General features: G+C 39.7%; 5 protein-coding genes and 1 long non-coding RNA gene across 10 annotated transcripts; 3 read left to right on the plus strand and 3 right to left on the minus strand.

The window, feature by feature from the left end:
* The first annotated feature begins 886 nt into the window (after positions 1–886).
* pyyb (peptide YYb) lies at positions 887–3,005 on the plus strand. The gene is made up of 4 exons (XM_026177627.2): positions 887–1,011; positions 1,212–1,399; positions 2,418–2,498; positions 2,767–3,005. The coding sequence occupies exons 2-4, from the start codon at positions 1,212–1,214 to the stop codon at positions 2,789–2,791; spliced, it is 294 nt and encodes a 97-aa protein (XP_026033412.1). The 5' UTR covers positions 887–1,011; the 3' UTR covers positions 2,792–3,005.
* Positions 3,006–3,218: 213 nt separating this feature from the next.
* On the plus strand, positions 3,219–49,930 carry mpp2b (MAGUK p55 scaffold protein 2b). 4 transcript variants are annotated; one of them, XM_026178911.2, is made up of 14 exons: positions 3,219–3,590; positions 3,781–3,887; positions 17,642–17,721; positions 31,596–31,696; positions 40,640–40,792; positions 41,024–41,179; positions 41,856–42,083; positions 44,924–45,055; positions 45,139–45,241; positions 46,263–46,331; positions 46,438–46,599; positions 46,739–46,941; positions 47,253–47,381; positions 48,528–49,930. In XM_026178911.2, the coding sequence occupies exons 3-14, from the start codon at positions 17,691–17,693 to the stop codon at positions 48,702–48,704; spliced, it is 1,644 nt and encodes a 547-aa protein (XP_026034696.1). In that variant the 5' UTR covers positions 3,219–3,590; positions 3,781–3,887; positions 17,642–17,690; the 3' UTR covers positions 48,705–49,930. The 4 variants fall into 4 exon arrangements, with proteins under 4 accessions (XP_026034696.1, XP_080161310.1, XP_026034697.1 ...); XM_080305184.1 differs by lacking the exon at positions 3,781–3,887; XM_026178912.2 differs by lacking the exons at positions 3,781–3,887; positions 31,596–31,696 and having other exon boundaries at positions 3,439–3,590.
* A 4,564-nt stretch (positions 49,931–54,494) lies between these two features.
* Positions 54,495–56,147, minus strand: LOC145430318 (uncharacterized). Its single transcript, XR_013910795.1, has 3 exons — positions 56,017–56,147; positions 55,698–55,929; positions 54,495–55,569 (listed from the first exon to the last, which is right to left on the minus strand). It is a non-coding gene; the product is annotated as an uncharacterized LOC145430318 (long non-coding RNA).
* Positions 56,148–57,031: 884 nt separating this feature from the next.
* On the minus strand, positions 57,032–59,574 carry abi3b (ABI family, member 3b). Its single transcript, XM_026177661.2, has 5 exons — positions 59,283–59,574; positions 58,981–59,148; positions 58,619–58,798; positions 58,415–58,482; positions 57,032–58,041 (listed from the first exon to the last, which is right to left on the minus strand). Exons 1-5 carry the CDS (start codon positions 59,424–59,426, stop codon positions 57,669–57,671), a joined length of 933 nt encoding a protein of 310 aa, XP_026033446.2. The 5' UTR covers positions 59,427–59,574; the 3' UTR covers positions 57,032–57,668.
* Positions 59,575–70,506: 10,932 nt separating this feature from the next.
* Positions 70,507–87,003, plus strand: ace (angiotensin I converting enzyme (peptidyl-dipeptidase A) 1). The gene is made up of 25 exons (XM_026178914.2): positions 70,507–71,054; positions 74,245–74,415; positions 74,505–74,592; positions 75,412–75,555; positions 75,678–75,869; positions 76,255–76,352; positions 76,512–76,681; positions 76,767–76,990; positions 77,274–77,418; positions 77,688–77,786; positions 78,783–78,905; positions 79,006–79,211; positions 79,348–79,484; positions 79,835–79,993; positions 80,370–80,457; positions 80,622–80,765; positions 82,088–82,279; positions 82,684–82,781; positions 82,907–83,079; positions 83,696–83,919; positions 84,011–84,155; positions 84,256–84,354; positions 84,557–84,679; positions 84,839–85,023; positions 85,742–87,003. The coding sequence occupies exons 1-25, from the start codon at positions 70,821–70,823 to the stop codon at positions 85,942–85,944; spliced, it is 3,864 nt and encodes a 1,287-aa protein (XP_026034699.2). The 5' UTR covers positions 70,507–70,820; the 3' UTR covers positions 85,945–87,003.
* Positions 87,004–87,701: 698 nt separating this feature from the next.
* itga3b (integrin, alpha 3b) lies at positions 87,702–116,757 on the minus strand. 2 transcript variants are annotated; one of them, XM_026178915.2, is made up of 26 exons: positions 116,351–116,740; positions 100,278–100,405; positions 98,894–98,976; positions 97,773–98,013; positions 97,505–97,597; positions 97,156–97,360; positions 96,572–96,765; positions 96,177–96,265; positions 95,960–96,093; positions 95,359–95,445; positions 95,195–95,262; positions 94,887–95,029; positions 94,576–94,722; positions 94,347–94,447; positions 93,786–93,954; positions 93,531–93,605; positions 93,357–93,436; positions 93,092–93,169; positions 92,587–92,701; positions 92,138–92,314; positions 90,174–90,308; positions 89,788–89,901; positions 89,268–89,366; positions 89,065–89,190; positions 88,833–88,985; positions 87,702–87,842 (listed from the first exon to the last, which is right to left on the minus strand). In XM_026178915.2, the coding sequence occupies exons 1-25, from the start codon at positions 116,524–116,526 to the stop codon at positions 88,875–88,877; spliced, it is 3,168 nt and encodes a 1,055-aa protein (XP_026034700.2). In that variant the 5' UTR covers positions 116,527–116,740; the 3' UTR covers positions 87,702–87,842; positions 88,833–88,874. The 2 variants fall into 2 exon arrangements, with proteins under 2 accessions (XP_026034700.2, XP_080161692.1); XM_080305566.1 differs by lacking the exons at positions 87,702–87,842; positions 88,833–88,985; positions 89,065–89,190; positions 89,268–89,366 and having other exon boundaries at positions 89,787–89,927; positions 116,351–116,757.
* Positions 116,758–127,788: the final 11,031 nt, after the last annotated feature.

Raw genomic sequence — 127,788 nt, forward strand, 5'->3', positions numbered from 1 at the left:
AAGCATGCCATTACTACTTTGTCTAGTCAAATTAAACTCCCAGGTGCCAAAAAAAAGTTTATTAAAAAATAAAAGCAAATAAAAGATCAACTGATATAAACTTTCTGATACTGACAGAATCAGTTACTAAAGATCTTGTGCTCGGCTCAAAAATTATTTTGGGAAATAGACAACAATGTCCGCAAATTAACAATAATATGCCAGGATTTAGAAAGCTTTGATATTTATGAGATTTGTGGTGTTATTGATTTTGATTTTTTTAAACATGCTATTTAAAAAGAGAGAGAGAGAGAGAGAGAGAGTAGGGGGGAACTCTGGTTTGATGTTAAAGAATTTTCTTTCTTAACCAAGAAAGAAAGTGAAGGGAACTAAAAATGTATGCAGCAGGATTTATAGTTGCATTGCTGCATCATAGAATGAATTCATTCACATAAATGCAAAGAAATACAGAAAGTCTTCCGCTATGGGAACGAGGCAGTGTAACAAAATAACAGTTCACTGAGTAATCGTGAAATAAAGCAGGACTATGTGAGAACAGTGATAGGCTACCGAGTTAATATGTAATGTGTGTTAAAATGTTTTCTCTCACATGTTAAACATTATATATCTCACTTCTATTAACACCATGCTATGGTTTCTAAAGAGCAGTTTGTGCTCTTTTCTATATTGTTGCCCTGATGCGCTGTTCGTGGTGCTGAACACACACTGGCTAATCCAACAGTAAAATCAGCGTCTTTTCCCCATAAACCCAATAAAACTTCAGAATTCAGATAAAAGCCAAATATCGGAACCCAGGCACATAAGTTTAGTCTGAGTTTGTTTTTTTTTTCGTGGGGGACATAATTACCCCATTTACACACGGCCACTAAAGCCGGGGGGTGTGGTTAATCGTTAACTCGGTGCGCATCAGATGTCCATCCAGATCATATAAAAACCGTGAACTGAGAGGAGAGAAACAAGAGAGGTGCACTGCCGAGGTGACAGTCAGATCATCAGGAGACAAATCAGACAGTAAGTTATTTCTTACTCTGTTTCTCTGTTGCGTCTTGATTTTTAACTTCACCACAAACAGACACACACACTTCGAAACTTATTGGCACTTTGCGTACTTTCATATAACCTTTGTAATACTCTCTATTCCTGTGAAACAGAGCCTTAGCAGATTTTGCCTTTGATGTGATCGTTCCTTGCTGTTTCTCCTCTCTCCTCAGATGGCCAACACGCTCAGATCGTGGATGATGCTCGCAGCGCTCGTCGTCTGCATCCTGGTGTGTCTGAGCAGTTTTGCGGACGCCTACCCTCCCAAACCAGAGAGCCCCGGGAGCGACGCCTCACCGGAGGACTGGGCCAAATATCACGCAGCCGTCAGGCACTATGTCAACCTCATCACCAGACAGAGGTGAGTCTCTAAAAGAAAGTTAAAGGAGTAGCGAAAACCCGGGTGTGCATCAGGTTGTTTTCTTAAATAAGCTAATATGTCAGATGGAAAAGGTGAGAAAGAAGAGAAGAAGGCTAATAGATGCTGGATAAACTTGTAGGGATGTGGTACCTCTTCATGCTCTGGTTGGATCAGATACAAAGTCTGTCTCCTTTGATGTGAGGGATTAAAGTCTTGGGCTCAAGGACAGGTTTGCAAGGTTTGCCAAATGGGGCATGGAAGCCCTCCCGTTGTGACATGACTCAGTCACGTAAGGTTTGTTCAATACTTTAAATCAAGGCTTTTCAGATGCTGGTGAAGAGTCCAGCTATTTTTCTTTTTCTGCAATCCAGACAGACTGTGATGCTTCTGTTGATACTCCAGATCTTTTAATACACATTCTGGAACACCACAGATTTTTATTCATTTTCCTTGTTTCCTGACAGGTGAAAGTCAAAGCTGAGTCATAAATATTCAAAATTAGATTTTTACATGTCTGGGTGCTTAGGTTTAGTAGATGGATGCTGAGTATAGTCAATAATGTCATTAAAGGTAATTAAAAGAGCTGAATCTACTATTGAACTCAAAGGGCTTAACAATGCAGCCTCTCCTACCTCAAATAAAAGCAGGTTTGCTCTTCAGCGGCCAGGCATTGATTTTCAGTAAAGAGACTTCAGTACTATAGTCAGAGCTGACTGGTATGTTTGCCTTGTTGTACAGTGGGCAGTGAACCTGAAAATCCTCCTTTGCACTCAGACAGCTGCAGAACTGATATGCAGACTGCAGAGACCAAAGAAAGAACAAGCTCTCAGAGACTCAACATGCAGCATTCAGCTGACCTGCCTGGTTCTTATGTTGAAAGTCATAGTGAGGCTCATGGTATCATACCAGAGCACTTGATGAAATGCTAATGCTTAAGAGCAGAGAGAGTTATCACGTGAGTAATAACCTCTAATATTTAGTCGTACTTGTTAAATATGCTGGTGTGGACTTTCTTCAGGTATGGGAAGAGATCAGCCCCTGAGGAGGCGGTGGCCTGGCTGCTGTATGGAGGAAATTCAAACCAAGACACTGAGCCACGGTGAGTAACATGCCATGATGCCTAGAAGAATTTTTTTTAATGTGAAAAAATTGAAATAGGTGTATCAAATTTACTAGGCAGGCTAATAACCAATATTGAATAAGAGCCCCATTACCAGAAAGCAACAGTTAATTAATACTCAGACTAAACCGACTATATTATTGAACTATGAGAAATCTTTTAGCGCTTTTGCAAACCACTTATTAAGATGCAAAAAAAGTTCAAGTAATGTAACCATTTTTTAAAACTATCTCTCTTTTCTTAACAGCTCTGACTACGTTGACCAGTGGTAAACACACAATCCCACACTACCAAAACATCCTCAAGAAGCAACCTGCTTGGGATCCAGTGATGCCATATGTTTAATTATATGATAAGCATGTATGTCTATTTGCTTCACTATGTTTGTTTGCCCTTCTAAGTACATGTAATAATTCTTCTCCCAAATGTGTAAATAATTTGTATCGAAATCAAATTTACAATAAACACCTCTGTGAATTTAAAGTATTACACCGACCAACGTGTGCTTTTGTAATCCTGCATTGTTATTATTATCATTATTATTATTAGTTGTAATAGTGGTGGTACTAATAGGAGGATGGGAGTAAGAGTATTTGTAGCAGCTGCACTGTAACTGCAACGACTTTGATTGCCGCTAGGTGTCACTATATAACTAGAAAACGCACATTTCCAAGTTCTGCTCTCCTATTGCTGCTCGTGCATGGGTTCACATCGACGGCAGTGGACAGGCTTTAACTTCACACAGGGGCACGAGCCCAAAACACGCGTTTGCCATCACAAAGCCTTCTTGGACGTCTTTTGGAGGGGAAACAAGACCGGTGCTTAATATCCGGCAGCCTACTGGCTTTTAATCAATGGATCCATTTCTATTAGCACGCGAGCCCTTTTATGTGCTGTCTCGTTAAAGATAGCAGTTTGTGTGGGTAGCTGCTGGTTTTGTGAAAGTGACTGCACAGAGGGGGGAAAAAGGCTGCCGAGCTCCAGCAACTGTCAGTCTGATATCTCACACCTTCTTCGTCTTCTTCCTGCATCTCATATCGAGAGGGCGTCCGGATAAAGGTGACCGGGCAGGTGAGCACCTCATCCTGTGGTTTATTATTATTTTTCACGCGGTGTTTAGTTTTTAGCGGCAGTGGGTAGTATTAATACCGTTAATCGAAGCAAAGCCTTTCCCAGCGGCATAGTCTACCTTCCCCACTCGCCAGGTGTCTACTGTTACAGGCTACGTTCAGTCTTCATTACCCCGTTCTTGTCATTAAAGCTACCCTACCCTCTACAAAGAAGTCCAGCTATTTCACTCCTTGTCTTTATGAGCGCTTCCGAGGAGGAGAGACCGTGCTGCCATTAGGAATTCCTGTTAAAATCCAGGTAATGTCGTGGAGTCGTTTCTCGAGGTTACGCTCATTCGCTTGAGGAGGCGGGGGGGGGGGGCTAATGCAATTTTTATTGAGCTAGCCTAATTGGCCTCAGGCTACACGCTATTTGTTTCTGTGTAAAGTCAGAACAGGCAAACAGTATTGCTCTGTATGGCAACCCTAGGCAGAATTATTGTCTTTTTTTGTACAATGAAATGATTTGTTGGGAACATTGGTAACATACTGGATTCGATGCTATTGCGCATGCCCGTATAGTGGGGATAAGTGCAGGTGTTTGAGCGCGTGAGGACTACCCAACTAACAATACGCCTGATTTGTAAATAAAGAGCAATAAGAGAGAAGATAGACAATAAAAGGTTCATTTGGGCATAGAGCCGCAAAGTAATCTATAATGTGAAATATTTTCGTTATATTAGTCTAAAAAGTACTGCTAGTGTCTTCAATTTAAAAACATTAAAGTGACCTTTGTTTCTGATTTAGCCTGCACATTATTATTATTATTATTATTATTATTATTATTATTATTATTATTATTATTCCTTTAAGTAGAGGCAATGACCATTGCTATTTATTTTACCTCTAAATTAAAATGTAGCAAAATATATAACTACCCCATTGTGTTTAATGATTTTGCCTAAAAGTGTGCCTTCTTTAAAATGTATCTCAGATTGTTCTTCAACAATTTGTAGCTAACAGAGTTTGTCTGATTTATAGATTAGAGGCGTTTTGGTTTGTTTTGATGACAATAAGATTGGATATCCAAAAATTTGACCAAGGTTTTTATTTATTAATCAGCGTTTTACGACATTAATGTTTAAAGATGCACTCACTGAAACAAGCATGCATTTGACCGATGTTTATCTTTTGTCCTATGTCCTTTGCCGTATCATCCCTCATACCTGTATGTCAGCTTGCCTCATGTTTCCTGAGATTTCTGGTGTTTGGGGTCCCTGCTCTGCAAATATTTGGACTTTCTGTATTCACTTTGAGCTGACAGCTTTAAATTTGATTTGAGTCTTTGTTTCCTGAGTCCTGCATTTGGATCCATAATCTACTAAAGAGCTTTTTTACTGGGATTAAAGAAACTTCTGCCTTCTTATCAGTTTTATTTTGGAAGTGTGAGGTTTACCATAAATTTCCCAGCTTTGGGGATTGACTAGAAGACTGGCAGTTGTGGCTCCACTTCGACAGAAAGATTTCCAAAGGAGTTCTTTAATCATTTAGCAGCTTTGCTTTAAACTTTTATTTATTTTTTTGTTGTTTATATAAAGTGAGAATGTCTCCCGCAAGAAAAATGTGAATAAATGTAGCTCTAGGCATTGATTTAGATCAGGAGAAAAATGTCAGCATGCCATAGCCTCGATTTAGTGCATAAACAAACTCTAATCCTTTTGTATTACTCAAACTTTCAGGAGGATTCAAAGAGCTACGTGTGAGTCACAACCAAATACAATAAAAAGTTATTTTATGATACATACAGAATACTCTTAGTCAAACCACCTTCAATGATTCTCAACTGTGACTCTGTTCAGCTTACTGCTTTCACAGCCCCAGTGGTGAATTACTGCATCAACTAGGAATTCTAATCAATTGTAGCAGGCTAAAAGAAAGGCCCCATCCACGCTTGATTCCACAGGGAGATTAATGAGTCGTGGTTCACATAGCCTCAGCATCTTTTCCCAACCTCTATTCATAAGAAATGACCTGCTCATTACTCTCTACCTGCCACCTCAGCCCCTCCGGCACCAGGCGGCAACTTGCAAAGCTTTAAAAGGGAGCCAAAGTGAAAGTGCCAAAACCTACAGTCACAAGAATCACCACTTGAGGGTGGCTGTAAGAGTGAATCCCTATGGACCCCTCGTGTAAATGCCTAATTTAACAACAGAAATAAACATGTTCACATCTCGGTAAAAAAAAGGTGGACTAGTCGTCTGCTAGGCTACCTGTACTAGACCTCTCTTTTGGAGGACAGAATGGTAGTGCAATGTTCAATTTGAAAGGGTTTTTCTATCAGAACATAATAAAAAGTCATCTGTTCTTTTGCAGGTCCAAATACAACCTCGTGAACAACACATGACATAAAACACATCATTACTTATTTAGCAAAACTGAATACATCCTTCCTGCTTCCATAGGAATTAATGGCATAAATACCAGTCAGGTGCTGCCTTTGATTAAGTAATAATCAGTAAGTTTGATCATCTTTATAAAAGCAAAGGTGTTTGCAGTTTGGCTGGTCTAGAGCATTCAGGTGTGTTTTACCATAAATGCAAGGAAGAAAGATATCAGGCAGTATGTTAGGAAAGCAATGGTTGTCTTCTTGATAAAGAATTTGAAATTTATAATTCTACACATGGAGCAAATTCAGAATAATTGCCAATCTTCCTAGGCATAGCCATCCCAACAAATTCACCTGAAGGTCAGATACTGCAATGCTCAGAGAAACTGCAAGGACCAACCAACTAAGCACTGGAGGTCAGATAGATGTCCAGATCATGTCTATATTGGGTACGGCGGTCCAAACTAAGTCTACAATTTCGACGTCCAGCCATGACCCAACTTAGACGTCAATATGACGTTCAACATTTGAACTTTGTTCTGCATTCCTTCACACATAACTGTTACTGAACAAAAAACATGGCCTCCACCCGCTGGAAACATGTGGCTACATAGTCTATAGAAGCAAAAATAACTTAACCCGCACATGGAGATCGTACGAACGACAACACTAGACGTCCCCTTCAGTGGACCAAAATTAGACGTGCAAAAATGACATATAAAAGATGTCACTACAACGTCACATTGGGGAAGAGTGGGCCAAAATTCCTCCATAATGATGTGAGAGACTGATAAAGTCATGCGGAGAATGATTACTTCACATTATTTTGCTAAAAGTGGTTCTACAAGCTCTTGAATCATGGGGTGTACTTAGTTTTATCACACTCTGCTTCTGCATTTAGATTTCTCTTAGGAAAGAGTGTACTTCCTTTTTCACATGACTGTACCCGTTGGCTGTGTTTACTAAAGCTGTTTTCACACTACTGTTGATGAAGCAACTAGTCATTTTTAATGAAAGCTGCTGAAATGAAGAGACAAACCGAAACATTACAAAGCTGGCGTCAGATGTTGTTAGCGTACTCCAGAGCTGTACTAAAAGTATCTGTATTGCGCTGTAATTTTAATATTTTTACGCATGCCATACTGTATTGTGTTATACTTGATAAATGCTGATATTAGTCAGGCTAATGTAAGTTATTTTGTGTAAAACATTTGGGTTCAATGAAACGCCCACAATTATATTCCATCACGACAAAAAGAAAAAGTGATCCTTTAATGAAATCCAGCCAGGGTGCTGATTGTTAAAGCTCCCCCTGGGTAGCTCACAGCACTTTGCCTAAGCCCTTTACCCTTTCACTGATACATACATGACATTTAAGTCTAATTACAATCTCTGTCACCAGAGAGAAAAGGAAGACTCGTAACACTTAAACCACAGGTTTTCAAATGATATGCAGTGATTGCACTCAATTGTAGTCATGTTGCTTTAAAATAGAAAATTGGTTGTTTTTTGGGGGGTTTTGTGCAAAGCAGCATAAAGCCAAATACAAAGCAAAAGACAGAGGAGATAATGAACTTAATTGAACTATTTGAGAATCACAAACTGTCTCGTGGCAGAAATGGCCATGGGGTCTGAAAGCTGTTAGCTGATTGTTAATCATTTACCATCTACAATTAGATTTTTAAAGCCCCGTTAAGATAAAGTTTCATTATCAACCTCAATCTCTTCAACGGAAAACTACATCTGGTGTTCTTTTCCATGTTGTTTCTTCATGCAGCCAAACTGTTGTGCACTGGGTGTATTAGTATGCATGTGGGGAGCAGAGAACACTTTTATTTTGAATCACTCAACAATGATTTAAACTGGTTTTCAGTTTAACTTTTCCTTCAAAAGACCTCCACACACTATCATGATATGTATCAGTATTTGTAAGTTGAAAGTTAATATGATCACCAGAAGGTGATGTTAAGGACACTTCTTCCATTTCTTTCAGGAAAGAATGAACATACCAATGTTCTCCTAGAAGATTTCATGAGACCTGCTAAGCTATAATATGTTTTTTCTGTAAGAATAATCAAAATGAATCTATGTCGGTGAGAGAACTTAAAAGTTTTAAAGTATGCTTGTTTGAAGTTGTATTGCAGTGCTTTTAGCAGCAGATGTTACAATTTCATCACATCTTAAGGAGTCAGCACATAAAGCCACTACCGTGTGATAGCATATCAGTAGTGGAAAGTGAAGATAGAGCACTGGCCAGAATTTAATTAAACATATATCAGGTCATATTTGTTGCTTTGCAAGTAATTCATTTATACTTGCTACTTTATACAAATAATTTAAATAATGCATATAGCTTAATTGTTGTTTATAAGCTTGAATGTATCTTGTTGAAATCAGATTACATACTAATAATTATTTTCATACCTATATCTCGTATTCTTACAGCTCCCTGCTTTAGTTTACTTTATTTATTATTTTTATCTTGGCTGCCTGTCGTAGGCCGGGGGAAACAACATTTTGATCCTGTGTATGTTCTGTGCAGAATTGACAATAAAGTTGACTTTGAGTTTTCCATTTTTCTATGCGTACTTATTGGTCTGGTTTGTAATGATCATAAAATGAGCGTTGGCGTGTGCTCATCATTAGGTTTATTTATAGCATAATAATGTCATAAGCTAGGGTCATGGCCGGTTGTGTCATTAATGTTATATTGATTACTTTTACATGTACAAACTGATAAAGAAAGAACATCATGAAATGCAAAATGATGGGAAAGCTTGAAATATCACTTTGCTACACACTTGTAGCACTTGTATCCTGTCAAAAGGTGCTGATCATCATCTTATTAGTCATTAGACTCCCACGTTAGGAAGGTGTGGTTGGGTAATATGGTCAGTGCTGTGACACAGTGATTCCTCAGCTCAAACACTTGTATTTGGTGGTGAATGCGATTAATTTGTTCTGGATAGGATTGAAACTCTCATTATTGTGAAGCATAGTCAAACAATGATTACAAAACTGCTTTCTTCAGTACGTCAAACATTGAAATAATGTGTGAGTTTTGATGGATCATGAGTCAGAAGAGCTACTACGTCACTGACATTTTGGTTTTTATTAAACAGACTGCTGCTCCTGGTATTCCAATGCTAGCATTACACAGTAGTGGAAATATATGGAAGGCTAAAGTTATTTCAAGATTGCAAAATATCAGATATTTTTATTAGCTCCAAAATATGTGATGTCATTGTGCCTTTAAAGTGTGATTTGTACATTATAAAGCACATATAATACACTGACTCTATGTGGAAAACACAGAAACATACACATATTAGTGAAATTGCACTTATGTTTTTTTAAAGACAAGCAGGGCTTTTCATCGTCTGTTTTTTAGACGAATGGCCCATTAACGTTCCGAGAATGTGCTTGTTTTTATTTACACTAAAAGATAGGGAACATTGTTGGAGTTTATTATTACTGTTACTATTATTAGCCCACTTTAAATCAAGTTTGACTTCATATGAAGCAATAACCTTGAGTTTAATATTCCTCTGGAGAGTTATTTTGGGGTAAACTGTGCCTCCTATATAAATAAATGAGAAAAGACCCATAACTTTTGTTTTGTCCAGCGAAATCCAGCTAAATATATTTAAGTTGTGTGGTGACTTTGTCCAAAAAGCAGGCTTAAATATCCTATTTTTTCCTCATCTGGTTCATCCCAACAGTTTACTTAACTAATCTCATGCTAATTCACATTAGATATACAATAAAAATAACAGTACAGCCACCTAAAGTTTTTTACAGTCTACTTTTTAGTTGTTTTTTGAACAGATCAATAGTAAAATCTAAACTAAAAAGCCCCAAAGATAACCAAAAGCTCCTTCTCTTTTATGACACATGGTACTACATATCCTTGAATTGAGATGTCTATTCGAAAGATATAATGCTGCTAAGGTATGACATTCAATTGTCCCGATTGACTACATATTTTACAAAGTTTAAAGAAATATCTCCAGACTTTTACAAATGTATTTGTTTTTTCTTTCAGTATAAATGTCATTCTTCCTGTTAGAAGGTCAAGTATAATTTGTGTTTTGTGAAACATGGCTGATAATATTTTATCCCCAGCACAATGTTATTAGCTTTTTGCATTTAAAAGACAATTTTCAATGATGTCCAGTTTTTAATTACCGTTGTCTTTCTGTATACAAAGCAAGCAGAGGTAGCACTGGGTCTAATTAACACTTTTTTTTTTTTTTACATTGCTCCCCTCCTAGAATGTTTCAATTAGAGATGTAACAACTGTCGTTTTCTTGGCTGATTCCAGCTTCTGATGTTTATTTATTTATTTATTTATTTTGTACACATGACCTGCCAATAGCAATTTCTACCAATTTCATTTTTCTTTGTAAGAGCTATAACTGACCGGATAGGCAACCCCCCCCCCCCCCCCCCCAAAAGAAAATAAAATAAATTAAAGAAATGATTAAACTTAACAATCTTCTTAAACTGCTGTAGGTTACAGGAACTTCTCTTGCTTAAACAACTGGAAAAAAGCGCTCTGCTAATGAAAAAAGATACCAATAACTAAATAAATATAAGCTGCTGTACGCCCACCTTTACCTGACATATTTTACCCTATCAAACAAAAGCAGGTCCAACTGATTTATATAACAAAACAGCTGTCGGGTACATACATTATTTTTCAGTATGCTTATAACTTCATTAGATAACATGTCACCAATACTTTTCTCTTTTTCACTCATAATTATTTTGATCCTTTGCTCATACCGAGGCTCTTGGCTAGCTTTAGCCACTTCTTTGTTCATGTCTTTAAAATGACCATGTTCAGTTGTGCAAAAGCTTGTCTCATTAGGTTTCTGTATTTCAGGTCCCCCCACAGTTTACTTTGGTCAAGTTTGTGTCACGGTGAGGCTCTATCATGCTAGTGACATTTTAGCGTGTGGGTGCGAGTATGCATGCCGTGATTTCCGTGTGCTGCATGCGCACGTGTTGTGTAGACATGAAACAGACTTTTAATTGTAATTATAGGAAGCCGACTGGCTGCCCGCCTGTCTGGGAAAACTGACCGATCCAGTCCCTGGCCGGTTGATCGGTGCATTTCTCATTCGAATCCATTAACCTGCATCTTTACAACAGCAACAAGAAACATAGATATCTTCTGTCACTAAACAACTGACTGTTGTGAAGCCCAGCTGCATGCATGTGTGAGTGCGACAACATGATTGACTCAAACAGTATGTTTCTTTGTTTGGCTGGCTCTTTGTAGTAATGGCTGTTATGTAATTGTCCCATAGATTTATTTGTGGTTTGTTTTGGTGTCATGTGTCCTTTACAAGCTTAATTTTGGCTGGTGAGATCTGTCAAAATGTATTTCCAGGCTGTTGTGTGAATACTTTTGAAATATAAAGCTAATCTGAAATCATTTCCACAGACAAAGAGCAAAGCTGAGTTGAAGTGTAGCTCAAACACTGTAATAGACCCAATTTTAGCTCCAACTTATTATTATTTTACGCATTTTCCCTTGTTGCCATGGCAAAGCACCGGGGAACAGAAAAAGAGCTGCTCACGGTTGTCTTGGATACGACAGTTTTCCCTTGTAAAGTAATGAGAGGAGCTGAACCTGTGGGAGCACAGGGTTATTTTTAGGCGTGACGCCAGCCTGCATGTGTGGATTAAGACTTGTTTGGTTGCTGGTGCTTGTGTGCTCGCATGTGTATCTGTATGTGCGAGCATGTGTGCAGGCTTTAATGCAGCCTCACTGTGAGAACACCTCAAGGCGTTTTACACTTGGCGTACAAACACCTGAGCCGCTGCTTGTGTCATTGCTCCAGGCCAAAGTGTCCTGGAGCGTGCAATTTCAGGAAAATTGGACACAGGCTTTCTTTGCAGTTGTATGCCATATATCTGCAAGCACTACCTTAAAGGAAATGGAGTTAATAATAAATTTATCACAGTGCATTGGGTTCACACAAGTGTAGGCTTACAGTCTGCGCAACAAAGAATTCCCTGAATGCAGAATTAAGAATTCCCTTCAACTCTAGGGATATTTTTAACTGACTTTTGCCCTTTTTATTCTGTGTTGCAGCAATCTCCAGAATAATGTTGTTCCACTGGAAATGTTGAGTAAGCTATATTAAAATGAATATAATTTTTTGTGTACGTCGACCACAAGAACCAAACCTGCTGCTGGCCTCTTGTTTTGGTGAACTGACAGTTGATGTAGAGATGATAGCAGGCCGGCAAATGTGATGTCATGACAGCTGCTCTCTTCCTGCAATACAGTGAGCAAGATGGAGATCTGCATGAGCGTGTGTGTGTGAGCTGACTAATGCGGACCCAGCGGGAAAAACCACTCAGAGAGCAGAGATAGTTTAGATGCTGCGATACAGTATTACAGTGGAGACACACTGACCCACAAGCTGCATGCAGGGTCTCTTGTAGCTTGTAGTAGAAAGGCAGTTAGCGAAAAAATGCTAATTTTGAACAACTTCACCCTTAATGTTATTTTTGAGAAATACCTATTTTATCCTTGATTGTAGAGCTTGATTACTGGTTACATGTAACAGGCTATTCTCTCTGAAAATGGCACCAATTACCAAGAAAATGCCTTGGCTGGTTATGACCGCACCATCATTGACTCTCGACTAATTTACCCTATTAATATTACAAAAGGCAGAATAGCAGAGTAAAAAGCTCAAAGGGTTCGGTTCTCTTCCCGGCATCCTGTCCTTCCAACCCTCCTGGTGTGTTGGTATCTTGCATGGCCAAGGTCTGCTGCAGTCGGCTTTGACTTCTTAGCTGCTGTGTGGTCTTTGCATACTTTTAACAAGTGCCGTCATTTCTCAGTGCAAACATGGGATGCCTCGGATAAGCTTGGGGGGCTTGGTATGTGGTATTAAGGACCTGATCCACTCGGATCAGAGTTTTGCAAAAGCCATGAGTTCTTTAGCATCTAAGAATGTGTTTTACTGTTACACTTTTAGAAACACGGCCTGTAGGTGTTCCCATCAGAAGTGCAAAGTATAAAAAAAATTACAAAAATTAAAAAACAAGTGAGAAAAAAAAGGGAAATTTAACCATCTAAATAAAAGATTCAGGGGAAAAAATGATCAATTACAAATCCCAGTAAACGAAACAGGATACACAGGCTGGTTAATTAATATCTCAGCCCCAAATGTCACATTTTAGTCGATAACAGAGAGGGACTCTCAACCATATTTCAATTTAATAATTAATTGGTGGACACAGGCTTTTCAGTTAAATGCCATTAGAAAGGACAGTGTAAAGCTTCTGGCAGTGATGTTAACTTTCGGTTGTGTGAATATTGGGACCCCAGTAGCTGAAAATATTGAGATTTCTAACCTGTGTTTGACATTGTAAAGGGGGTGTATTTAAACCTAACTGACAGCAGAACTCAGCAGAAAACTAAGTAAAAATAAAAAATTCAAAACTTCTAATGAGGTGGAAATGAATGAATTATTCAGAAGAGAAATAAGCTAGAACAGTGGAACCCCGACTTACGAAATTAATTCGTTCCCGAGAGTCAAAGATTTCGTAAGTCGAAGCACCCATCGCGCCTTTTGAGTGAACGATAGACTATAGGCTAATTGCTAACTGCAACAACAATACGTCGTTCAAGTGGAACAGCGAAGTGCAAATACGAAAGCCAAGGGGTTGTCACATGATTCGGAAGGCATTGTGGGCATTGTGTGCATTCTGGGCTCAGCCAATCAGAGCCAGCGGATTTTGTTACACAGGCATTTTGTTGTAACTCGGGCAGAAATATTGCCGTTAAGTGCCTTCGTAACTTGAGTTTTTCGTTAAATGGGGTATTCGTAAGTCGGGGTTCCATTGTTTAACCTTTAATTTAAGGTTAAACAATGTTTACAGTTATAGTGAAGGGAATTTGTGGATTTGAGTTATATCAGTTATTATTGGGACAATTATCGGGCAGGCATTATACTTGTTTAGTGCTGACTTAATATATTTTTTATATTTTTTCACTTTTCAAAATGATTCTTTTCAATTGTGTTCCTCAGGGTTTAAGAGGTATGAGTGAGGGGATCCACCTTCCTCTTGATTCTTTAGTATCACTACTTGCAGGTCTAAGTAGGGCAGATCTTAAAGTTTGTAACCTTTTTTGTGATGGCAAGACAAAAGAGGGTCTGATAAAGAGGTAACACAAGGTAACACAGATTAAGCATAACATTCTGACCACAAACAGTTAATAACACTGATTAACTTTTCATCATGGAACCTTTTAGCGGGTCGGTATGTTAGAAAGTGAAAATTTTGTCCTCGAAGTTGATGTGTTAGAAACAGGAAAACAGTGACGAATTTAACGAGTTTGAAAAGCGCCAAATTGTGATGGCTAGGCGTCTGGGTCAGACCATCTCCAAAACTGCAGCTCTTGTGGGGTGTTTCTGGTCTGCAGTGGTCCAAGGAAGGTACATAGCATACTCACTATGCCTTCTAATGATACTGCCTAGGGGAAGCATGTATAGTGTAAACAGAATTGGTCCTAGCACCGAACCCTGTGTAACTCCATAATTAACCTCAGTGTGTGAAGAGGACTCTCCATTTACATGTACAAATTGGAGTCTATTAGACAGATATGATACAAACCACTGCAGCACAGTACCTGTAATACCTACAGCATGTTCTAATCGCTCTAATAGGATATTATGGTCAACAGTATCAAACGCTGCACTAAGGTTTTTAGAGGGAGATTCAGCTGTGTGCTAAATCTGCAGCTATGAAATCATCCAATCACAGAATAGATATGATACATTGGAGCTTCTTCCTTAATACTGTCATCAACAATATTCATATGAATCACAAATCCAGAGAACAGTCCTTTTAGTGAGCAAAAGAATAGATTTGTTTCTCACCAAGTCAATAAAAATAGCTTAATACTTTAAATACAAAATGTAATAACTTTGTGATGAGATTGATTTGTAGGTTTAAATTTGTGATACTACTTGAAGAAGGGTTATATAGCGATATAAAAACTATAAAAGGGAGGAATAATGTCAGATTTGAAATAGATTATCAAGCTACGTCTTTCAGTGGTTAATTTGAAAGTATTTCAGAATAAGGCTTTTTATTGTCTTCTTTTCATATTAAACCACAAAATTGTGGTTTAATATGAAAAAACACAAAACTTAACATAATTGCTAAGTAATTGAGCAGACTGCTAAATGAATTGGTATATTCAGATAAAATTGATGTCATACGAAAAAATTATTTTTTGTACTCTGTGACGATCATTGAAGATCCTTTTTTTCATCCAGCCCTTGTGTACTGCTCCTCAGATCAAATACTGCCCTCCAGTTATATTCAATCCACAAAGAGGAATGAGACAAGACCTTTGTCCGTGCAGTCAAGCAATCTAATGAGAATATTTTCCATCTGTGGTTCATTATTATGTAAATTACTTTCAAATATACAGTTTTGGACACTTCTGGTATCATTACACGTTAGAATTAAGTTAAAATACACCCAGGAACAATTACTAACCGCAAAAAAATAAAAACTGCAAAAGCTTTTCTCTAAAGGCCAGTTACATTCAGTTGGGTTTTATTATTCCAGATGTGATATGATATGGCATGTCTGGGGACAAAGAGAAGTAGATTCATTACATAAGGCAAGTATATATGGCCAAAGACCACAGACAGAATCAAAACACGCGGCCCAGTGGAACCAGTCGAACTAATAAAAGCATAATGATATTCAGCAGTTTGGTATCATTAGTATATCCAAACAAATCACTCTGACACTTATTCAGATGGAAGAGGTAGGTGTGGTGGTAACACAGTAATCCCAAGCTCCCTATATTTTGGTAGATCATAGTTTTTATTGCAGCGTATGCCTTCGAAGTAGGCCAAAAAGCACAGTGGGGTCACATTAATAGTTAATAAGCTGAATTTTCAATCTGTGCCCTGGGATATGTTGATAAAATGCTGAGGCACAAAACTGCAGACGATATCTGAGCAAATATGATTTGGGAATATTTTGATCTCAGTGCAGAGAATGAAATGAGTAAGATTAGATACCGCTGGGCTTAAAGACATCTTTATGTTTGTGCTCACTGACAACTGATGGGCTACAAGAAACTGCTCTGAGTATCTTTGTTATTGGAAATTTCAACCTAAGGGGAAGTTAAAAAATATCATTTGCTCAGTAGTGGTAAAAGATAAAAGTTTTTAGCTCATCCAGCTGAAGGACAAATGAGCGAGGCATCCAACATCCGTCTGTTCGTCCATCCATAGTTGACAGGAATCGCAACTCCTCTTTGAGTATGGGTCTGATTTTAGTAGACTGATCTGGTATTATTCTGGTATTTATTTATGCACACACACAAAAAGGTAGACGTAGCCACTGTGACATTACTACCTCAGCATCAGCATTATGGCCACACTGTCTTGGGTCTTTGGTACCAGAACTGATTAGATTTAGATGGCATTGCTCCAAGGACCTTATGGATGCATCTCACAGATTCAGATACTGATTACAAATAAAATAGAGACTGCAGACTTCTCAGACTGACTGTTAGTGCAGTCAGTGATGTACACAGATCCAAAAGGCACCAAACCCCAAACCCAGTTCAGAGGTCCAGTTTGGTCATTTGAGTTAGTTTGGGTGAAGCCTATCAGAGAGCTGAAAACTTCCTGGAAGCTGCTGCTTGAATTTATTTTTATTTTTTTGTAACCCTGACAGAAAACATTCATAATGTAGCATTTTTTTGAAAATAAGCATCATCCCATCCACGTGACAATAAGGCTAACATGGGATTTTTATGTTGCCAGACACAGACATTTACCCTGCGGTGACATTGCTCGCTTTTGACCACTACAGCATTTATTCCACTAAGGATAGCTATTGTCATGACAACCAGGAATTAGCATCCTTGAATAGTGCTGCCTGTCTCCTATCAGCAACGCTCTCTTCTTCCTCACCATTGTTCCCTCTCTCTTTAACTCCCTTGCATACGTTTTAGTTTCCTCCTGCCTTTTCTCCTCCGCTTACATTTTCAGTTTCTCTATAGACACGATTCCCATTCATTGTTCTGCTGAGTTTATGTTCCCCCTCATTCGCCATGTCATTTATTTACTTTTCACTGTTTGTATTTTCACAAATTCTCCATGACTTGAGGAGCCAATTTTAGATCCCAGAACAATAGATCGTTAATCCTGCAGTCTTCTGCCTGCGACGCTTGTTACGTTTTCATGACGATAAATGGATCAATTAGAGTCAGCAGAGATCCTCACTAAGCTAGTGATAACTGGCCTTGCTGAACCCACTTACAAAGTCTTTCCAACTGTTGCTAATGGTATTCCCAACAGATACAATGGCTAAAATTGTTTAGATGTTACCAGGGCAACTAGCTGTTCTGTTTTTAGGTCTTAATAAAGTTAAATACCAATTACCCTGTGTGGGAGCTTGTTAGTGTGAATGTTTAGTCCATTGACTGCGCTTGTGCCAGAAAGGGATTTGTACACTAAGTCTTCTCCCGATCACTCAGTGTTGAGCTTCAACCTAACAACACAACTTTACCCTCCGTCGCTTATTTCATTCCTAATTCTAACCCAGCAGTGGGATAGATAAAGGTTTTCGTTTTTTAATGCATCTACCTTCTCGTTTTGCACTCTCTTTTTTTATTGCAGTTGACCTAACAAGTCTTGTGGAGGATACTCAGAAGAACCAGTTTCTAAAATGCCCGTGGCCACATCCAGCTCTGACTCGGGTAAGTGTCTCGGTCTCGCTGTGAAGATTGCGCGTGCGTGCGTGCGTGTGTGAGTGAGTGAGTGAGATATTGAGAGGAAGAGATTGGTTAGTGATTATTCTTTCAGTCAGTACTTGTATCTCATCTCCAGAGTACTAATGTGACTTAATGAGCTGGCTAACCGAGCGGTAAAACGCCAGTTCTAGATCAGTCATGCTTTAAAGGATTTGCCAAATGCATGAGAGCTGAGTAGTATACATCGGTGTATACATAACTGTGCAAGTTTTCAGATGAACACACATTTGACACATAAAGTGACTTTTTTTTATTAAAGATTGTCACTGAAATAGCAGGACGTGGAAGAGATTAACCTCCAAGTGTCGTGTAAGGGTCTTACTTACTTTGGCAGTTAGCTTTTTTTCTGGTCAGCTTTTTTGAACTCTGTAGATCTGTAGTTAGTCGGTGGCTGCTACAATACAATACAGTCATTCATTGGACACTTTATTAGTTACTAGGAATGTCACGATATCAGAAACCAATACCTGTATAACCACATGATTCTCAATATCCAATTTAATAACACATAATGTTTAAGTACATGGGTTGACCATTTTAAAGTCCTTTATTAAAAGGTTGTATTAAAACGTGACAGGGTGGCAGATCATTTATTTAAAATGTTAACATTATACTTGGTTGACTGATGAAATCTTACGATGGTTGCAGATTAAGCAACTAATGTTACAATTATGTTATGTTTTTATTAGCATACAATGTTAGCCATTGCTAACATTTTAGCCTGAAGTAAAGTTGATTTACAATACGAGTGCCAGCTGCATGAAATGAAATGTTAATGCATATTTCAGTAGAACTTAAGGATAACACTTTAGCTATTGTTACTGTGACAGTTGCTGAGCTTTAGTTTTTTTGAACAGATCTGGATCTTTGCTTTGGTGAATTGAGAGTGTTTCCTCCTTTGGTAGGAAAAAGACCACAGAATGGTTCGCGTATTGTCTTTTGCGCAGCAATCATCATGGCTTGTCAGAGCAGAGCTACCGCAGCTGCACTACCATGGACAAGGAAATATCATGGCGCTTTCAGAATTTTGAGATTTGAATTTTACCCTAATTATTGATTTTGGTGACATCATCCATTAGATACACCTGTCTTTTACTGGGTTAGACCCCCTTTTGCCTCCAGAACCGCCTTAAATCTTCATGGCATAGAGTCAACGCAGTGTTGAACACATTTCTCAGAGACTTTGGGTTATGATAGCATCACACAGCATCACTGCAGATTTGTCACCTACCATCAAACCACATCCCAAAAGTGCTTGATTTGAGCAGAGTAAAGTAATGCATGATCCCACTGGAAGTGGAAATGGTCAGCAACAATAGTCAGGTAGGGTGTGGCCTAAAACCAATGCTCAACTGGTACTAAGTGGCTCAGAATGTGCTGGAAAATGTCCTCCACACTATTACACCAGCTGGACCAGGCAGAATCACTGATACAAAGCAGGATGGATTCATGCTTTTATGTTGTTTACGTCAAATTTGAACCTTATCATCCAGATGTTGCCCTTGTGAATTGTAGCTTCCTTTTGTCTTATCTGAGAATAGTAGTACCTGGAGTGGTCTTCTGTAGCCCATCTGCTTTAAGGTTCAGAGATGCTCTTCTGCGTACCTTGGTTGTAACAAGTGGTTATTTGAGTTACTGTTGCTTTTCTATCCAGCTCTGAAGCTGTCTATAGTTATCAAGCTGAATCCAGAATAGTAATTTGTGACTGTTTGTGATTAACATAACAAAAGTAGGCATTGTATCCTGTGCAAATGCTTCCACAGAGAAGTGCTGGACTGCAAGGCAAATTTGGCATCACGTGTTTAAAATTGTTCCATTTATATGAAAGTAAATCTGTAATATTCTGACATCAGTCAAAGTATGTTTTCTTGTTTAAACGAGAAAATGTTTTTGCATTAAACAGTAAACTGCCACATAGCCATGTCTCCATGTATTTCCTTTTCACTCATCGCTGAAGACAGAAACTCGTGAAAAGGAGAAAAATACATGCATATAACTAAAAAAGGTATATTTATATTTGTAAATAAAACTGTATTTAAGACACTTCACCAGAGTGGTGGAGTAAAAGAAAATGTGTATTTTGTGATGTGAATCACAAATAGAAGAAAAACTTCTGAAGGAAAAAAGACAAAAAGAATGTGACAGAGTTAAAAAAAAAGAAAAAGAAACAGCTGGGCTACAAAAAGGAGGGGAAAAGTGTATAGAAGTTCACACAAGGGAAGCAGACTGTTATACACAGCCACCGCTCATGAGAAATGATCAATAATTTAAAAAAATGTTAAAAATAAAGTTAGTACTCAAAATTAGTTGCGGTGAGGTTTTTAATGGGTAAATTGTATTTGTAAATTTAAAAAAATTGTTGTGTTGTTTGGAGTAATGTGGGTATGCCTGCACATTTACACATGCACACACATGCACATACTGATATATGTGTGGGAAAAGGTGTTTTTTTGTGCGTACACATCATTTTTACATCCAGCCCCACATGTCTGGGAAAGTCACTCCAGTGTTTTTTAACGTGGGGCCAAATCTCAAATCCACAGCCTCAAAGTTATTTGTTATATATGATAGTAAATTCCAGCAGTCAGCTGCCAGAAAAGGAGAGGAAGAGAGAAAGAAAGAGAAGCATTTATACCAAGAATGTGTGTTGAGTCTTTTGTGTAATAGGCTGTCAGTCAGTCTTGATTTGTGCACTAGCCGAGGGCTGAGACTGGGATGAGTGGCATTTTTAGTAACACGCAGTCGATTGTTTCTCTAAACCAATTTATGTCTTTTTTTACATTTAAAAAGCAGCATTTCCAGCAGGGATATATTTTGTTCAGACGTGGAGAAGGGTGAGAGAAGGGTCAGGTTTTATTTGAAACTTTGTTTTTTTTTTTAAATTTATGTCAGCGAAGTAGCTCAGATATAAATTTCCTAATTAGATCATTTCATTTGTATTATATTTTAAAAAGTCAAGTCTGTGATTGTTCCTCTGATAATAGTAATGGCAAGCAGTAACAAAATACACAAGTGCGCTCCCTAAGCGCCACCTCTTTGACCACACCTCCTTCTTACAAGCCAACCCTCTGCTACTCTCTCCCCCCACTTGACCCCCATGGGGAAACCTAGACAAGCAAATTTCCTGGCTCCTCTTTACCCTCCTCTTAAGGAAAGCATCACACTTCCCTCCTCTCTTTCTCCTCTCGCGTCCCCCCACCTTCTTTCTTTCCACATGCACCCAGCCCTCCCTCGTCTCCGTTCATTCATGCTGAGGAGAAGACGCTCGGCCAGGCATAGCTTATACACATTCACGTCAAGAGCAGGTGGAGAGGGAGGGAGGGGAAGAGCGGCGAGGTGCCGTTAGCGAGGAGTCATTTTGGCGGAAAGAGGAGGGAATCAGGGAGCGATAAGGAGAGAGAGGGAGAGGAAGATCTCTCAGACTGCCTCTGATACAGTATTGGGTGTGTTACTGAGAGAGTGTGTGTGTCCTGTAGTGAGGTGTTCTTCACTATGGCTGGCAGCCTGTTTGGAAGGCTCTCCCTGGAGGAGGGGGACTCAGCCAACTCCCTAGAGGGCCTGGATATCAAGCTGGAGGGAGAAGGTAAGAACACAGGAACTTGCCTGCCGCGAAGCAATATAGGGATTGTTTACAGCAGTTCAGGTGTGTGTGCTGCTACTAGTTAGGCTGTAATCAGCAACCAATTCAGTGTTATAATGTTGGTGGTTGAGGACCAGTTGGTGTTTGAATTCATACTGTACCTGCTCCTGATGTGCTGCTTCATGTCTCCAGATTGTGATGACGATGAGCAGAGACAGAATGGGACCCAGGGCAGCATGCGATTTAGACGAATCCCAGGCAGCAGAATGCAAAGACATTTATTCACTAGAACACATCATTTCAACACAGAGTCCGTTTTTTTCTTTTCTCTTTTAATTTACAGAGATTGTGAAAGGAGGAGCTTTAAACTGAGAGAGACCAGTTTAGATGCCACAATAAAAAAAGAAAAAAAAAAAACTCAGTGTAAAAGCTAATTTGTTGTACTGGATGATAGTGGCCAGACAATGTTTGCTAGCACAGCATTGAGTGACAAGTACCACACAACCCATTTATAATACATGGAATTCATTAATACTGGATAAAGTTGTATACCACATAATAATATGTTGCGAGTGTGTGTTCGTATCTATTCACGTGGGTCCCTGTGGTCCATGCATGGGCTGCCTGTCTTGGCTAAACAGTGGATATCAGGTGAGGGGGATAAGAACTGAAACAAGTATTTGATGCTGTCATGTTAAATTAGCAGCGTCATTACATCATTGCCAAGTCTAATTTGTGTCACACAGTATACTGTCTTGCAAGATATCCTCGGCTTTTCAGTGTGTAGCTTGACACGACAGCGGTGACAGCCGTAATGAATCATATTTTCAGTCAATGCATTTGCATCCTGTCTATCAGTGCACAGTGAATGAGACACAGAGAAGGAGGATAAAGAGAGAGACCTCCAGTGCATTGTACATTCATGGTGAGTAAGTGGGTGTGGGGGGGGGGTCATTCATATGCAGCGGTGTTCTGATCAGAGACAGCACGCTTGGAAGTGTCACACTCACAACCTTCAGATAACTCTCCGGCTCTTTCACTTCCACCCTTTCTCCACACACACACACACACACACACACACACTCCACACATCTGCAGAACAGTACACAAACTCTCACACTATTGGAGGAATATTCTGCGTGCCTACCGGTCTAATGAAGCAGTGTTCAAACACAGATGATGGATTATTGAGTACAGTGTGTTGGTAAGATTACACTGTCAAAGATAATCGCCGGGTTTCAACAGAAAGGGACAATTTAATACGGTTGTGGCGGAGAGTATTCGATAATGTGGTGACACTGGCAATTATTTCATCCGTATCACACTCAGATGATCTCGGTTTGCTCTTTCATTAACTGTTGCCAAAGAAAACAGATGTACGGTTTGACTCAAACTGCTTGCCTGCGTACAGCGAGATACATTCATAAAGTTATTAGGGTTAGTTACAGTGAGAACGTAAGACAAAATCATCTCTTTTGAGTGGGGTGCCCTCGGCCCTGGGGCTCGGTCACTCTGGCACAGCTGGCTGCCGGCAGAGCTCACGGGCACGTCACTGCAACCCCCTCTGGCTTCTGCTCCGCGGCTGCTGAGTGACCCCTCATCTGGGACTCTCCTCAGCTCTTTCCGGGAGAGTGGCACGGTTGCCCCTCTGTTGGTCTCTTGTGCTCTGAGTGTCTCTGGATGTCTGGAGCCTGGATCTCCTCCATTTGCTGCTTCATGCCCTGGAGGACGGGGCTATGGCTCCCCACACCCTCTAGCAGATCATTACACGAAGGAACCTTTTGAATACAAGCGCGCTCACGCTCACAGGTGTACACACGGGTGCTCACAGACACAAACGACGCCCTTTTTGGCTGCTACCTCAAAGCACACTGTGCGCTGTCGATCTTACGTGCTGCACAATAATATTCAATATTTAGTATTTACTGTTATATTCACATAGGTCGTCACGATGATGTTGTTTATTATATTGCTCTTTTTTTTTTTTTTTGCTTGTTTTCTCTTTTTTCTTTCTCAACAGGTGATCCAGGTGATTGATGTATGTATTTTCTGTCTGTTTGTTTCGTTTGCTTTTGTTTTTTGCCCTTTATCACCGTTCCTCTTCCCCGCTGTTTTTCTCTCCCTACCTCTCTTTCTTTCTCCCTTTTCTTTCCCCCAGTCATGTCTGTCCCGTGTGTAGCAAGTGAAAATAAAATAAAATATAGACAATAATTCTGATTGCAAAAGAACCGGACGGGGGGGGGGGGGGGGACGTAACACAAAATCATCTTTTTGTTGACAGTTTCTGTGGTCATGGGGGGTGGAGGAGGGGCTGCTGTCCAATTGCAAAATGTCAACAAATATCACAAGTGTTGTCTCCACTGGTGACCTTCATACAGCTAATAAGGCGATCTGACCTGCATCCATAGCATGCCAGCTTGTAGCAAGCATCACCATGGTGATAGGGAGGCTGCTTAAAAGTCCCTCATCCTGCTGATTGGCTATCTGGGACCTAGAGAGAGAAGGTCATGATTACTTCCACTGGAAGGATTGCCTTTTATAGGACTTTTACCTACACTGTTATAGCTGTTAGATCACTTACAATTTTTTTAAAGTCAAGCAAGGATAATATACAGCCATTATCAAGCTGATAACAATGCATAACAAAGCAATTGCCTTGAAAAAATGAACATCATTTAGTGAAATATCTCTGTAAAATAACCCCTGACATTTCTGCTTTTTTTCATTGGAGCTATTACAGTTAAGATTTTTTAGCAATGAGGTTAGGCAGGAGTCCCAGTGATGGTTGCAGACAACACTGTGATCTGTAGTGGAAGTAGAAAACAGGTAGAAGGGCGTATGGGAGAAAAGAGGAGTAGAAGTCAGTTGAAGCAAGACAGAATACATGTGTGTTAATGAGAATGAGGCTGATGGCAAGCTGAAGATGCAAGGAGTAGAGGTAATAAAGGTGGATGAGTTTAAATAGTTGAGGGCAACCATCCAAAGCAACAGACAGTGTGTAAGGTTTACGAATTGGTAGTGAGACCTGCTATGATGTATGGTTTGGAGACAGTGGCACTGAAAAAACAGGAAGCTGATGTAGAGATGGGATAGCTGATGTTAAAGGTTTTTGCCAAAAGTGACCAGAATGGGGAAGTTTACAAAAAACTACTTATTTGAGATTGATGAAACAATCCACTTATATTTTTATACAGTTATGTTTCTGTAGGGCACTCCTTTTTGTTGTTGTGCATCACTTAATCTCTACTCCATGACCAGGTTTTGTGGGCATGCACGCACTGGATCTGACTCACTGCTCTTTTAATCTGGGGAAAGTAGATATTAACCATACGCGTGCTGCGTTTGCATCCTGTTTTAAACCACTCTGTCATGCAAAAACCAGAGTCAGAATCACAAGTTGGAATTTCTGACACTTGTTAAAACACACAAAAACCCACACACAGGCACACGGTCCCTGCAGCATTATTTATATAAAACATTTAATGCTTCATGTAATTCAGCTGCTTCACTTAATCTCATCCTGAGCAGAGGCCTTATCAGCAGGAAGTGACAACACCTGTGGGTGCTGATTATTTTCCCACTACCTTCATTTCACATTGTGATGTTTAAGTCCAAAACTTAGAACTGTGTATTATGTGTGCAGCCACATTAATGTAGTGGAGTTATTATTATGTTTTTAACGAGGAGATCTAATTATTTACAGGCAAGTCTCTACAAGTAGCGCACAAACAAACGCACCCATGCTGATTGACCATGCAAGTAAATTACACAATTGTTGTGCACACACGTGCTCCAGACGACATTATTACACCTCCTCATTACGAACCCGTTTTCTTTTTCAGTGAGACTCCACGAGGAGGATGTTGACTTAATAATTCAGAGTTGAGTGCGCGTGCCCCAACTGTGTGCTCATTCTGTTTGCTTTAGTTGTAGTTTGTACGCTCTGTGTTGTTGTTCCTGAAGGAATCTCATCAGACTGATTGCACTCAGAGGGCTTCAAGCTGCAACACTGTGTCATGTTGGAAATATTCATGAATCCCATTGCACTGGGATAAATTCATAGAATGCTTCGGCCTTAACGATTCATCAGTTCTAGCACGTACACACCGCATGGAATATATTCCAATCCAATATCATTCTCCACCAGTGTCTTAAACATTTATCTTTTGCTACCTGAGGGATTGATAGTTAATTATATTTAGCTGGAGAGCTGGAAACTGAATCAAATCTAAAAGCAACATAAAAGTATTTAATAATGTCTTTCAAGGCCAAATAGTATTTTCTTTTTTATAGAGGTGACTTCCAGCAACTTGCAGCGACTTCTAGCAGCTCTTCCAGGAGACAATGAGAATATCAATGAGCTTCTTCAGGAATCTGTCTGTGTTTCACGGGACAAAGCCGGTGTTGTTACTGGCTGTGCAAACTGAGAACCTAAACATTTACCTCATCCAGTGCAAGTGCCCTGATTTGTCACTGCCAGGCATTTGCCAATACGGACTTTAAGTGTCCTTTTAAAAGCTATACTGAATTTCAATCCACATTTGAAATTAAAAAAGCCCATATTTTGAAGTAGAATTAACCCTGTGAGGTCTTAGTCATTACCCTTAACTCTATTCTATTAAAAATATTGTTGCTTGTTTTCTTTTCTTGGCTGTCAGGGGTCTAAGAGGTGATCAGTCTTATAAAAAGACACAGGACTAGGGTTAGGGCGACCGTGGTTCAGGGGGTTGGGAAGCTCATCTTGTAACCTTATCCTTATGTATCTTGTAAGGTTGCTGGTTTGAACCCCAGCTTTGTCTGTCCTCGTCGTTGTGTCCTTGAGCAAGACACTTCACCCTACCGCCTACTGGTGTTGGCCTGAAGGGCTGATGGCGCGATATGGCAGCCCAGGGCAGCTGTGGCTACAACTGTGGTTTGCCTCACACCAGTGTGTGAATGTGGAAGCGTTTTGAGTCTCCAGAAAAGTGCTATATAGATGCAATCCATTATTATTATTATTAGTTGCTGATGATGCCTTAAATATCACATCTACTATTTGCTAGAAAAAAATAACCTACTTGCTTGCTCATTACCTGTTGCCAAAAGAGCTCCTTTAACTGACTTTTATTCATCTGGCTCTGCATTCTAAAACACATTGTGTATCTCAGGCGTATTAAGCAGACCAGACTGTTTTTACAGCTAGAAACAACTGGGAGTAAAGAGTCAGCTGCACACTGTACTCCTCTGTGAGTACTGTAATACCCCGTGAGGATTCCACATAGTGAAACAACAACACATCTGCATCTCCCACAAATTTTCCTTCCTTTTTTTTTTTTCCACCCTCCCACAGTCCCTCTGTGTACCCTCTCCCTGCTGCTCCATAGCAACAGAATAACCTTCACTGAGAGGTCTTTGCACCCTGCTGTGCTCCAAACGCAAACAATAACAGCCCAGATTGTTTGGCTGCGTCCGTGACATTGGGTTTAATTGTAACTCTCCTTGGAGGTGAGCAGGCGCTCGGATGAGGCTTTAACAGACAAAAGCACCTTTAATTTAGTTTCCTTTAATTACACGTCCCCTGCTGTAGCAGAGGCAGGCAAGCGGTATCTTGGCAATCTTTGTTGAGAGGCGGTTGCAGGGAGCCACCACAGCATGTTATAATTTTCAATTTTTTGGCTGCTAACTACTGTAGATTGGGTTTTCATCTAAACCTATATTAAAAATCAGCCATCACTCCATTTTAACTTCCTTAAAATGTTCAGGTTTTCTCATAATATTCTGCTTCTTCAGGAGTTTATCCATAAATCCAGCAAATGTAAAATAGTGAAATGCTCCAAAGAGAAAATCTGCTCAAGCGTGAAGCTTTTTTTCCCTGGAAGAGTAGATTGAGTAGAGGGCATAATGTGCTTGTAGCTGGTTAAGTCTGTTGGCACACCTGAGTCCCCCTTTGTGCTTTTAAGCCCTCACCTGCTAAATGAAAGCTCCGTAATGGTATCAAGTTACAGTGTGTGGTAGAGGCAATTTGGATTCAGCGAAGCGAAAAATAACTTTCGCCTGAGTTCTCACCTGTAAAGGCCCCCAGAACGGACAAAAAAAAAAAAAGGCACGTAGCATATTAATACACAAATGTCGACACGCAACTTCAATCTGAAATGAGTCGTGAGCAGAAGAGAGATGCATTCAGTAATACGCTGCAGCTCTATGGCAGGTTTTTGCAAGGCAGGACTGCTGTGACAGTGGTGGTGTACAAGATGAAACATTCCACCTGAATGCTAAACAGGAAGTTGTTTGAAAGAGAAGCTTGCAGTATAAAAAGAAGCCAATGAATACTTTATCTTAAGCTGAGTACAGACTAAACGACTGTCAGGCCTGTTGTGAATGCAATTTGGACTCGTTGACGGATTGAGTGTCTAATTTATGTGGGTTTTTTTGTTTCTTCCACAGAAGTAGCTGGAGCTTTTATTTACCTCACCTGCAGAAAGTATCAAGGCCTTTATTTGAAGGGGGCTTTTATTAAAGACTTTAATTTATAATTCCTTCTGTTTGAGCCTAATATGTACAACTTCTCATATTGATGTGCTCCCATTTCCCTGTTAATAGTACAGCACTACACTGTTAACACAAAACAAACTCCTACCAGGCCCTGTGGTCATTTAGCATTACAGTGAACATTTATTAACAAGGACTTTATTGTGATAGATCTGCTGGATCTCGTATTGCTTCAGTAGACCTGTTGGGTCGTGCACCAGAGGAAAGACCAATCAAGCTGTTACCCAGTGACTACAGTGACAACACTACTACACTACATTGTTATAGCACTATAATTTATTATGCGAACACTGTTAATGTCACTTGTAGGAAGGGGGGAAAGAAAAAAACTAGGGTCAACCATTTGTAACTAGAAGCAGATTTTGCAGTTCATTCAAGAAAAATTGCCGTACTTTGAACATGTGTTCTGTATATAAGAGGAGCACTGAGAGATTTTTGAAGACCTGTGAAGAAAATCACATAAAACACAAAGGAACACAAAATGAAAAGAGGAAAAAACAACATAAAAGCCACTGTGATTTAAAAAAATATGGATTTCACCACGTGGGTGGCTGATTCTTCTGGGTGGGTGAAATTTATCTCTGTGGACACGTCTCTGTGATATTTGCTTTGATGCACACCACGAAAAATAGGGGAAGCAGTGCTTATTACATTATAGTGCTTGTTATACATCATGAATTATGTGCATAAACTTGGACATAGAAGAAAGGCAACGATACCCAAAGAGGACAAGTTGGATTTTTAATAATTTCTCTGAATAATAGATGTATTCCAGTAATACTCCGCAGTGTGATTATTAAACGTTGGCCCTTTTCACACTTTCTGATGGTTCCTTTGTGCCTAAATGTGAGTCAAAACCATTTCCAGTTTGTGATATTTTTGTGACTTTGTGTAAAATCTTTGACACGCTTTGGTAAAGCAGCTGTCTGTTTTATCAGGATGGTTAGAGTGGCTGATGTGTAAGTGTATTAAAACAGCCAGTGACAAGTTGGATGAGAGCTAGAAAAGATGATAAAAAAGATGGAAGTGAAACATGTGACTAAAAGAAATAAAAATCCTCACACGTGTCTGGGCGCAGCAGAGATGAACTAAGATTGGGGAAAGGGCCGATGTGACAGCAACAATTGCGTACAGTTGCAATGATTAAAGAGAATTATGCAGGACCTGTAAACCAGGCCTGCTGGTGTGATATTCTCTGCCAGACGCAAACTTGGCAACTCTCCTGCTGGAGCAGAGCTGGTGTTAGAGGGAAAAAGGGAAGAGAAAAAAGACTCCACTGCGGAAGACTTGTGAAATTATTAATTTAATTTACTTGTGAAATTGTTGGGCAAGAGGACGGATGGACTGTGTAATCTTTGAGGTGGTCTTCCGTTGTCTTCTTTTCTTCCTTTCTACCTTTTATTTCTCGCTATAGGCAGAGACAAGAACAGCTTGCTCTCAATGTGTTTGTTAGTATTTCAAGTGTGCATTTAATAATACTTAACAGAAGTAGACCAAAAATAGGTTTGTGGCTACTCTCTAAATATCTCAAATCTGTCACTGTTAAGCCATTTGCCAGTTTTATTTGGAAAAATATGGAACTAAGTTGAATGAATTAGCGAACATGCTGAGCTTCACTTCACTAAAATGAAACTAGGACACCTAAATTTTTATGGTTAATGATCAATAAAAAGTGTGCAGTGAAGCCAGAACCAAGCATTAAAAATAAAATTAAATAGCATTAAGTAAGTTAATAAAATTATTTAAGACTCTTGTTATTGTGTAATGTCAATGGAGCAGCTGCATGCATTGTTATCAGGCTTTCAGGGGGGCAACAAAAATGTGAAGTTTTCTATTATGTGATATTTCCTGGCTCACTGATAAATGTATTTACTGTTTTATGTTGGTTTATTTTTTATTACACGTGTTTGTGTTGTAGCTCTTTTTGCTCTCACAGCTCAGAAGGTGGAAAATCAAATCAAAAATCAATTTTATTTTAGGACAGATTTAATGTGGTGTTAATGTCTGCAGAGTTCTGTTATATGGTGTGGCATATATTGTAAAATTATATATTTAACAAAAGTATGGCTGTTAGTTATACAAGAATAAATCGATGCGTTTTATGCCAATTAATTGCATTGTTGCTGCTGTTGTTAACAACAAAATTCGATTTACTTTAGAATTTATGAGCTCTCGTTTTAGATAGCTGTATTAGCTCTCTCATTATTTTACTTGTTTGTTTATTTTTAGCCTGATCATTCGATTGGTGGAGCTATTATATCAGCTGATGTTAACTATGGGAGATATATCAGTATCTGCGTTCATAACAGCCAGTAAACAAAAATTAAAAACGTGAAGAAACACCCTTCAATCGTGTAATTACTGTTGATGTGGCATTGTTTGTCCACTAGAGGGCACTCTGCAACTTCCCTGTTAATGACAGGCATTTGAAATGCCATAAACACAACTGCCAGCTGGTGCTAGCAGATCATCCGCAACTTATTGTGACAATAAAACAAGATTTCTTTTAAGTTGCATTGTCCTATTCTCCTAGTAAGCACATACATAACAAATGTTAGGGATCTGTTAAATGTGTCTGGAAGAAAAACATAGTGACTGATAAGTTGAATTTTTAAATAACCAGTCTTAAAAATGCTGTATTAGTTGGGCTCTGGTTTTTTAATTCAACAGAGTAAGAACACGCTCAGTCTTCTACCTTTTCCAGGAAACTGGGACACAGACTTTTAACACAAAAGGAAATAGCCGCCCTGTTATTTGATCAGTCACATCTTAATATGAGCCTTTGAGGTGGTGAGAGCTTTGAAGTCAGCCATGCTGGATATGTGCAGGGACACTGCTCTGCCAGTATCTCGAACATTAAGAACCGGTGTTGGGTTGACACAAAGGCCTTAGTGTCTGTTTACCAACTTAGACCATTTCTGTTCCCTGTTAGCGAAAATACCCACTCTTCTGGCAGCCATGTCTGCTGTGATTAATGCTTCCCAGTAGGAGTCAGAGTGTAAGTCGAAAGCAATGCTTTAAGGATAGACTGAACCTTCTCTGACCGCCATCGAATTGTTGATGTCTCATTGCGGTTGCTGATTGATTGGTTAGGGTTTAGCAGTCTGAGTTTACATCACAGAGAGAGAGGAGCATTCATGCATTCATGTTTCTCACTGAAGCTTCTCCACGAGCCAGAAAGTTCATTTCAAAACGAGACCGCTGAGTTATGGCTTATTAAAATCTATTCTTATCCAAGTTGTAAAACAGTGTTCTGATGGAAAAAAATGTTTATTCGCTGAGCAACTTCAGCAGCTGTGTTGTTGTATAGCTGGAGCGAGTTAGTGTGTGAATGTGTGTGTGCGTGTGCGAACTTATGTGTAGGAGAGAGGGAAGGAGGAAGTCGGGAGTTGTGGGAGAAAGATACTGCCACTTGTGACAGACTTAAGAGCAGAGTGACTGACAGAGGTGAAATTGCTTGGGAAAGGATGTGAGGCTGCTCCTCCTTTCCCTCCTCCCCTCCTCCCTTCTGCTCACTTTCCCTCCAGACTTCTTTCACTCGCGAATGAAGTATGAGCTACTGTATATGTGCTCCCTTTGTCTTTGAGGTGAGCTGTTCAGTCTGTTTCCCATGGGTAGCAGTGGAAGGTAGCACAGTAGTAGAGTGAGATAAACTCTGTTTTCTTTTTTTTGTGTGTTTTCTCTCTTTTTCCTTTTTTTGATGTTTGTATAGCCATGCATCAGGCCCTGGACACACTGAGTGACAGCACAAGTTCCACAACTGCCAATGACCTGGACCTCATCTTCCTCAAAGGCATCATGGAGAGCCCAGTGGTGAGAATGACTTCAATAAATAAATACATAAATAAGTGTGTGAAATGTGTGTGTGTGTGGCGTGGATGTGTTCTGCGGCTCTGCTGCAGAGGAGTTGTGAGGCAGTGGATTTGTGATGAAACTCTTAGCTCAGAACAGGTGATAAGAATTAATGGCCAAGTGGCGCTCCCTGACGCAGCACTGACCTACCTGCATTTTGTGTTGATCACAGATAGGCTTTATCGAGTGAGCCGTGACACTTGCACGGAAGATGAACACATCCAGTTGGTGCCTAAAAGCTGCTGGGAAGTGGTTTTCCACTACCATTACCATTGTGCCCATTACCATTAATGGAGGTCCCATATGACCGCATTGGCATGGACCTCATCGGGGCATTTCACTGGTGGATATCACTTTGTATTAGTTCTGGTGGATTATGCAACGTGATATCCCAAAGCAGTGCTGCTGCAGACCATTTATGCAAACAGTGTGGCACAGGTGCTGTTTCAGGTCATCTCTCGAGTCAGCATCCCGAAAAGATACTGACTGACCATGGCACATCGTTCATGTCTCGAAAGTAAAAGAACTGTATGAATTACTGGGCATTAAATCAGTTCGGACTGGCGTCTACCACCTTCAGACTGACGGGCTGGTGGATTGGCTGAATAAGACTTTAAAATTCATGATTCGTAAGTTCATTCATGAGGATGAGGATGGTGTAGCCCCATAGTCTATAGGGTTCTGTGTTGACTACCACAGAGGAATCAAGTGTCACGGTTTGACACTTATTCCATGCCCTGGGTCGACGAGCTCCTGGACTGGTTAGGCACTGCTCCCTTTTTCAGACACTGGATTTAACCAAGGCCTACTGGCAGATTCCCTTGTCTCCAGAGTCCAAGGAAAAGACAGCATGTTCCAATCCGTAAAGTTTGTACCATTTTGCCACACTTCCAATTTTCTTTTTTTTCGAGTCCCAGACACTTTCCAGTGACTTATGGGCCGGGTGCTGCATCCACACGCTGCATATGCTGCGGCCTACCTGAATGATCCATCATCCATAGTTACACCTGGGTGGAGCATGTGCAGTGGATGGCTGGGGTCCTGGAGTGTCTGAGGCAGGGGCTCATTGCCAACCCGAAGTGCGCAGTTGGATGTATGTAGGTACAGTATTTGGGGTACCACTTGGGGGTGGGGGTTAGTCGGCTCGGCCGGATGGCTCCCCGGCCTCAGTCGGGAAGTGGTGGAACAGTGGCTTCAGTGGGAAGTGCCAGAAGACTGACAGAGCAGCTGGGACATATTTTGGTGATCAGTCGTGCTAATTCAGTTGCAACCTGGGACCGCTGTGCCAGTAACAAGTTGGGTGAAAAATTGTACAGAGCAATCTTGAAAAGTTGCATATATAACACAACGAGTAACTAACAGTGTGTACGTGTGGGTCATTCGTGTCACAGTGTGTATGTCTGTGTGATGTGGTAACATTGGGGACGTATTTTAAGTTAGATGCAAGTTTGTTTTAGAGAAAAATCACCAATATTGTAAGGATGCATATTTATAATTTTGAGTTCAGTAACACAGAATAAAATGTTAAAACTTCTGTGTTAGAAGTTTATTTCTGTATAGTCATTAGCCTGCCTTTAAACATATCTTAATTCTTTGTAGAACAGATTCAACAAGGTGCTGGAAACATTCCTGAGAGATTTTGGTCACATGATATTCACATGATAGCTGCACATAGTTGCTGCATATCTGTTGGGGGTACGTCCATGATGTGAATTTCCCATTCCATCACATCCCAAATGTGCTATGTTGAACTGAGATCTGGCGACTGTGGTATACATTGAACTCATTGTCATGTTCTTAAAAGCCATTCTTCTCTGACTTCTGGCATCAACAAAGCATTTACGCCCAGAGAACTGCCGCTCGCTTCCTCTCTTTTAGACCATTCTCTGTGAACCCCAGAGATGGCTGGGAATGTTGGGAAAATCCCAGTAGACCAGCACTTTCTGACCTCTCTGGCAACAGCAACCACGCCACATTTCGAGTCACTTAAAATCAGCTTTCTTTCCCATTTTGATGCTCAGGTTGAACTTCAGCAGTTTCTACATGCCTCAATGCACAGAGTTGCTGCCAAGTCTTTGTGTTTTCTCTTAAATTTTCACATCCTATGAAAAGCTTTAACACTGTTACATTAAAAGTCATTTTTGCCATGTTCTTTTTTTTTTTTTGGTTACTAAGCTACCTGGGTATTGGAGTTAAGTCTTTAAAATATCGTCAGTACATTTTTGAAATGACTATTCAACCAGATCCAAACTCTGTTATTTTAACTAAGCTTAAAATAACAGAGTTTGTCAGTTTATTAGCACAGAGATTGATTCTTCTGAATTAGACGAGCCAGGTAAGCATCTAAAACTTAAGAAATTAAGATTCACTGTGCATGGCTTTTCTGATTAATCTCAGAAAAACTGGAAACTTTTGTGGACTACATTAAAAGCTAAGCTTTAATAACCACCCACAATTCTATTCTGAATATTATTTCAAATTGATTTATTATTGTGCTAGCCCCATGTCAGGCTGACGCCTGTCCAGGGTGTACCCTGCTTCTCGCAATCTGGTAGCTGGGATAGGCTCGAGCTCCTCCCTCGCAACTTTAATAACAATAAACGGAAGAGAAGGGACGGATGGATTTACTAGCATGTTTTAATTTGACTTTTCATGGGAGTTTTAGAATTCCTATCCGGTTGTTCAGTCTGACGTCACTAGCCGTGTCTGGGTCTAAACTCCGCTGCAGGTCCATATATCAAACGATCACTGTGGCATTACTGAGAGTTGAAAAACTGTCTAAAGTCTTTCATCTTTAATAAAATGATCAGCGTTCTGCTCTACCAGGTGTAACAATTGAGTTTAACATCCAGGCATCCATGAAAACGGAATTTATGACATTTAACGGAGTTAGAAGTTAGCAGGGAGTTAGCTCGCTAGCTTCTATCTAAATACAATATAGCATGTCCTGACTGCGGGGTTTTGGAAACAAATTAAAACGTACAGCTCTGTTATCACTTCCAGCATAAATGAAGACAGAAAACTAAACAGCAGTAACGTTTGTAGGGTTACTGAAGTTGGGCTAGCTGGTATATAATGATGTGCTGCGTGACCGCTAGCGACACAGCTACGTTAGCATAATATAAACAAGCTAACTTTTTTTTCCACTCGATAAAAGTTACCGTGAGTGTTCTCGGTGGTCAGGAACAAATGTAATCGCATGGCAGGATGCTGTAAAAGGACCAAACTTCAGCCAGGAGAACAACTGAGATAATCCATCCACAATACGAGGTTAGTCATTCATATACTGCTGCATGGGCTGGGCTGTAGTTACACCCTAAGGTTTTAAAAACTGAGCTTAAATAAATGATTAGCGGTAATAAAAGCCGAGGGAGGTCAACAGTGATCACTGACTGTTTTAGGAGCTTTTTGAGATCAAATAGAAGAAAATACATAACATTAAACATGTTAACAACACAAAAGCCATATTAAACGCAGACTACTTTAGACCCAGAAGTAGGATTCGTCGCGTCATCACTGAACAACCGGATTGCAAGAAGACTAGAAAAAAAAACTTTGTACCTGCCTACTTGTTTAAATTTTACCTCTTTACGAAGCACACATAGCCTCTCTTTATTGCTTAGCAGTATTATTAGCATGTTTTTTTTTTTTTTAAATTTGGGGTTTACAACTTCTCTCAGTGGTTTGAAGTGCTTGAAATTTAATTCAGAAAGCTAGAATAAACATTAATATTTTGAGGAATTTGCCCCCCTTACTGGAGACAAATGAGAACAAGATACTGGCCATTAAAGTTTGTTTGCCTCATAAACACTCCCATTAATAGAGATTGGGAGAGCCAGCTGAGCATGCTCAGCAGGGGCAGGAACCAATTTTGTTGATGCTGTGCAAACTTAAACCCAGCTAACGCACACCTCTGGCTTATGTCACTGCTGTTGGCACAGGTGGAGCTTGTTTCTAGGCGTTTCATTGTTGCAGCAGGTTGAATGGATTCCAGAAAATATGCAAAAATACACAAAAAGGTTAAATGTGTCTCTGCACATAACAAAAAATAACAGATAAACATATATTTCTTTTTTTTTTAGAAGTATTAGCATTCCTATTCTTTCAAACCTGTCAGTCATTTAAACAACACACATGAAGGGAACAGCCCACGTATTCTTGATTTATTCAGTGCAGATGGCAGTAGCAACTCTAATGATCACTAAAAACATGAAGTAGATTAGATTAGACATAGATTTAAAATGTATTTATTTATTCAAAAAGCTGTGCTCATAAGAGATGAGACATGTTCCTTATAACTCTCTTTATATTTACTGCATTGAAAATGACTCACTTGCACATTTTGCATAGGCTTGACAAGCTCTCTGTACATTATAATGCCTGTGTGGTTTTCACACACAGAATGTTTTGATGCCTTCTTCTTTCACTGCGAAATGTGACAAAAATATGACTGTGGAATTGGTTGTATCCAGCCTTGGTTTGAGCTGCTGCTCTACTAAACAATCTGCTAGACTTAGCGTTCAGCGTTCATCAGTTTTTAATGAGACTTCCAAAATCTAAAATGTAAAAGGAGAACCTTACACCTTGTGATACTCGCTACTAAAGTATTACAGCAAAGAAGAAACAAGGATGAAAAAGGCTGCCATGCCACTGAAACATCTTTGATTTACTCTACATGCACTCTTCTTTTTTTGTCATCAGTGAAAATAAACATGTTCAGTTTATACAGATTGTGTTTGGATTAAAGAGAGAGAAAATCAGTGTAGTCGTGCCTACAACATCATCCTTTTGTCCAAGAAAATTCAGACATGACTGGCAGTCTTTTTTTTTTTTTTTTTTTTGTCTAGACTGGTAAAATATTTACTGTATCAATAATAGAGCAGGTGCCATCAACAATTCAGTAACTGGATATTTTTCCATAGGCCTGATTTTAGTGACAGTCAGCTGTTTCTCTACGATGCCTTAGTGTGGATCCTTGCATTTCTTCAATCATCACGATGTATACTTGCACATGGGCTGCATGGCTGAATAACCGAGCTGATTTCTCAAAAACTACAAAGTAGTACTCTCCATGCACATGATGAGAGATGCAATTTCTTAGCTGTCCTCATGCAAAACCAGCCCTAGGTCATTCTTATTCAAATGGAGGTACAGGGTATAGCTTTTTGAAGTGAATGGAGCTGAGTGGAAGAGCTGAGTGGTGCCAGACAGTTTTTTTTTCGCAGTTTCATCTCACTACGTCTTCCCCTCCCACTTCTTGCCAAGAGCAGAATTTTTCTCATCCCTTTTTAAAAACCTGGACTTTTTTCCCCAAGCAACAGGAGGATAAGGAAAAAGCTTCCCGTTGTGCACTGCAAAGACATGCAAGAAAAAAGTATGTGTAATTTAAAGTATAGACAGAGAGTTAATTTTTCCTTATATTTGTGCTGCTAAGAGTAAAGTTGAAGTTGTTTCTCTGTCCAGGGAGATGCTCCTTGCATCCTTTCTCTCTCTGTGTCCCTTTCTGTTGCTTCGTTTTTGGTATGCTTTGAGGCATGTTTGTGTGTGTGAGTGCGTGGCAAGAGCATGACCCTGCTATTTGTGCCGAGTGTCTTAGAGACATACAGTCCCAGTGTATTGATGAGCATCCTCATAAAAGATTCATCTGATGCAAGCTGTGAGTCTTGGTGAAGGATTTAAGAAGGATTTCCTGGATGGTGGATTCCCTTTGACTCGTGGTGGATCTATAAACACTTAACGAGCTTTTGCTTGATGTGCTGAGAGACCGAGAAAATGCTAACAGAGAGACGGGGACGATAGAGCGAGTGTTCATGTGTGCACGCTTATGGCACGGTGGCTGCAGTTATGCTAATTGCACAGAACAATGCAATCAGCACAACCCACAGTTCTATAAAGAATCAGAATCATGATTACAGGACATTTAGCAGATATTGATAAGAGGAGCTGAAGCTCGAATATTCAGTTGCAGCGCTTCATTATTATCAGTTTTGTGGTACTGACTCAGCACCTGGCTCTCTATCTAACAGAGTAGTCGGAACTATTAAAGTAGTTAGGGCGACTAAATGAGCCGACGCTTGCTTTGACACTTTCAGCTTTGTACCTCGTGCTATTTAATCTAATTTCTAAGCCGTCACATGCCGCCTGTTCAGACTATTAATGAGACTGCGGCGTCTTGGTAAAACAATGCCACGTGGCTCTGAAATAATGAACCTTGGTACTACTCACAATGGCTTCTGCAAAGTATCTTTCTATAATACAGCAAATCTCTGGCTCTGTGGTTATCCATGACCTCCTGCACCATCAACTTGGCACACAGTGATATATATTGGGACCCTGAAGGTTCTAATCTATATTAGATATTAAGGCATCATTGTGTTGCCCAGCAACCAACCACTAACAGGCTAAATTGACCAATTTTTAGGATCTTTGCACCTGTAACACCTTATAAAATTTTTTTATATTTGAATGATATATGTGATTTAATATGGTGCAATCACATTGCCTGGCAACCACCTAACAACAGATTAATGTAAATGGACCAAACAGTGCTATAGCATGGGATTATTTTAAAATAAGGTCCTCATGTCTCACAAACCTGGCATTCAGTTTATGTTTATTTCTATAGCTGACATAGAGGTCCTGTTGAATTACAGCTGATATCTTAGGCAAAGGCAAGGAAATTGTCTCATGCAGCTTGTAAAATGGCAAAAATGAGAGAGTGAATTTTTACAGACTAATATAATTGTAACACTGCTGCGCCAGCTTTGTTAACTGGTTGTCTTTAGAGCACCAGTGCTCATTAGCCTTGATTGCTGAAAAGCCTAGATAAAGAGTTGTACTACTGGTTACTAGGGGTGGGAGAAAATGTGGATACTTATCAGAGTCTCGGTACACTTCAGCCAAATATGAATATTTTTATTTTAACATGGGCTTGCTCTAAACGGATTATCCATCCATCCATCCATCCTCGAGGATTAACACAGATGGCCAATTTAGAAATATTTGACTTAGAGTCATAAGAGTCCTGACCTACTATGGTGGTGCTTATTAAATGTATGAAGGTCAAATAAAGCGATGCTAACTCACTTGCAGTTGAAGAAAAAGAAAAAGGAGAAACTCTTTTCCTCAGATTACTTTTTATACCCCTCAGCTATAAAAGGCTGGCAGGGTATTGTTGGCCACTGGCTGGGTGGGCAGGCGGCGTTGACACCCAAGTTTGTGAATGTGATAGACGAGGTGAAGTAGGAACTTTAAGTTATTAAGTTACTTAGTTGTTATTTAGTTACTTTTTAAAATAAGCAGTCTGTTACTGTAACCATGCCACTGCATTTTCTTCTTACTTGTTACTTCCGTCCATGACTTCTAGGCATTCTGCTGAGCTCGTGGATATGGTTGCGTTAGCAGGCTTGTTAAGGTCAGTTAGTGAGGTGGCAGAGAGTTTTCATGTGGCAGTATTTGCATCATTTTATGCCAGAGGGATAAAATGTTGCTGCTGTTGCTGCATCTCTGAAACTGCAGCGAATAGCTTTTAGGTCAGCTTGAGTTGTCACTCTGAGGGGAATTAATAGTCCTGCATGCTGGGCATGTGATTGAAGAGGTGCTGCCAATGACAGCTCGCTCTGCAGGTTAAGTCAGGATTTCCAGAAGTAGATGAATGGTAGGATGGACACTGTAACACATAGGTAAGGTCATGGCAATGTTTTCTTTAAAATTTATTTTATTTTATGTGGAAGTTTTCTTGCGTACTCTTATCATTAGGTAATACTATAATCTAAGAGATTGCTTTTTAACTGTGCTGAAATTACTTCTAAAAGGAATGCCACTCATCACCAGAGAATAAATGTGTTATTACTGCAGTTTTCAGAGTAGATGTTTTTCTTCGCTTACACAGATCTGTTTTTTTTGTGTCAATCGCATTGTGTGTATACCAGTTATTCCTACTTCTACTCTCTGCTCATACTATGTTGTTCCTTAAGGTTAGAAAAGAGCTGCGTGCTTGCTCGAATGCCTGAAGATAAAACCTTGTATCCCTCTGTGTGTAGTACCGTGTAGTTAAGTACACAGATTTATGTGTTTGACTGAATATCTGTGGATCTGTTTGTGCGTTTACGTGTAAGTTTCTTGTCCCCCGGCATGGATCCTTCATCTCATCCTCAGCAAACAAACATTTTAGCTGCCAGGGTAGTAGTCAGTCCCACCACACAAATACTCTGTGGGATTGCCTAACAATATGAATCTACAAGCACAGCACCGGTTAGTGTGCAGTTGCCAATTGTGTCACTGTAAATGATTGCATTTGCATTTGGTTTTTGAAAAACAGTCTGCATGTAATTAAGTTCTGTAGCAACTGAATGGTTTGCAGAGCATAGCACGGTGTACCATAGAGAGGTTTAACCTAGAGTCAAGAGTCACATGATAAGTTTGCTCACTCAGAGCCAGAGGTGTGGAGACCTTGTGTACGTCTATCTTTAGCAGCAGGGGAGCGGAAAGTGAAAAATGAATGCTCCCTGAAATATTGATGTCTCACATCATACCTTGAAAAACCTGCAGGGTACATGTTTCTGCTCAACTTGGTGCCTGTAGTTATTTATTTTTATTTTTGTATCATCAACTCACCATTTATGAACACAGGCTGTGCGCTTGTCTCTGCAGGAGCTTGGATTGAGGTTACTTGGTTTTGTTTTGTTTGCTATTGTGCTCTTTGCTACTTCTGCTTTGCTAAATTTGTTGTAACTTGACAAGCTACTTTGCTGCACTCATTAAAAATAAAATAAAGTAGGAGATTGTGTAGTTTTGCTCCATCAGTGGAAAATACACACAACACGTAATAGGAGAGACAGGTAATGGACTGAGATTGGAAGGATAGCCTGGAGTAACATCTGTCTTATATTAATCGAATCCTAGGCTCATGAGCGATTTGAGGAACCCAAGCTTGAAGCTGTGCGTGAGAACAATGTGGAGCTGGTCCAGGACATCCTCAAAGAGCTGAGCCCGCTCGCGAACAGAAGCCAGGCAGCTGATGAACTTGTTCGCATCCTGAAGGAACCCCACTTCCAGGTCTGGAAAACACGACACATCCCTCACATCAAATTTTAATTTGAATAAACCAGCACTTGTCTAGCTTTTTAAGCTTCGTGAAACATGATTTCCCTTACTGGAGCTGCAGTACTTTGTTGCTCTGATGGCAGAGCCTCACTGATGAGAGCAAGACGAGATAATTTTTTGCAGTTTATGTAATGTGTATTACATCTTCATGTGTGATTACATCACCTGTCGGTATGTTCACAGTCCCTCCTGGAGACTCATGATTCTGTGGCATCCAAAAACTATGAGACTCCACCACCGAGCCCCTGTTCATTCATGGACGCAGCCCTCAACAACCAGCCGGTTCCTCCAGACGCAGTCAGGATGGTCGGCATCCGTAAGGTGTCTGGTGAGCACCTGGTAAGTCTGCTCAGTAAAGAAAACCTGCAAAGTGTAATCATTAAGGCTGGATTGAGCCTGACTATAAACTGTAAGCCGATAAAACACCCCAGAGAAGTGGAGGATTTATGCTTTGGGTGGAGCATATGCACTCAGTATAATGAGATTTTTCTCTACCATTGTTAAAAAGAGACAAAAGTCAGATTTATGCGGCATTGTAGCGCTAAATTAGTGTGATTTATGTCCACGGTGAGCAGGCACATACGGATAATTTGATGATAACTTTGCCAGATGCCCTATTGTCTCACTTTCTGCACACAAACTCTCTGCCATCTTTCTCGGATCAACCAATCACAGGTCAGAGGTGACGAGACATTAGTTTAAGATAAAAAAGAAAAATAAGGTGCAATAATAGTGATTCAATGTTAAAGCAAGAAGCCTGAAATATATCTCTTTAAGCCTAAATGTCTTTCTAATATAACAGTAGATATGTTTGCATCTGTTGGCTTCCTAATTTCAGCTCAAGTGATTTTACCATTGGCTTCATCCCTCACAATTAAATTAAACACTCACCCCCACTCGTCTCTTAAACCACTTTACAGTGGAGGACATTGCCAGGCTGTCCCCCTGGGTCTCCTTCTCTAGTTAGCCCGCATGAAAAATAATTATTACACTGAGACTCTGTACATGTGCACAGGGAGTGACTTTTCGAGTAGAGAGCGGCGAGCTGGTGATTGCCAGGATCCTCCACGGTGGCATGATTGACCAGCAAGGTCTGCTTCATGTTGGCGACATCATCAAGGAGGTGAACGGCAAAGAGGTCGGCAACGACCCCAAAGTCCTCCAGGAAATGCTGAAGGACGCAAGCGGCAGCGTTGTACTGAAGATCCTGCCCAGCTACCAGGAGCCGCACACACCTAGACAGGTCGGTCATTTTTAGGAGTGTTTACAAAGCAAACCCGATTCAAGCTTTGCTTCAAATCAAGTTAAATCTGTGCAGTTAAAACTTGTTCTGCAAACTCTGCTGCATCATAGCTGTTGCTCTTTGATCACACATGAAAGATCCCCAAAATACCTAAATGGCACAAACTGGAGCTGGAAATAAATATAAAAAGGACACTTTAATGGAACTTTCTGTGCTCGAAATGCTTTGATCTTCCACATTTAAGCTTCTGTTTTTGTTAAAGTAGAATACATTGTGGAATAAATATTGCATAAAAAGATTCAATTGATTTAAAAGTATACAGTCATTTTCATCAGTAAGCACCACTTAATGTCCTCCCTGGCATCCACCCTGCTATCTATAACCTTGCACGCTGTGCCAGGAATCATTATGTAATACCATAATGGGACTTTTTAGATAACACTGGCTATTTAGCTTTAATATGTGCATTACAGCTTTGTCACTTATCCAAATGCAGAGCAGTTTTCCTGCACCCATGCATAATGGATCTGTAATTGAAATCGTCATGAGCAAGCTAGAGAAAGATCTCACAGGCAGCTTATAACGCAGAGGATCCCCTTCATATGTTTGCCTTTTTTTTCATTATTTCAGATGCCACAGTTGATTGACTATCAAATGTTTGCAGGAAATTGCTTGGTGTAGTGCTTAGTTATTAGTTGATGTCAGTGCTCTCCTCTGGTTATGTTAGCTGATGAGCATTAGCTTTCTAAGAATCAGACTCTGATCAAACTGAAACCCGCTCACCGAGTTTAGTATTGAGGGGAAATTGAAAGGTTATCTTGCCTGGTAAATTTTTGCCAATAGGATGCAAGGATGAGAGGATGCAGTGTACACAACACTGCTACTGATTGGCCTCTGCGAAGAGGAAAAATGCAGTGAATCTTGAGAAGCTGGACTAAATAAATTCTTTATGTCTAACCAACATATACAAGAACATCGTTTATAAGAAAAGAATGGTAAATGGTAAATGGCCTGTATTTGTATAGGTGAAAAAAAATCCAGCTTATATATGAGATTATACTATAAAGATAGTTTGCAGTTAAACTGTTTTTGTGTTCACCACCTACTAGAAATGTATTTTTATAGTCCTTTAGTGTGAAGAAAGCTGTGATTTTACAAAGCTTACGATCTCCTAATTTATTGGTTCAGACATGCATGACAGAATAAACTTTAATATCTTTGGTTTAATTTTCCTCCTGAGGAAAAAGATATATCATGAGGACAAAATTTTAAGACACCTGTTTCTGACTAGATTTGTGTGAAAAAAATGTCTATTTCTGTCTATTTCTTAATTCCGGGATTTAATTAATCAAATACAAGCGATGCTTTGGCCTCAGTGCGTGCATCAGGTTACTGTCACACTAAGACGGGTTTCTCACTCTCATCTTCACACATGCACATTTGTAAAGGACCAATAGTATCACGTTTAAACCACAGATAGCATAAACCAACATGGTGATGTCTGAAACACTCAACTCTATGACTTCAGAAACCAGTGCCTGTCTTTTATACTGTCTGTGAATTAAACTCATTAGGTAAGTTTAATTCCAGGGGTGTGTTTTATTCCAGAACCACGATCTGTTTCTAAACCTAACCTCATTAGTTTTGGTGTAAAAACCAGACCAGCAGCTGAACATGAAAGTAAACAAAACAGCAGGGAGTAAAAGCAAAACAAAACAAACTCCTTGAAAAGACAACAAATCACCATCCCTCCCTTATACACTCTAATGTGTCAAGGCACTGACTTCAAAAGACACCTTGTGCGTATCTTTACGATGGTAGCAGAACCTTACAGAACAGAAGTATTTCACACATTAGGATGATAGCACCCTGCACCAAAAGACAGCGTTCAGTCTGGCAAAATTGCTGAAAGAGGGCCTTCATGTATAAGAGAAATCACCTCCTTTCCATTCAGCACCTCAGAAGAGTCTATCCTCAGGTATAGCTCTTCATGGATTTCAAAAGATGCAGATTTCTTTGTAAGAATACATATCTCCGGCATACATTATGGTCTAAAAGCCTTCGCTTTGTTGAGGGTTTAGTTTTCCTTTTTTCTATGAAAGCTGCCCTACTTAAATACTTAAGAGAAATCTGTGCGCAGGAGACATTAAAGAATGATTGGTTGTGCTCGCACAGTTAAGAGCTGTGTAGGTGGACGCACAGCGTATGTGGTGTCGATGCTACGATTAGAGTTGTACCCAGAAGTCTCAGTGTAATCCAGCTGTCCAGGCCTGGAGCTTGGTTGTAACGCTGGCGACTAAACTCAACTGACAGCTCGCTTTGGCTAAAGGAGAATATGCGTTTGTCCGTCTGTCTGTCGTGTCCTTACAGAGGGAAGGACGCACGCACGCAAAGGCAGTACGGTACAGGATGGCAAAGCCCATTTTATGTTCATGCATCAGTTCAGAAAAGAGACGACGTCAAGCGCAGAGGGGGGAGGAGGGGATGGTTGCCATGGCTACAGATTTTGGCTCTCTCTTTATTTCTCTCTCCCTCTTTTTCTCCATGTTTTTTTTTTTTTTTTTTTTGTCTCAGTCCATCGACTCCTTGTCCTATCAGTGGGGGTTGGGATAGATGGTTTGGTTTATGAGCTGAATCCTGCAGGCTTGAGCTGTCGGAAGAGCGAGCTGGGAGATAGGGAAGGCTTTACATGGGCTAGGGCTGTTTCATATTGATGGACAGTCGGTCATCCAGACCATCTAAGCCGATCACGTGTACACACAGGAAGCATCACGATTCTATATTCGGTGTAAAAGGTTTGACTGACATGTTCCCTCTCTCTAATGTAATTATTCATTCAGGCCTTTGTGAAGTGTCACTTTGATTACGACCCGTCTCATGATAACCTGATTCCATGTAAGGAGGCGGGGCTTAGCTTCAACAGTGGGGACATTCTGCAGATCTTTAACCAGGAGGACCTCAACTGGTGGCAGGTTAGTACAGCCACATGTGCGTATTTTAGTCACATAAGATGTTTCAATTTGTTAGCCGCTTCATGTGCGTTTCCCCTTCGTAGGCCTGTCATATAGAAGGTGGCAGCGCAGGTCTAATTCCAAGCCAGCTACTTGAGGAGAAGAGGAAGGCTTTTGTGAAGAGAGATCTGGAGCTCGCTACTACAGGTACACCTATTAGCGGTATGCAGCAGAGCAGAGAAGCGCTTCTCATTATGCAGATTCGATACAGGCTCCTCACTGCACAAACACCCCGGCAACAAAGCCAACATCTGTTCCTCTCCATATCATACAAGTGCTTCATCTGGCGCTGTTCGCTCATCCTCCTCTCACCTCTTCAGTCTGCTCCTCAGTCAGAGAGCGCTGATCTGGTAATGAGCATCGGAGTGACTCAGGTGGCCTGATCCAATCTGTTGGTTATTAAGCTGCAGGGTCTGACATTCAAGCGCTACCCCTCCTCGACAAGAAGGCTTGATTGAGGAGCGGTGATAAGACAACGGTCCGTAAAATCTGATCAATAATGATCTCTCCTCTCATGAGACGTGGCGTGAAAAGAGGCCGTGTTTCTTTAGATTTGACTGCTCTGCTCTGCTCAGTGGCAACAAAACAGGTGGTGAGTCATAGCCAGCTGCATACCCTTCACTTGTAGAGGAGAGGAAGATGACAGTCCAACTGTACTGCCCTTGGAGCTCAGGAAGGACACAGCTGTCTATCAGCATGTTTTCCACATATACCAGCAGAGAGAGAATGAAACATTTGGAAATTGATACAATAATGTTTATCCACTGATCTATATAGTTGGGACACAATATTTAATAATTAGAACTATAGCTGTTCAGAACAAAGTCACAATTATTTTTTGCCCTACTTTGACAAGGTAAATTTGTCATCAGGATAGTACTGAGTATATGAGTACTCGTGATTCCAAGTATTACTTTCCTTCTAGAAGATACTCTCTCCTATGCCAAATAATCTGCCGCACAGACGGTCAGCAGATCGTGCAGTCACAGGTGTCCCTGGCAGCAGATTGGTTGTATGCAACTAATTAGTATTGGCGCACAGTGCCATCTAGTGGTCTCTGTAAAACCCTCCCATGCTTTACATTTTCATCAGCTCTTGGAGTGTTTTCAGAAGTATTTTGTTAAGTGGTTGAAGGTTTGATGTTGCTTTTCTCTCTGCTCTGTCTCAGGTCCTCTTTGTGCAGGAGTGGTGGGTAAGAAGAAGAAAAAGATGATGTATTTGACCACCAAGAATGCAGGTAACTTTATATGAGCTTTGGGCAAAATGATCCACTACCTTGTGATTTTTTTATTTTATTTTATTTTTTCTTGTCTCAGTTTGACTTATTATTACTTCCTGATCAGAATTTGATCGTCATGAGTTGCGGATCTACGAGGAGGTTGCCAAAGTCCCGCCCTTCAGGAGGAAGACTCTGGTTCTGATCGGAGCTCAGGGTGTCGGCCGTCGTAGCCTGAAGAACAAACTGCTGGTGTCAGATCCCCAACGCTATGGCACCACAATCCCCTGTGAGTAAAGCTATCATCACACGACGCCATACTCACCAGTAAAAGCACAAGCAGGTTTTTGTTGTAGCTGAAGTTGAACCTTTAGTGCAGATCAGTTTAAAAAAAACCAAAGATGTTTCTGTTTATTGCAATGACCCAGTCACCTCTAGAAAACCAAAGGTGGATGAGAGAGATGGCCAGATGTACTCCTTTATGAGCCGCAGCGAAATGGAATGTGACATCAAAAACGGGCGTTTCCTGGAGCACGGCGAGTATGACGGGAACCTGTATGGCACAAAGATCAGCTCCATACACGATGTGATAGAAACAGGAAAGATCTGCATCCTGGATGTTAACCCACAGGTAGAGGAAACAGCTTTACCTTCTTTATTTGGTTACACTTTAATTTCTCCAGGATAGAACAGCTTGTGGCTGCTGAATTGCTTTCAGTCTTTTCATCAATGTTTATCCAAGAGGATCTCTTAATGATCTGCATCCACTCAGATAATTATTTTTACACATCTTATTAACTAAGTCAGAGGAAGACGCTGCAGGTGTTTTTTTAATGGGATTCTTAGCTTTTCTATTGGATTTGTTTGAGTGTTTTTGCTCATTTGCGGCAAAGGGATGCAGTGATTGTAAAACATCTGTACTGTTTCTGCTTTTCTCTTAAGGCTATTAAAGTCCTGCGGACATCTGAATTCCTGCCCTACGTTGTGTTCATCGAAGCCCCAGACTTTGAGGTCCTCAAAGCTATGAATAGGTCGGCAATTGAGTCAGGAGTTGTCACAAAACAGTTAACAGTAAGTCTGTGCTTTCATTCGTTCTCTACCAAGATCATTAGAGGCCCACAGTAACAAATGAGATGTAGCTGTTGGCTCTATGGTTTGATGCGACCCCTGTGTTGCTGGAAACAGCTCATATCAGTTACTCTGGTGGAGCATTCAAGATCTGACAACATCTGAACCAAAACATTTGATGTGTTCCGGTAATTTTTTGCGCAATGTAGAAATATATATTTAAACTTGTAGCAAAAGTCTTTGCACATTTCCACCCCAAAACACATGTTATTATTTATTTAGTTAAGTTATTTCTTATTTAAACTGACTTTAATGCTTTCTTTATGTGCTCCTTTGGTGCACTCGCTTCCACTGCCGCTGGTATATTTAAATTGCTCACCTGAAGTCCTGACAGGTTCTAAACATTTGAACTGTGTGTGCTGCAATTTCACTTTGGACCTATAATTTGTTCAGAAAGCAAACATCACACTCTGTATCAAATGAATCCTTCATGTTAACAGAGATCATATCTCAAACCTCAGTCTTCGATTGAGTGTCCGACCCTGAAGGCAGGTTGCCTGAGGTCAGGAGAAACACACCAAGGACACTTGTCATTTTGTGCGAGCACATTTGTCCTCCAGGGTCAGGTCATCAGTGCAGAGGAAGTATCTGAAGCAGGACATGCAGCAGAAACTGTGGTTCACACTGTTCACACAGCAGGAGTTTTCTTCACAATCATTGGTCATTGCCCACTCTACTCACCAGATTGAGACTCTTGTGACTGTCTGCTCTGACAAAATAAAATTTTAGTTGAAAAGTAGCTGTTTGGACACACCTGCATCACACACCAAAATGGGGAAAAGGTCGTAGCATGATTTCCAGAGAGCACTTTAGAAATAGAAACCTCGCTGGAAGCAGCCCAAAGAGGTGACCTTTAAGGAGAAACCGATCAAATTGACTTGAATCAGGTAGAGTTGTAAAAACTTTTTGACCATGACTTGTTGTTGCATGGATTTTTGCAGTTTGAAAAATATATATTGGATTTGCTCGCTGTGGGTCGTGAAAGTTCTCTGGTTTCTTAACATTATGTCCACTCCCTTGGTGTCAGTAGCTTTAACAGTGTTTACAATTCTGTCCTTAAAGCACTTCTCCCTGACACACTCCTTTCAGGACTCAGAACTAAAGAGGACGGTGGATGAGAGTGAGCGCATCAAGAGAGCCTATGGACATTACTTTGACCTTTGCATCATAAACGACGGCCTGGAGGCGGCGTTCCGAAGTCTACGGCTTGCGCTGGAGAAACTGTCGACAGAGCACCAGTGGGTGCCTGTCAGCTGGGTTTTCTGATAGTCACCGAGAGCTCGCCAGCAAGGTGCCAAGGTCACAGGCCAAAGGTTGAGGGACGATACATCACTGGTAGCTCCAGAGGGGGGGTGGGGTGGGTTGTTTCCACATGCAGCTATTGGTGGCAGAGGCGTGTGGTGAAGAAGCGGATACACTGCAGAAGACCAGCCTCATGTAGAGCATTGTTTTTTGTACAAAGTTAGTGTTCCTCTGTTGAGCCTAAGGTCAAGTTGTACTTTATTTGTCAGAACTGGAATAAAGCTCTATTGATGTTTGTAAAGAAGGACTTAGAGGTAATTATGAGGTTCAGTGCAATAGTGCGAGTGAGTGTGCGTGTGTTATCATAAATGTGGATATAGACTTAGAGTAATCCATATGTTTTGCAAGTAACAGTGCTATGTTGGAGGTTTTCCTTGAAGGACATTTAACGTTTTAGCCTTTGAATCTTAAATACTTTATGTAGTGTAATGTTTACATTGGATCGGTAGGACAGATTGGTTAAGGATAAAAGATACCAAATGTCATATTTGTATCAAATTCTCTATATTTTATTTGATCATACAGTATGATTGTATGTGTTCAGAACTGTGCGTAATCTCGTTTGTGTCCACAGATTTGAAAACTGAACAGCAATAGATCATTTTGAAGATACATGCAATACACACGAGATACCCTAATGTGCACACACACACTCTCATATATATATATATGTATATGTATACAGAAACAGAGTGAGACCTTCTGCAGTATTCCTGAAGTCTCAGTTTGTTTTATTTGCTTTTCAATGTTGAATACGTTGAACATTTCCTGTCCCGTGCTGGTAAAGCTCTAGTTTGTTTGACAGTTAAAGGATCCAGCCAGTGGATCACAGCGTGTCACTTCTGTCTGCTTGATTCTGTCGGACTTGTATTTGTAGCACTGAGAACACTTAAGCTCTATTAAGAAAAAGAAAGAAAAATACCTGACGAAGTAGCCTACAGTATGCACTGATTGTGTAATGAAGGCGAACGTGTAACCTAACATTGCTGGTTGGCTAGTTGATGGAAGTTTTTTTGTTATTTTGATGTACAAACAGTAAAAATATTTATCAGTGGCTTCGATTTAATGCTTACTTTTGCCTTAACATGGTTGAAAAGCCAAGGAAACGCTATATTTTTTCATCATGTAACATTTCACTTCTATCACTGTACATGTTACTCAGAAAATTAAAAAAAAATTCTGGCAACGTATTCATTGTTTATGTTATTTTTCCTTCAACCTGTACGTACTGTATTATAATAAAGAGTATATAATGCAACATATAGAAATACATGGTGCTTTTATGGTTCTACCAGGGATCTACTACACTGTAGTCTGAATCTTCCTGTAACGACTATTAAAAATTGAAATAGAGAATATGCATAGTGCATAATCATTTTTAAACTTCAAGTTATATTCAATAAAAGAGAAAACAACACTGTTTTAAATGCATATATGAGACATAATACATTCTGCTGTTGTTGACAGTTCAAGTCGAGTGTAATCTGTGTGACCTCTGAGGATTTGGGTGAGCAGAATTATTGCCCGAGGATGATGGGGTTGGTTGTTGATGTCCAGTTGGTGTTGTCCAGTAATGAGGTGCCAGAGGCAGCATTATTGGATACATGTCATAGGCAGGCGGTGGGCTACTTGGGCAGACACCTATGAGCCTGGGATCAAACTGTAGGAAAGTAGAGTTCAAAGTTAGACTGTCCGTACACAGTTCAGTTTGAATTTATGGCACAGTGTTTAATTGCATTGCCTGTAAAGCTTTTTCCCAGCTTTTCCCAACACTCAGTAAGCTTTAGATTAGTTCAATCACTGGAAACATCTGGAAATGGGAAACGATTGTGTGCAGCCAAGAAGCAGTTCTGTACACAAGCTTGTTTTATGTTTTAGTTTTTGCAGTGATTAAGCCAACATAAATAAACCAGCGGTTCACTGGTGAGTTTAACAGCAACTGCTAAATGAGCCTTATTGCTTTATTTTGCCAGACTCAGACTGTTTTCCCTGCAGTCTTTGTGCTAAGGCTAAGCTAACTGGAAAAGCTTTGTGTTTTCAAAATAAAGATAAAAATTATGTTGGTTTTCTTACTAGTTTGTAGGTTTGAAATTAATAACCAGTGCTGTGTGAAAAGTGTTTTTTCTCTTGAAGACATTGCGGTCCTTTCAAGATAATGCGGGCTGGAATTTAATCATTTCATTAATTTATTTTTTCTGCAATTCAAATCTCTGTAGGACAAATCTGTTTGTTTTTTTCATTTATCATTTGCTCATGCGGGCATATCCATCACATAGATGTGCACCACAAAGGCTTACATGCACTATATGAACAAAGTAATGGGGCACCTAGATATTACATCTCAGCCATGGTCATCCATGCCATTAAGCTCAATTTCATCATGTGCCTCAGCATTCAGCAACCTCCTAAACTTTATATGGTCTGCCATTTGCTGCATAAATTTTTTTGGTTCCCACATGCTTCTACTTTGCATTTGATAAGGGAAACATATAGGTGGGAAAACATTCACATTCACTTGTAATGGTGGCATCTTGGGATGGTGGGATGCCTTGAAAGTTTGGAAAGAAGGCAAGTGGACTTCTTTTTGGTTTGTGAAAAGGCTAACTCAAACAACTAATGGAGAGTCCCAGGTATTTAACCTTGGAGGTAGCCCTCATTGAGCCATGATTAATCATCTGAGTCGTTAGGGTCATATATACTTTGTTTTGCATCGTAACGACTCAGATGATTAATAGTAGGTCAACAACCTCCCAGGCCACCTCCAAGGAGACACACCCCACTAGAGAGTAAATACTCCATCTGCTGTTTTAGAACTGAAGAAGCCTCTTGGATGAAAGGTGAAATGTCTTCACAAATCAAAGAAAAGAAGCCCAGTTTCTTTCTTTTTAGTCACTCAAGACTACCATTAGTAGTCTGTGTGAATCTACACAGGCTTAATAATGGAACTCTAGTTCTGTCTGTTACTTTTTACCAGGTTTCACCACTGGAGACAGATCCATCCTTTAGGCTCATAGCTCAAATCTATGTGCAATGTGAATCAGAACCTAGCTATAGAATTTGGTCACGCACCAGTGAGTATGGTGGTGGGAAATCCACTGTGCTGTAGCGAGGAGGATCATAACGTGTGTCCACTTCTGCCTGATCCGCCGGCAAAGAAATGGGTGATGAAGAATTGGTGTCATCTTGCATCGGTATGGTGACATTAAATTCTGCTCTTTTCTTTTTTGCATGGATATAGAAGCAGAATAGTATACCAGCTACGGCAAGGACTAAGACTGGGAACCTGGGAACACATTCATACCATTTTAAGATTTAATAATCGGCAATCCCCTTTGTTTATAGAGATTTTATCTTGACAAAACAAAACAACTCACATATATTGAAGGATATTCACCGCCTCAGTCATTGCTGGAATTGGGTCCATCTGCAGGGATTACTGCAAGAAAAAAGAAAGCCTTTTAAAGACGTCCAGTGCAGGAAAAGACTTACTGCTTCTCCGTGCTTCTTACTGAATTCAATTCAATATTAGCGACAAAACCCAACAACAGTTGCCTCGAGGCACTTTACTTTGCAAAGTGAACCAGAGAAAACCCCAACAATCATATGACTCCCTATAACTAAGCATTTTGGAGACAGTGGGAAGGAAAAAAGCTCCACACCACAATCCACTCATGTCAAATACAGACTTTCATTAACTGTGATAAATCCTTGAAATAACAATCATTCATGATTTAATCTGTATTTACTTGGTAAAAGAAATACATAAATAAAAAAATGTATAATGTCCGTGCTACTCTACATGATAATAAAACAATAGGAAGGTCTTCCTAACATAAATCATAGAGATAAAGCTAACAAAAAGCATAGCATCATAACGTAATGATGTGTCTCCCTTTACATAATGCTTTATGTGAGCATATAGGAACAGTTACTATATGAGACTTGAAGTACTGACTTTAAGTTGAAGGTCTACCTGTAGTCACTCTATTATTGATGTGTTTGTCAGCAGCCTATAGAAGAAGCAGACAGTATCTCCCTTTGTGCTGCACTGAGTTTTAACAGATCGCACCTGTCATCCCATAAAAATGACACTTAGTACAACTGTAGGTAAAAAAAAATAAAAACAAAGTTGATTTTACAGAATTTTTACATATGACACACCAATATGAAAACTTGATTTTAAGCCTCATTCTAATATTATAGTAGCATGAGCTTACCGTATTTCAAAATGCAAACATACAGAAAGTGTCATGACCTGTCGCTTGTTATAAAAGATAATATGTCACTTAGGGAGGTGCAGTGTGAAGAGCTTTTACTGCAATATGGTCTTTCTTAAAGACACAGCAACACAGGACTGAATAAAACCATTGTAAATTAAAGCTTTTAACCGCCATTTATAAACCTGTCATATCTTATACAGGAATACATATTTTTAATGGTGCAATGCATCGTGGTCATAGTGTTTCCCTTCACATAGCTATCACAGATAATCTAAGATATCCTCATACAATTAATTTATGGTTTCTCATCATTTTTATGCAATAAATAAATAAATAAATAAATGTTAGAAAGACTGTTACTTCTAACACAATACATTTTGCAGTATTGAGAGGAAAATTCTGTTTGCATAGATGATGTTTACCATTTACTAATATCATTCTAACGCCAAAAAACCCACACATGAACAGGTGAGTCTGTAATACTTTGAGTCCTCCATGTCTTATCACTTAAAAGAGTCTAAAAAACAATTTTTTTGTAGATATGTGATATTTACAAATTTGGAAGCAATCAAAATATTTAGATGATTGAAATACCTGAAAATTGTAACTGACCAATATCCTTGCCAGACTGATTGCCCAATCCCTCTGTTGGAATATATTAGTTTTATTTGTAGTGTTTACATGTTAACACCTGTTAAATGACATTATCTGGTTTTCTTTTAATCCCTTTTTCTTGTGGCGGTTGAACTATTAAATGCAAGAGATGTGGACTGTGACATACCAAGTGATGGCCCGTCGTGGCAGATGAACAGGAGCCATTTATCTTAAATATGTCATCTAGGAAGTGACATTCAAAATTTTCTGGGGGAGCAACAGATGTTTAAAAACCCCATTAACCAGAAATCAGTGATGTGAACAACATAAACCTCGCTCAGCAGTAGAATGACAGTTAGTGGTGCCGCGCTAAAATCTCTGGCTTTAGAGACAGCTCCTGCTTATAAAGAAATGTAATCACAATAATGATAATAAAAATTGTAAAATACTATCCAAGAGTAACAAAGTGCATCACTCAAATGCACAATATTGAAAAAATACAAAAGCTTGAAGACCAAAAAAAATTATTTTAACTAAAAATATAAATTAGGGAAATATTTCACATATTCTGAGAATATCTCATTCTAGATAATAATAATAATAATAATAATAATAACGTAAATGCATGAGTTTGTTGTGCATTTTTTAATGGGAGCTGTTTTGTCTCTGTCTAAATTTGCTTGGTCGTAACATGTAGGACTTATTCGACTGTAGACCCCTGAGTAACCTGATAAATTACTGCTGAGTGGAGAGCAAAGTGATCACCATCAGAAACAAAAAGCTTAAAATTAGTCAGAAACATTTAAACCACTGTACACCCTGATAGAACAAAGAATGTGTATTAAATATCACTGTATTAAAAGCTGAACGTCAGGTACAAAGGTGGAGCCATGTCAGCTGTTAATAAGATAATTATTAACTTAATTATTAAGATGATGTGTTTTTTTTTCTCAAAGATTTATTTATTGCTTTTCCAACAACATTTTAACCAACAGGAAGACAGACTTCAAATAAAATAGAGGAGGAAATTAATAAAAAGAATTGAGTGTATAATAATGTATGTACATCGTGTATGAACAGTGTTGGGGAAACACATAGATATAGTTACACATACTCTCCCATGTAGATCATTCAGATATTATTCCAGAAAAAAAAATTATATATAGATAAGTAAAATAAAATAAAACAAAGCAAAACAACCCCCCCCCCCCAAAAAAGAAATAAATAAATAAAATAAACAGAAAAAACAAGGGGAAGAGACAGTGCTCCATAACACAGTGAGACAATAGGTTTAAGTGCATTATTCCAGGGCTTCGGGCTGAAGTTTAGTCCAAGGGTGTCAAGTTAGTTAGAGAGGCAACAACCTAACGGTTGCAACAATAAGCTGTGTCCTCTTCAGTTCCAGTCCATTTAATAAGATGATGTGTAACTCAAATAGAAACACTCTCAGTACTGTGATGCTGTCTGTGAATATTGCTCTGTCATAATGCCTTGACTTTTATATATGTACGTATATAAATTAAACAGTCATCCTTGGTCTTCCTTTGAAAAACATCAGGTCAGTTTTTTTAAATGTGAATTTGTTGTGAAGCAGGATTATTACAATTAAACAGCAAAAACAAAAAAAAACTACAAGAAAACTTTTCACCAAAACATATTTTACGTGTAAGTGCATTAGTGCATTTGAGCAAATTCGAAATGAACTATGTCAATACAGGATTCTTTCTCCCACAATGTGGAATTACAACATTTAATCTAAAACAGATACCGAATGTCCCGAATGAAACTTATGACCACATACATGCTCATATTTTGGAAAGGATGGAAGAAGGCATAAATGGTTATGGGCTGAGTTAAGGTGATGATGGTGAACTGATGTAGGGTGGTGGTGCTGGTAGTAGTAGTGATGGTAGTGATGGTAGTGGTGGTGGCGGCGCTGGTGACTGGTTGAGGCAGGGTGGTGGGTTGATGTAGGGTGGTGGTGAAGGTGGGTTGATGTAGGGTGGTGGTTCAAGCTGAAAAACAGGACACATTTGATGAAGGAGCGTGCTTATTACTGGATTAAGAATAGACTCAGTGAGCAACATGAGCATCATCATTGTCATCATCATCATCATGACGTCATAAATGCATGAATACTTACTATGTATGGAGGAGGAGGACTGTCATTTCTTAAGTTGTACACAGGAGGCTGAAAATACAGTTCGTAAATGTGAATTACTTCCTCCTCGTCCCGCTGCTGCTCGTCCAGTATAGGGATCGTGTACACAGCGGGAGAATTATTGTGACTAGGTGAGCAGTATTGTCCTGGTTCTCTATTATAAGTTAGGCAACAAAATATGCACACAAGGACGAGGACAATCAACCCAGGAACCCTGGGAAGAGAAAGGCAACGTAATCATTAACTAACATTAATAAAATGAGGTGTTTGTATCAATCTTGCCCTGGAAAGAAATACTTACAAAAAAATAAGAAAGTCCATCAGATTTTTCTTTAAACCTAAGTAAGGTTTAAGAAAAAAGAGCACTTGTCAAAAAATAAATACATTTTCAATCTCATTTTTAACTTTATGAACTTAACTCTTCTTTATGGATGTTATGCAATCAGGTGTTCACTATCTAAGTGTTACTAAGGAGAGGTTCAAAGGTAGATTTTTATCTTCTTCTACTGTCAGACTACAACAAAAAAGAAACCTGGAAATACTTTATATAATATGGCCTACAACTTAAGGTATAATTTCCCTGTAACTACAAGGAATTTAATGTATTTTACTTAAAATTACAATGAAATACATTTACCTACAAATACTTAAAGCTGGGTACAGGAAGCACTCATTTCCTGTATTTAGAAAGTTATGTTTAAACAGTGATGACTTGGCTCTATCATTATATGGTCACATAGGCATGTAAAAGAACAGCTGACTTAGAGAACATCCATCATGCACATCAACATATTGAGTATTAAATAAAAATGTAAAAAGGCAATTCAACGCCCCATGAAATAAGGCGTGAGTATAGTGTTTGCTATTCCACAAAATGACAATGAAATTTTACACTACTTTAAATTACTTATGCAGTACATACATTTATTTACCGTAACATTTATTTACCGTAACATTTATTTACCGTAACATTTATTTACCGTAACATTTATTTACCATATAATTTCTTTGTTTCCTGTAAAAACCTGAGTTGTTGCCCGCCTATTTTATTCTGTTATTCCTACCTTTAAGCATTTGAAGCTTGATATAATTACATTATGATTTAAAATAAAAAACACTGATTTAGTTACAGGAGAATTACACCTTAGTCACAGCACATATTATAAACTCTTGGCGAAGGTTGTTTAAGGTAAAGCTAATCAACATTTACGTTAAAACTTCATTTAACACAAACGTTTAATTGTTGCTAACACACTTTATATCACACCTCGGTACAAAATTAAACCTCAACAAAATTTGGATCAAACAAAGTGGAGGACAATTACAAAACATTTATTTTTCATTTTGAATGACATGTAATGACACAGGCTGAGTGTGGCTTCTCCTCGTGATATGGGCCTCGCTAAACAAAATCCATTACTAATAGATTCATCAAATTATTTCCATTTTTAAAATAAAGCTTACCTTCAGCTATATGTAGGTTAAGCAGAATGTTGACTTATATCAATGTACAGCCTTGTTTAAGAAGCAGAAATCACCTAGATTGGAGCTATTGACGCAACTTATCATCAGTTATGCTCTTGCTACACAGTATATTGACAGCTGCGCTGGGCTAAAGTCCACTGCCATTAAAGGTAACAATATGCAGGTGTAATAAGGAAAGGAAATCACATTTTGGGGTGGGGGGGATAAGCAGACAAGGGAGAGCAAGAATCCCTGTTTCAGCTTGTTTTTAAGGAATGCAGTCGAGGTGTTGTTGAGACATGTTGGAGGAATCTGTAGAGCGGCTGTCTGTACCAACAGAACTGCCATTCAACAGGCCGTAAACCACTGCAAGCTCTCAAGCTAAAAAACGAAACAAAATGAATGTTGATCTCACGTCCTTGTTCACAGTCTGAGTAACTGCAAGTAATATGAGAAGTTATTCTACCAAGTACAAGACACACTGTAATGTTACAGTCTTAGGGGAGGTGGGGGCGGCGGTGGCGGCACATTAACAGAGGTGCCAGTGTTGAGATGTGGTGCTGACAGAAGAGGAGGCGGAGGAGGAAGAGGGGAACCTGCAGATACGGGACGAGGTGGCGACGGGAAGGTGCTTGACGGGCTTATAGCTGGTGGAGGGGGAGGTGAAGGGGGAGGCGGGGGGAGATCTGTGAGCGAGGGGAAGGTGGGCGGAGGGGGGAGGTCAGTGTCCATGGAGAAAGAGGGAGGCGGCGGGGGAGCAGGCAGGTCGGGGTCCAAACAGGCTGAAGAGGCCGGAGGAGGAGGAGGCAGGCTGTTGTTGGTGGGGACTGAGGGTGGTGGCACAGCGATGCCGTGACTGGAGCTGTAGACAAGACATAAACACCATGAGCACTACTGATAACCTGACAGCGAAACTGTGTTTTATAATGGAACAGTCCACATTTGTGAAATAAAGACATTTAGAAGAAGTTGGAAACATGAACGCCACTCATGACCATGAAGGAGACTAGTGCTGGTGCACTGGTGCTCACAGAGACCACTCACACTCACACCCAGGACCTCACAGTGAACCCAGGACATTACTGCTGTGATGTGACAGTGCTAACGACCCCACAAACATACCACCTTTTTCCATATCATAATAGTTAATTTTCATTAAGTTAAGGGTGTTAATTAAAACAATTATGTCAGTGTTTCCATAAAAAACTAGCCACAAAGAGGAAGGGTCTACGTACAAAGAGGTGTCTGCAGCGCTCTGTATGCTGTCTGCAGTTCCTGCTCTCTTTCTGGGCGCTTCAGTGACCTGTGGAGTGAAGAAAAATGAAGGCCACAGAACTTCTCCACATATAACATGTACCATACCGGGAAAACAAAGATGATTTTTCTATAAAGCTTTCATCTAATAAGAAGGAAGACAAGCCTATCAGATTTTTCTTTACCTGAAAACTGTGTCCTATGTTGTCCAGTGTGAAGTACGAGATTGGCTCCCTTGAGTAGGCTTCCTTAGGCTCCTTGCCTGAAGCTGGTGGGGTCATAGGCTTGGAAAAAGTCTTATTTTTGGGGGTAGTGAACACACCGATCTCTCTCCTGGCCACCTTTTCACAGTGGATAGCTGCATCCTGCAAAGCACAGTGGAAACAGCTTCAGTCAGAAAGATGCAAAAACTCTCAATCACATCACTTGTTCCCCTGAGAACCTCTGACAAAGTTACTCTGTGGCTTTAAGCAGAAATGTTACATTGTAAATGACCAGTTTCACATACATGCAGCTAGCACTGTACTAAAAATATATGGCTATTTACCAGTGACAGCAGGTTGATGGAGGACTCCATGTCTTTAATCTGCCTGGCCTGTAAGTCCAGCAGTCTCAGCACAGAGCTGGCCACATTGTTAATCTGATAGGTCACACTGGCCAGCGACTGGTTCACCAAAACCTTGATCTCTTCAACCGCCTTGGATTGATCTTCTGCCTGAATTGTTTAAAAATTAATTAAAATGAAGATGATGATGATGATTATAAAAGATCTAAACATGCAAACCTATGAAAACTGTTTTGTTTATATAGCCCTTGTGGCCCTTTTTTGGGAGTGGGGGCATTACTCACCTGAACATAATTGTTATCGCAGTAATCTGCCACTCGGTGGAGGTTGCTGCAGTTATCAACAAGGTCCTTCCTGGCAGCCGGCGCCTCTTGTAATATCTGAGTAATAAGTTCCGAACAATTCTTTTCCTCCGTCATTTCTCCCATGGGTGTCGCTGAAAAAAAGCCTCGTAAAACCTTTAAGTGTACTTGTTAGTATCTGATGAAGATGGAAAAAGTTTTCTGGAAAGAGGCAGCCGAGGCTGGGGAATGTGAGGTCGGTGGGGAACGCGGAAAAATACTGCAGGGTACAGAATTTAGAGCAGCTGGTCCCAGGGCAGGGCTAACAAGTGAGGTCTCGACTAGGACTGCTTAAGCAACATCTGTCTCGCGAGAAACAAACAAACAAACAAAAAAACACACCATTTTTTACATTTATTTTTTGGTGGGGTTAATGTTTTACACGTCCCATAGTTTGCTTGATAAAATAATTTAAAATAATTTTGCAGGTTTTAAGGAGCCCGGATGAAAGTCACTTGTATTATTCGTTAAGTCCACTAGAGGTCAGTGTAGTCTAAATAAAATAACTCAAGGTCTGTCGACGGCGGTTGCCCTCTGCAGTGATAACAACGGTGGGGGTGAGGATGATGATCGTCGCTCCACACGTTTGGATGCAATCTGTGGAAAGCAGGTATTTTTTTAATGATAAATTCAGGTAAGTATAACCAGAGAGATGATGACTTTTGTAATTAGGTTCTTACATAATTGCCAAACGCTTCGCCAAGTTTAAATACATTGCATTGTTTTACATATCCTGTATAAACACATTCAATTCCCCAACATCCTTCTTTGAGTTCTGGGTAAAAGTTCACAAGTCCCTGACTCCAGGTTTCCAACAACTTTGCGTTGGTTTACATGCTTATGCCCTTTTTGGGGCCATGCGATAAACCACAAGAAGAACTGACCTTAACTCCAGTTATTTTGAGTTTGATTACAGCCTTTTATCTAAACAGTAAAGAGAGAGAGAGTATGAATCATCATAATACTGCAAGATATATGTAAAAACCTTATGTTGTCTTGTTCTGATCACCCATTCACTTCAAATTATTTCTGACACGTCACTTGAAATATTTCCTACTACTGGATTCACTGCTTTAACATTTGTAGACGATCCCTAGAGGCATCATAAGAATCCCCTGACTTTCCCCTAGTGGTACCATGAGTTTGACATTTGGACTGTATTTGAATCTTAATCACGATTACCTACCATGGCGCTTGATACAGTTCCCTGGAGTTCATTGAGGAAAGCTGCAGACCAGCTACTGAGTTAATAAAAACAAAAAATTACAGTTAACAAGAAACATCAAGAGGCTGTGGAAAGGTGCGTCTGTACCAGGAGCATTTGCTTTACTGCCACCAACACAGGGATGGTTCTAATTTGACAAAACAGCTCTGTGATAATCGAGCTTTCTTGCTGCTAAGGTCTTGTGAGGAGACCCTGACAGACGTAGTTAGAAACCCTTTTGGATGTGGTTCCATGCAGCTTCAAGCCCTAATCACACTTTTATCCTGAAGTAGGAGCCATCGCAAAATAAATGTATTCTTTCTTTATCATTATTTTAACTGGCATCTGCTTTTTTCAGTCTTTCACAGCACATGAGATTATAAATTGAACTATAAACATTTACGGTACTGAAGTTAAAATGATTAATTGTCCCAGAGATATCTTCTTCTTTTTTTTTTATCTGGTTATAAATTTCTTTATCTTTTAACTTGAGCCTAGAATTCAAGTCATGCTTATGTTTGGCTAGTATAATAGATTTTTGCCACAGTGTGTACAGTTATCAGTTTAGCTGATATTACAGAGTTATTAGGAGCAGTGGTGACTGTTAAGACGTTTTTGATAACTTTATTTCTTTATTGGATATTTGTTTCACAAGACTAATACTCAGCGCAATATCAAAGCTATCATATGATTAATGAACTCCATCTTTATCATTTAATTTATTTTAATTTGTCAGACATTTGATCTTATTCCTATCCTTAGCTTGACTTGAGTCTTAAAGGCTATATTTTAATTGATATGTAAATTCCCTCCAAATTTGTTTGATTTTCTGTGTTTCTGCACTCTTTGAAAGGACTTAAAAAAGTAACACAGAAACGTGTTGTCACATGTGCAACACCTTTTGCGTGAATTTTGACGCAACATGTGTAAAAAATGCTTAAAATTACCTTCAAACAACTTTCAAAATAAACACGTGTGTGACAAATCTGACACAACGTGTGTTGTCCCTGAGCTGATGCAACACGTGTTAGCACTTAATGTGTTGTTGTTAATACATCTGTAAGAGTGCAGGACGGGCTTTTTGAGGCTGGCTTTCATAAGCACTATACAAAGAACATTTCTTCCTCTTCTTTTTATTTGGTTATTATATTTGGCAGCGTTTGTGTGCATGCGTGCCATCATTCTGTCTGTAACCACAATAACTTTGAATGATGTTTTGAATGAATTCTGATAAAACATTTAGGGAAGTAGAGTTAACCATCAAATAAAATTTGCCTTACATCCAGTAAAGTCTACAAGGTCAGCTCATGTATTGGTGGGAAATTGACAAAAAGCCTCAGAAGTTTAGTGTTCATTGGGAATATATAGAAAGCACTGTATGCAGATTTAAAATATGTCCCATTTGACCTCTGACCTGTCTTTAGAAGCCAATAGAATGACCTGAACATAAAGGCATTTGAGGGAATTCTGAAAATCACATTACAATAACAGGTTACAGTCAGGCATAACATTTCAAATATGTGTGCAGTGTTTCTGAATAAGTCTAATTTTTAATAAAATAAAATAGACTGATGATCAAAACCTTTTTTTGCTTGCTAGCATTACTAAACATTTAAACCCATTTACTAAACAGTGAAATGAATGCTACAAATGCATTATATGAACAAAAATACAAATAATAAAAAATAATTATACTTAAAATAATGTCAGGTATAATACAATTGGTTTCAACAGGGCAAATAACAAAGGTCAGATTTTTTAGGCTTTATCTTCAGTTGAGCAGATCTTTCATTTCTTTTGTTTTATTTTTATTGATCGTTTGATGAATGCCAACACCAGTTCTGCAAATTGTGCCTTGTGCTGCAGCAGCACTTTATCTAAGCTCCCCAGTCATGACAAGCAGTAGTGATCCAACACACTATACCAAGACAAGAAGTTGTGGGCTCACAACATAACATACTACAGAGCAGCCGAGGAAAGGGAAAACACTCTATACTTACCTTTCTGCACTCTCACTGACCTCAGACATTATGTCAACTTAAATGCACAACTGTGGTGTTTTAACCTGTTCATTAATGGTTGTGACTGTGCTTCTTTAGTCCTCTCGGTACTGGAAAAAGAAAAGGTATGTGTGAAGAGTGTTAAGTAATGAACAAGTTTGCTACTTTAGCTTTGACCATCTGATAAGATCTGAACTGTTGCTTTTATCAGTGAACCCCAACCCACTGCAAATGAGTAGTATTCAAATCTAAGTCCAACGTCCATATCGGTCAGGACAGCACAAACTGCTGTTTTATGGTCTTGTTTACACCGTGAAACTATTCAAGTGTGAAGCTGTTTATTTTTTAAAATGGAATTGCTTGTAGTCCCTCAAAATACATCCCATTCACTAGAGGGCATGGAAAAATATATTCTTGGTCATTTTAATTAAATATCAAAGAACCTGGTAGAAGCAAGCCAGGTTCAAATGTGTAGAGCAATGCTGGGACTAATATAACATCAACAAACCCGAAGAAGAAGTCATATAGTTTAGGTTTGTAATAATTGCAAGAAAAGTGAAATCGAGCCTCTTGAACTGAACAAATCTACGGTCCCTGGCGCTGGTTCATGCTGCATACTTATTTGAACAGAAGCAAAAATTTTAAAAATAAATGTTCTGTTGACATTCTATGCCTGGGTGTATTCATGAGGGTTGAAGAAACAGTTTCCATAACATTTAAAAATATTTTCAATTTGACGTTGTTTATATGGAACAGTGTTCTCCTCCGGTGCCTTTTTTTGGGCTATTTTTACTTCTGTTGGCATGTTATCGCTACCAGCTGTTGAAACCATTGCCTGGATGTGGTTCATGTTGCACTCAAGGATTTTTTTTGTGCAACATTGCTCCGATTAATGCCCTGCTTTGATACTTCTATGAATCTTAATGAAAGGTTATTTTGGCTGGGCCCTTGTTTCCCATGGGGCTGCAGCAGTAGATAGACAACCATGTCTGATTTTTATAACAGATGCTCTTCATGACGCAGCGCTCCTATTTATCTCTGCTTGGGACTGGTACTAGGAGTAAACTAGCCTGAAATCCCCCTGATGCTTTTTTTTGAGTCATGAACTGGAGATCTCCCATTATTCACTTCTTCTGCTTCACTCTCCATGTGTTTATACACTACTTTGCATTTAATCATTAGTTATTAATAATCCCTGGCTCTCTTCCACAGTGTGTTTTCTGTCCTATCTCCCTCCCCTCTTCCCTTCACCAATCATTGCAGATGGCTTCAGCAGAAACTCAAGCCTGATTATGCTGAAGGCTTCTTCCTGTTAAAAGGGAGTTTTACCTCCCCGCTGTTGCCAAGTGCTCGCTGATAGTGAGTTGTTTGATAGTTGGGGTTCTCTCTGTATTATTGTGGGGTCTTTACCTTACAATAAAACGTAATTACTGTTGATTACTGTTGTTTTGATTTGGTGCTATAGAAATAAAATGTAATTGAATGCGTTAACCACTACATCACTGTGAAAATTTGCTGACCATTAAAAAAAAAAAAGAGTTCCTTTTAATGCCAGGATTACACCTACCAAGTTTGGATCAACTGTCTTTGAGACAGATGAAAGAATAACAGACGTATAGAGATTCCTTTATTCATCAATAAGAATAAGTCAGACAAATGTTGATTCATCTGGAATAATAATAATAATACAGATGCCTAAATATAGTTTAGGTTGTTGTAATTGTAAGTGAAGAAACTCCATCCTTGTTTGGCTTAATGTCATCCTATACGCTGCCATACCTGCCTGCATACACTGATACACACATACAGCCCAGCAGCTGACATTTCCAACATATAGCTGCAGGGCCGGCCCGTGGCATAGGCCGTATAGGCAAATGCTAAGGGCGCCGTCCATCAGGGGGCGCCACGCCAGTGCCATAAATGTTGAAAAAAAAAAAAAAGTTGGTACTATTATTTCTAAATACAAAAAATAATCCCACGTTAATTAAAATGCAAAGTAAAGCTTATTTAATAGAAACATTATTTGTTACAACATTACGCTAGAAACATTATTTGTTACAACATTATGCCCCCCCTCCCCGCACGGTGCGCCCCCTCCCTTCCCGTATCATGGTTCCTTTTGGACGTCACCACATCAAAAAATCAACACAAGATGTCAAAAAGGCCAAAACTGTCAGGTGCCCAGGGAAGAAAAAAGAGAGAAGAAGAGGAGGAGAAACGAGAAAAAGACAGAGGTAGGTAACGTTAGCCTACATGAAATTATTTGTCTGAATGTGATAGTAACCTAAATTTTTAGGGTTAAGCTAATGTTACATGATTCGCTAATTGCTAATCAATAAATAGCTAGTTAACTGTTTTAACGTCAGTTAATATTGTGGAGGGGGCTAAATTGTTATGGAAAATAATAATGTAACGTTAGGTAATTAATTACAGTATTCCCACCTTTCCCACCATTCCTCATTTGTATTCATCTTTTAAGCAGGTGTTTTTTGTTTACATTGTTATTGCCTTCTGGTTAGCTAACGTTTACCCTGCAGGTAATAGTCACTTTTCCACCCCTGTATATATTACAGTTGTAAGCCTAGTTGTTAAAGTGCACATCATTAATGTTAATTAAGCAATATCACATGAGAGGGAATGCTGTTTTTTAATATGAGCACTGCTGTGATTCGGTCAAAGATAATCATAACATAACATTCTCATATGATATTATACTGTTACTTTGCATTCTGCTATTCAGCATTTCACTGTAATGATGACAATAAATTGAATCTAATCTAATCTGCATATCAGTTAACATCATATATATATCTCTTTGGTTTTTCATTTATATTATATCATTTCATTTTATTCCTGGAATCATATGTTTTTATTATTAGACTTTAATACTCAGTGGTGTCACATACTCCTCTCTTCAGATGCACTGTTGAAGTTTCTAAATCCCACCCCTGGGCCATCTACCACATCTACCGCTGCTGCCTCCACTTCAGCAGCACAACCCACCAGTGATGCAGCATCAGCAGCACAACCCAGCCATGATGCAGCAGCATCAAGCGGTCTTCCTGTTGCCTTATTTATATTGTATTTTTAATTTATTTTATCCAACTTGTTGACACGTTTTATTGTGTTTATGTATGTAAAATTTATTGTATTTCATATATTCATTTTTTATTTTTTGTATTCATTTATTTATTCATATCTTTTTTTATCTTGTTAATTATTCTGATTGTGAATTTGCTTTCTTTAAGTAAAAAAAAAAAAGGTCAAAGACAAAGCTATTCGGTTTCTTGTGAGTACATACACTACACTGCCGATGTAGGGGGGTGCCACCTAAAATCTTGCCTAGGGCGCCAGATTGGTTAGGGCCGGGCCTGTATAGCTGTATGTGAAGATTGGATATTCTGGGCTATCACAGTTTCTCCACACTTCACAGACTTCCATTAAACGAAAAGCCAAATTTAATTATAGTTCTAGGGAGTGCAGGAAGATTGCATTAAAGGGACACATATCACACAGAGACACACACAAAAAAGGCAGCAGTTAACACTCTTTCATTGTCTCTCTGGGTACGCGCAACTGACAACTCAATTCCAGTTAGTCTTCAGGCACCTGCTGCCCTAGTCTTAAACAGTTTTTAGCCTATGAGCCACTGGCTTACAAAAACTCAGAACTTTGCGTTTGATGAATTCCTTTTCTTATCACAGCTGTGTCATTATTTCAGGATACAATAGCTTTCTTTACACTTTATATAGATTGTGGTTTTCTTAAGTACAGTCAGTGTCACAACAAGATGCTATCAGAAACACGTGTGAGGACATGAAAAGTCTCTCACCGTCATACCTGATTAGATTTCCTGATGGAAATCTAATCAGGTATGACGGTGCTAGGAAGTGTTCAGTAAATAAGTGTTCAGGGTCGTTGCACGTGCTCAGCATATGGCGCACGTTTTCAAAGAGGTCAGCAAGTCCAAGCGCAGGAACATTAAAAGCTCTTTCAAGATATCAGCTATGTGGTGTGGTAGATATCTATGACTTCTAGTTGCCTTAGTGAGATCGATGGAGATTCACATGCAGGACAGTACAACCTAAACTGCTGTCACACAGTTGCCCACTTAGCTCCAAAGACAGAATGGCTCTGATTTAACAGTCGGTTCGGCTTTAATTTTCTGTTACAGGGATCATCACTGCGGTTGTCATTTCAATGTTAATTATCTTCACTGGCTAAAGTCATAATAAGCTAGCCAACGTGTTATAGCTCACACAAAGTGCTCAAGAGTTCATTTACCTCGTAAATAAAATGTCAGCATCAACTCAATTACAGCTGTTATCTGCTTCAGAGGGAAGATGTTATCAGCAGGAGTGCAATAATTTCCACCAGCAAAGCCATCTGGCGAGACATTAATTTTATATCCCCCCCCAATCCTCCAACCCCCTTAACATAAAAGGATTAGACATTTTAAAGCCCTAATCTATTAATTTACTGTAGTCATGTTAAAATCAAGGTTAATGACTTTGCTAACTGTCTTTAACGGCTGTTATAAATCAAAGTACATGATGCCGTAGGTTAGTATGAAGAAGTATAAGCTGCAAGCATAAATGACTCTTAAACAAGCAACTGATGCCTTGACCTATAGAAAAATATGATTGATCGAGGTGCCTTATTTAAAACAAAACAGTAAACTAGTGTCTTAAGAAAATGTTGTTCTTCACTCGATCCCTTCCATCTGCAATACAAGATCAGGCGGTTTAGATCAGATGTTTCATGGCCCCATTTAGTCACTGCACTCACTACCTGTGCTACACAAGTGGCTTAAAGACATAATCCCTCATTTTGTCACAGGACTCTAGAGTGCATATGATAAAACAACAACATCAACAACAACAAATCAAAAACAAAACAAGCAAACAAAAAAAAAAATCTGATTTCCTTCCTTAAATGTCAGGTTTTCAAACTTAACGCACATTCACATGTGGGCTCAACATCAGCAGCAGCGATGCTTACATCTTAGCTTAAGAAACGCTTTGAAAAGACATCAGATCTTATTGGATATCTATATTGATATGAACTGGATCTCTTCCCAGCTCCTGGACAGTCTGAGGTGCAACCTGGTGGCCATCATTTACCCAGAACGATAATGTTAAAGGCAGCATGTTCTCCACAGCTTCTCCAGAGCCTTTTACATCTGTCATATGTCCTCAAGGTGAACCCGCTCTCATCTGTGAAAATCACAGGGTGACAGTGGTGGACCTGCCAGTTCTGTTTCCTATGACAAATGCCAATAAGGCTCCACGGTGGAGCGGTGAGCACAGGTCCCTCAGACCACGTTAAAATCTGTTTCTGATTGTTTGGTCAGAGACACTCACATCAGTGGCCTGCTGGAAGCTATTTTTAAGGGCTCTGTCTGTGTCATACAAAATCCCTGTTATTTATGTTCCTCTTTGCACAAAGAAGCAGATACGCATCCTGCTGATGAGTTGAGGACCTTCTTCAGGCCTGTCCAGCTATCCTAGAATCTCCTCCATGCTCTTGAGGCAGTGCTGGGAGACGTAACAAACCTTTTAGCAATGGAACATACTGATGTGCCATCCTGGAGGGGCTGGACTACCTGTGCAACCTCTGTGGGTTCCAGGTATCACCTCATGCTACCAGTAGTAATGCTGACCCATTGCTGTTTTGGGGTTTTTCTCATAGTTATCACTCTGTTGTTAATTTTTATTTACACCAAAGCAACTGAAACAGTTTAAAACCCCCTTGCTGCTTAACTGACCAGATCAATAACCCACAAGTTGAACTGACTTGATACTATACTCTGATTAAAACCGTCCCATTCATTTTTTCCCCCCGTAGCCAACACATATGATATAAAAGTAAGAAGCAGCAACATGCCCTTTTTAACACTATGATTAATTTTCTTCCAAGATCTCATTTAAAGTGTAACTAAAGTCCGGTGAATGATCTGCTGCTTGGTAGCAATAAAGCCAGCTGACATATTTCAGTACTGTCTCAATGTAGCTTCATGTCACATAAAAGTGTGAATGTAACAGCAACATAATTGACCTTTTAAGGGGACTGTTTTGTTTGTGCATACCTGGTGACACAATGAATGCACCTGCTGGTGCAATACGGTGAGTCACATAGCTACAAGCCTGTAACTCTGCGCAGTATAGGAGGGTGACTGCAGTATGCTTGAAACCATGTTGGAGAGCAGTGAATGCAAACATTTATACAAAGCTAAAATGATTCAGTTAGAACAGTTTATTACTTTTGTTTGTTTAAAATTTGAGGTCAGTTTAAAGCTAAAACTGGTGACAATAAATGAAACCGCAAACCAGTGCTTGGAGAAAGTTAAAGAATATGGTGAACAAAGTGGAACATTGGACTCCTGAAGAGACAGCTATCCAAAGCTCTATGAGGTGATGGAAAACATGACTGTTAATGAGTGTCGGCTTATGTTCGTGCAGCTGTTAACTGTTAACATACCTGATTCATACCCCCATCCTCTCCACACCCTCTCACCCAGCATTACCTCTTTGGCTTCTTCAGCCTTGTGTCATGATCCTGTGTTTTGTCATTGTAGTTTTCAGTTTGGATTTTACATTTGCTTAAATTATGTTTTCATTTTGATCTTGTTAGTTATTAAGTTTTTCCTGCCCATCTGTTTCCCCCCCATGCCTAATCTGCATTTCTATGTTATCTCCCGTGTTTAGTCAGTTTTGTCTTTGTAGTTGCTTTTTTCTGTCAAGTTCATGTGTCTTTGTTTCAGTCTCAGTGTGCTGGTCACTTCCTGTTTTATTTTGATAGTCACGTGTGTGCAGTTAGATTATGTTCAGCTGTGTTCCCCAGGTGTTTCCTCTTTGCCACGATTCCCTTTTGTATATAGATAGTCTGTATCAATCTCTTTCTAGTGTCATAATCTCCTTCATCCCTCTACTGTGTGTTCTGTCAGTTTGTATTCCTGAGTTCCTGTTTTTGTCAGTCTCCTGCATGTTGGATCCTACCCCGTCTTCTTCACACAGCATTAAATGACACTTTGAAGGTCTAATAAAGGCAGTGAAAATACATGTATGTATGTATTGGGCTGTAAACAGGGTTAAGAATGCCAAACATAGTTTTTGTCTTGTTTCTTAGGTATTTATAAGCTGTAGATGATTTCACATTACTCTGCTCATTGAATGCTGTGTGTACTGTAATTTTATTCAAATGGCTTTGTCAGGGAATTACTGGGAAGTGAAATACTGTAGCAGCTTGGCTTGGGATGAAGAAAAACTCAGTGAATTTGGTTTGTCTACTCAATTATGGCAGGAACACGTGCACATGGTTCTTATTTTAGAGAAAAGAAATGTCTCAGAATATTTCCCCTTTACTGAATAAGCTTCCACTATTATGGTTTTGCACAAATTGCTCTGACGGTTGCTGTGCAACAGCCAGTGAAATAAGGCTTGTTACATGCTACATTATAGTGGGACTGTACACTTAACTGCAGTTGTGTCACATAGCCTGAGTGGTGTAAACATCCTCATTCTAGGTAATCTAAACAGTGGCGTTATGAATGTGTGGGAACCAAGAACATAATGATCATGATGCACACTGACCACAATATTCAACTGAAGTTGCTCACCATTTATTTGTTACTTGCTTCCTTTTTCTGCTGATCTCTCAGTCCTTTTCTCCAGAGTCCTGCCATCCCCCCACCCCCCAGCTTCATTCCCTTATCCCCTCTTTCATTTGCCCTGTCTTTATAACTCCCCCTCCTGACTGAGCTAAAGGAGGAAACTGAGAGCAAAGTATGTGGAGTCCCTCCCAGACACTCCACTGCTGGTTAGTGAGGAGCCACTGCCAAGCAGGCAGGCACACTGCACCAGTGTGTCATAGTCTGTATCTCATCTTGCTCTGTTACCGAAACTTCTGATCAGCCAGCCATCCAAATCCTCTCAGGCTGGTGAACAGAAACGGAAACAAGGGAAGGGAGAAAATTACAGAGGAAGGGGGTGTATGGGGTACTTTGTTCAGTGGTGTAAAGTAGTAAGAGGGAAGGCTGCAGGGAAATGTGGGCTGGGTTACACTGGCACTTAAAAAGAAGCTTGCGTTGACTCCTGTGCATTTCACCAGCAGCCAGGCTGGGAGGCAAAGAAGGGACGAGTGAAGGAGTGGATGAGACAACAGCTTCAGGGGGAAGGTGTACTCTCACTTCATTGAAGCAAGTGTATTTTTAGCCCTTCCACTCAACTACTTCACTTCACAGCTTTTTCTTCCACTGTGTCTTGGTGGGGGCTAGCCATGGGTACTGGTTTGGACAGGTTTCTGTGGTCAGTACTGCTGCTGCTGCCAGTCTTTGGGCAATCTGAGGCTCTGCCAGAAAGCTGGCTGCCTGGGGAATATTCAGACACCATCAGTGATGCACAAAGGTTCCTCAGTGACTACAACAGCACCGCCGAGGAGGTGTTTTTCCACAGTGTCTCTGCCAGCTGGAACTACAACACCAACATAACAGACCACAACTCAAAGCTTCAGGTAAGACATCTGCAGTCTCGAGCTCACAAGACAACTCGGTGGCCAACTCTTGCTCTCATGCTGATGTTTCATTGTCCACTGTACATCACTCTTGTCAGTACTAGCATCTTGTCACCAGAAATGCAGAGTTTTCTGGGGAACTCAGCTCTGCTTGACTTGGAGATTACTACTATTCATCTCTCTCCAGCATTGCATGCTCAGTTTCCTCCCAACGCAGCCAACTCTGCTTGCGCTTTACTGGAAAATAAATGAGATCTGAATGCCTGTGGTGTGAATGTCTTTAAAATATAATTCTAATGGGTCTCGCCTGCTCTTATGTTGGCCTTTTTTCTCGAGTAACTGTTTGCTTTATGATTCTTCTGCTTGAAGTATTTTGTCCTTATGGTAGCACTCTCTACTAAATGTAGTTTTGCACACACCAGTAGTCTTTATAGCCCGTCGTGGCAATATTTGCAGCCAGTAAAATGCCTTTTTAAAGCAATTTCAAAATGTGTTTCTTAGAAGGGAGCTGCGACACGTTAATATCAGATTGCAATTGTTCTAAAACTGCATGTTACCACAGGTTTGAGAGACAGTTGCATTAAAAGCTTAGGGACACGATAAAGCCAGTAAGGCAGCAGAAAAGTACAGTGAGACTGGAGTCAGAAACCAACAAAGCTGCTGCGGTGTGGAAAAATCACACCCATGAAATAGTCAAACATCCAAGTCCTGTTGGACAGCTGTTGAAACAGGAATTTGGTAAACTATCTAGGCTTTGAACACTACTTCCCTGACAAACACACACACAACAGGTGTCCCACACTGAACTCCTTGAACAGGGTCAATCTACAGAATGTGTTTTGTTCCGCAGCCTGCTTTTGTGATGGAAGGTGAAAGACAAGCAGCCTCGCACATGCTGCGCGTGAGCATATTTTCCTCCTCTGAGTTTTTTTTAAAGAAGGATCAAAGTGAATCTGAGCATAGAACTCCATCTAATCTGGTAACCAGTCAGCTTGACAGAGACATTTTGCGATATGGGCTGCTCAGCGAATCTTGTGCAGTTAAATATTTTGAAAAGTTATATTTGCACACTGCTCGTTCACAAAAAGCAAATATGTGCATAAACACACTTTACTTGTCGCTTCAATGGATGCAAAGGTGATTGTCATTGCAAGTTAAACTTTTGTACGTGGAGAGGATCAAATAGGAAAAAAAGTTAGATATCAGCAGATGTCAAAATCAGAGGCTTTGGCATCCATTTCATTACAAACATACAGAGCTTCTTTTTTTCAATGCTACTTGTATGTGTTCATATTATAGAAAATGTTGCATAACTTAGTGCACATTTTTCTTTGACATTAGTGTTTTTTGAGATGCAGATGTTTTAAAAATATCTTTAAAAAATTGAAATGTAAAGTCTGTATTTCTGTAATCAGTTTAAATGCTAATAATAGGTGAGACAGCTCATTCCAAAAGGTAAAATTGAATTTAAATTTGTAAACTAATTTATTACTAGTAGAAAATATATAAATGTAGCAGAAATTGAGTGCAAGCTTACAGACAGAAAATGATTGCGAAAAATAGAGATTGAGAGGTAGAGCACAAAGATCAGAGTTAATGCTTCTCAGCCACACCATTTCTTTGTTTTTTTTCCTTCACCTGCAGCCTGTTATTTTAGGGAAGGCTGCTAAAGAAGCAGATAAGAAAGGCTTACAGTGGAAACATTACTTGTGAGAAGCTACTGTTCTGTCAGCATGTGTGAGGCGCAAATAATGGTTGCATCAATATGCGTGTGCAATTATTTTGTAATCTTTTTCATACTTATAGAAGCTAGTCTGATTTTCTCTACACCTACTACAAATAATAAAAAGCTGCAACACCATTAAAGGAATTCTTTACAAATCAGAGGTGCATATAAGATGCACAGTTTATAGAGGAGCAAATGAGTGTTGAATGGCACAGCGGCCTTGAGTGCATCCATTCTTCTGAGGCTTATTGTTCATGACCTATGTCTTCATGATTGCTATAAAAAGAAGCTCTTGACACTTACTGGAGCAGCAGATAAGCATGTGGACTTGAGTAGCTATAGCATTTTTTTCTTTTTAGAGATGTTATCCTTGAACAAGGGTTATTTCACTTAGCACTTGCTCAGTAGATAGGTAGAGCTCTTTATTGCCACCACGGGGAAGATGTATTGTTACAGCTATCAATAAACCAGCAACTTGAAGACATATTCTAGTTACACAGTTACGGGACAAAGACAGAAGGCTGGTAATGATGACATTAGATGAAAAAGTAGAAATGATAAAGATTAGCTTAAATCCTTGCATCAAACTCAATGTTCAGCCATCCATCAAATTTCAAGAAATCTGCATGATTCTTTAAGGGAGACTAAATGTAGGCTATTGCTCTTATTTTTACATTTAATTATTTATTTCTAATAGATTGTAAACATAAATATTTATTTATTTTATGTGGGAGTCACTTTTTAGTTCAGGCTCAGTAGTTTGACTGCGTATTTCAGTATGCCACTGTAGTTGTGCTGCTTGGGCAATACATTTTTTTCCGAGGACCCACACGAGAAACTGGGACTGTTATGGAGGGCCACACCGATAAGCCAGACTCAGTCCTACTGAGTTGGTGCAGCCCTCCACAACAGTCCCAGTTTCTCGTGTGGGTCCACGGAAAAATGAATTGCAGACTCATGATGCAAGATGAAGAAAGACACCCGCGTTGCATAAGATATGTTTTACACGGATGCTGGCAGTTACATTGCTTTGAAAGTGCACTCTGGTCTATAATAGGAGCTTGTAAAACTGATCCGTCCTTTCATTTTCTGGAGGATGACAGTCTTCACAAAAAACTGGCATGTGTTATAACAAGCTGATAATAAGAGTCCAACCCCGTATGACTTTGTGCCAACAGCTAGTTCTTACAGTACAGCTCAACAGAGACTTTCACCAAGTCTGAGTTTTCTCAAGTGTTCACTTATGCTCTTGACAGATATCAATAATTCAAATATTTACAAAAAAAAAAGAAAGGAAAAAAAAGAATGATCCTGCACCTTTGGCTTTTTCATGGTTTAAAAAAACACATGCCATAAACATTATTGATAATTATTATTTATTGCTACCTCTTGAGAGACCTATCAATGCACTGTTTAAAATATTTAGTAGCCGTATCATTTACGTCTACCTTGTTTTGTCTTTAGGTAAGTGCATCTCTTGAAGAACAGGCATTCGTGGAGGCATGGGGGATCAAGGCTAAGCAGGTCTTCTCTTCTGGAGTTCTCGACACCCTTCCTGACCCTAAAGACAAAAAATTGATGGAAAAGATCATGCTACTCGGTGCTGCCAACCTTCTCCCGAAAGAAAGAGAGGAGGTTTGTCTGTCAGATATTTAACAAGTCGGTAACCATGTTTGTGACACTGCTAAACTCTTTTGTATCTTTTTAAAAAAAATTCTCTACAGTATAACACCATTCTGAGCACCATGGACAATATTTATTCGACATCTAAGGTGCACCCACAGCCAAACATCAGCTGGAGTCTGGAACCTGGTGAGTTCACTATAATAAATGCTCAGTTTTGAAGATCAAACAAGACAAGCAAATGATATGATGCAAGAATTTTTAAGATGTTCAAGGCGAAACAAGGCAGTGTTAAAGAATATGAACAAGTCAACGATGCCCGGGGAAGAAAACACTTTTAAGCGATTAAGATCTTATCAGCTTTTAAAAGTAGCAGGATGGGGATATTCACTTCAGGGAGGTCTCCGGGGGAAGTGCTGTGGTTATTTTGAGTGAAAATCTAGAGAAAAAACACATGGGTAGCTTTTAACTTCAGCAGTGTTAATTGTGAACAATAGTCCTTTGTGCTTTGCTGGCAAAAACTTCATAAAGTAACAGTGAGGCAAGAGTGCAAAACCAATCAGTTCTGCTACAATTTTTTTGTTTGTATAAGTAAATGCGTTCATTAAGGTGCAGTCCCTGTTATTGGTTTCTTATTCTTGGAAATCATCCATCTTGGGTTACTCCATGATGCATTCCACTCACAAAAACACTACTGTCTCTATCATAACAAAAACTTCCAGGTGTCGCTTTTCCCTGCCATTTTCTGTGCAGCTCACCTCACCTTTTCCTAACCTTCATTTCCTCTCTCTGGGATTTTGAAGAAAATTGTTGGTTTAAGTAATTGTCAAAATAACACTGAGTTATCACAAGTCTTCCTGCTGTGATAACGCGAGCAGACAGTAATCTAACCACCAGCACATCACCATGTGTTCAGGAAAACCTGAAGCTTTTGAGTGTAATGCACCGGATTAGCATCTTCCTGATTGTAACACTTTTTCCACATCTTTTTGCATTTCTATTTTAAAGAGCTCACAAAGATCATGGCTAACTCCAGGAGCTACAAGACGCTGCTGTATGCCTGGGAGGGCTGGCACAATGCGTCAGGCGTGCCACTCAAACAGTACTATCCAAGCTTTGTGGGGCTCAGCAACAAAGCCTCGCGAGCTGATGGTAAGTACTCCTTTCTAGCTGTTGATATCGAGCAGGAGATTCCTAATGGAGGGAAGAAGAAGCAAAGCAGAGTGAGGACACAGAAGTAGAAATGACCACATTAACATTTTTGCCCTGTTCAGGATTTCAGGACACTGGAGATGACTGGCGCTCTTGGTATGAGACTGAAACTTTTAGGCAGGACTTGGAAGAAATCTACAAGACCATTGAGCCGCTCTACCTGAATCTGCACGCCTTTGTGCGCCGCCAGCTCTACAACCAGTATGGCCCCAAATACATCAACCTTAAAGGACCTATCCCTGCTCACTTGCTAGGTAAAATGCATGCAGTATCCATCCAATATGAGCTACATGTACATGCATGCATTACTTAGGAGTTGGTTGGCCAAAAAAATATAGCAAAAAATGAGAAAGGGCAGGGTGGTCTTTAATTTGTAATTTATTACGATGTATTTATTTTTAACATTAATGTCTTTAACATAAACAGTAATTTTTAATCATCTGTAGTAAACACATATGCCATGGCCAATATAAGATCAGAGAATTAGGATGCAGGCACACCATGGGAGTAGTATAATGCTCTTATCTCACTGCTGTGCATAAACATGCTGCAGCAGGCATTTCCTACAGTGCTTGTGAGTGGTCCACAACACAGTAAGTCAGAACTGTTGCTTAAGTGTGTTTTCCTCCTCACCCCCAGGAAATATGTGGGCCCAGACCTGGAACAACATTTATGATATGATGATCCCATTTCCTGACAAACCTAACATTGATGTGACTGATGAAATGGTCAGACAAGTAAGTAGGACGGGAAGCTTTTATGGAACTAGATTAGGTTAAAGGAGGAGGGGAAAGAACGTTCTCTGGTTCTTCCAGACCATCAAGCTTTCACTGCAATTCAAATAATTTTGTCAAACAGCATTAATTGCGACTAGCCTGATTGTTTCCACTTCGCAGGGCTATAACGCCACACACATGTTTCGTGTGGCCGAGGAGTTCTTCACCTCTCTGGGTTTGGAGAGGATGCCTGAGGAGTTCTGGGAGGGATCCATGCTGGTTAAGCCTCAGGGTCGAGAGGTGGTGTGCCACGCGTCTGCCTGGGACTTTTACAATCGCAAGGATTTCAGGTAAAATGAATTTTAGTTGTGCTTCACATATTTTTCATTGCTAATAAAACATAAAATTCTATTCACATTGCATTCCCTATTTAAGAATTAAGCAGTGCACCACAGTCACGATGGAACAGCTCTTCACTGTACACCATGAGATGGGACATATTCAGTATTACCTGCAGTACAAGGACAAGCCTATGGGCTTCCGCAGTGGAGCCAACCCTGGTTTTCACGAGGCTATCGGTGATGTTTTGTCCCTTTCGGTTTCTACGCCCAAGCATCTGGAAACCATTAATCTTCTGGAATCTGTGACATCTGACATCGGTAATAACATGAACACAGAAATAAAACCTTTCCATACCACCAACATCCCTTCTGGTGGGCTTCAGTACCATAACTAAGAAGGCTTCCGTATAAGGGCATCTTTTAGAAGCAACACTGCAACACTGTGTAATTTATCCCCAAGACTCCAATACCAGAAGTGTAATAAAATCCCGATTTTTATACACTCAGACAACTGAGATGAATTCTTATATCAATATCTTTCTTATCCTATTTGTTTGTTTGTTTGTCTGGTTTTACTAAATGACGCTTTGTGTTTCTCTAGAAACTGACACCAACTACCTGCTAAAAATGGCTCTGGAGAAGATAGCCTTCCTTCCCTTTGGCTACCTTATTGACCTCTGGAGATGGGATGTCTTTAGTGGAAAGACCCCTCCGGAGCGTTACAATGCTGACTGGTGGTATCTCAGGTAGGAGGTTATGCATAGAAACTGTTGTACAAGTTAAAAGAATTGCTTGTGAAATATGTTTGGACAGAATGGTTTTCTTGATAAGCCTATAGTCGAGTAACAAAAGGCATCTTTGGGTGCTAGGCAACCAGCATAGACTCAAGAAAGTTAGTGCTTTATTCATCTTGGAGGGAAACGATTGCCAATTACAATGACTGACATGTGACAAACTGGTAATTATTAGAGCAGGGGTCTTGCTGGATTAACCTGTCTCTTATTTCTTTTAACAGAACAAAATATCAAGGCATCTGCCCACCCACCAGGCGTACAGAGGAGCACTTTGATGCTGGGGCAAAATACCACATCCCTGGGAACACGCCGTACATCAGGTAAGCATCCTGTGATGGAGACGATTGATTGGATTATTGATATTTTCAGGACAGCCATCTGTAAAGCACGATAGAGGCTCTGTCATGGTTTGGGGCTGGATTTCAGCCAGTCTGACAAGGAGATCTTGTCAGTATTATTGGAATTATGAAATCTTTAATCCACCGTGTAATATTATGTTATAGATTTGCAATGACTTACATTTTCAGCATGACAGTGATCCCAAACACACTGCCAGTACATTAAAAGTGTACCGGGATAGAAAAAAACCACAACATGGAACAAGATCAGTCATGGATCGGCCTCCCCAGAGTCCGGACATGAACATTATTGAAGCAGAGTAGGATCATCTATACAGAGAACAGAACAAAAGGCGGCCAACATCCAAAAAGGAGCTTTGAATGTCTCTCAAGAAGAAGTTTGGAGAACTATTCCTGAAGACTTCTGTGTTCAGGCTGTGTTGAAGAATAAAGACGATCATATTAAATATTGACTTTCATTGTTCGAATCACACAAACTATGTTTTTGCCTTGTGTGCTGCATTTCCATGTGTGCAGACTTTGCACAGTACTGTATTAGTGCCTTAATAATAGGTATTGTGTGAAGGGCAACTCTGTGGCTGACGTAAAGGCAGTGAACATGCAACAATGCCTGACAAGCTGAAAGTATGGTATTGTGTGCGGCACTTTCTTGCGGTTTTAAAACAATACTACGGGCCTACAATAGCAGGAAATGTAGCAGAAGCTGGGGTGGTATGAGAAAATCCTCTGACTCCATCTGGTTTCATTTAGGAGATGGAAATAAAAATCACAGACACAGTTACTTTAACAGAAAAAGATTGCAGAGCTTTCATATGTGTGGCCTCAAACACACAATTTACATAATTCGTATCCTCTAAATAGTCATTATTTTCTGTCATTTAATTTTTTTTTCTTTTACCTTGTTTGGTATACGACCTTCATTTGCAAAAGTTAAAGCTTTTCTTTTCCCCCCTGCAGATATTTTGTCAGTTTCATCCTTCAGTTCCAGTTTCATGAAAAACTTTGCGAAGCAGCCAAGCACACAGGTCCCTTGCACACATGTGACATCTACCGGTCTGCGGAGGCGGGAGCCATTTTAAAGTGAGCTGATTATACCTTCAAGTTAAATACCAGGATTATAATTAATGGCTTATGAAGGAAAAAATAAAGATGCAATGCAATTTCACTCTTATCCCTCCAGGAAAGTCCTTCAGGCCGGCTCATCTGAAAGCTGGCCAGTTGTGCTCCAGGATGCTATAGGCACTAATAAATTAAATGCCAGCTCACTCATGAAGTACTTTGAGCCAATTATTGAGTGGTTGAACAAGCAAAATGTGAATGAGACGTTGGGATGGCCAGACTTCAACTGGGTCCCACCTATGCCTGAAGGCTACCCAGAAGATATCGGTAAGTTACCGGATTGAGCACAACAAAGATTATTTACATCTTATAAATGTCATCACAAGTGGCAGCATTAGAAACATATGAAACATTAGTTCGGTGACTTATTTTTAACTGACTTTCTTTTTTCCTGTTTACACAGACAAGAACACAGATGAGCTTGATGCGCAGAAGCTTCTGGAAGAGTACAACAGTACAGCTGAGGTGGTATGGAATGCATACACTGAGGCCTCCTGGAAGTACAACACCGACATCAATGAAGCCAATAAGCAGGCAATGGTGAGGCCCACTGACCAACCAGCTCAAAGGAGATTACCTTAACCATGCTCAAGCACCAGCTCTGCTCATAGTTTTGCTGAATCAATAAAATGAATTTTCTTGATCAAACTGTGTCAATGAATCAATAACTGATTGAGTTAATGTGTCACTAATAAATGCATGTGTGCATGATTCTAATTACCTACACACTGGTCCATCCATCCATCTGTCCATCCATTTGTTGATCTGTCCGTCCATCCATCCATCCATCCATCCATCCATCCATCCATCCATCCATCCATCCTGCTTTCATTGGCATATAATGAAAATTGTTTAATATAAAATAAATGCTATTCATTATTCTTCCTTAGCTTGAAAAGAACCTGGAGATGTCAGCACACACCTTGAAGTATGGACTGCAGGCCCGTCAATACGACACCACTGACTTCCAAGATGGCTCGGTCAAACGCATCATTAAAAAACTCAGTGACATCGAGAGGGCTGCGCTCCCCTCTGCAGAACTGGAAGAGGTGTGAAGGCAATTCCTGTGTGAGAGTATTCAGAGCTGCTTGCTTGATGTTTAAAACACCTCTAAGTGTTCCTCAACAACGATGGACATGCAAAAGGGAGGGAGAATATAAGCTACCGCAATCAAAGACTATACATGAAATATATTTAAAGGAATGTCTCTTTGTTTTGACCCCACTTGCACCAATGTGAATATGTTGGCATTGTTTTAGGAAGGTGCAAATAACCCTACTCTATTCTAAAAGAAATGCATTTATCTGATGAGGTCTTGGCTCCAGAGCAGCTGTAGAAATCTGTCAGATACATTTAATAAATGTCACAACCTGCTAATAATTTCACTTGGATCAAAAGTAGTTTTTTTTTTTTTTACCTTTTTAGTACAATACGCTCCTGTCCAACATGGAGACCAAGTACAGCGTGGCTGAGGTCTGCAGAGAGAATAATGAATGCCTCCCTCTGGATCCAGGTATGACTATGGAAAAAATGCTGCAGATTGACTTCCAGATAAATAATGGCTTTTGGTAGCTGATACACGTGATAAGGCTAAATAGTACAATTATTATCACACTGCCTTAGAGAGTATACAGTGAGCAAAGTTTGCATGATGAAATATTTTAAAATCTGTTTCAGATCTCCAGAAGATCATGGCAGAGTCCAGGGATTACGATGAGCTGCTATTTGCCTGGAAAGGATGGCGAGATGCTGCTGGCAAAGTACTCCGTCAGGATTATAAGAGATATGTTGAACTGGCCAACAAAGCTGCCACACTAAATGGTATGACATTTAAATGTAATTTTACTCCTACTGTGAGATTCTTCATTAATCTGTCCTGCTGGAAAACTTTCAAAAGTTTGGCCTTGATGGAGACAGCAGTTATAGAACAGATTTTTTTTCAGATGCATGGCAGTCAAAGTGTGGTTAATATAAATAAGTGGAGTCAAGGAACTGCTTTAGTCAGTCCATCATATTTATACTCACCAGATACTTTGTTAGGTTCCGAGTTCAACCCCCTTTTGCATTCAGAGCTGCCTCCTCGGCAGAGATTCAACAAAGTGCTAGAAACATTCCTCAGAGAGGCATTTCACCCAGAGAACTGCTGCTTTTATTCTCTATAAAACTCAGAGATGGTTGTGTGGGAAATATCCAGTAGGTCAGCAGTTTCATAAATACTACAACATTGAAAACTCACTCATATCACCTCTCTTCTTCATTTAGATGCTCAGTTTAAACTTAAACAGGCCGTCTTGATCATGTCTTTATGAACTGCTGCCATATTTCCCAGAGGAACCCACCCGAGGGATTAATAAAGTTCTATCTAATCTAATCTAATCTAATCTAATCTAATCTAATATGACTGGCTGATGTGATTAAGCGCTTGCATTAATGAGCAGCTGAACAAGTGTGTCTAACAAAGTGTGTGTGTACATATACAGTATCTCCAAAGTGACAGAGCTGTGTGTACACACAGGGTATTTGGCTGATGGTATATCTAAACAATGAGGACATATAAGGATTTGCAGTAAACTGTCGCACACAGATTCACATTTTATCAAGACCAGGAGTTAAATCATTTGCTCCACAGCACTTATCCTCAGCCAGAGTCCTAAGCTTCATCACACCCAAGGTTTTTCTTTTTCTTTACCTAAAAGTTTTAAAATTTTAAACAATTTGTCTTTTAAAATATTGTCCTTTCAGGTATTTTATCAAAGAGATTTTTCCATTTTGCAGTGACACAGCAGAATGTATTATCACACCAGGCGGCTGACGTTATATAGTAATAAAAACACACTTTATCTTATATAGAGTTTAAGATTACACATTACTTGTCAGTGTTTAGGAAATGAAGACCTAATAAAAAGATATCTGCTATACAGTCAGCAGATTTGAACTATATATACTGTTAATTATTTACTAAAAATTGTTGGATTATGCAACATGCTAGGTGAATGTTTTACTCTCAAATAAACAGCAGCCTTTTTCTGACACGCCAGTAATATGAAATAAATCACTTCTCCAAATCAAAACACTTTACATGATGATGTTTAAAGTATTCCTCTGATTAGTATTAAGGTGTTTCTCTCTGGCATTCTCTGTAGGTCACTCTGATAATGGAGCTTTCTGGCGTTCCCTGTATGAAACGCCTACCTTTGAAGAAGATCTGGAGACTCTGTGGAAGGAGCTGGAGCCACTCTATCTAAACTTGCATGCTTATGTTCGAAGGGGTCTATACAATAAGTATGGCTCCAACTATATCAACCTAAAGGGGCCTATTCCTGCTCATTTACTTGGTAAGTAATGCGATTTGACTGCACTCGAGGCTCTATGTGGACTTCAGATATTTAGTTTTTTTGATGATAGCAAGGTCACAGGACAGAACCACTTTTCAGCCAGCGTTTCACTTTGGAATCCCAAGTATTCTAACACTATAGACACAACTCTCCTTTTATGTCTGAGAGTAGCCCCTTCATATTCTGTCGTTGACTGTAGAAGCGTTTGGATTTAGCCAAGATTTAATTTGCTTTCAGGGGCATCAAGCGTGAGATTGTGTGTGACAGTTCCACATGGTCAGGGATTGGAGCGACTCACAGTCCTAAATCCCACTTGGTTAAACACTGGCACAGCCGATGACCTTCTACCTGACTTCTTAAGACTAAAAATATGGAACATGAGTACTGTTTTTTCTCTTTTTCAGGCAACATGTGGGCACAGACGTGGTCTGGCATAATGGATTTGGTCATACCCTACCCAGACGCTACACAGGTTGACGCCACCCCAGCCATGGTGCAGCAGGTGAATCGATGCATGAACCAGCCGTTGCTTTAAAGCCATTACTGCACACTTCCAAATCCAAGGAAGCATGCAGAAAACATATGCAAGCATCTTTTCTTACAGTCTTTCTCATTTCTCTCACTCAGGGATGGGATGCCATCAGAATGTTTCAGGAATCTGACAAATTTTTCACCTCACTTGGTTTGGAGCCAATGCCGCCGGAATTCTGGAACAAATCTATGCTGGAGAAGCCGTCTGATGGACGCCAGGTGGTGTGCCACGCCTCTGCGTGGGACTTCTATAACCGAAAAGACTTCAGGTTGAGCCTAACCTTTTTCCCCTTCAAGCTAGAATCAAGAGACACGTAGCAGCCTGGAAGCCTTACCAAAATCTTACAGAATATCAGTAAAATCTCAGAATCTTTATATGATACTTAACAAAGGCACTCCCTGAAGAAGCCTGATAATGAAATGGGATGGCATGTACGAAAAACTTTTATAGTCTTCTTCTTTTCACGCATGTTCAGCTAATGTAAGAGCCTCATTTGCTTTCTGTTCACTAATATGGTTGGTTTAGAATCAGCAACTGCCCTAACATGCTGCTCCACTGTGGCATCCACCTCAAATCTTCTCCAACCCTTGATCATTTCTAATATAATTTCCAAACTGTTGGAGATTATATTATATGTCTCCTTCCTGTTGGGCTGCCACAGTTTGTCCTCAAAGAAAAACTATTGGCTCTGAGAAGGCAAAGATAGGCATGGCTAAGTAAAAGGGTATTTTTGTATTACTTTGGATATTGTTTTAGCAGAACATATAAACTATATATGTTTACTATGTCTATTATTAGTATTATTTGTGTGAGGTGGAGTCATGAGTTTGTCTTTGAAACATTTTCATAATTTGCTCTAATGATTTCTTTGGTTGCTTCTCCAGGATCAAGCAGTGCACTGTTGTCACAATGGATGACCTGATCACCGTGCACCACGAGATGGGCCACATTCAGTATTTCCTGCAGTACAAAAACCAGCCCGTGTCCTTCCGTGACGGAGCCAACCCCGGCTTTCATGAGGCCATTGGAGATGTACTTGCCTTGTCTGTGTCGACACCCAAACATCTGCAGAGCATCGGCCTCCTGGACAAGGTTGAGAACAACTATGGTGAGTGATGTTTGCAACAAAAGCAAAATCTTTGAATGCATGTTGCTGTATTACAGCATATGATTTTGGCATTGATAAACACCTCATTTAGAGAGTGACATCAACTTCCTGATGAGCATTGCACTTGACAAGATTGCCTTCCTACCTTTCGGCTACCTGATGGACCAATGGAGGTGGAAGGTGTTTGATGGACGCATCCCACACACCGAGTACAATAAAGAATGGTGGAACCTCAGGTAAAGTTTATATCACAGAAATTGCATTTATTGCATTCATAGATGATGATTCACTAAGGAATTATAACAAGCATGCATGCCTCTTTTCTTTGTATTGCAGATTGAAGTACCAGGGATTGTGCCCACCTGTAACACGCACTGAGGAGGACTTTGACCCAGGTGCAAAGTTCCACATCCCAGCTAACGTTCCCTACGTCAGGTAAGGCTTTCTGATTCTCAAGAACAAACGCATGTGATATTTTATCACCGATAAGTGATAAATGATTCCATACTCATCACCTCATCATGATTGATAAGATAAATATGCTGTGGAACACAACACGATCTTACTATTGTGCAGTAGCACAACTGTACACTGAGCATAGTGCTGACCCTACTTTTTTTTTATCATCTTCAATCAGGTATTTTGTCAGCTTCGTCATCCAGTTTCAGTTCCACAAAGCTCTGTGTAATGCTGCCAAGCATAATGGACCTTTATACACTTGTGACATCTACCAATCCAAAGAAGCTGGAAAGCTCTTAGGGTTAGTACGCACACTTACACACACGCAAGTGGAGATGCTCATATGTATGCTATTTTTTTGTTTTCAGCACTGGCAGTTTAATTGTTTATCCGAGACATCCTTATTAGTTATCCTAGTCTTCTCTGACCTTCTCTCTAACCTTTCTATTGCTGTTTTCAGTGATGTAATGAAGCTGGGCTTCAGCAAGCCCTGGCCTGAGGCTATGGCTATGATCACTGGCGAGTCCAAAATGAGTGCCCAGCCACTCATGGAGTACTTCCAACCTCTCATTGAATGGCTTGAGAAGGAGAACAGCAAGAACAATGATGTTCGCGGGTGGCCAGATTACGACTGGAAGCCTTTTAGTATGTTAACAGAAACACATACATGTATTCACTCATCAAAACTTTGCTAATAAGTTTTCCATAGTCAAGGCCAAACGTTTCTGAACACCTACTCTGAAAAAAAAGAAACACACATGGGAATTCTTTGTGTGTGTGTTTCTCCTCTGCTGCAGCTGAAATGAATCTCCTACTCATTTTGTTTTACAATGCTCACACTCTGACTGAATTGATAAAAACATTACTAAGAAAGTGAAAGAAAGGCCCTGGTAGGGATAGTGGAGAAAAGTGAACGCATCTCTTATTGGAGAGATTAAATTATGAAACCAATAACTAGATGCAAAACTAAATTAATTAGTATGGAAATGATTTTTAATGCTTTTTAAAAGTATTAATTTCATTATTATCTTTCATTATTATTATCTGAAACTAGTACCGACACAGAAATGTTTTCACACATGTGCATTGTTACTCACAGAACAACAGCAGTTTTCTAATTAAGACATATCAACCTGCGCCACCTCTTGGTATGAAGAGGAATAGCTCTTGTAAATACCTAGCTACTGCTGGGCCTCTTGTTGAAGCAGCTTTTACTGATCTCTGTAGATGGAAATGTTTCTTCCCCATTGCTTTCCAAAATAAGCACAAGAAGAAGCCATTTGAAAATAACTGCACACGTACCCTTTATGTTTTAATTGCTGAGTGAAAAACAACCATTTAAACATGTTTGTATCCCCAACAGGTGAATCTCCAACAGGTGAAGCTAAAACAGTGGATTTCCTGGGTTTAAATGTGAACAGGTCGGCTGCCACAGTCGGCCAGTGGATCCTGTTGGCCCTCGGCATGCTGCTATTGGTGGTCACCATCCTTATGGCCTACATGTACAGGAAGGCAAGAAAGCCTGAAAAGTCCTTGTCTACTATGGAGCTGAAGCAAAAAGATTAGCCATGTTTGAAGACTGAACGACGAGAGTGAAGCCTGACTTACTGTAGCTGGCACAATACCAACCTCAATGTGAACATCAGTGTTTTTTGTGTACTGCACAACATCTGAACAAATTTGCTCCTCATGTTTTGTCTGCCTACCAAGTTTTGCATATTTATTGTATACACAAAAACACACAATTCCTTACTTGCCTATGCAAAAGAACACATGCAATTTGTTTTTGTAATTTATTTGTAAGCTTTGATGTTAAAGAAGGAAGAGTTTTAAAATGAAAAAATGAAAATTTGTAAAGTCATTCATTGTGTAAGTGTTTCTGAATATTTGATTTTTTTCTAATAAGTTGAATCCTCAGCATTTCTACAATAAAGACATTAAATATTTATTCTGCCTCTGGAGACGTGACATGAATGAATTACAAAAGTTATTAAAAACAATTTCATTACAATAAAAAAAATGCACAGTAACATAAAAAAGGCAACACCACACGATGAAAAAAAAAAAGAGCTTGTGCACTGTTTTCAGCCCTTCCCTCTTTACTCACAGAGTCAATACAACCTCTTTAGTGGCTACAGTTGCACAACAGAACACAGTACCTGCAGGCTCTCAGGTAACACAGACTGGAGCAGTAAAGCAACACTTAGTCTCATCAGAGACTGTTTAATAACAGGCTTATAACAGCAGTCTATCATTACAGGTTTACCTTAACGGGGGCCACAGAGGCCTAGAAACAATCCAAGAGAAGGCTTACTGTCTTTTAAAAATACAAAGCTCAGTGACAGTGAGAAAACAAATTCATTAAAACAGTCAATTTAACGCAACTTGTTACTATATACAATTTATACGTACCTATGTATACTGGATCGTAAAGTCTCCACAAAGACATCATCCTACTAAACTAATCCAGTGTTGTGACTCCCTGTATGACATTCTTTAGATATGTATGTTAATGTATTAGCCTAAGATGATGTAATAAATAATACTCCCTGACTAAATCAACACACAGCTATTGCTTTTCAACTTGTTACAAACCTGCTTTCGGCGTACACTGCTGTGGAATTCAATGCAGGAAATTACAGTGCATCCGCTGGGGCTGTTTATGCATTTGAGGCTAGCGCCAAAACCATTCCAACGCAAAGTCAGGGTACATTTGATGTGAACATTCACTCATAAGAGAGCGGCTGCTGGTCATTATGTTCTAAGTGTAGGGGTTGAAAATGATCTATAAATCAGCTTATCTTGAATTAAATCCCTAACAGAGTCACTGACTCCTGACCACAAAGTGATAGAAGCAGAAAGGACATTTACAATCACAGATTAGATATATACACTCAGATTAGATATGGAAATAGGCACGGTGTGAAACAGCACAACAAATGACCAGCAACATTTCTCAGAAATTTTAGGGAAAAAAAAGATATAAAAAAATACACATACAGAAAAAAAAATTCAGTACATTAGCTCCTACAACACAATCAAAACCAGTTACTTTTGTATGCGACACAGCTTCTAATGTACAAAGTACATGCACATTCACAAGCGCTTAACAAGTTACAATCTCTGGAACAAAATGTTCAGTGTATTGCACAAAAAAAGAGTCTATAAAAAATAAAACCATTAAAAAAAATGAATGCACTATCCACAGTTGGTCCATGTTGGTCCACGTGGCTCAGTCTAGCCCAGGGTTTTTTGGCCTCTTGACACTGAGCAGTTCAGGGTTTAAAACAAAGGCCTCAGTAGTAGTAATGCTGCATCTCTGTCCAACTTGTGATCCAATACTTTTTCTGTGGCTCCTCGGGCTGAAACCCCAGATTGAACTGATAACGCTCAGCCCTGCGGATTTTCACTCCCTGGTGTTTTGGCATTATTCTGTAGTAGATGGCTCGCTTGAAGAAGCCAAGCTAGCAGGAAAAAAAAAGAAAGGAAGAAGGTGACATTAAAAAGTTTGAGAGCTGAGTTTTTTAATGGCTTAAGAAGAAGATTTAGGATTTAGAAGCTGAGTAGATTCACGCTGACAGAGACAGAAATACGCACTACCCTGCTGATTAAGGGAGGATTCACATATGTGTGTTCCTTTAAGGTATATCCTCTTATACAGATACCTCGGAAGTCAGATGTCAATCCTTGGGAGTGATGTCACTTCCAAGGTGACTGCATTCCAGTTGTAAAGTTGGAAAAGCACGTAAAAAATGTTTTTGTTCTGCTTCTTAGCAGTAGAGCCATTCATTCATTTATTTAACCAGTCATAAATACACAACGGTGGCAGCAGAGATCAAATGTTTTACATTTTTGCTACTGTTTTTCTTCACTGCCACCATCTTGTCAAGTTAGGGTTGGCTACTTTGGTGTGTGTTCCAGATGAAAATTCTAACTGGGAACTCTGAAATTCCGTCTTCCAACTTAATCTGGAATGCACTAAGAGTTGCTGGTGCAATCATCGATGTGGCATCAACCAATCAGTCCCAAGGCGAGCTAACAGAGCTTGAATGAGCATTTAAACAAGCTAGCTGTCTGTTAGCTCTCTTTGTTCATATGCTACATGGTGATTATTTATAGCAAGCATAAATGTCACCAGTTTCAAGCCAAACAAAAAGCTGTGCAAGCAACTTCCATCTCTCTTAATAACATTATTATTTTTATTATTATAACATTATTTTTCTCAAGTATTCAGCAAAAGCAGCGCAAGGAAAGCCAGGCAGTGTATATATGTATATGTGAATCCTCCCCAAGATGGAAAAGAAGCAGTGAAAAAAAGTTAGCCATACAGAGATCAACAGTGCAGTGTTAGCCTGCAAGGAAAGCAGTCGAAGTGGTTAGTTGAATCACATCCCAAGCTCGGTGCTGTCACTGACAGCATCTACAGAAAAATCCTTTCAAAGGGGTGTTTTTACCCAAAAGCCCCAATGGTGTATGCTGTTGGGAGACATGGGGCCTCAGTAGTCCTCAGTTAGCCTCTCTGTCTCAGAGGGCTGGATCTTCATCTCAGCCTTCTGGGCCTTGGCCTCATACATCTCCCTCCTGCTGGCTCTCTGGAAGAAGCCACACTGGAGGAAGGCGCATGAATTCTGGGGTTAGACTAAGGTGTCAAAACAGAGGTTAAAGCTCAATAAAACACAATCTCACCTTCCATAGTATAAGAATGATGATTCCTAGCAGTGCAATTCCTGCTACAGCTGCAGAGATGATGATCCACAGGGGAAGCTCATAGGGCGTCTCCACCCTTTCCTCTGGTTCTATTTGTACTTTGAACTACAAGAAAAGTGAAGAACGTAATATATTATCATATCATAAGCATCATTTTAATTCCTGCCATCATCATCACATACCAAGGCCGTCTGACTCTCCATCTTGATGTTTGATTGATTATTAATAAGCTTCAGTGTGGCTTGGCCTTTAACTTCAACTACAAATGCATCAGAATAGTCCTGTAGGCACACACAGACACAACATCAGAACATTTTCCCAAATGTCAGGGCATAAACAGTAAAATAGGATTGTTATTTCAATCTGCACTTATTTATATTTGGTCATATAGCTCTTTTCTAGAATAAACTCCTTCCACATGTGTACAAGGAAAGCATGAGTGGGTAGGAAGCACCTTCCTGCCCTTCTATTTGCACACATGGAAATCCTGAGGCACGGACATGCCAGAGAAGAACACAGACAGCAGATATCACAGTGATCAAGAGAGACACAGCATGAATAGAAGACAACGTGTTTAAGTGTGAAGAAGCTTACACAGCACCTTGCCAAGTGAGTTTTTAGCCTACCAGATCTAACAGCACACTTGATATATAATTAAAAAATCTCCATGAATCTACAATATATATTAGCTGGGGAGCTCACCTCTAACATTGTACTATTCCACAACCGGGATCGGACATAAATCGTGGCTGAATTCGAAACATTGAGCAGCGGGCAGGTAAACGTCACACACTTTGCTGTCCCCTTGGAGCAATCCTTTAACAGGCCATAAGAAAGAAACTCTATTAGAGAGTGAACAGATACTGACAGTTAAGACTAGATTTAAAAAGAAAAATCCTATTATCTACAATGGATGACTCAATTTGTATATTAAATGTTAATGCTACTGACATTGGTATTTGCCACAGTGTGAGGTTGTCAGTCCACTTATTTTGAAAGATATTAAATTCTGTACACAAGACTCCTCACATACAAATGTCACACATATACGCATGATTATGTTAAGGGAATATAAAGCTAGGACTTACCAACTGGTACCTCTTTTTGGGAGTAGAAGACAGTGTGACTGCTGCCTGTGGCTCAATAATATTTGAATGGGTCACGTCATTCTCACCTTCAACTCTAATCTGTCGCTTAGTACGCTTAGGTCTTCTCTCTGACAACTGCAAGATGGGAGAAAAAAAAGAAGAAAGAAAAAGGAAGAAAAAAGAGGAAACAGAGGAGACAGAGACATTACATCAGAGGGTTAATTACTGGTTTGATAAAGACATTATTACATTTTTCTCAGAATAGCATTGTCATTTCAGCTGTCTATATATAGGCTGCATACACTATGGCTTTCTATTTTGGGGCTTTGTGAGTTCTGTGTGTGGCGACAGATGTTTTTTTCCAAAATGTATTTCTGAACAGTGGTTTGGCATTAAGACCATTTTCACACCACTTTTCTAAAATTGACATTTATTCACACTGCGCTGACTTGAGTTTATGCTGACATCGGCTTGAGCAACACTCGTAACAAGTTGATGACCCACCTAGCTTAATGAATTCATGCTAATGAATTTCTCAAAGGTTGATATTTGAGAAACTGTATTTAGAGGTAAGGTTCATGGGTTTAAAATATATCTCACAGTTTATGGTTCAGTACCTGATGTTTGTTTAAAAAATGTAATGATAAGCCTTGGCTGTACTTTCTGTTTAGTGCTAATGAGTAAAAGCTAGCATGCTAATGTGCTAAATAAAGATGGTAAGTGAATTAAACATAAGCACTTTAGCTTATTTGGATGCTGATGGAATTTAACTCAGAGTATATGTCATATATTTACCTTTAAACTGCTGTTTAATTCTCTGCGTCTTTTGACACTGCCAAAGAGACTATGGAGTCCTCCTTGTTTAGATACCGCAGTCGTTGGTCAAACTATTCTTGACACTGTCACTTCTGTTCTAAACTGAAACCTAAACAATGGCTGAATGAAACTGTTCGCAGTGTCAGATGAGACCGCAGGAAAACAGAACATCAATAGCAAAAGGTAAAGTACAACTGTTTTTTGATATTCTTAAGGAAAACTTCACGTTGTTATCAAAGACCTGTAAAAGCTGAAAAAAACCAAGCAGATAATATTTTTAACAACTGTCACAGACGCTTAGTGAAATTAACTCTTTGATTAAAATCCCTCAACTTACTTAACTCATGACATGTTTCAACGAGGTACATCGTTTTTTTTGGGGTTTTTTTCAGTTTCAGTGATTGCTATGTGGAGTTCCCCAAGGTTCGATTCTGGAGCCAGGCTTGTTTTTTTACCTTTACAATTTACCCCTAGGATCCATTTTAAAAAGACATGGCAGTTCTTTACACTTTTATATTGATGATCATCAAATTTACCTACCCTAAAAAGGTCTTTAAAAAACACAGAGTGTTTCAGGGACATCAAACCCCTTGATGGCTCTATATTTTTAAATATTCAATGACAGAAAAACTGAGGTTGTGATACTTAAACCCAGTGATGCTGGCATTGCCTCAAAATTGGGCTCTGTGGAACCTTATATTAAACCCACTGTAATCAACTTTGGAGTTCAAGTGAACTGTGATTTTAAACTGGATAAACATATATCCATAAATATACAGCTTTATCCATCGTCAGATCACTTAGTGATTTTGAGAGTTATAGAAGTGTTTATTTGTATGTAAAGCGTATATATTTTAATTATGTTCTTACTGTGTGAAATTAATATTTTTGGTCAGTTTTTTAATGTGTTTTATAAATAAGGTTGCATCAGACTGAACTGGATTGAAAGTACAGCTAGCCTCTCTGTATGGCTTCACAGAGAGGCTAGCACAGATGTTGACTCATTTTTATGTGACGCTCAAGTTTTTGAATGTCTTAAAAGTTTGATTTGTGTATTTTTTGTTGCTGTTAAGTTTTTGTTTTTGGTCTTACTCTGGGTCATCTTCACAGATATCACACATTTCAAAAAGTGTTAAAAAGAACCTTACAGTTAGGTTAAGCATGTTGACCACATTCCCAGGAGGTTTACACTCCGTTTCAGAATCCCCCTGAACAACAAGCTTCGTCAGGTACAGCAACCACTTGCCGTTTGCTACCTCACAGGGCCACTCAAACTCCACAGCCAGGGTTGCTATGTCTTGCAGCGATTGTCCCATTGTGTTCATCTAGAGGTGGAAGCAGTCAGAAACATTAAAAATAGAAGTGAAATACATCAGATGGTATGAAATAACAACATGGTGACTGTAACTCCTAAACAGTATCCACCCCTGCTCACACTTAAACCACAAACCATGGCTGACACAACAATCCACAGCCGACGCAATATTAAACTTCTGAAGTGCTGGCTTCAAAGACAGGGTGGGGATGATGGAAATGTGGGTGAGTAACACACATTATAGATACAATGTACAATCTCTGAGTGGTGAAGATGACTCACAGTAAAGGTGAACTCCACCAGACTGCCCACGTCACTTGTGTTGACCATGGCTGACTCGCCCATCACTGTCCCACCAAACTTTACTGTTTCCACCTGTGACTTTTCACTGGATAAGCTAAAAGACAGATATGTTTCACACAGTGTAAGTAAACAAACTGTAAGGAGGGTAATATGATGCACTGACCATTTTATTTATCTACCCTTTATGTACAACAGGGGTTCTCAGATTTTTTGATGACCGAGTACCGATTTAGGGAGATGGTTGATGGAAGGAAGGAAAGAACCCTCCCCCAAAAAACCACATAAAAAAACCTAAAAGTCCTCTAGGGGCACGGGAGACATGCCTAACCTAACAGATGTATAAGAAATATAGTAAATGCAATGCATATACTTCCCATGATGCCTGTGATTGCTCTCAGTAATCAGGTGGTTTATGTGCTAAATACCTGCATTACTTTGAATTTGAAATACAGTATGTCATGAAACATTTGCGATTGGGACTTACAAGCTGAAGACTGGATTAATGGTGTTTTCAATCAGCAAGGCCATAGGAACAGGCGTTAGGTCACTCTGCTCACTAAGACTGGAGAAATTACAACAGTGTGCATTATCTTAAAACAGCTTAAGAATTTAAACTTCATTAAAAAAATGCAAAAAGCAGAAAATGAACTTAATTATTATACACAACAGTATTATATTGACTTGTTTTCCCTGTTTAGTATTAAGCAAGAACAAAATACAATGTGCAACCAACATTATAAAGTCCTTACGTTGACAACAGCAGCTGACACTCAATCTTTCGTGTGTGTAGGGTGATTCCTGAGGTCTCAAACTTGAGCAGGAAAGACACCTATTAATAAAGCAATGCAAGCACATGAGAACTGTTGCAAACCCAACTGTCCAGTAGAAAAAGATAAAAATAATTGTCACCTGTTCAAACCTACCTTTTCGTTTCTGCTAATTGGATTCCCCACCTCACAAATGACTGTATCAAGAAGAGTGCACTCAACTTTGTTATTCTAAACACAGAAGAAATAAACAGAATTAGTTTTAATTTTTAAGGAACTGACATGACCAGCGATGTGGCTAAACATGACCAAACCAAACCAATACAGTGTGCATCTTGTAAGAAGAGTAGCATTAAAAAACAAAGGAGATTTAAATAAAAATGGGCATCTTCTGCCCTCCAGTGGACCTACCAAAGAACTGACACTGGCATATTTCAGCACATCAGGGATAGTGACATTGAACACGACTCTGTGGGCGTCTTCAGCTAGCTTCCCTTCAGATTGATAGTTGGTAACGTTTACCGCGAGCCCTATTTTCTTTATGGAGCTGTTGAACTGGAGCACTTGAACTTTGCCCTGACTGTAGAGGGACAACATGTATTAGCTTTGTTATTTAATGATTATTTTGCTTGACTAACACATTCATGACATAGCAATAACAAAAACAAACAACAAATATGGCTAACGATGGCTAAAGTGCTAAAATGGACCTTTCCAATGGGAGTCCATAAGCAAGGGGGAACCCTCACAATTTCACACATTTCACATTTCACTTTGTTTTCTTTGTGCTAAGCTAATGGTAAGCTGGTACTGGTGGTAGCTTCATATGCATTATATATATACATGAGCACTGCAACAATCTTCTAACCTAACTGAGCAAGCTAACTAGTGTATTTTAACCTTTAAAAGTCAGCTTTGTGTCTATACATGAATGACTCAAAGGATGCTTGGTTGCTCACTATATAAATTTACCTGGGATAAGGCTTTTCTTCATTTTCTTCAACAAACTTTGCTGTTAGTTGCAGGTTACTGGTACATTTGTTGTCTGAGCCACACGCCTTTTGAAAGTGAATCTGCAGGAAATAGAATAAGCAACATCATATCAAATCTTACAAGGGGACACTGGACCGTACCATTTCTTTACCATCTCCAAGTTACTGAAAAGGAAACCTGTAAATGAAGTGCATGCAAGACTCCATACCTCAGTCCTTCGGCTGGATTTCTGCTCTGGGCTCAAAATTGGGAAGAAGTCCAGGTTCTGTGGGGCTCGTCTGGCTCTAGGTATTGGTTCGTATAGTGAGAAGTTGAGGAAAAAGACCACTGGTTCCAGTTTGTCCCTCACAGGTTCCTGTGAATTAATTAAAGAGTTTCTTTTTGCTTGTCTCAATAAGCACAGGACTATCAGGTAGCCGCAGTTTATTTGTTCTCTCCAGTCACTCAGCAAGATGATCATTTGCAAATAACACAAACACAGTCAATACAACATCTGCAATAGTTGCGTTGCGCACTTACAACTACAAACAGCTTGAGAGTTTCACACGCAGTTTTGGAAGATGTCATGGTCAGGTTGCCAGTGTAAGTGTTGATGTCATTCTGAAAACGAACACGAGAGCTTCCTCTTCTCTCCCTGTCGGCCTCTACTATATACGTCACCACTTTACAGAGTGAAAACAAACAGAAAAGATTAAAGCAAGCTCATGCAGTAAATATATATATATATTTTTTCCTTACAATACAAAGAATTTCCATGGTGATGCACTTGTTTGTAAGTTGGAAACACTGTTCATTTGAAAAAGAAAATTGAACACGGAAAAACTTACTGACAGGTTTCTTGAAATTTGTATTTCCGGTGCTTAGAGTGAAAGACATGCACAGAGTAGCTGTAATGCTGTGAAGCACAAAGAGAAAGAGAAGAAGAACTGAGACCTGATAAAACACTCAATAAGCCAGTTTCAGAATGACATAAATTTAGGAGACATCTCACCATGGTTTATCTCCAGAGCACATTTTATCGTCCACAATCTTAGGCTCGACAGTGAAGTCTTGGGTTAAGTGCACAACCGGTCGAGCTCTTATTTAAAAAGCAAAACAGAACAAAACAAATTAATTAATCATTATAATAATAATAATAATAATATGAGAAATAACTCCATGAATACTGAAAAATAATAGATGTCATAAAAATAGTTTGTCGTAACTTATGAGACAAATGTCACTGTAGAAAATTGCTATATATTATATATACACTCACTGGCCACTTTGTTAGGTACATTTGTTCAACTTCTTGTTAATACAAATAATACACAGTCACATGGTAGTGATCAGCCCACAACCTTCCAGCAGAATAACGTACTATGACACTACGTCAGAAAGCTCAACAAAGACTTCGCTGCACTCAAATGATACCGAGATCACAATAAAATTGCCCAAAGAGCACCTCTGTGTTGTGGTGGAACAGCAGGTGAGGATTTACATCATGAATGTGCAGCCGATACATCAGCAGTGTGTGTTATGCTATGATGTCAATAAGGGGGTCCAACTAACATGGAAATATCTTGTTTAACTTTGTTTTTGATTGTGTCTACCTGAGGAGGGCAATGTGATCATCCAGAGAGCCAACTAAGATATCAGGGTAACTGTTATCATCTACGTCCATCCCTCCGCTGATGGAGTAGCCGAAGGTCTGGAATTTTTCACCAAACGTCCTACCCATAATGGTCTGCAGAGGGAGTCATTGACACAGGTTTTCAGAAGAGTACTTTGAATAAAGTTTTTAAATGACCACAGAATGTCATACATTACCTGACTAGGCTCCCTTGATATTCCCTTTTTGCTTCCCATCCATATGTAGACCATTCCCGTCTGGTGGAATGGCGCTCCAACAGCAAAGTCTGGAGACATTAGCATTACAGTTAAACAAGTGCTGGAAGCATGACAAGAAAAGATGCTAGAAAAGAAAACTAGGCACTCTTTGTGTATAGGAAATATTTGTCCTCTAGGTGGCAGCAGAGAATGTTTTCAGGACTCATTTGAAACACGACAAGTTAAATACATCTTGTTTGCAGCTGAAATGATTTCAAATTACAGAAATATTCCTTTAGCGTGCTTTATGCTCACACCACAGATTGATTTCACTTTTTTAAACTAGAATATTATCAGATGTAGGTCCAAAAGAGATGCTGGGTTCATGGTCACACCTTGGAATCCGTCTTGGTTGATGTCGCCAATGGCGGCCAGGGCAAGGCCAAAGGCAGAATCAGATGGGCCCTTCAAAACCATTGAGGCGGTCTTCTGGAAAAATCCATTCTCGTTCATGAAAATGTACACTGCTCCCCCCACTTCATTCTTACGGTCAAAGTAAAAGGGGGCACCCACAATCAGGTCATTCCAACTAGAATATGCAAGACAAAAATCCACATATGCATGTAAATACAAAAATACATAATTATAAGCATATAAACATACATAATACTAAGTATAGCTAACCATTCAACACAAGTCACCAAAGGTATATTAACTGCATCTCAAAAGAATGTACTACCTAGAATCTTAATGACCAACTAGATTTCTAGATAGAGAAACACCTGATTTCTTCATAATTTCAAAGTGAATCCCTCATCCCTGCCACAGAAAGTCACTATTATCATCTGTGTTCAGACACACACTGCTTCACTGTTATGCACCATATGCATAAAAAAGGCAAATCACGTCCTCATCTATGTAAAAAAAAAAAATCATTGTTCATTTCCCCACAGTTACACTCTCCGGTGTAGAAACGCACCTGTCATTGTTCAGATCTGTCACTGCCAGGCTGTTTCCAAAGTAGGAACCCACTTGTTCCCCAAGGATGATCTGGTCCAACAAAAGCTTTGGTTGAGTTTTATTTGAAAAAATCACAGCACCCTTAGACTCATATCTGGGAGCCCCTGTCACAACTGTCGAGTCATCATAGCTCAGGAGCTTCTTTTCTTCGAGAACTGAATAACCTGTGAATGAAAATGCTTGAGAATCAGAGCTGCTGTTTTTGACAATTGGATGGTTATCTGACGGTAGGGAGATTGAGTGTGAATCTTACTAAGGTTCCCAATGATTTGCCATTTGAAATGTTGTAAAGACACACCAACACTTACCTATATAACTATATGCTTTCTCTAGACTTTCAAAGCGTTTGTCAGCATAGTTCCAGGGGTTTTGTAGATCTATCCGTATCACATGAGCATCTCCTTTAAAACAAAGCAGAATCACATAACAATGTTAAAATCAGCTTAATACACATTTCAAGAGTATCCAAGACATAACACAATCCAATCAAATCCAACAGACTTGCACAGCGTGCAAATAATGAGTAACCCCATTATTTCAGCAGTAGGCAAAACAGGTTAGCTTGACAGTTCCCACCTTGCCAATTGTAGCTGCCTGGAGAGCCTAAATAGACATCAGTTTCCGATATACCGCCTGAGATGCCCATGTTGCACATGCCGTCCAAGTTGTGGTCGTTGTTGGGATTGCAGACGTCATAATTTTCATCCTGCCACTGATCGTCTTGGTCAAAGGTCAGGTCATTACTTCTTACATAACATTTTCCTAACATCCGCCACTGATTCTCTGACATTACCTTCACATATCGATGTCCACATGCCTGGAGACCAGAGAAAGTATTGAAGAAGTGCAGTGTGTCATATCAGAAATTGACAGTGCTCAATTCAGTGACTAGGAAAAACAGCTTCAAGTAAACTGAAGAATCTCAAACATCAATATAATGAAACCAGTGTCGCTGCTTTTTAATTTACACAATGGAAACGGTCCTCCCTTTGAGCGGTTACACAAAATAATCATTTTCTATGGGCCAGATATCAATTTTAGCCTTCTAAAAGAAGTTTAAACAGTCAAAGATGTTTGAAACATGCTAAAATTAATTTCTTCCTGATAAAAGGGAGTTTTTCCGTCCCACGGTCACCAAGTGCCCACTCATAGGGGGGTGTCTGATTGTTGAAGTTTTCTCTGCAGGGTCTTTTCCTCTTACAATATAAAATGACTGCTGTTGTGATCTGGTGTTATTTAAAAATAAATATAAAAAATATATTTAAAAAATGCATTAATATGTAAGATAGAAAAATAAAAACATGGAGATTACACCAATTAGTGCTTGAACAAAAACTGAAACATATTGACAAAGACAGACTAGGAACAACATGCTGTTAGTTTCCCCTCACTGTAAGTAAAATGTGTTCTCCAGTATATTGTAATTGTCTAAAATGTAAAAGTAATAAAAAAAATCACTTGATCAAAATATAATTTCTCCCTAAACATGAGACATTATTGCATTTTCTCCCTGTGTGTATCATCCTGTCTCAGGTGTGTGTGTGTGTCTACAGTAATTAAACATCGCAACAAGTCAAATGTGTCATCTCTTAGACTAAATAATAAAAGAAAACATCCTGTGTGTCAGCTCACCCTGCCTTGTACATAATATCACCGGTAGTAGTGACTCATGGAAGGAAAACAGGAAGTCATCTTACCAACACGCGTCCATCTGGCTGGCCCTTCTGACTGGACACTGTCACACCCAACCACATGCCCTCCACAATCTCAGAGGTAGTTGCTGTGGATGCGTCATAAAGAGGTAGGTCAATTATTAAAGCAACTGTTTTAATTTGTCATCAGGCTGGTGCTGACAGGAAGGTCATTACATACAGAGTAATTACCTTTTTTTCTGCTTTATAATGTTCCCTGTTTTACTTCTTGTTCTTTTATTTCAATAGACCGTTTACAACCAGATTTCTATTTGCCATCATACACTAATCAAATCAAACCAGCATGCAGTACAAAATCAACCATTCCAGACTATTTATTACATTAAAAGAAACATTCAGCATGGCTATGGTGATCACAGTCATCAGAACACCTACTCAAACTGTAAATGCAAACCTTCATGCAGCCTGGATCATGCCCTGACAAATATTAACCACAAAAATGTGCTGAGACTGCAGCAGCACTCATTCTAACCTCAACATGAAAAGTGATTCAGAATCCTCTTATTATACCATTTGCCCCTAGGTTTGGATGGGAGGGGGGTGGGGTCTAACATTTAATAACAGTCTGTTCATGTAAAGGTGGACAAAATAATTCCAAATGCTCCAAAGGATGCTTGATGATTTTACTGAAATGATCTGACACAGTTCTTTAGTCTTTACTGTAAAATGAGGAAGCTAGCTAGTGTTCATTTAAAGGTTATTATTTTTTGTTCCTCACATTAGTTACATCCTTTTGAGGCCCTGTGCAGGGGAAAACCAGTTTTAACACGTGAAGTTCACTGAGGGAGTACAATCCTAAATAGAGCTGAGCTGTGAGTCTCCTATGGCTGTGTGAAGTAAGCGTTGTTGAACAATCATATGAGCGATTCCTAAATTTTAGTTTAAACCCAAACTGGTTCTGAACAGTGTGCTAAGTCAGGAAGGAGGGTTTTAAAAAATGTACGTACAACATGCAGTCTGGGTTTTTTTAAAATTTGCTTCTGTTGGAGATCTCTGCGTTTGCTGTTTCATTTTGCACCACCATCTGTTATGTTTGCATCAAATCTATGGAAGTGCTATACAAACTCAGTTGAGGTGCTTTTAAAGTATTGTGAAAGACGGCTCCTCGCTGGTGCACTGAATATGAAAATCTTCAGAAATGTTCAAAAGCGCTCTCACTCACCATCGATCATCAGAATACCAAATAAGTGAACATCTTTAAGAAGAATGGTGTTCAATCTCATCATTATTTTCCTTACATATATAGAAGTATTTTAAAGGAAACCCCCCTCGAGCTCGCTAAAATCTCTTAATGGAACAGTTCAGAAACAGCTACAACACTGCAACCATGCATTCCCTTCATCACATCAGTGCTTCGCAGTGATCTTACTCGAGGTAACCAGGTCCATTCTGGAGCAGTCAGTGGTGTCGGTGGTAATGGGACAGAAGTAGACGGCGCCTGTTTCATTGACTTTCGGTAGAGATTGTGCTTTTTCTTTGGGCGCACCTATAAGAAGCCTACAAAGGCACAGAGGAACACAGAAAGAACAAAAACACAGAAAAAACAAAGAGAGAAAAACAGAAAGAAAGAGACAAACAATGTATGAAATCACAATGGAAGTGTGGCACAGTGTTAGACAAAGCTATGACACTATCAGCAACGGTTTATCAGATAACCTTCGAGACACAAAAAAAGCACACCATGCAGCTTAACAAGTCAATCATTTATATTTCACCTCTTGAAATTGAGCTATTTGTATATATTACAGCTATTTATTATTTTTCTAAATGTTCTAACATATTGTATTATTTAACTAGTTCAGTCTGTTACTGTTGTTGTCTTGGAGGAACTGTAACACACATTATTTCCTTAAGGATTATGAAAGTATTCTGATTGTGATTAAAGGCACAACTTTTATGCACAGCATTTACCCACTTAGAGTGTGTGACGTGACCTGAGATGTTAAGATTCAGGGTCTAAACACACACAAAAAAGCAGACTCATTTCACAAGAAAAGAAAGAGTGAAGCAGTCGGACCATGACCTGTGACAAGCTTGGGCAGCGTACACACACACACGCACACACCCCCATGCACGCACACACACATATATAGAGAGAAATTTGCTTCTTGGCTCTTTTTGTCCACTCATCGAGACACTCCCTGCATCTGCACCTCTTACCACACCACAGAGCTTTGAAGTAAAGAGATTACTGCTCTCTGAGGCTCTGTGCAGGAACACACCATTTACCGACAGCAGAAGATTTATTAGCTCCACTTTGTGGGCGAAAGGTGTGGACAAGCTAGTTTGCAATATGTGAGCGAGTGACATACGCATGAAATGAAAGCACTCAGTGCTTTGGTCAAAGTGGGTAACACAAGCATGTCATTCTTCTCATTTTAGCGTCCTGAAAATGATTTCAGTGCTGTCAGTGCTGACAATGAGTTATCAGTATTGTGGGAAAGAGTAGAAATAGAAAAATAAGTAAGTCAAGATGTTCACGATTGTTGACCTAACTGCGAGTATAGTGGGAATCCAGCTTTCTCTCTTATTCACACTGACAAGTTAGAATAAATAAAGGTCCCAAATGTAAAGTTAAAAATAAGTCTTCACAGTAAAATCACTGTACTTTCAAATCCCACTTTCTCCCACGAGTCAGCCTGGGATTACTCCAACTTGGGGAGAGATCATTTCTCCTGAAAGATGAATCACAGCAAAAGGCTGTGCTATGCTAAAAACTGGAGGTCTGAAGACAAAGCGGGAAATCACTGAACAGGGTCTGTTAGCACTTGCTCTTGGTTAGTCATACCTGATTAAACACTGCTCACAGGTTTTGTGGTTTTTCAATCTGTTTAAACACAGCGAGCCCATGTACCAGGCTCCACCACTCCACCACAGTCGTCTACATATATACACACATTCACAGTGATATCGACATTAACATGCCCCTATAAACATTTACAATCTTAATCTGACTGCAGGCCTAAGAGCATAGACAAAATTATTGTCTCTTTGATGTCTCACCTGAGCCTGCAGAGAGTCAGACATGTAAATTAGTCACATGGCCCGACTTCCACTGATTTTAGATCAAATTACTCTAAAAAGTATATGAATTGTGGCACATAAGCTGACAAAACACTGAACTCAGATCAGACGCTGTGGCACACATAGCTAATTCCTTGACATTAATCATATATGTTTATAGGTAAGTTGAGACATCATCCCTTTCGTTTTATGAATGCAGTATAACAGCACCGGCACCAGCACAACCACTTCTCAGTATGACGACAACCACAAAGAGACAAGATGGCTGCTGAGGGCCAACAGTTTCCAGGTTAAACTGTCAGAGGAGACCTTGGGTGTGGTAATTATTCAGTAATGTGGACAGTAAATAAGATACAAGATACCACAGAGGTTTGTAGTGGTGGATGGACCTAACAGAAACATGGAAAGGAGTCCTATTCAGTGCGGCGTTGACATTCTTTTGTTTATCGGTGTAGATATCTGTGTGTGTGTGTGTGTGTGTGTGTGTGTGTGTGTGTGTGTGTGTGTGTGTGTGGTCTTACACTACAGATTAACTAAGCCGATGAGAAGCGGGCGTGTAAAACTGTTGTGTTTTTGAGCCGCAGGACACAGTGTCCCAAAACACTAACTCAGATATTATTGTAAAGCCACACAAGGCCTCATGGGAGCTTTATCCAAAGCACTCATAAAGGGAATGGCGTCAAGCCGGAGACTGGGCAAACTTGACACACAGATAGCAGTTTGAACTTTTCTCACTCTAAATAGAAATCATGAGGAAGCGGGGTAGGGTACAAAGTCCAGTATTAATCATGCATGCTTTAGGGCATTTGAAGATCTTGGCTAGCAGGGTGCTGATTGCAGAAAACTAGAAAAAAAAATTATTGTCATCATCTTACTATCTCAGTGGTGCCATGTGGGTCATCAGTGTTTGTTGTTGAAATTTAACAAAGCTGTGTGATACCATCACATCTAACACAAGACGGGTTATCAGCTACCTTAGGTCCATGTACGTGCTACATGAACATTTAAGAACAGGTTGACAATTCGGCTAACTGACAAGTGTTAGATGAGAATTCCACGTGTCAGGCAAATATGAACAATCAATAAATATTTTTTTAAATATCATTTATTGTCAATACTGGAGGATAATATATATCATATATTAGGCTATTTGTCATTAGAGAAAAGTGTTGCAGATTGCAAAATACAAAAGGTTTACCAAAAGGCCTTTCTCCATAGCTTCCAGTGTATGCTATGATGTGTATAGGACTACATAAACAAAAAATTGTACCAGACACACGACACAATGAACCTACCCCTGTTTTTAAAAATAAATGAGACGCAGGGTTAGCTCAAAGGTTCAAAGGGCTATCTTTATAGTCAACCAGTCTAAAACGCTGCACAAGTCACTGTAATAAATAATATCTATGTTTTAGCTTTAGTTTGACTGCTAGAAGATTTTTGAGATGATAGCAATACATGCTCATAATTTTGATATATTGACTAATATATCATGTCCCTGCTTTCATGTCCCTGAAAGCAGGTACATGTGTCATGTCCCTGCTTTCAGGGACATGACACATAAACGGATTTCCCTAGCAACATTTATGCGTAGTTATATACTACAGATGAATTAGACAGGCTCTAGTTTTAGCATCTTTTAGCAACTTTTCTTTTTAGTCTTTTTTTATAATTTTTTGATCGAGTTAAATCCTGCGGTAGAGAATCAGGGAGATGAATGTCCTTCCAAGAGAAGCTTGACGCGTGCATTTATGTTCATATTTGGCCCCTACATGTCAACTCCTGCTTGTTAATGTATCACTGGGCATGTTTGATTGTTTCTGACAGGCCATAATGACCCTAATCCCACTGAGAAATGTCCCAGTGCTCCCAACAATCAGACTGCCACTGTTAATTTTTAATGTAAACACATAAGAGTAGCTACTTTTGGCAAAAAAAAGAAAAAGAAAAAAAAGAACGAGCTTAATTTCCAAAATTCCAAAGTTTCGCTTGAAAAATGACCTTGATATCCTCATGATCATGGATGCATGGAGGACAATAATAACTGAAGGTTTTCACTTTTTCAAGTAATGCAGCACAGAACCATAGACTAAACATCATTACTAGCCCGTCCTTCACATTCCTGATCTTGAGTGAACAACTTGCAAGAAAATGTCAACTTTTTCATTAAAAGCAGATCTTTTTTTTTTTTTTGATGAACCCACATTTCTCTGTTGCATATGTAACCCTCATAAACTTGGCGTACAACTGATTAACAACGAGGTGACTCGCACGTCATATCCCGTCCTGTCCTAGCTGTGTGCTCTCCTTCTTATCGCCTTTCATGCTCATCACCTCCTCATAAACAGGCTGTCAAAGGCTCGGCTAAATGGAAAGGGAGAAGCAGGCAGCTGCATTCCAACTCCAGGACATGTTGCAATTTGCCCCTTCTGTCTAAGAAGTCATCCAAAAGGCTGGCTAAACCAAACATTTACTGTTTGCACCCAGCTAGGGGTGGGCGATAGTGATGTGTCGGTCGCGAACGAAATGGCTCTTAGAGCCGGGTCTTTGACGTGAACGACGCGAGCCGGCTCCTTATCGCGAGCCGTGTTTTTTTTTCCTTCTGTGTCTCTCACCCTTTCTCGCACTTTTATTCCGCTTCACTCCGTATGCGAGCCATGTGCTTTGCGCTGGGCAGAGGGGGGAGGGGCAGTAGTTACACTCGCAGTAGCACAGGAACAGAGCGGGAGGGAGAGACGGCGAAAGAGAGCCAAGGGCAACAACGCCACATTAGAAAGGTATAGTAATGGTCCACAACTATTTTCAGTTGCGGATGATAAAGGATTCAGAAAGTTTATTCATGCAGGCCCATATGACAGAGAATATGCATCTTCTTTTTGTTTTCATATTTTAATTTATATTTAATTGTGTTGCGGTTTGCAGTGTTTTGTGTTGTTTCACTTTAAATTTGTTTAAATTTAAAGTGAAACAACACAAAAATGTAAATAGTTAAAAGTTGAAATGTAAATGGTTGGTTTTTGTATTATATGATTTCTTTATTACATTTTATGTGGAGTGAATAAACAAAAGTATATTTATGGTGGCTCCTAGAGACAAGGCACATACAAACTTCAAAACACGTAAAAACTACAAAACACGTAGAAAACACAACAGAAGTGCTCCAGGATGTGCCCCCCCCCCCCCCCCACAGTGTTGAGCTTTTGTTACCTAGTGGCTACACAAGCCGGGAAGTACCAACGACCGGATTTGGTGTGTGGTAGTAACAGGTAAGTGAACTTTTTTTTTATTATTATTATTTGAATATATATGAGTGCTTCTGTATAAATACACAAACAATACACATATGCTTTCAATTGTGTAATTTAACTGATATAGGTAGCTCTGTTTTGGAAGTTCAGTTAACGCTAGAAATGTGTTTTGGAGTTTGTACGTGCTTTGTCTCTAGGGGCCACCCTATATATTTATATATTTATATATATACATATATAAATAGGACCAATTTTTTTTACATTAGTAATTCCTTTTGTGCATAATTTTATATTGTTGTTAATAATAAATAAATTAAAGCAACAAAACAACCTGAAGAGCCGGTTTGGAGCCGAAAGAGCCGGGTCTTTTTAGTGAGCAGAGCCAAAAGAGCCGGTTCTCTAAAAAGAGCCGGAATTCCCATCACTAGTGGGCGATATAAACGATATACGATAGAAACTATATAAATTTGGCCAACGATAGAGATTTTGACTATATCGCTCTATCGCGATAGCGCATGTTGATGATGTCATTAAGCTGCGCCTGTTTTGGTCGAAAGCATCGCTGCGGCTAAAACCATTATCATCTGCAAATTATGGCGGGTGACAGTCATAGCAAAGAGATGAAGCACTTTTGAAATATGGGGAAAGACAAAAACTGCGCTTCCTCCACTTCCGTAACATTGATTCATTAATGTTGAATTCTCTCGCAGCTGCTCTATTCCCATGTTGTTGCAGTATATTAATAACTAACCTCGTATTGTGGATGAATAATCTCAGTTGTTCTCCTGACTGAAGTTTGGCCCGTGTATAGCATCCCGCTATGCGATTGCATTTGTCTCTAACCACCAGAATCCGTCACGTTAACTTTTAATGAGTGGAAAAAAAGTTGGCGTTCATCCTCCAGCTTCACTGTGCTAATGTTATGCTAACATAGCTGTGTCGCTAGCAATCACGTAGCACAACATTATATACCAGGTAGTCCAACTTCAGTAACCCTGCAAACACCACTGCTGTTTAGTTTTCTGTCTTCATTTATGTTGGAAGTGGTAGCAGAGCTGTACGTTTTAATTAGTTTCAAAAATCTCTCAGTCAGAAAATGGTATGAAATGTTTAGGTGTAAACTACCGAGCTAACTTCCTGTTAACTTCTAACTCCGTTAAATTTAATAAATTCTGTTTTCATGGATGCCTGGATGTTAAACTTAATTGTTACACCCGATAAAGCAGCAACGCTGATGATTTAATTAAAGATGAAAGAATTTAGATCATTTTTGACTCTTAGTGTTCGTTTGACTTTGGGACCTGAAGTGGACGGAGTTTTGGACCCAGATTACTCTGCGAAGCTCCTCACTATGGCAGCCGTAATGCTCTGACAATCCATCAAGCAGTGCGGCTTACCAAAGTTGTACTAAAACATTTTTTAACAGATTTCTGCACGCCAAAATCGGTTCGAGGTCAGTAAGCACAACCAGAATTCATATATAAGGCACACACTCGATTTTTGAGAAAATTAAAGGATTTTAAGTGTGCCTTATAGTTTGGAAAATACGTTATACAGAAGAAAAGAATATATCGTGATATATATCGTTACCGCACATGCTTCAAATTATATCGCAATATGAATTTTAGGCCATATCACCCAGCCCTACACCCAGCTAAGGTGAGACTTAGTTAGGCTGCATTCTTGACAACAGGACTAAAAATCTTAGAAGAAGACAGTTTGATGGACTACTGTATATTTGTGTCAGCCATTAAGTTAAACAAACAGTGGTTCATTTATCTAGTCATGTTAGCCGGCACTGCCTCAGAAAAGCCTCTGACTTGAGCAAGAACAGATAGTGGGAAAAGTCTCTCAACAAATGAGGGGAGCTGCAAGGGAAAGGGCTGATTGTAAGCAAATGTCAGAGTCAACACAAACAACTTCTCTTGCAGTTAATTAAAATTAAGCCACGCTCACCTATAATCTTTACCCCCCACATGTCTATTTGCTGCTAAGATAACACCAACAACAGTGAAACCAGGAAATCCAACTTAATTAAACCCTTTTTGGGATGACATTTCCTTTCCAACTCACAGGATTTTGAGAGATTATCAAGACGAGACAAAGCGCGAGTTAGTCACGTTTACAGTCAAACAGGCGTCTCATTAAGAATACACACATCTTCACGTCGATCAAGTCGGAGCCGTTATGAGACATGGGATACAGGTGTTTAACGGGCAAATTTGTATTTGTTTCCCCTTAAAGGCCTTTATCTTATATGTGAAGAACAGGAAACATTTAAAAGTGGGTGAGGGAGAGAAACTGTCACAAAGAGATTCAGATGGCGGAAGGAAAGGTGAGCGACACGAAGCAAAGTGGGAAACTTTCTGCCTCAAGCCTGCTGTTTAATAAATTGTGCCTGCAGAGTGTATGCTGTGGTGTTACAGCTGCCTGTAACATGCGTGATTGATTGCCCTCCGGATATAGCTTAAGGCAACCTGTCTGTCACAGGATTTGAATGCAGCCCTTTTAATAATATTAAAAGTAAACCATGTGCCACCGATGACATGTCAAGTTTGCATAAGTGATACTGATTTTGCACAGCAAACTGAAATTAGCTAAAAAAAAGAGAAGCTATGGGGTGATTGTAGCTCAGTCACCAGTCTGCTTGCCAAAAATCCTCGGGCAAGATACTAACCCCAAGTTGAATGTGTGTAAATGTAAGAGTAGAAGCACTTCCAAAGAAAAGAAAGAACTGCTTTTGTGAATGGGTGTGAGTGAGTGCTCAGAGTAGAAAAGCACTATATAAGAACCAGTCCATTTCAATTGTCATGACACCAGGTAAAGATTATACTATTTCATAATATTATTGTACGTAAAATTATACAGTAGCCACAGCAAAACAGTAGTTTTATGAAATATGTTACTGTTGACCTGGACCAGCACAGCCATTTTTCACACCAGTGCTGTCTGTGGATCGGGGTACAGTATGGTGACACCACACTGTCTCACTCTAACTGCAACACAAGGTGGGTCACTAAATTACCCAAAATGCACAAGCAAAGAAAAATGCAATAAAATATTATTAATCCTCACCCTTTATCTTAAAAACACAACATCAGACACACATATATACAAAAAAACCTGCATGGTCTCATCTACTGCATCCTCATTGTTTTTCAAGGAAACACTGCCACTTCTACTAAAGAAGAAAATAAATACAGATCATGCTAAATAGTGACTCAGTTTGCAGACTGAATTAAGCCTAACAATGAGAAGAGACTAGACGTGAGATCTTTTTATGATTTTCTAATGACATAATGACTTCAGTAGACGATGAGAATCTCTGATCCACCTCTCCCACCAGTCATGAACAAAAACCCTGAAAATTCCCCCCCAACAGAGAGTGGGCACTCCACCCTTTTCTGGCTGATGACTTGGAGGTGCTAATTCTTATCCCAGCTACTGCACACTTGACTTGTAGAAGCACATCATCTGTGATACATACAGCACGTCATAACCTGTTTGTGACTGACAAAGATGACAAGGGATGAATCATGGCAGCTTTCAAGAAAATGAAGGTGAATGCTGAATGCCGCATATTCCAGGAAAAATGAACAAATTCTTTTTTCTTTTTTGTGAAAGGCAAGCCAGTGTGCTTCCTTTGTGGTGAGGTGCTGGCAATAATGAAAAGGGCAAAGGTTGAGCGCTGCTACAGTTTTGAAACATGCTAAACTTGATGAGTAGAGAGGAGAAATGCACTCGTAACTCAAAATGAATCTTCATCTTTTTGAGTTTGAGTGCTCAAAAAGCATCTTTCACACAACAACAGACTGACAGCGAGAATATTACGTGTGCAGGTTTTGTGGTGAGTGCAATTTATAGCCAAGAAGTTGAAATCTAATGGGGCTAAGTAACACAGTAGCTATAGACCTTTTTGTTGGTCTTTCGTTTTTGCATCCCTCGGTATGTGTTCATAATAGTGTGGCCCTCAGACAACTATATAAAAATTTAAATGGCCCTTCACATGAAAAAACAAAACCCAACAATCAAACACATGGAGAGTGAAGTAGAAAACACACAGTGCAACATAGGAAGCCCATCAGCCCATTGGGAACGTTACTTTAAAGTGCAGACTTCACAAAGGCCTGAAATAATTATCCACTGCCAAAAACACACAGCACTTGCAAATTCAGCATTCTAACACAAAGGTAGAGAAGAAACCCAGAGTCAGAGGGAAGTGGAATGTGAGTGGCTCCTGCCACAGCCAATCAGCGTGCAGCCTTTATTCCTACCTGTACCTGTGTCTACTGAGCTGTGCCAGTATATGCACATAATTTAGCCTATACTTTATAGTCAGTGCTAATTATAAAACAAAGCATTTCAGTCTTTTCAACATTCATGCTGAAAGACTTTCTTCATCGAGTAATTTAATGCCTTAGGAAACGAATAAATGTGTAATAAATTACTTCTTTGAGTAATTACTCAAACAATGAGTAGCTGTGATGAATCCAGGTCACTGTACTTTCAGGAAACAAAGAAACTACATGAGGCGGTGAGCACACACTTCGCTTTCATATCATTCACAGTAAGCACGCCTAGTTCTTAACACACTTAAAGAACATTTGCCTGCATTTACAGAACAAAGTCGATGACTCATCTCTGGTCAAACAGTGATGAAAGAGTGTGCATGAAGTAGAAAACATGGCTCACACAGACTCACCTTCACTTTGCATCTCAGGATTTTCATATATTTATGTCAGGGCAATTTGGATATATATATATATGTTAATGCCAGCATGAACAATAACAGCAAACTACAAAAGCCTAAGCCTTACAACTATCATAATGTCAAATTATCTACTTTAAAGATTTACATTCTTGCAATATGGACTAGACTAAGATTAAATGTCTCTCTATAATGACAAGCATCACTGTTAGTGCATTTAAATGTTTATACAAAAGGGAGAAATGTAGGAATACACTGCAAACCACTTTCACACATAGCAGACTGCTGATAAACTTTGTTCTCTTTTTTTCACCAGGATACTTTTTTAGTGGAAATTAAGTGCAGACGAAAGAAGAGATGACAACAATGTCATACAGTTGAATAAAGAAAAAAGAAAGGACTCCGCACCTGTAGACAGGCACCCACACTAACAGGGTATCTCAGCTGGACAAACATCCTGTTTGAAAACCACCATCTGTCTTTGGTGAAACAGTAACAGGAGACCAAACTAATTTAGAGGCAGCTCAACAAATTAAACATGGCAGGACATCCCCTTGATGATAAAGAAACTCACTTTTTATTGGCAACAAGTGAAACCTAGTCTGAAGCGGGCAAAGAAAGTTCAGCTTGTGGTTGCAGGTTTGTCTCCTGTCACTGGATGAATAATATCGTCAAGTACTGCTGCAGGGTGTAGCCCCCCCTTCCACACACACACACACACACACACACACACACACACACACACACACACACACGTGTATTTATATCCTTGTGGGGACATCTCGTTGACATAATGCTTTCCCTAGCCACTTACCCTAACCCTAACCATCAAAAATGAATGCCCAACCGTGACCCTTACCCTAAACCTAACCATAACCTAATTGTAACCCTGACACTAAAACCACATTTTGAGTCTCAAAAATGCTTTCAAACTGTTTGTCCTATACTTGTGTTTGTCCCCACAAGTATAGTAAACTACCAATTTTTGGTCCCCATGAAGATGTTAATACCCGTCCACACACACACACATAACTGACAGAGAAATATACCGATCAGGCAAAACATTGTGACCACCGACAGTTAAAGGTAAATAACTGATCTTCTCTTCATCATAGTATCCGTCAGTAGGTAAGATATATTAGGGATTAACTGAACATTTTGTCCTTAAATAGAAATGTGTTAAAAGCAGGAAAAATGGACAAACGTGGGGATTTGAGTGAGTTTGACAAGTGCCAAATTTTGAAGAGCCTGGCCTGTGTTGTCTGATCCAACAGATGAGCTACAGTAGCTCAGATTGATTCAAAAAGTGCATCACGGTTTGTTGTGTATAGGGCTGCATAGTCACAGACCAGTCAGGGTGCCTATGCTGACTCCTGTCCACCACCTAAAGCACCAACAATGGGCACGCAAGCAAGAGAACTGCAACACACAGTAATGGTCCAGTGACCTGGTCTTATGCATCACATTTTCTTTTACATCAATTGGATGACCGAGTTTGTGCGCATCGCTTAACTGTATAACACCTGGCACCAGGTTGCACTATGGGAAGAAACAAGCTAACAGAGCAGGCTTGCCCAAAGCAGTTTGATGCTTTGGGCAATGTAACATCCTTGGCATGTACCATCTAAATGGACTGGTTCTTATATAGTGCTGTTCCATCCTATCAGAGCACTCAAAGTGCTTCACACAACTTACCTCATTCACCCAGCCCTTTTTTCTATGCTCTAAGTGCTTTCTATTTAACATTCACACACATTCACACTCCAATGTCCAAAAGCCACCCCATGGTCTACAATAATACCTAAGCATTGTTGTAGACCATGTACAACCTTTCATGGAAACTGAATGCTGTGAAGGCTGTGGCCTCTTCAGCAGGCCTCAAAGCAAAAATGGTTCAGAAATGGTTTGAGTAGCACAACAATGAGTTTAAAGTGTTGACTTGGCCTCCAAATTCCCCAGATATCAATCCAATCACCCATCTGTGGGATGTGCTGGACACCTTGCAAAACTGCTGCTAACATCTTGGTGCCAGATACCACACTACACCTTGAAGGGTCAAGTGGAGTCCACAACTTGATAGGTCAGGGCTGTTTTGGCACCAACACAATATGAAGCAGGGGTCATAACGTTATGCCTGAACGGTGTACATACAAATGTATACATGTAAACAGGAATACACATACCGCTGGACTAAACCTGACCACATGCTTCTCAGTGACGCCATACCTCAGTAGTGAACCATGAAGCCAGAAATCACAAGAGGCTCACAGTATTAGTAACAGTATTACTATTAAAATGTTGTCCATTGCTGTATGTAAAAGAAGAGAAGTAGCTGTGGGAGACACAGATGGACAGTCAGCCACACAGCTGTAACAGAGCTGACAGCAACCCATGTTGGCGTGCATGTTCAGTGCCAAGTTTCTCTCAGATATTACTCAGCTTATATAAAAGAAGTGCAGGTGTGCATGAAACATCTGCCTTTACCTGCTAATGCCTGGAAATTTTCCAACGCCAGATTTTTTTTATCTCTCTTTGTTTACATATTCATTTCATACATCTATTTATTTATAAATATTTATTTAGCCTTTTATCAGTAATAAGCGTTGGAACATCCTATATTTATACCAGCACTTATTTGTATTTTACGGACGCACAACAAGTTGCAGCACACGCACACTTCCTAAAAAAAATACCAAGTGTAATCCAATACTTGTGGATCATTTCTCTCTTCAAAGGTGAAAAATGGCATGAAGACAGAGAGGTACTGGAGCATATGGGTTTTTCAAGCTACAGGTAGCTCCCAGTAGCCTGGAGGCTAGCTTCTTTTCTGTGCAGCTGAGGGCATTTATGCAACCGGGGGAGGAAAGAGGGAGGGGATCTCTTACACTTTTGTTAAGATAAAAACAGTCCTCACTGCAGGTATTTCTAATGAAAGCGCCACCATAACCAATCTGCTCTGTGGAGATTAGCAGGAACCCCGAGCCGTGCTGGGATCCATTTCAACATGTTTTTAGAAGCCGTTTTTGTGCTGCTACACAGAATGCAACTCATGTCATTACCAGCTGATTGGATACAGCGAATAACTGCGTTAAGATCAGGGCCCGTAACCATGGTAAAGGGATTTTATACCAACAGCCGTCGCTCAGCATAAAATCACTTTAACCCCATTTTAACCTACTTTTTACTCCAAATTTCTATTTGATCTTCTATTTGAAAAAGATTCTGTGTCAGTGTAAAACCTACTGGCTTGCATGGGATAGACATGAAAGTGTTGCATCGAGGCATGACACTAGCCCTTTGATAGACCTCGTTCAATGACAAAGACCACTATCACATATGTATTAGCAGGAATGTTGGATTACAGTCACGTTTACGGCCCACAGACTTCTATCACTGATCAGTCCAGTGAACAGTTCTATTGACTGTATAAGGCCCTTACAGAGCTTACAACCCATTGCACAATACTGTACTGGAGCACGTAAACGACACAAAAAGCTGTGATAAAAGATTGAAAAAGTAAAATCACCGGGGTGCTTTGAGAAACAGGGTTTGCCAGAAAAGTTTACTTCTATCGAAACATATGACGAAAGGTGACGTATGTTCCTGTGCATGTTCTAACTGAACATCAGATGTGTGTACAGTGGGTGGACCAGTTTAATTTTCACCTCGCAGCAGAAAGGGGAAGGCCCCGTCAAATTAAATCGTTGACTTTCATAGCCTCTGGCTGCTGCAGTCAGACAGGGATGATCCTCGATCCCAGCCACGTCAACTCTGGCGTATTCATCAGTCAAAAGAATGTGTTATTTTTTCAGCTTTCATCTGTAAAATGAAGCAGTTTTTGGATCAGTTTGAGTCAAATATTTGGAGTTTTTATGTGTATTCTCTCTTGGATAATCATTCGCCCTCCTGTCTTGTCTCAACCTGAAACCTGGCAGGTTGTAACTGTGCAGAGAAGAGTAATACATTCCTAAAATACCATAAGGTCAGGGGACTGGAAGAGCCAATAGGTGGCCAGCTGACTGCCCTGTTTCCCCCCCTTCCCTGAAACAACAGAGAAAAAAAAAAAAGACCTTCTCGGGGAAAAAAATCTCTCTGAGACCTTAAATGGGTGATCCAAACAGATAGGGGGAGTGGGGAGGTGAATAGTTGGTACAAATTGGCCTCAGGTAGTTCTTGGATTATTTGGGTAAAGCCCATCCCCAACAAGAAGCAATGCTGATCTACTAATTGGATGTGCAACCCATATTCAAAATATATTGTTGAAATTCAGCTCAGCAACCATTTAGTGTAACTGGATAATAACCTGCATCTTAGAAGGTTTCAATTAAAAACAACAACAACAAACAAACTCTTTATTCCAGAAATGGGAGTGGAAGTCATTTGACTCGACTGGTATCCTGAACTCTGACTCACAAGGACAACAAAGAACAGTGTTCTTCTCTGTACATGTCATGACTGGTGCATACGTCTTGGCGTTTTTCAGATATTCACACTGCAGTTCCAGCCAGAGAAAATATGTCGCTAAAAGCTGTGGGGTTCATTGAGACAGATATGCAACCACAAAAGAAACTTATTTTAAAATCCCTTCCTCTAAGACATTGCAGACACCAGCACACTGTTATGTCTTTACAGAGTCATGCACTCTTATCGCCTATTGACTCGGCCAACTATTGTTTTGTGAGCGCCACTATCTCCAAACCACATATCAAAGCGGGTTTCACTTATGTCTCGTAAGATGAAATAGGTGACATCAACAGCATTGTGTTTTTCCCTGCAGATGTGTGCTACACTGCATGCCCACAACATGACATGCCCTGCTGTGTGATGTGAATCTTTAAGCAGAAGACGTATTTTCAGTGTGAGATTTAGGCTACAATTATATTAATATTGCAGTAACGTTAGTTTTTATGGGTTAAACAGAGCTAGCAGCATAGCTAACACTGGCCAATAACCAGCACATTTGGACTTAAGCTTGGCAGTACAGGAGTATGTTATTCAGGTAATTCATGCAGACATATATTTCTTCCCCTTTCCAGTTTTATGCAGAACCATCTAGGTTTATACTTACAGCTCAGACATGAGAGTGAGTTTGGTCTTCTAATCTAATCTGTCATTGCATGACTTGCAATGAGAAATAAACCTTATATCTAACTTCACTGATGAGAGCACAGAGGAAGTGGGCTCTGATCTGAAACGTTTCTTCATGCTTTACTCTTCAAAGCAGAACGACACTGATAACAGCACATTACAAACATGCTGTGTGATCATGGAAGCGGATGGATGAAGGGGCTGCTCTAATTGACCGAGTGAAATCCTATACTGCACAGTAACACAGTTTGAGGAGCTCTCATTAGAAATGCCACGAAGACAGCAAAGACGCGACATCCCTGAACTTCAACAGATACAAAAGCAGTCACTTCCTATGTAAATCCTTGCAAGTGCTCCACACTGGTGTTAAGCTGTGAAGTGTTACAGGCCAGTAAAAGCTTTAACAGGAAACAACCCCAAGTTCTCTCTAGCCGATAGCGGCAACAATAGTTCCACCCAAATTCCAAATACAGAGTGAGTAGATGTGCAAATGTTTACTTTACAAATATTTAATAACTGAATATAATACAGCCACCCACATCATGACTGAAAGTTCAATCACAATGCACTGAAATGCACATCAGGATAAAAATGCTCTTATTGTACCAGGACTGGCTTCCAAACTAGAAGCATACACGTGGTTTACAAACCAGGATTTATCTGTGTTCAGAGAACTGTGAATGCTGGTTAAAAACAAGTGTGTTTGTGAGTGTTTCCACCAACAGCTGGACCAGCAGCAGAAACTATTAAAAATAAATCTCATCTATTCACTTTAAACAATGCGATTTTCAGTTTCGTTCATTATTGTTGCAATAATGAATAAAAAAAGACAAACCGAGCAAGTAAGAAAAAAAACTGACAGTGAGATAAAACAAATTTGTGTAAAAGTCATGTAATATGGTGATCGTGTAAAAAAAGAAAGAAAAAAAAAACAACAGTTTTGCTTTCAAAACAGGTCACATCAGGCCGAACGTGTTATGAGACACGTTTTCTACACGTTGACAGTGCACGGCAAAGATTTACAACGCCGCCGGGTACGAACTTCGTCGAATTACTTCCAAAGAGCGTAGAGCACCTGTCCTATATTCTCACTGTACTAGAACAAATGTCTGGTTTGGTCTAACTAAATCTGCAGACGTGGTCTCCAGCAAGTTGTTTCTCTCACAGGTAGTATGTAAGTGGAGCAAAGAAACGCTCGACAGGTGACAATAAAGCGTCGTATCCTACTTTTGCGCAGTTAACCGTGCACAGTACGAGGTGAACAGAAAGTGCTGCTTTACCACGACTGTTTGCCTGCCGACATATTACCTCTAAATTAAAAAAAAAGAAAATATAAAGCAATTTCTGAAAAATGCATTATCCAACTATACTTACAGATACTGTCTGGAGCCCACCGTCTGCTCATGCAAAGCTACAGAGAACCCAAACAAGCTCCCCCTGGTTTTCCCCTCTTTGATCACAGGAAACCGTTCATCTATATTAAATCCAGTGCAAGTTTGCGTCCAGTGGCACACGGCCAAAACAGCGCAGAGTAAAAGTCTTTCAGACATGTTTCCGTTGTTTTCTCCCTTGTTAGGTGCACTCAGCTCTCGCAGGTCCACGATCAGCGAACGAGCATGGGGTCCGGGTGGCAACTCTGCCGCAATGAGCTCCAACAGGTAGGCTGCTGCTTCGCAGAGACCTGCCCATTAACAGCCCCTCTGTGCAAAGTCACTGCCTAGGTGTCGGCGCCTCATGCTCGCTCCGCTGCCCTGCCCCTAGCGGTGTCCCTCCCTTCCTGTCAGATCTCGACATCCTTCAGAAGCAAGTGCATTAACTACAGGGAGCTGCAGACTCTAGTGGTGTGCGATACAGCGAATTTTAATATCAATCCGAAACCAAGTAAATACATGGACCGTTTTGTTGATACCAATACCGATACTTGTAAAGGCAGCTTATACAGGGAGAAGCAGTGTGCTATGATTTATGAAATGTATCATCAATTTAGAAATCCTCTACACATTTTAATGACCGCGTGATCGGTGCGATTTTCATTTTCCACAATAATTAGTTGATACAACAAAACACACCTTTCAGCTTTTCGTCTCTTTTAATGTAATTTGAAGCTAATTTTTTTAGGAGACCTGAAATGTAGACGTGCCTATCTCTAAAGCACTTTATGTCAACTTCTGTTGTTTAAATGTGCTATAGGCTGTATAGGATTTTTTCATTGTGCACGTTTGAGGTATATTTTTTCATTGCCAAGAAAATTATTTAAATAAATCAGTGCAGTGGGGTGAATACTGAACTTGGGGAAGAGAAATAAAGTATCCTATCCTATCACACTAGTATTGATCCGATACCAGTACCAGCTTTGGTATCAATATATATTTGGACCTCTAGCAGACATTCTGTAACTGTGGTTAATGGTGTGAAAACCTCGTCTGTCACTATAACTACTTGTCACTCTTATAAACCTCCTGTTCCTGCTCTCTATCGCTCTGCTGGCTGGCACCGTACCGAAATGTCTGCTATTTTTGTTACCACACACACACACACACACACACACACACACACACACACACACACACACACACACACACACACACACACACACACACACACACACACACACACACACTGCTGCAGTGGCGAATGGTTTGCTTTAAAAGAAAAGGAAACGAAACTCAATATGAAAGGATTTCCGCTCGTAGCAGACAGCTAATTTGAATCAGGCATTTCACACATCAGGATTACTCTTGAATGCTCTGACTCTAAAAAAAAAAAGATATTTAACTTTTCCATATGCTTATCAACATCATGAAACCATCAGAGGAGTTTCTTCCAGCTAAATGATCTCTGTTTTAGTATTTTCAGTTTATATTTTGAGTATTTTTAATCTAAGAGTTGCATGATATACATGGCCTGCCCCTCACATGAGCACTCTTGTGACAGCCACCGTTTGCCTCACTCCACTGCCTATTGCTCAAACTTCTGGTGTCCAATGGGAAGTTTATTAAACCCTTAATCTCCTTAGTGAGTTCATGGAACAGGCCAGAGTTTTTAAAGCAGCCTTTCCTTCTCTCAAATCTCCCTCCACCCCAGTTCCTCTCAGGTTTTGTTTGTACTTGCTTCCTTTCTTTATCAAGAAACTGCAGCTCCATCTCCTCCCTATTTTCCTGTACTCCACAGCAATGTGCTATCTTTCATCATGTCTACTTTATTGGCTGACCACTGGCTAAAACCTGGCCTAGCTGACCTTCTCTAATTGATGGAGTAAGCTCCCACTCTCCCCCTTCATCCTTTAGGAGTTGCTCTCTCCCAGAAGTACTCTCTCCTTCATCCCCAGTGAAATAATGCCCCTTGGGGGGTTGTAGTTCACTGTGCACTTTTCACAGGCAAATTGCAAACACTTCATCTACTATTTTTAAAGAAAAAAGTGTGTCTCAGGTATTTAGTGCAGGTTTTTTAGTCATTGCAACTGCTCATAGGTCTTCAACATCACTGTTTGGATATACACAAGAAAAAGTGTGTTGGAAAACAAAGAGAACAACTGCAACGAGCAGGTTAAGTTGCACTCCACAGATTTTAGTGTAGCATGAAGTCTGCCCTGGAAATTGGTTGGAGGTCATGTGTCTGACACCCTATACTTTTCAATCAGTTGTAGTATAGCAGCATTGGTACATTTGGGGCACTATCTTGCAAATGAATGTTCTTCTTTTACACAGGTGAGTGCACAAAATGTCTGTGTCTACAGTGTCAACATCCTGTTGTGACCTTATCGAGGCACGCATCTGGTACAGCGCTGACGTTAAACAGATACGAGCGTGCTCCAACTCAGCGGAAGACAAATGTCCTGAGAGGAACTTAAAGCGAAAAAAGAACAAGAGATGAGCAGCCTGACCTCCCCCTTTAGACTGGTCTGTGCCATACCATTCCATAGTAAAAGGGCTGCAGAACATCTGATCCTTAACCCCTTTAGCTCTTAGACCTGCCTTTTTATCACCTAAGAAGTGTCCCCTGGGAAGCTGCCAGATAATGACAAACCCTGTCTCTATGTATTAGCAATGTGAAATTGCGCTGACAGCCAGCTGTAAATCACTTTTATGACTCTGTTTCTTTTCATAGAATTAATGGGAGTTTAAAAAATACAAAAACTATATCTAAATATCTAAATTAGTCACAAAACAGGAGTTCACTTTAAGACCCTACATACAGGAAGAAAAAAAATGTTCCAACTTTTAAATATGTATTCCCCTGACCCACATGTAAGCTAACACCAGTCTCTGTGAACCATGGGGAAAAAGAGCAAAATACACTTGGTTCCCCTAGAGTCTCTGTTCTGGAACTGTTAACCCACAAGACACACATGGAATGTAATTTGCAATTTATCTGCCGGCTTCCTGTTTTGTTTTTTCTCTACCAAATCAACCACCATCCCATCCCCCATCACCATAGTGCATAACCCACTCAAAAACCTAAATTCAACCCTTCCCCTAATTCAAATTACTACAATGTTTGTCTTTCTGCACCAGAACATCCACTTAATTCATCAGGTTAGGATTATATGCTTATAGCATCTTCATGCTCAGCTTTCCTGCTGCTTTGTGCTTTGTTACATACTCCAAACTGAGCTCTATGAAGGCCTCCATTGACAGAATGCTGAAGGCTGATGGGGTGGATGCTATGTGGAGTTCTGATCTGAATGCCTGATAGTGGAAATGGACTTGTGTATTGTAGAGGGCTGTGGAAAGAGCAGAAATGTGAGGGCATGATTATCCTCCATAACAGTCCCATAATAATTAATCTTCCTGACAGGACTTTGTACTGTACTCCCCTGCCTTGTAAACCTGAAATTACACAGATTTTTTAAAAGCATAACTAGATGGCATCCTCATCTTGAATTTCTATGAATATTAATCCACATTAGCTGAACCGGAGAACAGAACATACAGAGCAGAACATTGACTAAATATGAAACACAGCACGCTCTCACACCGAGCCCTGGCTGCCCGGTGACGGCTGAGCTGCTTGTTGCCATGGAGCTGAGAGTTGCTATGAAGGCAGTATGTTCCGAGCGGCGGTAATGTCTGTCGAGGACACTGTGGTCTGTTTAAACTCCAGCAAGTCCTCTTGCTGGGCTCAAATGACCTTTCGCAGGACAGAACACAATCTATTCAGGAAACCAAAGAGTATTTATGCACAAAGCACACAAATAATGTGTTCTTTATAGCAGTGTGGACACAACTTCTTCTGCACTCTTAGTGTACCTATATAAAGTGAACTTTTGTCCAACCAGCAGGAGATAAAAGACAACAAACTCCATTTTTTCCCTGTTGTGTGACTTGAGCTGTCTGGCCCCAGGGTAATCTATTTTTATAACAAAATATGAATAAAACATGAGCGTAATCTAATAATATGACATTTATTCTCATAAGCGTGAATATTGTAGCTAGTTTTTAAAGAAAAAAGTTGCAGGCAGCACAGCACCACTGTAGGGCAGTCCATAAAGAGGTCATAGTCACATCGCCCCATTATATCTCCCAACAAATGTTCACAACAGTAAGAAACAACTGACAGTTTGGTATGAAGGCAAGAATTTTACCCATTTTATCAACTGAAATCTCATTATTAGACAGATCTTTAGCTTGAGATTGAGGAAGCAAAGGATGGAACCCCCTTAAGGGCCACCACACACATTATGATTATATATGGAACAGTTTGCCTGAGATTTCCATCTTCCTTGTTTCTGCGGTTTTGCCGAATCCTCATTTGGGAGTGGGAGTGTGGCGTTTGAAGTTTTCCATGCATCTGTGCCGTATACAAATGTGTTCATGGTATGTGTCTGTGTAGGTGTAAATATTTGAGAGTATATGCTCACATTTGTTCATATGAGCGTGGGGGGATTTATGTCAGGATTCACATGTCTGTGTTTGGTTTGTGTGTGTAACGGGAAGGAAATGCAGCAGGGGTTTAGGACCCGCGCATGTCTGGGGTGGGGGGTGTAGGGTGGTCCTCTGGTGCTGTAGCATAGGAATGTATAGCCTGAAGAAGAAGGCGTGGCCCTGAACACTCTCCCTACTGTCCAGAAGCACCTGTTTTTCAGCTTAGCTTTCAGATAGAGAGCTGGGAAACAGTGGGATGTAATGACTGCATGACAGCTGCTTCAATTCCACAATTCACACACTCATTTCTAACTCAGTCCCCAGATACCAAACACATTTTATCTTTAAACTTCTTTAAAAACAGTAGTTTTGCATTTGGAGAGTTGACTTAGGGATTGATAGCAATTTCATATCTTTTACATTAAAACTGAAAAAAGGAAAACATAATTTTACCTGCCCAAAACCAACCAGTTATTGGTTAATTTCTCCTTTAGCCAGTTCTGTAAGCTGTAGAAAAGCCAAACTAAAAAAAAAGAAAAGAAAGAAATTAATGATTTGAGCTTTAACAGGGAGTGCCAGGTTATTTCTGAGGAGTGAACAGTAACTTCCTGGCAACCTCAAGGTGACAAAGACTCTAACAAGACAAATAAATAACATAGTACCCAGTGACCTTTAAAAGTGTCGGCACAGACGGATTTTTGTTCCCCTCAGAGAGGGGAAGCTCACTGGCTGCTTGCTATAGTGTACTACACAGCTACGAGAGAGAAACGCTGAGCCTCCAAATAACCTCTTAAAGGTGCAAAAAGGCACCTTTAAGAGGTTATTTGGCTTGAACCAATCACTGTAATCTCAGGAAGAACTAACAACTGAGATTGTTTTTGCAAATTCTGGGGGTGACAGGAATGTTCTTAATGGACTATATAACCTGCTAGAAATGCACTTAGTGCGATTTGCTGACACGAAAATAAAATAACAAATATTAATCAATTCTAAACTGTCATGAAACATTGCGTTAAAAGTAAGAGAAATGTAAGTTAACGATTGAGGAGCAAAAATGAAATTAAAGCACTGACACCCTCTCAGCAGGGTTTAATCATTAAAACGGAGTGACTGGATGCAGCATTCCTTTCTCTGCTCGTAGAGAAACTTTTGTTTGAAAGAACAATTCAGTGCTGAGGAGTCATAGGTAGGTCTACATAAAGAAATGCCCGAGGGGAGGCTGGGTTTGATTTGGCTTAATGCCCAGAGGGCCGATAACCTTGGGCATGAATTCTCAGTCTGAAAGATAGAGAACGAATAACCACAAGAAAAATGTCCAAAACAATACAGTTATTATTCACCCAGAGCAACTTAGTTATATATGACAGTTAGATCTTCAAAGGAGTGGCAGAGTAAAGGAGCTATTTCTCTGGGGAGTGATACCAGCTTGACCTTTAGTCAGAAATCAGTCATAACAAAACTCCCTCTGACCACACCAGTCATTAGGAATAGCTTTTGTATGTGTGTGAGAAAGCTCGGGAAAATATCTCACCCTTCTTCCTCCACCCATGGGGACTCATTAACTTAGAACTTGATACTTAACAACCCTATGAAGCCCACACCGTCACTTGGCTGCAATGTTTACTAAAGGAGCAGCTATCTATCACAGAGACTTAAACAATCCCCTTTCTGTCACAGAGGGCAACATTATGTTTATGGGTACACGGGGCAACATTGTGTGCTGCAACAGTGTAATCGCTGGAGATGAGGCATCATGAAAAGATGGGGAGCTGGCATGCAATTGTCTCTGAAAGTAGCCTCGACAAACCCCCAAAATGATATTCCCATTTAGATTCACCTAATCCAATTGTTAACAACCTCAATATTCTTCACCCTGGATAATAGGTAGATATACAGGGCAGTAAATCTGATGCATGTTGCTGTGACTGGGCGTAATTTTATTCCGTGGACAGACCATTGAGTGATGAGACAATCTGGAGGGCAAACGCAGTAAATCTGAACAGTGTGGTGGCCCATTGCTCCTTCTATCTCTGTGCTGTGGTGAAATGAGTTGCTGTGATTTACAGTGCTGCTTTATAAAGCCTCCTTCCTGTCTGTGCAGCATATACTGTAGGCTGTCTGGTTTCCTGACCCCAGCTTCACTGGTTATCCCTTCGACTTCCTATAAACACTCGCCCTCTTTTGATCGGCTGTTTGCTGTGGATGCTCCGTGACCACATGGTGCCGTTTTGTTTATATCTTGCACGACCTGCAAGTAAACGTTGGGGCATAAAAAGATGTGTTTTTTGATTGGAAACATGTGTTGGTTTTTGACGAGCGGCTCTTGGTTCTCCACGTGTTGAGATTGGCAGATGGTCAAGATTGGATTTGTAATAAAACTGCAGGAAGGTTTCATAAACTGACTGCACAGTTAAGGCAACTGGAGCTACAAAGATTTACATCTGAAAGACTTTCCGTACTGGTAAATTGTGAAAATATTCTTAAAACCTTGTGCGTACCACTCTTGATACAAAACACTGTGCCTGTGCGCTAATCCACTCTGTCCCTCTTTAACTCTGTGTGTGTGAATGCAGAGCTGCCATGCGCATTTTCCACTCAATTGAATGGCCCTCTCAGATCATTAAATATCCATTCATTTGTGAGGGACACTGGGAGGAACTCAGCAGCAAGGCAAATACAGAGAGGCCTGTCTGAGGGGCACCGCACTTCACAATGTGGCCTGGAAGAGGATGGGTGGCAATACCACTCAAAAATGCCCACCGACTCAGTATGTAGCCATATATATATATATATATATATATATATATATATATATATATATATATATATATATATATATATATATATAGAGAGAGAGAGAGAGAGAGAGAGAGATAGATAGATAGATAGATAGATAGATAGATAGATAGAGAGAGAGAGAGAGAGAGAGATAGAGAGAGAGATAGATAGATAGAGAGAGAGATATAGCTATATTTAAAAGTTCAGATTCAGATAAAGTTAATTAGCTAATCTACTCTAAAATCTGTATCTGTAGCAAGTAAATGTACCCCCTGAGGAACAAGTGCTTCTGTTTTTCTGGTCTAGACTTGGTGTTTTTACTTCTCTCCTGGGGACACCAAATCCTGAAAAAAAGGAAAGGGGAAAAAAGAAAACCCGCCAATACAGGAGGGAGTGGTGGTAGGGTACTCAACCCCTGCAGCAAAATATTTCTGCATATACTTTCACACTAACGCTCCCAGGCTGGCTTTAGCACCTGATTGTCTCAGATGTGCAACATTTAATTCAAGGGACATGAATTCAAAAACACGGAGATGAGAACACACAGAGTTTGAAAGAGAAATGTGCTGGAATGGGAACTCCCGACTTTCGCCATGCTTAGACATGCCTACGAAAATCTATGCTGTGTTAACAAGCCCACCAGATAAGTAGGTGGATGTCTTACACAAGACCTTTCTGTGATTTTTCTTTCAAGCATTCATTTTCCAGTCAGAGGTAGTCGGTGGGAGCAATTTTAGGCCACAGAAAGGTGCTGAACACTAGCTGATTTTATGTGCCTTAAAATGTGAAACTCTTCGGAATTTAGCATTTTATTATTAACAGTTACGTCACAACTAGAAGTGAATTACTGTTAATGTGTGAGGTCAGATCAGAAGCAGAAATGCCAATACATTTGATAGTGTTTATGGGAAAAAGTGGTGTCACACTGACTGCAGATTTCTTATAGATAGGCTGCTTCCAAGGAAGCACTTTCATCTAATTTGTATGTTTCAGACTAAGCCCGAATAAACATGTCTGGATTTGGGTGGGGCTTCCTGCTGAAATCCTGGGAGAGGGCATCTCAACCCATAGACTCAGGAGAGTGTTGTATATTCACTCTCCAGGGATCAGTGCTAGAAGAGACTATGACAAAAGGGGTGAAGGGTCAAGATGGACTGTCAAAAATTGGTACCGAGAGTCATGAGAGACAGAGACATTTGCAAATATTACACATAGTTTAAATTAAAGTTTAGTGGGAGGTTCTGGATGGCAGCTGGCTGAAGAAGCAGATAGCTTTAAATTACAAATCATGGCAAGTCTAGCCTTGTGAATCCACTTGGCTCATGGCCCATTTAGAGAGTGGCCTCAATGAATGGAAAAGTTTGAGTGGTAGGTGAACAAAGGGGTGGTAATCAAAGAAGTCTCTCTCTTTTGATCACTCCCTGAACAGCTGTTTCTGCGGACCGCTCTTACTCATCCACTCTTGGCAAAGTGGAGCCAGAGAATAGGCGCATTCTTGTCAGGGAAGCTGGGGCTGCCAAGATGGGGACACTTGTACGGATGCATCTGTGCAGCTTCTGGTTTCGGTGCCAGCTGAATCGATGGAGTGGACAGACCATGTGAGGAACACAAAAAGATGTAATACAGCTAAAAAAATTTAAATTAAAAATAAACAAACAAACAAAAAAGGTTAGCAAAGAGGAAGTGGCCAGAGGATGGACAGGATATTGATGTGGACACCTTTTTTTCCCTGTGTATGAAAAGAACACACAAACAGTGCGTTGTTAGGCTGCCTATTGTTCAGCTCAATGGAGTTGGCTCTGCTCTCGCACACCACTCAATTAGTGCAGTGCAGTGTTTCAAATACTGACTGACATGGAATGCTATACAGGTCATAGGCCTGTTGTCTCTATCCAGGAGGCTGTTTGTTTATGTGCCTGCTTTCAAACTGTTAAATAGTGGATACTTGTTGAAGTAGTGTGTCATCACAGTGGGAGGTCTGATTACAGTGGAGTCATACTGGACAGCTTGGTATGATTAAAATGAAAATAACCAGTGATGTTTTTTTAATATGCATATAAGCACCACTTTCTATTACTACTGGCTATTTTATCTATTTAGCTATCCACTGATTTGACCAGTTTATTTTTAGAAACATATTTAAACTGTTTATCAGTCACCTTTAGCCTTTTCAACATTTTAACTACTTCACAGGGGTTTTTTTTATTACTTATGGTACTTCAGTTATTGTCTTTAGGCACATATTTGAACTCTGAGTTACTGGCTTGAGTCTTTTATACAGTCATTTGCTCAAATTAGTAACAGTGGTTAGTAAGGTTTTATGGGAAGCCAAAATAATTCATGCACTTGCATATGTAGGTGCATCTGACAGACACAGATAATAATTATTTCTAACAGAAAGTATCACTGTATTTCTAGTCACCAAAACAGTCTTATAGACTGCAAGAGACCTTTAGGATACAGCAGCTGCTCAAGCACCCCAAAATTTCATCACAGCACTCCTAAAAATAACTTTATTACTAGTAATAATAATAGCATATTTAGTATTATTTTCTGACATTGCTTTCTAAATGTTATATATTCCTAACTTGTCTACTGACGACAGTAGAGAATATAATGAAAACAGGTTTTGTAACCTGTGTTGATGTCATGATGTTGCACTGCACTGACGCAGAGGCGCTGTTGCTGTGGCTTGTCATCAATAGCCTAATAAGACTTCCGTTGCCTCAGCAGAAGGAGAATGCAGAGGGAATTTAATGACGCAAATCAGTGATGCAGATTTAAAACACACTTTAACTGAAAAACAAAAGTTCAAACTGTTCTGATAATGTGGGGATATTGCTATGACTTATAAAGTGTCTGCTTATTTTTATTTGATCAAAAATTAGCACCAAAAACATTCGCTTAGCTAATTTTAACCTTCTGATCCACTAGTCTGCTGGTATATCTGCCAGCAAAGGAGCTGATATATATGCAGCAGCCTGTATTTAGTTTGAATATTGCTATATATTATTGCTATATATGCTATATTTATATTGCTATATGAATCAGTTTGCCTTTCATTCTCTGTAAGATTTAACTTTTGGGTGATGGTGCAAAGACTGAGAGAGGAGGACAGAGTAACATATAAGAGTGGACATGTAGTCAAATTCACCCCAAATCATAAAGCTGTAGCTTCTGTTTTACCCACACTCATTGATGTTGATTTCACATAACTAAGTAGTGTGCTGTACTCTTATCATAATTACTATAAGATTATATTTTTGATATTTTATAACAAATACAATTCTAGATGGTTGGAGAGAGGACAGATAGGATAAAAACAGGAAGAACAAGAAAGCAAATTGTGAAGCTAGCTGGAAAAACAATTGTTATTTTTCACAAAGTAGTTTTTCCACATGTTTCATGGATATTTTTGCATGCTTTCCAGCAGCACACTCAAAATAGATTCTAAAAAGAGCATATTGATATGAATGATCGCATTTTACAGGATTTATACCACTCTGAACATGGCTGACACTACATTGATGTGATGACTGCAAATCTGCTGGGGTACATCATGGTCTGTGCTGAGTCTGCATAATAAAGGGAGGGTTTGCATGAATTTAAAAAAAAAAACTTTAATATAAAACTTTATTATTAGTTTGTTTTGTGTACAGGTCTGTGGAGTGACAGGGTGATTTTCCAGTGTCGGTACTGAAATTGTGTACAGACACTGTCCTGACACTGTACATTTGATTGTTGGGTTTTTCTCTGTATGTATTATTGTAGGGTCTACCTTACAAAATAAAGCGCCTTGAGGCGACTGTTGTTGTGTTTTGGTGCTATATAAATAAAATTGAATTGAATTGAAAAATGCTACGTTAAGTGATTGATGATTTGCTGGACTGCATCTATGCGGTTAAGAGACTAAAATAATGTTTCTCTTACTTACCTGCTTTGCCACAAATATTTATTTTACTTTAATGTCTGAGCCTTTGCCTGGGGTTTGATAACTAACTTAGCTCCACCCTAAAAGGGGTGGATTATATTGAAATCTCTGATTATTCAAACTGAATTATTCTTAGACGCTACAACAGGTCATCCAACTAATTCGGCCGATTTTTGTCCAGTTTAGTGAAGGTTGGCAGACAACTTATTCTACCCCCAACTATCATTCAAAACAGTCCT

Source organism: Astatotilapia calliptera, chromosome 8, assembly GCF_964374335.1.
Source record: "Astatotilapia calliptera chromosome 8, fAstCal68.1, whole genome shotgun sequence".
Lineage (NCBI taxonomy): Eukaryota > Metazoa > Chordata > Actinopteri > Cichliformes > Cichlidae > Astatotilapia > Astatotilapia calliptera.

Coding starts and splice junctions, on each gene's coding strand:
- pyyb (XM_026177627.2), top strand. CDS start 1,212: ATGGCCAACACGCTCAGATCGTGGATGATGCTCGCAGCGCTCGTCGTC. Junction 1,400..2,417: donor AACCTCATCACCAGACAGAG/GTGAGTCTCTAA, acceptor GACTTTCTTCAG/GTATGGGAAGAGATCAGCCC. Junction 2,499..2,766: donor AACCAAGACACTGAGCCACG/GTGAGTAACATG, acceptor TTTTCTTAACAG/CTCTGACTACGTTGACCAGT.
- mpp2b (XM_026178910.2), top strand. CDS start 21,268: ATGGCTGGCAGCCTGTTTGGAAGGCTCTCCCTGGAGGAGGGGGACTCA. Junction 21,359..31,595: donor TATCAAGCTGGAGGGAGAAG/GTAAGAACACAG, acceptor ATGTTTGTATAG/CCATGCATCAGGCCCTGGAC. Junction 45,056..45,138: donor AGGACCTCAACTGGTGGCAG/GTTAGTACAGCC, acceptor TCCCCTTCGTAG/GCCTGTCATATAGAAGGTGG.
- abi3b (XM_026177661.2), bottom strand. CDS start 59,426: ATGGGAGAAATGACGGAGGAAAAGAATTGTTCGGAACTTATTACTCAG. Junction 59,149..59,282: donor GCGATAACAATTATGTTCAG/GTGAGTAATGCC, acceptor TAAACAATTCAG/GCAGAAGATCAATCCAAGGC. Junction 58,042..58,414: donor AGCGCTGCAGACACCTCTTT/GTACGTAGACCC, acceptor TCTTGTCTACAG/CTCCAGTCACGGCATCGCTG.
- ace (XM_026178914.2), top strand. CDS start 70,821: ATGGGTACTGGTTTGGACAGGTTTCTGTGGTCAGTACTGCTGCTGCTG. Junction 77,419..77,687: donor GCTGACTGGTGGTATCTCAG/GTAGGAGGTTAT, acceptor TTCTTTTAACAG/AACAAAATATCAAGGCATCT. Junction 80,458..80,621: donor ATGCCTCCCTCTGGATCCAG/GTATGACTATGG, acceptor AATCTGTTTCAG/ATCTCCAGAAGATCATGGCA.
- itga3b (XM_026178915.2), bottom strand. CDS start 116,526: ATGTCTGAAAGACTTTTACTCTGCGCTGTTTTGGCCGTGTGCCACTGG. Junction 100,406..116,350: donor GTGGGCTCCAGACAGTATCT/GTAAGTATAGTT, acceptor GTGCCTTTGTAG/GCTTCTTATAGGTGCGCCCA. Junction 95,446..95,959: donor GATCACATTGCCCTCCTCAG/GTAGACACAATC, acceptor TTTTTAAATAAG/AGCTCGACCGGTTGTGCACT.